Raw genomic sequence first — 144,179 nt, forward strand, 5'->3', positions numbered from 1 at the left:
GAAGGGATGCATTATAAGATCTTTGACCCCGGCTAAAAGAGCCCAATGTTTTGTTAGAGACGTTAAAGACTAGCAAAAGTATTCATAGGGTGTCAAAACTCTATTCCTCCCCCATTTCTATCTTTCATTTCATTTCTTGCGAAGTTTAGATACTTGTTTTTGGTTCATATGCATTTCAAGGAACTTTGGTGAGGATTGCATAATTTTTTTTGTCATAATTGAGCATTTGGCAAAGTTCGATCGATCTCACATTGGAGTTCGATCGATCGAACTATGGATTGCACTCAACACTTAGAAAAATTTTCGACCTGCATCCACCTGCATCCAAAATCAGCTCTCTGTCCCATCGTTCGAACCAACTCCAAGATCAATCAAGAGACCTTCGATCGATCCAACTTCCAAGTTCGATCGATCTCAGGACTCAACACTTAGAAAAATTTTGAGCTTGCAAAAACCTGCATATTTCAGCTCTCTGTCTGATCGTTCGAAACATTCCAAAATCGATCAAGAAGTTCTTCGATCGATCCAACTTCCCAGTTCGATTGATCTCATGTTCTAACACTTAGCCAAATTTTTGAACCAAAAACCTGCATATTTTTGCTCTCTGTCTAATCGATCGAACTCTTGTTTCGATCGATCACAAATCTTCATTTCATTATTTTAAATTTAGTTTGACTTTTCAACTTTTCAAAAATCCAAAAATATTTTCATTTTTATTTTATTCTATTTTCACTCTCATTTTATTTTGTTTCAATTTTCAACAAATTTTCAAAAATTCAAAAATATTTTAATTTATTTAGTTTTTAATTAATTAATTTTTTTAAAAAATATATATTTTCAAAGCAAATCAAAAATATTTTGTTTTACTTTATTTTCCAATTTTTAATTTTATTTTTGCAAATTTCAAAAAAAAAAAAAAAAAAAACCAAAAATCCAAAAATACTTTGAAAGGAGTTCATCAAAGTTCGATCGATCACAACTCATCTTCGATCGATCGAACTAGTCGGGAAATGTTTTTAAAGAAAAAGATCCAAGGGTCTTGAGATCGATTATTTGGATCGATCTCAACACATCAAACCCTAACCTCTCATTCCCTTCTACTGCAAATCATCTCCCCTAGTTCAGGCCACCACTCCGGTGAGATCTAAGAACCTTGAATCTCAGTCCATCTTTATCTTCTTCATCTCAGTTCTTCACAAGCTCGTTCTCCATTCTCTCATTCTCTTGAGGTAAGTTCCGACACACCCTCTATGGATTTGACCTATCATGCATCAATAGTTGTTTCTAAATGTCATAATCGTGTTACGTTCATGTTAAATCTACCATTCTCCAAGCTTGAGCATCCATGTCTTTGTGTATATATATATGTGTATATATGTGCATATGTTTTGGGGATTTTGGTTAGATTTAGATGTTGGGCCATGTTTGGGATGGAAATAGGATTCAATTGTGTTGTTGGAGGGCCCACGAACTTATTCGTGTGGGCCTCATGATTCAAAAGTCACAGATCTATGACTATTAGGTTTCATCGTCGCACTGTTCGATCGATCGAACAACGTTATGATCGATCGAATATTTGCGATCGATCCAACTCAACCTTCAATCGATCCAACTTTTGTGATCGATCTCATTTCTTTTTCTGATCGATTGAATTTCACAGATCTCATATACATACTCCATTCATCTTATCTTATGTTCATGCTACCTTGTATATGCCCAATGCCTGTGATATCCCCATTGGATGCATTTCATACTTACATTGTTTGGCATGTTTTATATTCTACCACTTGTATAGAATCTTGCGATATTTTGTTTTGTCTATCTTATTTGACATACATGTTTCTATATTGTGCCTTATATTCTATATATGCTAGCATTAACTCTTCAAATTCTATTTACAGACTATGGCTCGCGTCAAGACTGTAGCACGTAGACACCGTCACGGCACCAGACGCAGACTTGACGACGGGGCTGGTCCATCTCATGTCCGGGATCCTAGCCCCGAGCACACACAGAGGAGAGTCTGACAGCGGATAGAGGAGACTGCGCAGCCCTCCCATACAGAGGAGCCATTACACCCTACTCCACCCTAGTTTCCAGCTCGTCCAGCATTCACTCCATCACCATCTGCACCGCATAGAGGCGCTGAGCAGCCAGCTCAGCCGGCTTCACCTGTTCAGCCAGCTCCTTTACAGTGCGACAAACTCGCGCCTCGATATACACACATGACTATCCACCACGAGTCAGCATTCGACACTGCATTCTTCTCCAGATCGGTGCTGACTCGATCTACCTACCAGGACATCATTCAGTGGGGCTTCTCAGCTATTCTTGCCCCAGTCACAGAGCCGTTCTACCCGCAACTGGTACGGTTGTTCTACCAGAACCTCCGACCATCGCCGCGCACTACAGCCGAGCTCATCACCTCTATCGATGGCCATGAGATCACCATTACAGTGGATACTCTGTCCTGTTCGACTCGCTGTCCACATCGGTGCCCGCCCGAGCTACAGGAGACATATCCCAGGCTCCACAGGCCTTCTTACATCGATATGGCAGTTTTTCTCACAGGTCACCATGCCGGTGGGGAGACCTTCGCCACCCGGACATTCTTACCGGATGACCTGTGGTTTACAGATTCGGTGCTCTACCGAAACATATACATGGCAGGCCACAGGATTCAGAGGTGGGGCGACTATCTAACAGCCCTGTACGCCTTCTATACCGGCCACTGGGTGTCTATTCCTGCGCTTATCTGGAGTATGATGAGGAAGCTCTACGATGAGTACGTCAGCAAGGAGGCGCCCGGAAGGGCCAAGTCTCTTCTATTCAGCCACCTCATCACCCAGATTCTCATAGACCAGCGCTATCCCATCCACCCGCAGGAGGACCCAGAGAAAGGTTCCTGTCACTTCCTCAAGAAGGACTGGGACAAGAGTTACAGAGCTATTATCACTCGCTTGCAGACCCATACTGTACTGGTGGCTGCAGAGCTGGAGTTAGAGGAGAAGGCAGTAGCACAGGCAGCCCCGGCACCAGCAGAGCCAGCAGCAGCAGCTCCCGCAGCCGACGAGGCTCCAGTCGATCCAGCTGCCGAGCATGATGACATTGATATAGACATTGACTTGGAGCACTCAGTGGATGACGTAGTTCAGCATTCTCCAGCCGGGTCACCTATCCACGAGCAGGAGCAGACCCACGAGCTGTCTTCTGACTCCTCCATACCAGACTTGACCCCCGGCTTCGGAGTGCATCTGCAGACGCTCGATGACACTGTTGTTGCCATCAGAGTTGACCTCACGGCCCACAGAGCGGAGTTCGCTACCTTTCGCACGGATGTCGCGAGTATGTTCAGAGATTTATCTAGAGACATTCGTGGAGCCAGACCTGCCCATCCTATCTCATCTTCCTGAGCTCCCACTCTTTTCTATCTTATGATCCTTCTCTCCTTTTGATATTTTATTATTGTCACTGTATTATTTTTACAGCCGGTCTGTCGGCTTTGATATTTTTGTTGTACCTGCACTTTCTGTGACGGTCGATCCAAAACTTCCGGGGGTCTTGTGGGTGTATTTTAAGATTGCATTTTCAATTTAGGCAATTTAAAAACCTTCTGAAGCCCCATTTCCTTTCTTTGGGCAGTAGCTTGGAACGATTTTTGACCTTTAGACCTGATTTTCTTGAGGGTATTTTGGACATTTTACAATGCATTTTTAGGAGGGGTTTGTTCTTTGAGTTTTTCCAGAAAATTCCGTTTAGATGCTCGTTTTTACTCTCAATTGCAGCAGTAGTGGGTTGACGGCACTGTAGCTGTCACAGTCTTCGTCGGGCCGCCGCGACGTCGATTTTGTTTTTGACCTTTCTCCCTCATCCGGACTCCAAATCAAGTGAGTTTTTTTTTTTTGAAATTGATTAATTTTTCATTGTCTATCCAACGGTGTGCTCGGTTGCACCCAGATATTTTTGGATAGTTACCAGTTTACCCTTTTAGCTTTATTGCTCGTTTTTCTTTGTTTTGTCGTTTCTCCTTCGTCCGGAATCTGGATAATGAAATTCTTAAGTCCATCATCTCTAGTTTTTCATTGTCTTCCCAGTGGTGTGCTCGATAACACTTGAATCCATTTTTTTTGCAAAATGACCATTTTGCCCCTAGGTTCCTTTTTGTCCGTTTTTGAAACGACACTTCCACATTTGTTTTCCTTTGGGTTCCATGACCTCATTGAGGGTCACATTGGTGTCTTAGAGACGCATTGTATCACTAGAGACTGTTGTTTCACCTTTCGCTTCCGCATTTCGGATCCGTTATCGGGTCATCTTTTGGTCATCACTGACGCACCGGGTTTACAAAACTTGGGCCATCACAAGTGGTATCAAAGCTCCTAGGTTCAAAAACCTTAGGACGACGGGTTTTGGGATCATAACATGCTTTTGTTAGTGTACTTTGATTTATTAGCATACCTTTGATAACATGTTTTTGGCATTATAACATGATTACATGTTTCTTGGTGACATACTTGTTATTATGATATGTCTCTATGTTTGTATGCTTATATGTTTAAGAAGCATCCTTATTTAACATATTGCTTAAGTGCTTAACTGTTTAAACAGCCTTCCTTGATTGCCTTATCATGACCGTATATTACGTACCTCATCTTGCTTCGTATTTCTTACTTTCATAGTACGAGTTACATTCGGTCATAATAACTTGTGTTATTGTTGACCTCTTTTATTGCATATGTTTAGCATCATGGTTGTCACACGTGGGGAGTCTTCATGTCAGGGTGTTGAGAAGCAGGTAGATGACACCGAGTTTACGAGGGGTCCAAGGAGGCCTAGGATTCCAGTTCGTGGCACGGGTTTAAATCCACCACGAGCTTCGACTTACGAGGAGCAGATTGCACAGGGAGTGGCTCTGGGGATGTCAGAGTCCATTTAGGTGATGTTTTGCCAGCAAATGGCGGGGATACAGATTCCAGTACCGGCACCAGCACCGACACCAGTTGCTAATGAGGCATTGGACTACTTCATGAAGTTACAGAGGGTTAAGATCGACTAGTTTGCAGGGAGTATGGATCCGCTTGCTTTAGAGGCATGGTTTGATCTCATGGTATGCAAGCTCGATAGCATGGCAGTACCTATAGACTGATTGAGGATCTCCTTGATAGCCTCTATGTTCATGGGAGATGCCGATGTCTGGTGGAGGTCTATGACCAATATCCACGATATGAAGGTGATGACTTAGGAGGAGTTCAGGATATTGTTCTTTGACCGCTTCTTTCCAAGGACTATGAGGCATGATATGAGAGTGCAGTTTACAGGTCTCTATTAGGGCAGGATGAGTGTCATTAAGTATGAGACACGCTTCACTTCTTTTTCCCGCTATGTACCGGAGATGGTAGCCACCGATGAGCTCAAGGTGAAAAAGTTTCAGGATGGGTTATATCTTGATATTAGGCCACGAATTTCAGTGTTAGATCTGAGGACTTATGGGGAGGTAGTACAGAAGGCTATGCTAATTGAGGCAGATGACCGAGATCAGCTTTGGATCAAGGGTTCATATAAGCAGCCATGTGGAGAGGCTTCATCAGTATCTGTTGGGGGTCAGTGGAAGAAAGCTAAGGCCGGGGACAGTTCACGCACTCAGGGATAGTCACAGCAGGCTCGGTTTGCATCTGCAGGTCTAGTATCTTCGGGGTCAGCCCAGGGAGTCATTTGTCACCACTGTCAGCAGCCGAGGCACATCAAGCCTCGTTACCCATAGTTGTAGTCTCAGGGCAGTCGTTCTCAGACTAGTAAGTCTTCAGCTTCGACGCAGGGACTTCAGGGGGTTTGTAATTACTACAAGCAGCCTGGACATTTCAAGAGAGAGTGTCCGCGCCTACAGAACAAGGCACAGAGTGGCGCAGGCCCACAGGCCACACTGGCACAGTCGACAGTTGCATAGTCAGGTTTCAGGGTGCCTCAAGCACCATAGCCAGTTGCACCAGTCAGTTTGTATCTGGGTAAGAACCCTACATCTACTGCTTCCAGACATCAGTCAGCTCAGCAGGGCAGTTCACAGCAGTCACGGGCTCAGGGATGAGCTTACGCACTGCTACAGGCCGATACCTCCGCAGGGACTTCTACAGTTCGAGGTATCTTTCCAGTTTTCAGTTCTTGGGCTAGAGTTCTTGTTGACACAAGTGCATCACATTCATTCATATCTGCATCATTTGCACATTCTTTAGGTTTGGAGGTCACACAGCGGGATGGTTTCCTTTGTGTTGACACACCAGTTGGTGGTCCAGTGTTTTTGGACCGTGTTTGTTGGGGTTGTGCTATCGAGATAGCTGGACGGACGTTGGAGTTCAATTTTTTTGTTTTCGACATGACGGGTTTTGACGTCATTCTTGGGATGGACTGGTTGTCTTTCTTTCGTGCCACGATTGATTGCTTCTGTGGGCGAGTGTCTGTTTGCCCTCCCGTGGGGGATTATTTTCACTTCGTGGGAGATCGGAGCGATTTCCACCCGACGATGATTTTCAGTATCGGTGACTGGAGTCACCATAGGTCTTACTTAGCTAGCCTGTTAGGTGACGAGGGTAACAGTCTAGGCCGTGTTTTTTCGACAGTTGTAGATGAGTTTCTGGATGTCTTCCCGGAGGAATTGACAGAACTCCCTCCTCTTCGGGAGGTTGTCTTTGCCATCGATGTCATTCCTGGTACTGCACCTATTTCTATGGCACTGCACCGTATGGCACCGGCAGAGCTTGATGAGCTGAAAGCTCAATTGGATGATTTGAAAGCTAAGGGCTTTATTCGTCCTAGTGCTTCACCCTGGGGAGCACCGGTTCTTTTTGCGAAGAAGAAGGATGGGTCTTTGAGACTTTGCATCGATTATCGCAAGCTGAACCATGTAACAATCAAGAACAGGTATCCTTTGCCTAGGATTGATGACTTATTTGATTAGTTGAAGGGAGCGACATGCTTTTCGAAGATTGATCTGAGATCGGGTTACTATTAGTTGAGGGTTAAGGATGAGGATGTATCCAAGACCACTTTCCGCACACGGTATGGCCATTATGAGTTTCTAGTGATGCCATTTGGTTTGACTAATGCTCCAGCAGCTTTTATGGACTTAATGAACCGTGTATTTAGTGACCATCTTGATCAGTTCGTTGTAGTCTTTGTCGATGACATTCTTATATACTCAGCTTCGGTGGAGGAGCATGAGTATCATTTGAGGACAATGTTGCAGATCCTTAGGGATAATCGGTTGTACACCAAGTTCGAGAAATGTGAATTTTGGCTACCAGAAGTGAAGTTCCTTTGACATGTTGTGTCAAGGGGCGGTGTTACAGTGGATCCAATAAAGATTGAGTCAGTGATGGATTGGGAGCGTCCAAAGATAGTGTTTGAGATTTAGAGTTTTCTTAGCCTAGCCGGCTATTACCGGAGATTTGTTCGGGATTTCTCTCGTTTAGCGGCACCTATGACTCGACTTACCCGCAAGGGGGTCAAGTTCGTATGGAATGAGGCATGTGAGTTTGCTTTCAGGAGCTAAAGGTCAGGTTAACATCGGCTCCAGTTTTGATCATTCTTGAACGTGGTTTAGGTTATATGATCTTTTATGATGCTTCACGAGAAGGTTTGGGTTGTGTCTTGATGCAGACAGAGCGGGTGGTTGCTTATGGGTCTCGACAGTTGAAGACTCACGAGTTGAACTATCTAACACATGATTTGGAGTTAGCAGCAGTTATCTTTGCCCTGAAGGGGTGGAGACACTATTTGTACGGGGGGAAGTTTGAAGTTTTCTCCGACCACAAGAGTCTCAAGTATCTTTTCTCTAAAAAGGATTTGAACTTGAGACAGCGCAGATGGGTTGAGTTTATGTAGGATTATGATTTTGAATTACAGTATCACCCGGGTAAGGCCAATGTGGTGGCTGATGCATTGAGTAGGAAGTCATGGGGAACTCTTGCTAGCATTTCCCTTCATAGATGGAAGATGTTAGAAGAGCTTGCAGATCTTGGTTTACAGTGTTATGAGGATATTTCACCGGCTATTTTATTTACCCTTGTGGCTTAACTGGCACTTGTTAGCAGGATTATTGAGGCATAGTTGGAGGATGGGGAGATGAAGGCCATCCATGTTTAGATTTCAGGCGGCGAGAACGTAGAGGGTTGGACCTTACATTCAGACGGTGGTCTCAGGTACAAGGGGATGATGTTTGTTCCATTATCTTGTCCTGAGGACGTTCTTCGGGATTTTCACCACTCCAGGCTCGCAGTTCATCTTGGTGGTACAAAGATGTATCACAATCTGCGACGACAGTTTTGGTGGCAGGGCATGAAACGGGATGTTTCACAATTCGTGGCTTGATGCCTTACTTGTCAACAAGTGAAGGCAGAGCATCAGCGACCGGTAGGATTGTTACAACCATTACCAATAGCTGAGTGGAAATGGGAGCATATCACTATGGATTTCGTGATGGGACTTCCGAGGTCTCAGGCAGGGAATGATACCGTTTGGGTCATAGTTGACAGGTTGACTAAGACGGCTCACTTCTTACCGATGGCAATGATAGATAGTGCAGAGAGACTGAGTGAACTGTATGTGAGACAGATTGTCAAGCTTCATGGGGTTCCTGTATCCATTGTTTCGGATAGGGATCCGCGGTTCACCTCTCACTTTTGGCAGAGTTTTCAGGAGGCTCTTGACACGGGGCTTCATTTTAGCACGACATTCCATCCTCAGACTGATGGACAGTCGGAACGCACCATTCAGGTATTGGAGGATATGTTGCGGGCTTGTATCTTGGATTTTGGAGGTAGTTCAGAGGACTACTTGCCTTTGGTTGAGTTTACCTACAACAATAATTACCAGGCCAGTATTGGCATGGCACCTTTTGAAGCATTGTATAGCAGACCTTGTAGATCTCTAGTTTGTTGGACCGAGGTCGGTGATACTATTGCCTTGGGTCCCGACATTGTTATTGAGACTACAGAGAAGATCAAGTTGATTCGGCAGCGGTTGGCTACCACACAGAGTAGACAGAAGAGTTATGTTGACAAGAGAAGGTAATCATTTTCTTTTGAGGTAGGGGATCATGTCTTTCTTAAGATTTCTCCGCGTAAGGGGCTCTTGAGATTTCGGCAGACTGGCAAGTTGTCGCCTAGGTTCATCGGACCATTTAAGATTTTGGAGTGCGTCGGTGAAGTTGCTTATCGTTTAGCATTGCCGCCAGACCTAGATAGGGTTCACGACGTCTTTCATGTCTCTATGTTGAGGAAGTACGAGCCGGACCCATCGCATGTTCTGCGGTGGACTGATGTGGTTGTTGATGAGGACGTGACCTACGAGGAAGGTCCGGTCCAGATTCTTGATTCACGGGAGCAGGTCTTGCGGACCAAGACCATTCCATTGGTTAAGGTCTTGTGGAGACATCACGGTGTTGAGGAGGCTACCTGGGAGCTCGAACAGGAGGTTTACTCACGGTATCCCCATTTGTTCTCCTTTTCAGGTACGACTCGATTTCGGGGACGAAATCCTTTTAAGGAGGGTAGGTTGTAATGACCCGACCTTTTTCCTCCTTTTACATTTTTGGCGATTTTCTTTTTTCGTCTTTTTCCCGTTTCTTTCGTTTTTCCATGCATAACCTCATTTTTTGTGCTCGGATTTGATTCCGGTTTTACATACATCCATGATATTTAAATTCCATGACATCTATATTTTTACTTTTGTAGAAATGCATATTAAATGCTTACTTTCTTTGTAAAACCATGAAAACAAGACTTTTTGTAATTATCCATAATTTGAGGGGTTTTTGGGTAATTAAGTAAAGTAATTATTTTTCGTCTTTGGGATCATTTTGTAATTTAATTTGGAAGATATTTTCAAAAAGGAATTGTTTACAATTTTCAGAAAGTGTGACAAGTGTCACACTCTCATTGGTCCACTTGTTGACATTTGTGTGGAAACACTTTGATGCCTTGGATGATGACATGTGGAGGGTGGAGATTCACCCACTTGTTGGCCTAGGATTGGTACACTTGTTGGCATGGATGGTTGACAAATGTAGGTTCAATATTAAGTCTTGGAATTTTACATAGGATGGTGACAAGTGTAGGCTTGAGATTAAGCCTAGGATGAACCATAGATTCATGACGAGTGTAGGTTCACCATTTAGTCTTGCATTGTGTGTGTGAGAGAGGTAGTGTAAGAGCATATAGTGAGTGGAGGATTTTTAGTCCTTCCACTCACCATTTTACACTTTATCATTTTCATTTTCACTTGTCTTCAAGAACCATAACCTAGCCACCATTGAAGAAAAGCTTAGTTAATAGCTTTTTTCTTCATTTTGGCCTCCTTCCACTCACCTTAAACATAAAACCTTGGAAGACAAAAGCTTCCTCTCACTCCCCTCTTCATTAACCCTAAACTTGTTTTCCATTTTGAGCTTGGTTGCTTGGATTATAGAGATTCAATTCTCTATTGAGGTAGGGAGTGTTATCATTTATCTTCTAAGTGATTTTATTTGTTCCTATAGTGATATCTAAGTTATATGTTTGTCTTGTATTAAAATGAGAAATAAATGATTAATTGTGACTTGTATGTAATTCACTTTAGACTTGATAAATAACATGACCATGGCTTGATTCATAACTTATGTTAATTTGAGGTCATTTAGAGTTGTTTTAAAATCTAGAGGGATTAATGAATTAATTTAATTAATTTTTATTTATATGCTCCCATGACTTAAATTAAGTTTTGAAGTGATTTATATAATAACCATGACATGTACTATAACATATATTAAATTGAGCATGTTTGGATGAGAAGTGAAATCTAGGAAATTTAGTTATTTTATTTAATTGTTTAAATTATGATTTTAAACGTATATCATACTTGTGAGGCTATGTTCTTGTTGTTGAATGATATTGTTGTAATTAGTGGCAAATTGCATAATGATCATTCAATATTCTTCATGCCATTTTAGTTAAGAACTTAGGGCATATATTGTGTTTCCAAAATTGATTTGTGCATGTTGATGGCTTTACATTGTATATATATATATGCTATGTTGATACATATATGTAATGTGCACAAAATGTTGATTTTGAAAACTTGGGGATGTCATTGTTATGACTATGGCTAGGGCATGGTTCTAGTACGGGGGAAAATCCCTTTATAAGTCTAGTGCGCACATAGGGAGGTTACCTTGGGCTAGTAACCCTAAAGTAACCACATTGTCGGTTTGATCCGGCGTGACGTCCAAGTATCCACTTTGGTTTGATTTTGCATTTAAATTCCAAGTTGTTAACTTTGTAAAATTACATCTCATTGTGTTATGTTGAACGTTCTATTGTCACTTGATAGCATGAATTAAATGGTATTGGATTGTAACTTGGTACAAAGATAAACCCATGCATTCCCTACGAGTAAACTTGTTTACTCACCCTTAAGTTAATGGGTGTTTTGCAGGTAAAAAAGCCTTAGTGTTGGATGCACAGCATTCTTAGACTCACTAGAGTTCTTGAAGTATTTTTGATGATATAGAATATGCATATGTTAGCATATCTTGTCTTACTTTTGCTTACTTTAATAAAACTTGTACTTATTTTCTAAGTTATGTAATGTGCACTTAAGTGCACCTTTTGACACTCTTAGAATGTGGTTGTAATGAGGCTAAGGGCCAAAGACACTTATGTGAAATATATGCTAACTTTGAACTTCATTGTCGCCTATGGAAGATATGTGGATTAATGCATTGAAGGGTTCTATTTTGCATATGACATGCCATGAGGCCATAGGCCATTGCAACACATCTATTTTATCACATTACATATGCTTGCATGCTCACTTTGGCAAACAACACCATCCTTGATGAAACAAAGACTCTAAGTAGCATTTTTAGGGAGTTTTACCCTATTCTGTTCTAGGGGAATTTCGGGTATTTCAAAATGCATTTTTTTTTTTTCATTTTTCCTTACATAACACATAGAAAACTCAATTTTGAGGGGGGTTTCTTCTTTGTGTTTTTCCAGAAAAGGCCATCTTGGCCCTCAAAAATCTATTTTTTTCCGAAAAATCATTGCTGCCATGTTTTTGCCGACTTTAGTGCAAATATACTTGGTACTATTCATCAATTTTTTTTTTTAAAAAAGCGTGACGACCGATCCAAAACTTTCGGGGGTCTTGTGGGTGTATTTTACGATTGTATTTTCAATTTAGGCAATTTAAAAACATTCCGAAGCCCCATTTCCTTTCTTTGGGCAGTAGCTTGGAACGATTTTTGACCTCTAGACCTGATTTTCTTGAGGGTATTTTGGACATTTTGCAATGCATTTTTTTTTGGTTTCCGCCCACAAATCGGGTAGAAAACTTGATTTTAGGGGGGCTTTGTTCTTTGAGTTTTTCCAGAAAATTCCGTTTAGATGCCCGGTTTTACTCTCAGTTGCAGCAGTAGTGGGTTGACGGCACTGTAGCTGTCACGGCCTTCGTCGGGCCGCCGCGACGTCGATTTTGTTTTTGACCTTTCTCCCTCATCCGGACTCCAAATCAAGTGAGTTTTTTTTTTTTTTTGAAATTGATTAATTTTTCATTGTTTATCCAACGGTGTGCTCGGTTGCACCCAGATATTTTTGGATAATTACCAGTTTATCCTTTTAGCTTTATTGCTTGTTTTTTTTTTTTGTTTTGTCGTTTCTCCTTCGTCCGGAATCTGGATAATGAAATTCTTGAGTCCATCATCACTAGTTTTTCATTGTCTTCCTAGTGGTGTGCTCGATAGCACTTGAATCCATTTTTTTTGCCAAATAACCATTTTGCCCCTAGGTTCCTTTTTGTCCGTTTTTGAAATGACACTTCCGCATTTATTTTCCTTTGGGTTCCATGACCTCATTGAGGGTCACATTGGTGTCTTAGAGACGCATTGTATCTCTAGAGACCGTTGTTTCAACTTTCGTTTCCGCATTTCGGATCCGTTATCGGGTCATCTTTTGATCATCACTGACGCACCGGGTTTATAAAACTTGGGCCATCATACTTTCTCTATTTTATATATCTATTTTTGCTATGGATGTCATATGATTATATTCTCATATCTGTATGTTTGACTCCATCAGGTGCATCACAGTGACTTCAGTGAGAGAGTGCTACCCAATTTTCAAGACCACCCTTATACCTCTCTCATTTCATTTTCTGTTTATCCCATTTACAATTGCATGTTCACTGTACACTGATTATCCCATTTTTTTATTTGATAAGTTTATCCAAGTGCCAATTTTCAGGACCACAGTTCATCCCAAGTTTTGGGGGGCATGCCACCCACTTCGGATACTTCAGTCCTAATCATTCTTGCTTAGTTACACTGGTATACTCTTTCCTTTGTTCTCTTTGCACATTGAGGACATTGTGCAATTTAAGTTTGGGGGGAATGGTGCTCTATAGTGATAGTTTTAAATTCAAACTTTTAGCATGACTCGTGTATCTGAAGGATATTTCTATGATTGGTCCATACCTAGCTATGATTTTGATCTTTTGAGGACTACATTGCTTAAAATTTAAAAATTGCTTGACTTGAGAGTCCAATACTCCTTGTATGCCTTATGAATGCCATTTAGGAGTAAATTTTTTGAAAGATTGATATCTTGCTTGCACTTGTGGTATACATCATCCTGATTTTGTGATTGTTTTGAGATTCACTCTAGTTTTCTACACTAGCACAGGCGCACACTAGCATTCATTTATGGGGTACATGCTTTGTTGATTATTGAATTGGTTATATCCCAATTGAGCTAGTAGTGCATTGAAAGCTTTCATTCTTGATAAAGGTGGATAATAACCCCTTTCACTAAGTAGCCGGGATTCTAGCCTCATCAAGCACTGAACTTCTCACGCCGAAAGGTGGAAGGCCCAAACTCTAGGTTAATAATTGAACTTGTTTAATCAAAAAAAAAGAAAAAAGCAAAAGCAATAAAAAGTGAGGACTTATCTCAAAGAGGTGAGAAGTAGGAAATGATTCGATGGTTGTTGTCTTGATTTTTAGCCTAGTTGATTTGAGCTTGTAAGTCCGTAGGGGTGTTTGAATACCTAGTGCCCTAAAGCCATCTAGTTTGGGAGTCATTGACTTAACGCTCGACCTCATGAATGGCTAGAAAGCTTAAGAGATCAACACATTGCACTATGCTTCCATCTTTGATCCTAAAAAAAAAAAAAAAAAATCGAGTGAAAAGAATAAATGCACCTAGAACAATAAAGCTTTCATAAAAGGTCCACTTTTTATCTTGATGATCGGTACTAGATTTGTATGCTAGTTTGAGGGTAAGGATGTGATTTATTCTTTAGTTGGCTAAGATAGCAACACATTGATGCCGGTCCACTCAAAAGAACTCTAGAGTTGTTTTGATTTACATGATCACTTTCTTGATGTGTGGAGGACCATACTTGCTTGTTTGATATTGAAATTTTGAGAGATTGCTTGAAAACGGTTAAAAAATTGCATACTTGAGATAGTTTTCTCCCAATGCTTGTTTGCAATATTGGTACCTCTTTTGACAAAAATGAGCTTAATATTTGTGGGTACCATTTCTGGAAACCCTCACGAGACTTCACTCGTCCACTAGGGGTAACCTAGGGGTTTAAAAGGCTTGTTGCATGTGCTAAGTGCAATCGTGTTCCCTACAAAAGTGGCGTTATCCATTTATTGCTTTCTCATTATAGTTGTATAGTTGTTCACTTCATTCCTTTACTTTCTAGTTCATTGCTAGGGACTAGCAATATTTAAGTTTGGGGGTGTGATGAGTACTGAAAAGTGCGTATTTAAACCCCTTAAGCTTAGGCATTCTAGTACCTTTATCTATCTTACTTTACTGTTTTAGATTAATTTCGTATTATTTCCATTTTCAAGCACTTATCCCGAAAATAAGCTAACTCAACCAAATAAGAGCTTAATTGAAGCAATTCTGGGGTTGAACAAAGAAAGGAGCAAAGTGGGGAAGAAAGAAGCAAAATGAAGCAAAGCAGCAAGTTCGATCGATCCAAGTCCAAGGTTCGATCGATCAAACATTGATCAATCTAAGCACTTGAAGATAGATCTAAGCCTTGACCCAAAGCACTTAAGTCCAAAATTTTGATCGATCCAACATCATTCTTCGATCGATTAAACACCTTTGTCCTTATCCAAATGATTGATCCTATCCATAGTTGTACCACCCATTAACCACCTTTTGTCCTTTTCCCAAAAATATCTCCCAAAATATCTCGGATTTGTCTTTTTCCAAAAAGCTCAGCCAGTTGGATTGATCCAGCCTCAGTTTGATCGATCTCAGCCAGTTCGATCGATCCAAGTCCAAGGTTCGATCGATCGAACTTCCTATGAGTGCAAAAAGTTAAAGTTCCAGCTCATTGAAAGTTGTCCTTTATCCAATCATTGGAGAATATTGTGTGCACGACCCTAGCTCATTTTGGATGTTATTTTGACCTACCTATATAAGGATAAGGATTGCTTTTTCAAGGTGAGCCCACATTTATTTTTGATATCATCTCGTGGAGAGGAAGTTTAGAGAAAGAGGAGGCTAGAGACACCATTGGAGACCTTCATCAACAAGGAGCAAACCTCTTCCATGGAGTTAGCCATTGAGGGTTGGAGCATCCTCACCATGAGTGGCTAGACATCCTCTTGGGGCTAGAGTTAGCCCCAAACATGCTTTCTATATCTTAATCTTGTGTATTATTGAGGGATTAGTGTTATAATTAATGTTTTGACACTTTGATATTTATAGATCTTGTTTAATCAATGATTTGTGTGGTTTAATGCTTCCAATTGATCATTTCATTCTATCCATATGTCTATGTATGCTAGAATTGATGTTCATGTTCTTGTCTCTAGATTTTGTGTTGTTGATGCATGTCTATGTGTATTGATGCCATGGATTTAGGAATTGTCAAAACATAGTGCTTAAAGGAATGCTTTTGTGATTCTCTTGATGGTTCATGCTTATCTCTTGATGGATTGTGCCTCTCCCCTAGTTTATTTTCATGCTAATAGCTTAGATGTAATGTAGTCGTAGTGTAGTGTTAAATGGGAGGACAATCTATGCTTATTGTTTGATGATCCAAGCTTTTGAATGTAATTAGTATATGTCTGTAATCTTGTGTTGTATTTGGGTTGTGAGCCTAATGAAAGGATTAATGACTTGTTTTGATTTATTGTGCCTTTCACATGTTGTTTAGACAATATATACTTCACTGCTTAGATATATTGTGCCTTTCACATGATGTTTAGACAATACATGCTTAACTAGTCATCCTTGTTTGTTGAATCAACCAAATACACACACACTCTAATATTGCAACACCCTACTTGCCCTCATTAATCACTTGTCAATAATATAGAAATGCATTGCTTGGTGGTGATCTCTAAACCCCAAGACTCTTCTCTCTCTTACTTGCTCTTAATTGCACTCTTTTGCTATTACTTAGTTTAATTTAGTTGCTCTTTAATCAACCAACCAACCAATTGTTTGATCACTCGACCTACTAGCCCTAATAGGGATACCACAATCAACTCCGACATTGCTCAATCCCCATAATCCTTTGGGACGATCCCTACTCGCCCTAGCTATGTTTATAGTGAAAGGTAGTAGTGGCTTCTACAAATGTAAAACTTGGCCCTTGCCTTAATGCACACTCTTAAGCCTATGGTAGGACGACGACCAGCTGGCAGCCTTGGCACTGGTGGCTCTAGCGCTGGTGGCTTTGGCACTGCTGGCCTTGACATTGATGGCTCCGACGGCAGACACCTCTGCCTGTGCCGGAGGGGGAACCTCATTTGGATTCATCGTTTTGCTAAGATAATCCCCAGTAGAGTCGCTAAATGTAGATACCTGTTCCTTAAGGGTCATTGAATAGTCAAAAGATCTAGGAATATACCACTAAACAATATGAGGAATGCATAAGAGGTAGGTGAAGAGAGGAAAAACTAGTCTAGTGAGAGAATTGGAGCAATGGTCGGGAAGAAGCTGTCGTCAGTTCTCTTGACCCTCGCTTTTTTATAATTGCCTCCTTTTATAGCCTTAGGTCATTCAGGTGGTACATTGTTGGGCCTTCATCCTGAAAACGGGTCAGGGTCATTCCTCTTTGGGACGTGTTGCCTTAATCCCTATATTTCTGGAGCTGCTGCCAAGTGTACCTTTCTTGTTGAATGATCTAAAAGTGGCAAGTTGTAAATGCAATTGTATTATTCCAGCTGTCTTTTGCTCTTATCCTTAAACTGGGCCTTGCCTTAATGGGCAAGACATTACTAATTTTCCATCCTCTATTCCAAAATCCCTTTTGCATCCTATCATCACTTGAAGAGCCCTACCATAACTCTACATTGCTCGGATCGAGGTTATATCAAATTAAGGTTCAAGGCCCGTTGATCGACGGTTCGTGGTTAGGTCGGATCAAGGTTTAAGGCCTGTCGATCGACAGTTCGTGGCTAGGTCGGATCGAGGTGTAAGGTCTGTCGATCGACAGTTTGTGGGTATATCGGATCAAGGTTCGAGACCGTCGATCAATAGTTTGTGGCCAAGTCAGATCGAGGTTCAAGGTCCATCGATCGACAATTTGTGGGTACGTCGGATTGAGGTTCAAGGCCCATTGATTAATAGTTTGTGGCCAAGTCGGATCGAGGTTCAAGGCCCGCCGATCGATAGCTTGTTGCTACGTCAGATCAAGGTTCAAAGCTCGTCGATTGACAGTTTGTCGTTACGTCGAATCGAGGTTTATGACCTGTTGATTGACAGTTCGTCGTTCGAGGCCCATCAATCGACAGTTGTCATTACATCGAATCAAGGTTTGAGGCCTATCGATTGACAGTTTGTTATTACATCGAATCGAGATTTGAGACCCATCAATCGACAGTTTGTGGCTAGGTCGGATCGTGGTGCAAGGCCCATCGACCGACCGTTGGTTCAAAGTTCCAGGCCCAGTGGTGGCCTATTACTTATCTTGCTGAGGTGGACTTTGCCCGAACATTGACTATTTGACTTGACCCTTGGTGACGTGGCTAAACCACATCCACACTGGCGAACGATTCTCTGTTCTTCGTTGTTTGGTTGTTTTCCCTAATTTCTAGGTTTTATGTTTTCTTCGTTAGGAAAATAAACATTATTACTCCCTTTTCTCTAACTAGCGATGGGATTTTTCTTGAATCCCCAATAGTCTGAAATAAAATGATCAAATCGCCATAATTCAAAATAATAATCAATTGTGTGTGCCTGGTAGTATGACCCATGTTTTCTTCAGTTTACCCGAAGAAGAAAATTCCTCGGTTGGATCATCAATGGATGAACGGGGAAGACATTATGAGCTTAGCCCACATTCGTAGAGATACCCTCTCCAGAACTAGATGATTTACACCCTTACTCCTATACACTCTTCTAATTGACTCATGGGGTTTGAGTACGATATTCAGTCTTTAGCATTTGGTAAAATGACTACCACTGCCTGGAAGTCATGGGTGGAGAGATTGAAGCCTCATTTTGGTAAATCCTTGAAGAAGACTGGAATATATAAACTTCTGTTTCTCTCTATTGAGTCATCTAAGATCAACAAAGTTTTTCTAATAGCATTGTGCCTCTTTTGGTCAAAAGATAAGAATAGGCCCATAAGTCCCACTATGCTAGATGTTGTTACACTCATTGGACGGTTTCCCCATAGAGGGCTAACAGATTCTTTTCTCTCAGGCTGTAAAGAGAAACATCCTGCTCAGGGTAAGTCTACAAATGAATTTACCCTTTGTTTAGCATATAAGATAGGCACTGAGGGCATTGTCCATGACATAGCCGAGCATGAAGCATTTCTTATTTACTTTCTGAATTGCTTCCTGTGCTTCTCGGGTGTTAACTTTATCTTGGACTTCTGTTTGGTGGTAGGTCTTATGTGGCTTCTTCAATTATGGGCATATGCCTACATCCCAGAACTGACAGAGACTGTGAATCTCAACGAAGAAGCTTTTATGTTAGGCCATTTGTATATCAAAAATTGGCCCAAAACATAGATTTTAAAGGGCTCATGGAGATTATCATTGAGCGAATGGACCAGAAGTGTCCCGATATGCTTTTTATTTAAATTATAAAGCATTGTCATGGCCAAGGTGGCTGATTTATACGTCATGTCAGGTTGATAGAAAGGAAGGAAAAGAGCAATAGCCCAGCTGGGGGATCTATTTGATAGCTCATGATCTGATCTTTGATCTTACACCACTAAAGATTTTCACCATAAGGATTAGAGTGGCGTGAGGACCCGGCTTTCTTTTTTCGTTCATTTTCATGTTCAGGCCGTGTAGGTCCATGTCAGGTTAAGTGTTCAAGAATAGTTCCCAACACTACTCATTCATTTCATTGAGGACATGTTAGTTATAGACATCATATTTTGGGGCATTTGCATCATTATTTACATATATATATTATATTAGGGCTTTAGTGTGATTTAGTGAGACTAGTCGGACCCAATTTGACTATTGTGTGGTGTACATTGTTTGGCTTACATATGTGTATTTTTATGTGTTTGTATAGATGTGAAACACCACTAAATAATCTCACTTCTGTAACGACCCAAACACAGGGACTTGGATCTGGTGTCATCAAACCAAAGCACAGAATGTGGTGTGAAATGTGAAATGTGGCCAAGTTTGAATTTATAGAATGCCACTACCACTACTAACTATTAATGTAGCTAGAGTAAGTAGGGATCATCCTAAGGGGAAAAAGCTGTATTCTTGGAATTAATGTTGGATTAGTAGGACGAATGATCAAAAGAGAGTTTATTGGTTGAATTATACTACACTAAAAACTAAAGAAATGCAATGTAAAATAACTCAAACAAATGAGGTATAGAGAATATGAGAGAGTAGTTTTGGGTCATAGAGTTCACCACTTGACCGGTCCTTTACAAGGGTCGCGATACAAAGTCAAGCTTGAAGAGTTGTGAGTTTAGGAGGTGGCCAAGTTTTACATTTATAGAAAGACACTACTACCTTTCTCTATATAAAATATAGATAGGGCGAGTAGGGATCGTCCCAAGGGATTTGATGGTGTATCGAATTGTGAAACTATGGTAATTAGGGTTAGTAGGTCGAGTGATCACACAATTGATTGGTTGGTTGATTAAGCTAAATTGAATTCAACTAAATAAAATAATATGAAGTAAACAAGAGAGAGAGAGGTCTTGGGGTGTAGAGATCATCACCAAGCAATACTTTTCTATACTACTAACAAGTGATCAATTGAGGGTAATGGATGTGTTGCAATATGATAAGGGTGTGTGTGTATTAGGTTGATTCAATTGGCAAGGATGACAAATCAAGCAAGTATTGTCTAAACATCATGTGAAGAGCACAATATATCTAAATAATAGAGTATATATTGTCTAGACAACATGGGGATAGCACAATAGATCAAAACAAGTCATTAATCCTTCATTAAGCTCACAATCCACATATAACACAATATTAGAGGAATATGCCACTTGGACTCACAAGCATGGAACATTAAACATCAAGAGTAGATTGTCCTCCCATCTAACATTACACTACCACTACACTAAATCTACACTACTAGCATGAAAATAAAGCTATCTAGACTAGGGGAGAGGCACAAACCATCAAGAATAGGCATAAATCATCAAATGAACCAAAATAGCATTCATTAAGCATATCATCTTGATAATCTCTAGATCTATAGCATCAATACACATAGACATGCATCAAAAACACTAAATCTAGGGATAAGCACATGAATATCCTACTCTAGCATACATAGACATATGGATAGAATAGAATAGTCAATTGGAAGCATTAAACCATACAAACCATGAAATAATCAAGATTTATATATACATGAATATCAAGATGTATCATACAACACTAATCCCTCAATAATACACAAGATGAGAGTATAGAAAGCATGCTTGGGGCTAACTCTAGCCCCAAGAGGATGTCTAGCCACTCATGGTAGTGATGATCCAACCCTCAAGGGCTAACTCCATGGCTGCTCCTTGTTGGTGAAGATCTCCTCCAATGGTGCTCTAGCTTCCCTCCTTCCTCCTCTCCAAGAAGAGCCTCTAAGATCAATTTTCAATATGTGACAAGAGAGTCCCTCAAAAAGTGTATCATATTCCTTATATAGGTAGGTCAAATACACCCATGATGAGCTGTGGTCGTGCAAGGCATATTCTCCAATGATTGGAAGAAGGACGGAATAAATGAGCTGGACTTTAACTTTTTCTCGCTGGAGGAAGTTCGATCGATCGAACCTTAACTTGGATCGATCGAAAATGGGTTCAATAGATCGAACTGCATCTTGGATCGATCGAAGTGGTCTGACTCCTCTGGATAAGGACAAGGCTGAGATATTTACGGGGAAAAGGACAAAAGTGGTTGGTAGGCGTACAGCTGTGGATAAGATCAATCATTTGAATAAGACAAAATAGGGTTCGATCGATCGAAGGTGATGTTCGATCGATCGAACTTGGAATTTCAGCAAAGGCCAAGGTTGGATCTATCGAGAAGTACTATGATCGATCATAGATGTTCGATCGATCGAACTCTAAGTTGGATCGATCGAACTTTTCAGCTACACAACTTGATTCCTTTTTGCTCCTTTCTTTCTCCATTTTGCTCTCTCCTTTGGTTTATCTCAGGATTGCTTCAATCAAGCTCTTATTTGGCTGAGTTAGCTCAATTTTGGGATTAGTGTCTAAAAATATAGATAACACGTAATAAGTCTAAAACGGCAAAGTAAGATAGATAAAGGTACTAGAATGCTTAAGTTTAATGGGTTTAAATGCGCACTTTTCAGTGCTCATCACACCCCTAAACTTATATTGCTAGTCCCTAGCAATGAACTAAGAAGTAAAGGAATGAAATAAACAACTATACAAGTATAAACTGGAAAGCATGTAAAATGATAACACCATTTTCGTAGGGAACACGATTGCATTTAGCATATGCAACAAGCCTTTTAAACCCCTAGGTTACCCCTAGTGGACGAGTAAAGTCTCGTGAGGGTTTCCAGAAATGATACCCACAAACATTAAGCTCATTCTTTCAAAAGAGGCACCAATATTGCAAACAAGCATTGGGAGAAAACTACCTCAAGTATGCAATTTTTCAACCGTTTCTAAGCAATCTCCCAAAATTTCAATATCAAGCAAGCAAGTATGGTCCTCCACATATCAAGAAAATGATCATGAAAATCGAAACAAGTCTGGAATCCATGTGAGAGATCCGGCATCAAGTGTGTTGCTATCTTAGCCAACTAGAGAAGTAATCACATCCTTACCCTCAAACTAGCACACAAATCTAGTACCGATCATCAAGATAAGAGAGTGGACCTTTTATTAAAGCTTTATTGTTCTAGGTGCGCTTATTCTTTTCACTCATTTTCTTCTTCTTTTTATTTTTTTATTTTTTTATTGAGGATCAAAGATGGAAATATTATGCAATGTGTTGATCTCTTAAGCTTTCTAGAAGATTCATGTAGCGAGCTTTAGGTCAATGACTCCCAAACCAGATGGCTTTAGGGCATTAGGTGTTAAGACACCCCAACGGACTTACAAACTCAAATCAACTAGGCTACAAATCAAGACAACAACCATCTAATCATTTCCTACTTCTCACCTTTGGGGAGAAGTCCTCACTTTTATTGCTTTTTTTTTTTTTTTTTTTTTTTTTTTCAATTATTAACCTAGAGTTTGGGCCCTCCACCTTTCGGCGCGAGAAGTTCATTGCTTAATGAGGCAAGAATCCCGGCTACTTAATGAAAAGGGGTTGTTATCCACCTTTATCAAGAATGAAAGCTTTCAATGCACTACTAGCCCAATTGGGATATAACCAATTCAATAATCAACAAAGCATGTACCCCACAATTGAATGCTAGCGTGCGCTGGTGCTAGTGTAGAATCCTAGAATGAATCTCAAAACAATCACAAAATCAGGATTATGTGGACCACAAGTGCAAGAATGATATTAATAATTTTTTTTTTTTTGAAAAATTTACTCCTAAATGGCATTCAAAAGGCATACAAGGAGTATTGGACTCTCAAGTCAAGCAATTTTTAAATTTTAATCAATATAGTCCTCAAAAGATCAAAATCATAGCTAGAAATGGACCAAGTATAGAAATATCCCTCAAATACACAAAACATGCTCAAAATTTGAATTTTAAAGCAACACTGAAACATACACCAATACCCCCAAACTTAAATTGCACATTGTCCTCAATGTGTGAAGAGAACAAAGGAAAGAGTATACCAGTGCTGTAGACATGAATGATCAGGATAAAAGTATCCAAAGTGGGTGGCATGGCCCCCCCAAACTTGGGATAAACTGTGGTCCTGAAAAGTTTGCACTCGGATAAACTCATTAGATAACAAAGTAGGATAATCAGTGCACAGTGGACATGCAAGTGTAAAATGGGATAAATAGAGAATAGAGAGAGAGGTGTAAGAGTGGTCCTGAAAAATTGGGTAGCACTCTCTCACTGAAGTCACTGTGGTGTACCTGATGGAGTCAAACATACAAATATGAGATACTAAGAGACATCCATAATCAAAAAGCAATATATAGAGAATATAAAGTGCAGGTACATTAATAAAATAATAAAGCCGACAGACCGGCCGCAAAATATAATACAGTAACAGTGACAGTATAATACAGATCCAGAATAAAAGAAATAAAAGCATAGAACAACTGGAAGTGGAGTCTCAGGAGGCCTGATCGTGAAGATCTGCAGTGGCTGGAGGTGCAGGTGCGAGCGCAGGTGCAGGGAGTCGGCTGGAGAGATCGGCAAAGCAAGCCATGACATCCGCCCTGAAAGAGGTGAACTCAGCTCGGTAGGCAGTGATGTCGGCTTGCATGGCTGCTACGTCCTCCTCTAGTGTCTGCAAGGGTGCTCTGAATCCGGGAGTGGGAACTGGAGACTCAGGCAGAGATGCCTCTGAAGAAGACTCCCGAACTCGCTCCTGAGCAACGGCTCGATCACTGGTATCATCGGTATCAGCATCATCTGCAGCATCGGCATACTCCTCCGCAGGTCGCTCCAGGTCAATGTCCATGCGATCGGCAGCCGGACCGACTGGTGCGTCGTCCGCTGCGATATCTGCTGTTGCTGGAGGTGCCAGCTGTGCCTGGGCTGCCTCCTCCTCCTCTAGTTCAGCTGCTGCCTCTACAGCTGGCTCCTGAAGACTCTGAATAAGAGCATTGTAGCTATTCTTCCAGTCGCTCCTCCCATAGAAGCTGGACCGTGCAAGGGGCTCCTCATCTGGGGGCACTCTGTAGCGCTGGTCAAGAAGGATCTGCGTGATGAGGTGTCCGAAGGGCAGGACCTTGGACCGCTTAGGGTCCTCCCTAGAAATGAAAGAATCATACAGCAACCTCATCACGCTCCAGATGAGGACTGGGATAGATACCCAGCAGCCCGTGTAAAAAGCGTAAAGAGCTGTCAAGTAGTCATGACGCCTCTGGATCTTGTGGCCCGCCATGTAAATGTTCTGGAAAAGAACTGTGTCGATGAACCAGAGGTCGTCAGGCAAGAAGGTCTTGGTGGTGAATGTCTGACCACCGGCATGATGGCCTGTCAAGGAGACAGCCATGTTAGAAAATGAAGGCCTATGCAGCCTCGGGTATGTCTCTGCAAGCTCAGGTGGACACCAGTGTGGGCACCGGCAAGCACGGGCCAGAGTGTCAACTGTGATGATAATCTCGTGGCCGTCCACTATAGTGATCATCTCCGCGGTAGATCGTGGCGAGGGCCGGAGATGCTGAAAGAATAGCTGCACCAGTCGTGGGTATACAAGGCCGGTGACTAGGGCAAGGATGGCTGAGAGGCCCCACTGCATGATATCCTGATAGCCAGACCGGGTTAGGATAGACTCGGAGAAGTACTCAGTATCGAAGTACGACTCCTGAGCCACGGTCATGGCTGCATATCTCGGCAGCAACTGGTCACGGCGCTGAGCCGGTAGAGGTGGCTGCGGTGATGGCATGGCGGCTGCATCTACCTGATGGCGCGTAGGAGAAGGTGATGGTGTGAAGGCTGGAGGAGCCTGGGATGTAGATGGCACGTGGTCAGCTCCCTCCTCAGCCTCGTGGGATGGGAACTAAGGGGGAGTAGCCTGTGCGGGCTCCTCCTGAGCATGAGATGGCTCTGCAACCATCTCTATCCTGGGCCGTATATGTCTGCGGGGTCGCTGTGGCCCTGAAGATCGCCTGGCTACTATCTTGAACCGCGGAGGCATGATCTGTAAAAAGATAAGAAAATTTCAATATATAAGTCAGTGCCAGATATATAAGAATTTAAATGCATAATAGAAACATGTATGTCAAATAAGATAGACAAAATATGGATGACATGAATCTATGATAATGATGAAATGTGAGTCATGCTAAGCAATGTAGGTATGAAATGCATCCAACGTGGAATATCACAGGCATTGTGCATATAAAGATAGCATGAAGACGACACAAGATGAATGGAGTGTGTATGTGTGATCTTTGAAAGTTCGATCGATCACCGAAAATTTTCGATCGATCGAAGTGAAAAATGTTCAAAAGTTGGATCGATCGAAGTGAATTGGATCAATCCAACACTTGGATCGATCGAAGCATGAAAGTGCACAAGATTGGATCGATCGAAGGTAGTGAAATGAAGTTCACTACTTCGATCGATCGAAGCACATGTTCGATCGATCGAACTGTGCGAATGCCGAATTTGAAAAGTCGCAGATCTGTGAGATCTAGAGTACGGGGCCCACACAAACGTGTTTGTGGGCCCATCTACACACCATTCATACAATCAACAACACCCAAACACTCCCCAACTTCAAATCAAATCAAAAATCCCCATTTTGGTTTGGCCGAATGCATATGTATATGTATATCATGTAACAGGAAATTCAAGCTTCAATAATGGACGATTTACACATTTATAACATGATTCAACATAGAAAATTAAGAGACCTTAAAATCAAGAGATGGGATCGTGGCTTACCTCCAAATGATGAGAGAAATGAAGCTGGAGAGAGAGATGTGAAATCCAAGTGAAAATGGAGAATCAATGGTTGCTACGGCATTTTAAAATCCTCAAATAGTTCGATCAATCGAATCCGAACTTGGATCGATCGAACTATTTGCTCTCCCAACTATTTATTTTTTTTATTTTTATTTTTTTTGAATTTTGAATTTTGAAAAATCAAAGGAAATTAAATTAATGAGATGCAAATTTCAATCGATCGAAGAAAGATTTCGATCGATCGAAGAGGATAAAGAATGTACAAGTTTAAGGACTTAAGAGTTAACACGTGTTGGAACCTTGGATCGATCGAAGTTGGAATTCGATCGATCGAACATGAAAAATTTTGAAAAGTCCCGAGAGTATACATTTTTGAAAAATGGATAAGGCCTGAAAATTTTTCTAAGTGTTGGGACTCATGATCGATCGAACCACATGTTGGATCGATCAAAAGATAGTTCGATCGATCGAAATGGTTTACGATCGATCGAACTTTTGAAAATTTGGAGATCCTGAGAGCATGCATTTTGGAATTTGGATGCAGGTCCAAAATTTTTCTAAGTGTTGGGTGCAAAATGAGAGCTGGATCGATCGAGTCCATAGTTGGATCGATCGAACCAATGTTCGATCGATTGAACCAAAACTTGGATCGATCGAAATTATGCCTAAATGCTCAAAATGACTTAAATGCTCATGCAATCCCTTACTCAGTTCCTTCCAATGTATATGAACCACAAAAATAGTATCTAGACTTCGCAAGAATCAAAATGCAAGATAGAAATGAGGGAGGAATAGGGTTTTGACATCCTACGAGTTTCGGTGCTAGTCTTTAACATCTCTAGCAAGACCTAGGGTTCTTTTAACCCGGATCAAAGATCTTGCAATGTATCCCCTCCTTTTTGGGATGAGAGATGTTTCGAGTCACTCCCAACAAATGGTTCTTGGAAGAACTTGTTGGCGTAAACTCAAAAGACGTCTTGAGTTCCTTGTCAAAACTTTCCTTGGGCTTCCACGCCCTTTCACAGTAAGAGTTCAAAATCACTTTTCTTGCATGCAATGCTGAAGATGAAGATGAAGGCTTTGAAACATTGTTCATACACAAAAGCTCATTCCTTTCACAAGCAAGATCATGATTTTCCTCTACCACATTAACCTCTTCCTCATATTTGTCAAATGGATTGGGTGTGGGGTTAAAGATGTTCAACTTCACTCTCATGTGCCCAAAAGAAATCTTCATTATCCCCGTCCTACAATTTATGTTGGCATTTGAGGTTGCCAAGAAAGGACGGCCAAGGATAACCGGAATTTGGTTCTTTGGATTGGGCACCGGTTCCGTGTCAATGACGACAAAGTCAACCGGGAATAAGAACTTATCAATCTTAATCAACACATCCTCAATTATCCCCCTAGGCTTCTTAATGGATCGGTCGGCAAGTTGTAAAACCACCGACGTCGGTTTCAATTCACTTAGTCCCAATTTGACATAAACCAAATAGGGAAGAAGGTTAACACTAGCCCCTAAGTCAAGAAGTGCCCGGTTGATGACATGTTCACCAATGATACAAGATGTTGTAGGTGCACCAGGGTCCTTAAACTTTGGCAAAGTGTTGTGTTGTAGAATGGAACTCACTTGTTCGGTTAAGACCACTTTCTTTGATGTTTGGCTCTTGTTCTTCCGCTTTTGGGTGCATAAGTCCTTCAAGAATTTGGCATAAACCGGAATTTGCTTAATTGCATCCAAAAGTGGAAGATTGACTTTGACTTGCCTAAACATATCCATTATCTCATTATTCCTGGTCTTTTGCCTTTCTTTTGAAATGGACCCTTTCAAGGCGTCCGGAAATGGAGCTTTTTCAAAAACTCTTTCAGCATTTTCTTTCAAAGAATTCTCAGCATTGGACTTGTTCAATTCATTAGATTTCAAATCACTTTTCAAAGAAGAATCATGAATAACATTTTTCAAAGAACTTTTCTTAAACACATTTTTTAACACTGTTTTCAATGAATCTCTTTGGAAATTATCTTTCAACTCATAATTTGAGGGCTTCTCATTCTCAAGATCATGCATATGCAATGAAGGAGGAATAGTGTGTGGAACGGGATGAGTGACAACTTGAGGTTGTACCGGTTCACTCTCTTCATTAGGCATTCTAACTTGATTGTCTACTACCCTATCACTTCTCAAGGTTGGTACCGCATTGACATGCTCAACATTATGCCCTTCCAATGAGGATTTGGTTTCTACAACACATTGTTGTTTGTTTGGGGCATTCATGTGCATCTTTCCCTTCTCTCTAGCGTTAAGTGTTTCAGCTATTTGCCCTACTTTGGTTTCTAGCTTGGCAATTGATTGAGAATGAGAATGCAACAATTGAGTATTTGCTTCTAGAGTGCCCAAAGCATTTAAAACCTTTTCCTCAAAAGCGGAACCTCTAGAATTTCCTTAAGAATATGATTGGTTAGGAAAATGAGAACTAGCAAATTGATTTCCTTGTGAGTTATATGGTCTTGAACCTTGGGATCCTTGGTTTTGAAGTGGAGAAGGAATGTATTTCCCTTGAAAACCGCCTTGGGAAGAGTTTGAGCCCTCCCCTTGGTTTTTCCAAGAAAAATTAGGATGATTCCTCCAACCGAGATTGTAATGGTTACCGTAAGGATTGTTCCCTTGGTTCACAAATGTTGCATTAACTTGCTCAATGGGTTCATTTTGAATTTGTCCATGAGAACAATTAAAAGTAGAATGAAGAACACTAGAACAAGTCATACATGATTCATTTTGAGCTCTAGGAGAATGGTTAGGAAAGGAAGACACTTGATTCGCCAAGTTTTGATTGATCAATTGATCAAACTTTTGAGATAAAGACTTCATCTCGGCGGTTATATCATTTGAGTGGTCAACTTGATGCAAGCCAACACTCTTCCTACCTTGAGAATTTCTACCATTCCTAGATGACAATGTTCTATGCAAAGAGTTTTCACTCATGCTCTCATAAAGACGCCACACGTCTTCCTCTTGCCGGTCTATATAAGAACCTCCCATTGAAGCATCAACCATGCCTTTATAATTGTCCGATAAGCTTTCAAAGAAGAATTGGACCAATTGCCATTTAGGCATGTCATGGTGAGGACACTTCCTAAGCAATTCATTGAAGCGTTCCCATGCCTCGTGGAAAGTTTCTCCCTCCCCATGTGTGAATTCTCTAATGGCGGTTCTCATAGCATTGGTCTTAGAAACCGGATAGTACTTTTTCAAAAATTCTTGTTGCATTTCTGCCCAAGAAGTTGTAGAAAAAGGCCTAAGGTTGTTAAACCAATACTTTGCCTTATCTTTAAGGGTGAATGGAAAAAGTTTCAGCCTTAAAACTTCTTCCGGCATGTCCGTGTATCGAACGGTAGAACAAACTTCAAGAAACTCATCCAAATGCTTGTAAGGTTCTTCACTAGGAAGTCCATGAAAGTTAGGTAGCATTTGGATAGTTTATGCTTTAATCTCATAATGGTGTGCTCTAAATGGTGGCAATTGAATGCATGTGGGTGCATTATACTCATTAGGCACATAGTGATCTCTCAATGCGAGTGGTGGATTAGCAACTTGAGGTGCAACATGGACACCTTGGTTATATTGAGCTTGATTAATGATGGGGGGTTGTGGTGCATACATTGGCCTTGGAATTCCCATTGGAATTTGGCCTTGTTGTTGAGGAGGTTGATGAATGTATGGCCTAGGCATGCCTAATGGAACTTGCATATTATCATTTTCCACATTAGGATGAAGGATGCCTTGTTGGTCTATGTGACCAAGGTCTTCAATATGATCATCATTGAGAGCGTCCATTGGTAGATTGGTTCTATGTGAACTTCCTCTTCCCCTTAGATTCCTAATAGTGGATTCTAAACGCAAATTAAGAGGGACAAGAGTAGGTCTCAATGAACGACGACCATGCATGCACAATGCAACACGAATAAGCAACTTTCTCAACAATGCAATTAAACTTCACAACCACAATTTTCAAATGCAATGTATGTCAAATAAATGCCTCCACGTGGGCCCCCGATTTATGTAATGATGCTATGCAATGCCTCCACGTGGGCCCCCGATTTAACTAAGGAGATTGAGTAAGAAGGTCTCACAATAGTCCTTTAGCACTTCAACTCCAAAATTAAAAGCTTAGCTTAGCAATTTTACTTAACAATTTTTCATTTTAAGCATTTTTCCTTTGCTTTGCTTTGCTCCTTAGCTTGGAATTACTTTGCTAGCTCCTTGCTCAATGCACCTAATCAATGGAGAACAAATTCAATAAGCAATCAAAAACAAAAAATAAAAAGAAAGTAAAGACACGATCAAAAGAGTACTAATCCTAATTGAATTTCACAATTCGATGTTGCCAATTTAAAATCCCCGGCAACGGTGCCAAAAACTGACTGGTTCTTTACAATGGTCACGATACCAAGTCAAGCTTGAAGAGTTGTGAATTTAGGAGGTGGCCAAGTTTTACATTTATAGAAAGCCACTACTACATTTCTCTATATAAAATATAGATAGGACGAGTAGGGATCGTCCCAAGGGATTTGATGGTGTATCGAATTGTGAAACTATGGTAATTAGGGTTAGTAGGTCGAGTGATCACACAATTGATTGGTTGGTTGATTAAGCTAAATTGAATTCAACTAAATAAAATAATATGAAGTAAACAAGAGAGAAAGAGGTCTTGGGGTGTAGAGATCACCACCAAGCAATACTTTTCTATACTACTAACAAGTGATCAATTGAGGGTAATGGATGTGTTGCAATATGATAAGGGTGTGTGTGCATTAGGTTGATTCAATTGGCAAGGATGACAAATCAAGCAAGTATTGTCTAAACATCATGTGAAGAGCACAATATATCTAAACAATAGAGCATATATTGTCTAGACAACATGGGGATAGCACAATAGATCAAAACAAGTCATTAATCCTTTATTAAGCTCACAATCCACATACAACACAATATTAGAGGAATATGCCATTTGGACTCACAAGCATGGAACATCAAACATCAAGAGTAGATTGTCCTCCCATCTAACATTGCACTACCACTACATTAAATCTACACTACTAGCATGAAAATAAAGCTATCTAGACTAGGGGAGAGGCACAAACCATCAAGAATAGGCATAAACCATCAAATGAACCAAAATAGCATTCAATAAGCATATCATCTTGATAATCTCTAGATCTATAGCATCAATACACATAGACATGCATTAAAAACACTAAATCTAGGGATAAGCACATGAATATCCTACTCTAGCATACATAGACATATGGATAGAATAGAATAGTCAACTGGAAGCATTAAACCATACAAACCATGAAATAATCAAGATTTATATATACATGAATATCAAGATGTATCATACAACACTAATCCCTCAATAATACACAAGATGAGAGTATAGAAAGCATGCTTGGGGCTAACTCTAGCCCTAAGAGGATGTCTAGCCACTCATGGTAGTGATGATCCAACCCTCAAGGGCTAACTCCATGGCTGCTCCTTGTTGGGGAAGATCTCCTCCAATGGTGCTCTAGCTTCCCTCCTTCCTCCTCTCCAAGAAGAGCCTCTAAGATCAATTTTCAATGTGTGACAAGAGAGTCCCTCAAAAAGTGTATCTATCGAGAAGTACTGTGATCGATCATAGATGTTCGATCGATCGAACTCTAAGTTGGATCGATCGAACTTTTCAGCTGCACAACTTGATTCCTTTTTGCTCATTTCTTTCTCCACTTTGCTCCCTCCTTTGGTTTATCTCAGGATTGCTTCAATTAAGCTCTTATTTGGCTGAGTTAGCTCAATTTTGGGATTAGTGCCTGAAAATATAGATAACACGTAATAAGTCTAAAACGGCAAAGTAAGATAGATAAAGGTACTAGAATGCTTAAGCTTAACGGATTTAAATGCGCACTTTTCAGTGCTTATCACCACTAAGAATTACCTTCCTAAACATTCAATATTTGATGGATTAGGGGATTGTGTGTTGTTAATTAAAATGTGTGCCATTAATTAAAATATCAAGCATGGATGGCCAATTAAGCATACATTATCTAGTCAATCTAGTGAATAGCACAACATATCAAATTAAGCCATTAATCCTTTCATAAGCCAACAATTAATACACACTCATTAAATTAGAGAAATGAACCACTTGCATTTATAAGTATGGAACATTAAACAATAAGAATGGATTGTCCACCTATCTAAGAAAGTAAGCCAATTACACTACAACTAAGCTAGTGACATGAAAATTAAACTAATTAAATTATGGAGCTGGCACAATCTATTAAGAAATAAGTATAAATCATCAAATAAACCATAAGAGTAATCCATTTAAGCACCATGTTTTGACCATCACTAGATTCATAATATCAACACACATAGTGTAATACCCCTAATTTTTAAAAGGGTATAATTAGAATTTAATTATTGTATTTTGGGTGCTTACGTGGATATGTGTTTATATGGTTTCATGTTTATGTTTAATTGACTTGATTGTTAATTGATTTTTGGTTAATTGCTTGTGTGTGTTTTAATTAATTTAAATTTATTATAATTTGATTTGCGAATGATTTAAATTTATTTTATTTTTATGTTTTAAATGGATGAATTTGGATATAGTAATAGACCACTCACTTGGGTCACATGGATAACTTGAATAGGGTGAGTAACGGGTACGGATATTTTTCCCATGGATGGTGGAAGATATATATATATGAGTATATATGTATTTAAGAATTATGTTAAATATTAATTAAAATTAATAGTTTCATTAATTGTGATATTCGGTAACATGTTATATAATATATAATTAAATGGTTTATATATTTATATGTGTTATCACGTTAGGTTAGGGTGCTGACATATATTAGAATTTGGTTTTCTAAGCTTATAAATATATATGTTATATGTTTGTCGTAGGGTTTAGAAAACTCTATTCACGTATCTATTAGAGAAGCAAGGAGAGAGAGAGATAAATAGAGACAAAATAGGGCTAGGGTTTTGGCAAAAATCCAAGACCAAACCAAGGAGGAAGAAGGGGAGGCTGTGTGTAGGCTAGAATAGTACAGCAGAGGGCTTCGACGGCAACTAGAGTCACCAAAAAACCTAGGAAGACGACGTTGAGATTTTAATCTGAAATCTCAAAGGCAAGTTTTATTCTTACTCTCTCCCCTACACCTGTGTTCTGTGCATGCCTAGATAGTCTGCAGGGTTAATCGAACTTTAAAATTGTTCTCGTATGCATGTAAATTCAGACCTTAAATTGTATTATGTGTAAATAAATTGAAACTGATTTTCTTATATAAATCGTTGCATATTAGCTTCTAATTCTTGTTAACTATGCCTACTGGATTTATATGATTTTGTTCTGGATGAGTTAAGATGTAGTTGGGCATCTAGGAACCTTAATAAAAGAATTATAGAAGGTCCTGCACATCGCCGAAGGCGAAGAAGATGACAGAATTGGTTAGACAGCTCTCAAAGGAGAGAGAGCCAGCTCCCTAGTGGACAGAGATGGCTCCCACATGGAGGGAGCCAGCTCCCAACACTACAGAGCCAGCTCCCAAGAGAGCAGAGCTGGCTCTCGATGTATGGGAGCTTGCTCTCGCGCTGGAACTTGCTAAAATTGAATTTTTAGGTTCTGTTTGGCCGTTGGGAGTATTTCTAAGCTGTTTAAGATGATGTGAATGATTTAAATAACTATAATGGACATATAAAAATACTCAGAAGCATGATTTATAATAATATGCTAAAGAATGGAACAACATGAATTTCAACAGTAAACTTGTATGTTGATAACGGATATAAAGGATTTAATTACTTAGTATTATTTTAGCAATTTTAATGGCTAGAGCATGATTTTTAAACCTTGTTTTGGATGCACAATAGGGTCATATACTTATTAGACTTTATTTATACTTATGTTGGATTTTTAATTAATGAACTATTAAATTCTGTTATGTCAATTACATAGATGTGTTCTGGACTTTAATTGATGAACTATTCAATTCTGTTCTGTCAATTACATGGATGTTGTTCTGGATTTTAAATTGATGAACTATTTTATCTGTTTTATCAATTATTGGATTGATTGTGGATTATATGTACCGGTATGGGACGGTGGCATATTAAGTATGGATTAGATCATAACGCTAATTCTTACTTATTCTGGATTTTAATTGTTGAACTGCTTTACCTGTTTTATCAATTATATGAATTTTATGGATTATATGCACCGGTATGGGATGGTGGCATATTAGGTTTGGATTAGGTAAAAATGTTAACTCCTACCTTTTCTGGTTTTAGGAAATGGATTTAATTATAACATTTAAATCCTAATTAAATGTTGTGTCTTGGCAACGAACAGTTGCGGGGAACTTCATTGGCTTTGGATGGAATTTATATATATATATATATATTTATGGTACCTAAGCTTGAGTCTCAGGATCGACGGTTAGGGACATATATGCATTGGGATGCATAGTTGGCTATTCTGGGACTTCATTAAATCCCACTCTAGGTGCATTTTGCATGATGCCTACTAGTCAGGTTGAGACTGGCTTGTAGTCCAGTGAGAGTCCTGTAGTGTGGATATATATATATATGGACTATATAGATATTGTTGAGTTATCTAGGATGTATCTGTGTATTGGGTCTCTGCTTGGACTGTAGTGTAGAACTTGTATGTGGGCCTGACCCACCTTCATTTTTAGGTATTCGTCAAGAGTAGGGATTGTTCGTACTGAGCAGGGATCGTCTACATCATTCTTCCGGATTGTCTACATAGGAGTTTCTTTATGATTTCTGTATCTAGTTGTAGACTATTAATCATTTTCTTTAGTTTTGTTTTTCCAGGGGTCCACAGTGTATGGATTCCCAAGTTGTACAAGTTGGAGGATTATTTGTATCAGAAGGATTTGTTTATAAGAATTTATTCTGAGGATTTCGTTATTGGATTATCGATTTAGTTTTCTTTCAGCCATTTTAACTATTCCTATTTATCATATTTGTATTATTATGTGTTCGATTATTGCCATTTGTTTTGATATCCTCGGGTATTCGAGAATGGGCCTGGCCAACCTGCATCCAAAAATCTGGGGGTATCACAGTTGGTATCAGAGCCTCCAGGTTCAAGTGTCCTTAGGAGTGTCTTTCATTATATGACTTCCGCGTTGCGTCTATTAAAACTTAGAGCCTATATTTGGATTTGTAGTACTCTATCTACGGTTCGTTAGGAGGAGCTGATGTCAATGATATTCTGTAGTTACAGAATGGTTGACATTAGGAAAAGGATGGGGTCCAGGGTGAAAGTGATAGAGACCCAACGGAGTACGTTATCGAGTTCTTTGCTAAAAGTAGAACTTGGGATCGAAGGTTCAGTTCCGAGGTTGGCATTACTTAGAAAGTATAAGCCAAGGAAGGATTATGGTGTATGTATTAGGTCACTGTATATCGTGGCCAACATGACTTCAGTTGTTCTAAAAAAGGAGACAAGTGAGGAGTAGGAGTCCGAAGAGGATCTTAATGAAGGAGATTTCAACGTATCTAGGAAAAAAGGAACTAAATCTTGAAGATGAATGATCGCGCGAGTGTGATCTTATTCACTAGTAGTATAGTGACTGATACTAGTAGAGTTGGTGTGGATCAATCTACATATAGTTAAACTTTCATATCATCTCTAAAAGAGGTAGATAAAAAGTACTTTTCAGGAGTTTAGGAATCGGACAGAGTTCTTATCAGAATGAAGCAATGATTTTATATCACATTCCGGAGAGTATAGGGATTAGGTTGTGATGTTATAAGTTGCTTTATAAAGCCAAGTTAAACGGTTTACATTCCGCGTATAAGGAGGATAAGGGTTAAGCCCTTGGTATTTGCTTAGGCAAATGGATGTTATTTTTAAGCAATGTTTAAAGGATATGTTTCAAGGTTGAATGGTTACCTACGAAACTACAAAAAAGAAATTGTGAACCAAGCTGGTAAGGTTGATTCCAAAGGAGACTTTCTTTTCTAGAAAGAACGATGTCTTGAGTAGGATTGTATTTTGTTTTATTGTGGTCATACGTGTTTATTTTCGTTAATTATTTGGAATTTGTTATATGGTTTAGCTGGGGATATAAGTGTGTGATGAGTCAACTGTTTTAGAGCAATAACGCTATTTACGCTAGATTTGTGAGCATGTGGTCAATCTATTTGACCTGGACATGCATCATTATGGTATATTATGTGAGATGGGATAGTTAAACCATCACTACAAGTTAAATAATCTGGTACGATTAGTTTGATATACTTTAATGTCACGATGATTTATCAAAGGTGTTGACTTTGCTGAACATCTTCTTGGGAATTCCAGAAGTTGTCACCAAGTCTGAAAGAGGATTTAGTACTGATTTAGGTACTTATTGGAATGACACTGACTGAGGATAGTAGACAGACTAACTATTCATCAGTCTAATTTTTTTTTTAAACCAAGACACTATTCACTAGTGTGTCATTTGGAGGAGTTACCGGTGTTGCACTTGGAAGAGGAACCAAAGTCTCTATACTGTAAAATATGGAATTTTTTTTAAGGTCATGTTTCACGACAATTAGTTATTACTAGGAAATTGATGACTTGTTTGGAGGATGAAAAAGTTCCATATTCATTTGACGTTAGATAAGACATCAGATTGACACTTACTTGTGTTAGAGAAGTAGGATGTGTCAAAGACATAAAGGTGAGACCGAACACTTAAATAAAGAAGAGATGCACGGTGTATGTGGAAAAGATGTAGTTAGTTGACTTTTGATGAATGGAATTACCGATTGACTTTCCATATCGGTAAGTTTTTCACGGATCAGTATGTAGGGATTCAGTTGCAGAGTTAGCTTTTGACGATGCTCCAAATTAAACAATGGGTGCAAATAGAAGCTGGTGGTACCGGACTAATGATACTTTCTGTAGACAAATTGGAAGTAGGATGTAAGGACTAAGGTTCACAACTCTTAGTTCTTTATTTATCCTGGTGGAAACATGATGCTTCATGGAATGAAGCAGATGTTTGGAGGATAGGTAGGAGGGACACAATGATTTTGCCTCAAAGTTTAATATCTATTAGATAATCAAGATGGATCATCAGAGATCGCTAGATCCTTGTAGTCACTTTCTATACTGAAGTGGAAATGACAAAGCATTTTTCACAGATTTAGTTAAGAGATTGCTGATTTTACACAGGGGTCAGGTTTCTGGTTGGGATGTTGGTTGACTGATAAATTAAATCAGTTTCATTTTGTCTATTTTGAACTGTTAAGATATCAGTTCATATGCATAGAACGAATCACGAGACGGCTTAGATGGGTAGAAGTGGTGATTCACACTTTCCATTAAGTTTCGTTTTGTGGAAGTAAATATGGAATTGGATATTCATAACAACTGATATGGTAATTAAACCTTCGGGTAGTTGTAGAGAAATCGGTTGAATGTATGGCATGTGTAATGCTAACACTTGCTATTAACCAGGTAATTGAAGAGGTCAACTTAGAATGTTGGAGCTAACCTGGAGGCGGTGTTACCTTACTCAGATAGAGCTTAAGGTATTGGAGGAGGATTCATCGATTCTGTGAATGACGTTGGAGTGACTGAGATGTAAAATTTGTAAATTTCTTACGGTGCACTTAGATGGTTATGCATTACATTGAGACATCTAATGTTAGTTTTAGTGAACCGGTACGAATAGGGACATGTACATAACTATCTCTAAGTGAAAAACTTGTTAGAAAATTGAAAAAAAAAAAAAAAAAAAATTGATAACTGGATATTATTGAAGATTTTTGCCACTTCCAATATCAAAATGGGAGTAGGACTAATGAAGAATGGATGGTCGGTAGGTCGGTAGGAATTATCAATGTTGAATTGGAATTTTAAATTCTATATAGGTTCAAAAATGCTGGATTGGATTAGGTTCTCTTAGTGACATTGTTTGAGTATTGTTCACTTTAGAGCTTCATATCAGTTCTATCACACTGATAGTAGTGTTATAGCATGTGGATGTCCATTATAATGGATGAAAATTGCTATTTAGAAGGAGCTTTAAAAGGATTTTGGAGCAGCAGTTTTGCTTCGTATCTCTAGACGGAGGATTTGATTGAGCACGTAAATTTGATCATGGAGGATATGCTTGGGATATATACCCTAGGTTTTCATGGTTAATTGGACGTGTTTACTTCACTTTTCCAATTTTTGTCTATCATATTGTTAGCACTAAGAGGGTGGTCTGACAATGTTTGAGGTTTGGTATATTATATAGTGCAGACCTCTTACCTACAGGTTTGAAATGGCAGCGAGGGTTGTACAATAAGACCTTGATTTCATTAAAGGATGCATCGGAGAGAAATACTCTCCTTTGTAATGGATTGCGCACGGTTTGGAGGCGACAGTAGGATGTTGTAAATAGTTGAACTCGTACAGTAGAGTTTTTTTTATCAGGAAACGGTTGATTGGGATATATTCCATATAGGAAACAATGTGTTTTTTTGGGGGAAGGTCAGTTTTTACATATTAAATTGACTTTTCACGGATTGTGTGTATTAATTAAGGTAGTAGCCTACAGCTTAGCGTTACCAACTAGTTAGCGCTGGATGCATAGGAATTTTGTGCGTATAGTCTATAGAACTTAGAGGAATAGGGATCGTTACCCTTCACTAAATTTTGGGTAAGATTGAGTCGTTGTTAGATACAACCTAGGAGTTGTACATTTATGGTGTTTCCTAATATAGGAACCTTGTATTTTGTTGGGTGTGTTGGAATTTGGTGGAGGCTATACAAAGAGGCTATACCCACACGAGAACGAAAATAAATTTTAAAAGACAATAATTCAGAGTTTCGTGAATTCCGAGGACGTAATTCCTTTTGTTAGGGGAGAAGAATGTAATATCCCTAATTTTAAAAGGATATAATTAGAATTTAATTATTGTATTTTGGGTGCTTACGTGGATATGTGTTTATATGGTTTCATGCTTATGTTTAGTTGACTTGATTGTTAATTGATTTTTGATTAATTGCTTGTGTGTGTTTCAATTGATTTGAATTTATTATTATTTGATTTGCGAATGATTTAAATGTATTTTATTTTTATTTTATTTTTATGTTTTAAACGGATGGATTTGGATATAGTAATGGACCACTCACTTGGGTTACATAGATTACTTGGATAGGGTGAGTAATGGGTACGGATATTTTTCCCATAGATGGTGGTACATATATATATGAGTATATATGTATTTAATGTAACGACTTGGGTTTTGATTCAACCCGATGTGTTAGTGATGAACCGAAGATTGACCCGATAACAAATCCAGATGTGGAGCAAGAAACAAAACAATGGTCTCCTAAGGCACAACATACCTCTAAGACCCTAAGATGACCTTCAATGAGGTCACGAAACCCAAAGGAACAAAGTGTGAAGGCAAAAGATCAGAAAAATAACAATTAAGTCCTCAGGGGCAAGGTAGTCATTTCTGAAAGTATGGATTCAGGTGCCACTGACCACACCATTGGAAAGACAATGAAAAACTAAACAAGATGGACTCAAGAATCGCACGATTCGGACTCCGGTCGAAGAAGAAACGACAGGATGAAGAAAAACGGGCAAAACCCGTTAATCAAGGGTAAAATGGTCAATTTACAAATGAGAAGGGTAATTTGACTCCAAACAAGTCAAATAAGGTCTATACAACCTAAACTAATCATTTCACAATATTCCAAGAGGTTCTAAGAACTTTGGACAAGAATCCCACGAAACGCCTTTTCCCAGTTCGAACCAAATCCCGACACTACTTCACTAAAACAGGAATAACTCCTACTGTGATTTGAATTTGAGAATGTAATTAGTACCATTGGAAATCTGACTTAAAATTCATAAATTTAGGCTCAAGAATCACCCCATTTGAGCTAGAAATGAAGGAGATATGACTGTATGAAGTCGGAATAGTAGTGCTGAAACAAAACTGAAGAGGCAGGTGTATGAGGGCTATTTCGGTCGACCAAAACTCACAGAAACTTTGCTGAAATCTTGTTTTTGAGTTTTGTTGGTTCGGTAGACCGAATTGAGCCATCGGTCGACTGAATTGGAGTTTCGGTCGACTGAAACTCCTCGAAAACAGCTAAAAACTCTATAAAACATGTGAGATTTGTAATGGGACCTATGGGGTTGATTCCACCCACATTCAAAGGTCAAAAACTAATTATTTTTAAGGGATATTGAGCATGTGAACATACACGCAAGTGTAAAATGGCATTTTCGACGCGTCCCAATAGTCTTCGGCCTTAAAATAATCCCAATGCAAAATATGACCTCTCAACGGCTAAAAATGTCTTAAAATGTAATAAACGAAACCAAAATGCAAAACCTAGAATGAAATGGTGTTTGGCCCTTGGCCACACCTTATACATGATCATAGAGACCCTATGAAAGAAAAAGAATGGAATTCCCACACCCGATATAACCATGGCGAAACAATAACTTATCATTTTTCAATATTTTCATGATAAACCTTGGAAGCAAAGGTGCATAGAATACAAATAAGATGCCATTGGCCTATGGCCTTAACTCATACATGTCAAATATATTGTAAAGAGTGTACTTATGCACACATTGCATAAATGGAATCAAATATACACATTTTGACATATAAGACTATAGGTGGCGTTTCCAGCTAACCTTCACAAGAATTAAAGATCTTCAAGTCTACAATCATCTAAGCAATGACGAAAATCACGAACCAAGTCTTCATACCTGATCAAAACCTCCAGTAACTTTGGGGTGAGTAAATAAGTTTACTAGTAGAGAATAAGCATACATCGACTCGATTTCTTTCAGATTTTTAGACTAACATGATACAATTCAAAAGGGATCATGCCACCTAACGTCTATGTCTAAGTGAGACTCAAGGATCATCCTAAGCTACCATAGAGTATAAGCAACAAGAATCATGATATATATACATATATGAAACAAGTCGAAGTTGGAATAATCCAAGAACACGATAAGAAGGATACTAGAATACAAGGATCACATTATCAAATGCAATTAACATGATTGGGAGTAATACATGAAATCAAGAACAAGGCATAATATCTATGCAATTAACAAGATTGGTGCATTCCAATTAACACGATAGAAGTAATACAAGAAATCAATGACAAGGCATAATATCTATGCAATTAACAAGGATAGAATACTCCATATAACACGAAAAGAGTCTTAAATCTTCAATGAATGCAACACTTGAAATTTAAGGAGCGAAATAACGAATAAAGCATAAAATCTATGCAATGAAACAAGATTGAAGCATTTCACATACACAACAAGTTTAAATCTTCAAGGAATAGCAACTTGAAATTTAAAGAGTGAAATCAAATAATGTGGAAACTCGGATATTACCCGGATTAAAACCGTACTCTTGAGATCACTTTAGGGCTACTAACCCCTGGGTACCTTCCCCTAGTGTGCACTATAGTTGTAGAGGGATAATCCCCGTACTAGAACCAAGTCCTAGCCATGTCAATTCTTGATCGATATTGCAAGTCCCAAAATCAACAAGTTGTGCAAGTCAAGATTATATCAAAATACAAGAAATGCATTAACCACGTTTCATGCACAACCAAGATTTTGGAACACACAAGTCATACCCTAAGTTCATCAAATATCATGGCATGTGAAATGTCAAGAAATCACAGTGTGCATCTATATAGATTAGAACCAAGATAGCACAAGAAATCCATTGAAGTAAATATACCACAAGTATAAGATACATGATTCAATTACTTATTAAACAACACATGTATAATTAAACTATTCCAAGACAATTGTGCATGTTCATTAAGTACCTTAATGAAACCAAGATACAAGAGGTCATGATGCTTGATAAAAAGATATGAGTCCATGAAAAAAAGATATGAGTCCATGAAATACAAGTTCAACTCATACAAGATACAACTATGTGAATTAGATTCCATACAAAGAAAATAATTAAATACAAGTTTCAAAACTTATTCGATTATTCTCAAATTGATACATGTGAAAGAACTTGTTAAGAAAATCATGAATACTAAGTTAAGGACTTAATCATGCTCATTAAATCATTTAACTAAAATTTCTAGATTTTAAAATTCATCCAAATGATCTCAAATTAATATGTGTTATACAACATGCTAAAACTTTATTTAAGAACGCGATACAAGTACATTCCATGCAAGATACGGCCATGAGTATTAAACTTCAGTACTAGAAAAATATTAAATGAAAGGTTTCAAAACCTAATCAAATATTCCCGATTTAATATATATGAAACTATATGGTATGCACATCAATAAAATGAAGCCAAAAATCCAATGGAGTGAATAGTGCACTCGGAATAAATTAATTAATCAAATTAATTAAATATTATTAGTTTACAAAACGTCTCCGATTACTCTTAATTTCACCTATGTTGAGGAGCATGCTAGGGCCTAATATAATATGCTAACACATATTGATTTCAAGTTAGTTAAGGCCACATGAATTAAATATTTATTCAAGATAAATATTAAATAAAATCATCGTTACTTGTCCAAATGCTCTAAATTTAATATATGTCAATGACCATATCAAGGGGTAATTTAATATCATGCCACATGTTCAAACCAAGCTATGAGCAACCGGGAAAATTAAATCTTGCACAAAGAAATAATTAATTAAAGTTTCTAGATTTGATACAAAGACATGTAAATAAGTTGTATAAGCATCACAAGCATGCAATATAACAAGAAATTAAATTATAACAACCCTATCTCGGTTTGAGATGAAAATCTCAAAAGTCACCAAATGAAAACTGCTCCGAATCCGACTATACCGGGAGGTTTTGTCGGGGACAACATGATGAACATAACCCCCAAGGAAGCCCCATCAAAATCACAACTTGACTTCAAACCCGAACTCAAAAAATAGCTAAAACGAGATTCTAATCGGTGGAATCGAAGGCCTCGCCAAGACGAACATAAAACGCTAAGGCACTACAATGTTTCACTCGAGGGAAGTGGCTGGAAAAGAAGAAAGAAGGGCGGCAGCCATGGCTACCATGGAGGGCCGGGCAAGAGAGGGGAGTGAGAGAGTGAAATCTGATTTTTTGTTCTTAAGTCCCCTATTTATAGAAAAACTCAAAAAGTGCCCCGAAAGGGCCCCAACGGGTCTGGAAAAGTGAAATTTGAGCAGACACGCTCAAATGGTGAAACTCTATGAATGAAAAAGATTTAAAATGAGAAAATATGAATAACAGAAGAAATGGCGTCAAAAACTGAATCCCGAGCAGAGAGATATGCCCCAAACAAGTTCGGCGGCAACTAGGGCCAAAAACCCTAAAACTGGAGAAAAACGACCAGAAGGAAATTCTAAGAGTCCACGACTCACGAAATGTGAAAAAAAATCCCGTATGAGGATCCAAGCCCAAAACAAGGTATTTTGTAATAACTATCGTTAATTGCACAATGGCCCTTACAAAAAGGGTTAACTGCAAAACTGCCCCAGAATGAAAATATCTTCCAAAAGATATTTTATTAGATACCCCTAAAATAAAATATCTTTAAAAGATATTTATAAAAAACACCCCAAGAAAAGAAAAAGATTCTGAAGAATTGTGCATCATGCCCTTATGGACACCGGGAGCAACCAGAGTACTTTCTTGCAAAAGTAAATATACGTATTTCATGAAAACCACTCAAGATGAAGGCATGTGAATTCAAAAACCAACTCTGAGCATGAAAAGTGAGGTTGTGCCAAAAACTGGCAAACGGAGATAAGACAGAATAGGGAAAATGATGAAATAATACATAGTGTCAGAAAAATGAAAATGCGTAAATGACTCGGTCCTCAAAGGAAATTGTCAATCCACACGAAAGAGTCTCAGAAACCATTTCCAAGCACTCGAGATGACACTAAGTGGCGAGAAACAGAGCTTAGAAAGGAAAATTAAACAGAAAAAATTCATCCGTAAAATTTGAAGAAAAAGGAAAGGGAGGAAAATGACCGGGTCATTACATTTAAGAATCATGTTAATTATTAATTAAAATTAATAGTTTCATTAATTGTGATATTCAATAAGATGTTATATATTATATAATTAAATGGTTTATATATTTATATATGCTATCACGTTGGATTAGGGTGCCAACATATATTAGAATTAGGTTTTCTAAGCTTATATATATATATATGTTATATGTCTGCCGTAGGGTTTAGAAAACCCTATTCACGTATCTATTAGAGAGGCAAGGAGAGAGAGATAAACAGAGAGAGAACAGGACTAGGGTTTTAGCAAAAATCCAAGACCAGACCAAGGAGCAAGAAGGGGAGGCTGTGTGTAGGCTAGAACAGTACAACAGGGGGCTTCGACGACAACTAGAGTCGCCGAAAAACCTAGGAACATGATAAGATTTTAATCCGAAATCTCAAAGGCAAGTTTTATTCTTACTCTCTCCCCTAGACTTGTGTTATGTGCATGCCTAAATAGTCTCCAGGGTTAATCAGACTTTAAAATTGTTCTTGTATGCATGTAAATTCAGACCTTAAATTATATTATGTGTTGATAAATTGAAACTGATTTTCTTGTATAAATCGTTGCATATTAGGTTGTAATTCTTGTTAACTATGCCTACTAGATTTATATGATTTTGTTCTAGCTGAGTTGGGAAGTAGTTGGGCATCTAGGAACCTTAATAAAAGAATTATAGAGGGTCCTGCACATCGCCGGAGGCGAAGAAGATGACGAAATTGGTTAGACGGCTCTCAAGAGAGAGAAAGCCGGCTCCCTAAAGGAGGGAGCCAGCTCCCTCATGGACAGAGCCAGTTCCCACATAGAGGGAGCCAACTCTCAACACTACAGAGCTGGCTCCCACTTGTGGTGAGAAGGCTCCCAAGAGAGCAGAGCTGGCTCTCGATGTATGGGAGCTTGCTCTCGCATTGGAACATTCTGAAATTGAATTTTTAGGTTTTGTTTGGCCGTTGGGAGTATTTCTAAGTTGTTTAAGATGCTGTGAACAATTTAAATAATTGTAATAGACATATAAAAATACTCAAAAGCATGATTTATAATAATATACTAAAGAATGGAACAACATGAATTTCAACAGTAAACTTGTATGTTGATAATGGATATAAAAGATTTAATTACTTAGTCTTATTTTAGCAATTTAAATGGATGGAACATGATTTTTAAACCTTATTTTTGGATGCATAATAGGGTTATATACTTATCAGACTTTATTTATGCTTATGTTGGATTTTTAATTAATGAACTATTAAATTCTGTTATATCAATTACATGAATGTGTTATGGACTTTAATTGATGAACTATTCAATTTTGTTCTATCAATTACATGGATGTTGTTTTAAATTTTAAATTGATGAACTGTTTTATCTGGTTTATCAATTATTGGATTGATTGTGGATTATATGCACGGGTATGGGATGGTGGCATATTAAGTATTGATTAGATCATAATGCTAATTCTTACTTATTTTGGATTTTAATTGTTGAACTGCTTTACCTGTTCTATCAATTATATGGATTTTGTGGATTATGTGCACCGATATGGGACGGTGGCATATTAGGTTTGGATTAGATCAAAACACTAACTCCTACCTATTCTGGATTTAGGAAATGGATTTAATTATAACATTTAAATCCTAATTAAATGTCGTGTCTTGGCAATGAACAGTTGAGCAACACTTCATTGGTTTTGGTTGGAATTTATATATGTATTTATGGTACCTCATTATGAGCTTGAGTCTCAGGATCGACGGTTAGGGAGCGTATATGCATTGGGATGCATAGCTGGCTATGATGGTTTGAGGTGTACCCTGCTAGTTCTAGGTACTCATGCCTACTCCAGGTGCATTTTGCATGATGCCTACTAGTCAGGTTGAAACTGGCCTGTAGTCCAGTGAGAGTCCTGTAATGTGGATATATATATATATATATATATATATATACAGACTATATAGATATTGTTGAGTTATCTAAGATGTATCTGCGTATCGGGTCTCTGCTTAGACTGTAGCAGAGTAGAACTAGCATGTGGGCCTAACCCACCTTCATTTTTCAGTTATTCGTCAAGAGTAGGGATTGTTCATACTGAGCAGGGATCGTCTACATCATTCTTCCGGATTGTCTACATAGGAGTTTCTTTGTAATTTCTGTATCTAGTTGTAGATTGTTGATTATTTTGTTTAGTTTTATTTTTCCAGGGGTCCATAGTGTATGGATTCCCAAGTTGTACAAGTTAAAGGATTATTTGTATCAGAAGGATTTGTTTATAAGAATTTATTCTAAGGATTTCGTTATTGGATTATCGATATAGTTCTCTTTCAGCCATTTTAATTATTCCTGTTTATCATATTTGTATTATTCTGTGTTCAATTATTGTCATTTGTTTTGATATCCTCAGGTATTTGGATGTGGGCCTGTCTAACCCGCATCCGAAATTCTGGGGGTATCACACAAAGAGATGCATCAATATCACAAAATCTAAAGATAAACACATGAGCATTCATTCTAGCATACATAGACATATGGATAGAATTAAATGATCAGTTGGAAGTATTAAACTACATAAATCATTGTAGAAACAAGATATATATATATATATATATATATATATATATATATATATATATATATATATAAAAGATGTCAAGACAAGAATTACAACACAAAACCCCATTAATTACAAAACATCAAAGTCTAGGAGGCATGCTTAGGGCTATCTCTAGCCCCAAGAGAATGGTTTAGCCATTCATTGATGTTGTCATCTAACCCTCAGGGGCTATCTTCATGGTAGAAATCATCATCTTCCTCTTGTGTTCTTGGTAGAACCCTAGATGAGTGGAAGAACTTTCCCCAAATTGTGTATTTTCTCTCTCTAATCTCTAGCCAAGTCTTTCTTTCCAACCAACCTCTATGGTAGAAATAAAATCATCATTGAAACATTGAATCTAAGAATTTGAAATATATATATATATATATATATATATATATATATATATATACATATATATACACATATATACATGTTTGTAAACCCAAAAATGGAAATAAAATCATCATTGAAGCATTAAATGTAAGCATATAAAGCAAGATCATCATAGAATCAAAACAAAAATGGAAGGAAAATGAAAAACTTACCCAAAGACAAAGGAGAGAAGATGACAGAGAATGGAGAGAAAAGAGGAGATTGGAGATGGGGAAATGAAGGCCGCTGGAGGTAGGGAAGATGATTGGAGAGCCTTGGGAGAGAGAGAAGGGCTTTGGATCGATGAAATGAATGATCCAAATGACCCTTGAGTCTTTTTTTAAAAAATTGAATCTGACATGCATGATTGATCACTTGGTGTATCAGATCGATCGAACCTGGATCGATCAAAAAGGCGCTCAGATTGATCGAACCTACAACACGACAAAATATTTTTTGAAATTTTTTAATTTTGAAAATTTAAAATCTTTTTGGATTTTTTTTTTATTTTGAATTTTGAAAAGTCAAAGTCAAAGGGAAGAATGCAGATCAATCACAAATTGATCGATCTGATCCCGATCGATCCAAGGACCGAAAATCTGCAAACAGCTTCAAACAATACACAGAGAGATGAAATTTTCAAAGCTTCAAAAATTTTCTTAGTATGGAGTTGAGATCGATCAGAAGGTCAACTAGATCGATCGAAGAGTACTTGGATTGATCTGACATAAAGTTTGAACGGTAGACAGATAGCTGAAATAAGTAGAGAAAGTTCGAACGATGGGATAGAGAAATGAAAGTAAGCTGAGATAATTTTCGATCGATCAAATATCTCTAATGATCGATCGAACATGCACTAAATGCCTAATTTGGAGATGAAAGTGCATGCATTCCCTATAAAAGTCTTAAACAACATATATATCCTAGATTGTATCTAGATGACGAAAGAAAGGAAAATAAAATAGAAATGAGGAAGGAATAGGGTTGAAAAATCCTACGAAGCACTAGTGTTTAACATCTTTAGTAAGAAGTTGGGCTCTTTTAGCCCTGATCAAAAATCTTAATATGCATCCCCTCCTTAATGGGGTGAATGGATTTTTGAACCCCACCCAACAAACTATTCCCTAAGGAATTTGTTGGATTTTGTTCAAATGCCCTTTCAACACTTGGTTTTAAAACAACATCTTTTGAAAGCATTTTAGAAGCCAAAACAATTGAAGTTTTAACTTCAAGCAAAGACTTATTTTTGTCAAATTCATTTGCACAAAATTATTCAACAATATAAACATCCTCATGCTTGTCCAGAGAATTTGGGGTTTAATTGAAAATGTTCAACTTCACTTTCATATGGCCAAATGAAATTTTCATTATCCCTTTTGATGAGCACTGAAAAGTGCGCATTTAAACCCCTTAAGTTTAGGTATTCTAGGACCTTTATCTATCTTACTTTCCCGTTTTAAACTAATTTCATGTTATTGTCATTTTCAGGTGCTTATCCCAAAAATAAGTTAATTTAGCCAAATAAGAGCTTAAAAGAAGTTATCTCAAGCTGAATGGAAGAAAGGAGCAAAGTGAAAGCAAAATGAAGTAAAGTGTGGAAAATCAGCATATTCGATCGATCTCAACATTCCTTCAATCGATCAGAACAAGATCGATCTGGACACTTCAAGATAGATCCAAGCAATTGTCCTTATCCAAAAGATTTTACCATGTTTGATCGATCCAACCTTTTTCAGATCGATCGAAAATATTTGATCTTATCCACACCTACTATCCCACCTACCACTTTTGTCTCTTTCCCAAAATATCCCAAAATATCTCAGAGATTTGTCTTTATTCAAAAAAGCGCCACCAAGGATGGATCGATCTCGTCAACATTGGATCGATCTCACCTAAGTTCGATCGATCTCATCAAGGTTCGATCGATCGAACCCTCTCTAATGCAAAATAAAACAGAGTCCAGCTCATTAAAAGATGGTCCAAGGTGCAATCATTGAAGGGGCCCTAGTGCACGAGTCCAGACCATTGGGTGTGACACTTGAGCTACCTATATAAGGATTTAGGGCCATTTGAAGAGCATAAGATTAACATATTGATAAATTGACATTTATATATTGAGAGACATACTTGGAGGTGAAGAAAAGAGAGGAGACTAGAGCATAGAGAGACAAACACCATAGTTGGGAGTTCTTCCATTCTTCTAGGGTTTTCATTAAGAATGAGGTCATGCCTACCATGGAGATAGCCCTTGAGGGTTGGATGACTACTTCAATGAGTGGCTAGACATCTATTTGGGGCTAGAGTAGCCCTTAAGTTTGCTTCCTAGACTTAGTATTTTGTATATTCTTGGGGATTTGTTTGTAATAAATGTTTTAATCTTAGATTTATATATATATATATATATATATATCTTGTGGTTTCTACTTGATGTGTATGGATTAATGCTTTCAATTAATTATCTATTTCTAATCATATATCTATGTATGCTAGAATGGATGATTCATGTACTTTCCTCTAGATTTAATAGAGTTTATGCATGTCTATGTGTATAGATGAAGTTAATCTAGTGATGATCAAAACATAGTGCCTAATTGAACACTCTTGTAATTTATTTGATGGTTCACACTTGTTTCTTGATGGATTGTGCCACACCTTTAGCTTGCTTAGTTTAATTTCCATGTCTTTAATGTAGATGTAATGTAGTTGCTTTAGATTCATAGATAGGTGGACAATCTATTATTGTTTCTTGGTGTTCCATACTTATGAATACAAAGGGTGTATGCCTCTAGATAGTTGTGTGTGCATAAATTATGGTTTCATTAAATGGATTTTGGCCTCAGTTGATAGGTTGTGCTTTCCATTTGAATTGGTTTGACAATCTATACTTATTTGCCATCCATGCCTAGTTTCAATTAATGTCACACACACATATACACACATAAGTTACAATTCAATTTCCCCATTAATATACAATTGCTAGTGTCTAGTGAAGTCAAGCTTAGTGGTGAGCTCTAGCACCCCAAGTCCTCTCATCTCTATCTTTTTCCCATCTTATAAATCATTGTATTTTGTTTGCTTAAATTTCAATTGCATTGTAGTTTAATCAACCAAACAATCCACTTTTGATCACCGGACCTACTAATCCAACTTTGTTTCCTTATCACATTGCCTCTAATCCCTTGGGACGATCCCGACTCACTCTTGCTATGTTAGTAGTAGTGGTAGTAGTGGTTTTTATAAATTTAAACTTGACCAAAAAGGCTTTTCTTGAACCACACATTCACTACATTATTTTGGCGTATACAAGCAGCCTCGTCAAATTTTGGCGCCGTTGCCGGGGATCGAGTTGGCAATGTCATGTTTTAGAAACAATTAGGAATTAGTACTCTTTTGATCATGTCTTTACTTTACTTTATTTTTAGTTATTTATTATGTTTGTTCTTATTTGGCTAAAATCTAAAAATTACAAAGCATAGCAAGGCTTGAAAATTGAAAATGAATTGAAGTTACTTAAGGACCCTTTGTGAGATCTTTCTAACTCAATCTCTAGTTAAATCATCGGCCCGAGTGGAGGCATGTTTTTAAATTCTTAGATAAATCATGAGCCCACGTGGAGGCAATTTAATTTTCTTTGCATATTGTTCAAGCATGGGAGTATGGGATCATCGTGTATGGAGATTTGTTGATTAATTTGTTGTGGGGGCGAAGTTATTGCTACTTGCTTGCTTCTTGTTATTTACTTTGCTAGTGTATGCGTGGTTGTAGGTCATGAAATCCTACTCTTGTCCTTCCTAATTTGCATCTTGAATCGGTTATTTGTAATCCTAAAGGAAGAGGTAGTTCTCATCACTCCATTTCATCAATGGAAGAGCAACATGACGACCATATGGAGGACATTGGTCACGTAGATCAATAAGGCATCCTCCACCCTAATGTGCATCATGATAATAATCAAGTACCAATGTGCATGCCTAAACCATTCATTCCACCACCACAACAACAAGGCCAAGTTCCTTTGGGAATGCCTCGACCAATTTATGCTCCACAACCTCCCATTTTTCAAGGCAATCAAGGTGCTTATGTAGCACCACCGGTTGTAAATCCTCCACTTGCTGTAAGAGACCATTATGTGCCTAATGAATACAATGCACCCACATGCATTCAATTGCCCCAATTTAGAGCACATCACTATGAAATTAAACGACAAACTATTCAAATGCTTCTTAACTATCATGGACTTCCAAGTGAAGAACCTTACAAGTATTTGGATGAGTTTCTTAAAGTGTGTTCCACGGTGAGATACACGGACATGCCAGAAGAAGTTTTAAGGCTTAAACTCTTTCCTTTAACCCTTAAGGACAAGGCAAAATATTGGTTCAACAATCTTAAGCCTTCTTTGATAACTTCTTGGGCAGAAATGCAACAAGAGTTCTTGAAAAAGTACTACCCGGTTTCTAAGACCAATGCCACGAGAACTTCCATTCGTGAATTTTCTCAAGGGGATGGGAAAATGTTTCATGAGGCATGGGAAAGGTTTAATGATTTGCTTAGAAAGTGCCCTCATCATGACATACCTAAGTGGAAATTAGTCTAATATTTCTTTAAAAGTTTACCGGATAATCATAAGGGTATGGTTGAAGCATCCATTGGTGGTTCTTATCTTGACAAGCATGAAAATGATGTGTGGTAATTGTATAAAAGCATGAGTAAGAATTCAATGCATAGATCCTTATCTTCTAAAAATGGTAGAAACCTAGGTGGACGGAAGAATGTTGGCTTATATCAAGTTGACAACTCCAATGACATAGCCGCGGAGATGAAATCTTTATCTCAAAGGTTTGATCAATTTTTGGTCAACCACAATTCAGCAAATCAAGTGTCTTCCTCCCTTAATCATGTTCATCATCATGCATCTAATGAATCATGTAAGACTTATTCAAGTGTCCTACACTCTACTTCCAATTGTCCCCAAGGACATGTGCAAAATGAGCATTAAAAACAAGTTAATGCTACATTTGTCAACCAAGGGAGTAATCCCTATGGCACTCATTACAATTCAAGTTAGAGGAACCATCCAAATTTCTTTTGGAAAAGCCAAGGGGAAGCCTGAAACCCTCCCTAATATGGTTTTCAAGGGAAATATGTTCCACCTCCATTGTAAAGCCAAGGTTCCCAAGGTTATAAATCATTTCAATCAAATGGAAATCAATTTTCTAGGTTGTCCTGTTGTAAGCACGTGGGTGCGAATGACATGGGGTTGTACGTTGTCTTTAGTTTTGTGATTGCTTTCGTAGCATGTTGTGAGGGATACTCAGAGATGTACTCCGTAGTTATCCTGGTTTTGCCTTTTTGTTTTGGTGGGGCTGGATTTCGGGAATGAAATCCCTTTAAGGTGGGAAGGTTGTAATGACCCGGTCATTTTTCTTCCTTTTCTTTTTCTAACGGATATTTTTTTTTTTCCCGTTGTCTTTTCCTTTTTGGGTTCGGTTTTTCATCACTTGATGTCATCTCGAGTGCTTTGGAATGATTTCTGAGACTCTTTTCCTTGGATTGACAACTTCCTTTGGGGTTTGTGTCATTTCCATATTTTATTTTTCCGAACACTATTCACATTTTGTCTTTTTCTCGTTTATCCTTTTTCCTTTCACAACCTCACTTTTTGCGCTCGGATTTGATTCCGGTTTTGCATGCATTCATGATATTTGATTTCCATGATAGTGGTATTTTTACTTTTCTAGAAAAGCATGTTGATTGCTTACTTCCTTCATAAAGGAGCATTAATGCATACTTTTGTGTAATTCTTCTTAACTTATGGGGTTTTAGTGTAATTAAATAAAGTAATTATTTTTCATCTTGGGGACCATTTTGCAATTAAATTTGGAAGATATTTTCAAAAAGGACCTTTTTGCAATTTTTGAAAAGTGTGACAAGTGTCACACTCTCATTAGTCCACTTGTTGACATTTGTGTGGAAACATTTTGATGCATTGGATGATGACATTTGAAGGGTGAGGATTCACCCAGTTGTTGGCCTAGGATTGGTGCACTTGTTGGCTTAGATGGTTGACAAGTGTAGGTGTGGGATAAAGCCTAGGAAGGAGCCATGGATTGGTGACAAGTGTAGGGTCACAATTTAGTCTTCCAAATATCTTTGGACCACTTTAGGATTATGGTTTTAAAGGAGGGTTTTTGTGCAATTGACCATAGATGTGTGTGTTGACCATAGTGTAAGATCACATAGTGAGTAGAGGATTTCTATTTCCTTTACTCACACTTCATTCATTGTTTTCATTTCCTTTCTCACCAAAACCCTAGCCTCTATGGATGGAGCTTGAAGCCTTAAGCCTTGACCTTGATTTTTGAGGGTCTTCCACTCACCTTAGATCATTAACCTTGGGAGACAAAAGTTTCCTCTCATCTTCCTCTTCATAACCCTTGAAGAGTTTGCCATTTTGTGTTGATTTGCCTTGGATTCAAGAGGAACAATCCTCTTATGAGGTAGGGGATGTTTTAGGGTTATATTTTGTTTCTTACATGCTATTAATGCTTATATGAGTTGTATGCATGTCTTCTGCTAATTTGAGAAATTATGATTTATTATAGCTTGCATGTAACTTATTTTAAACTTGTTAAATGGCATGGCCATGAGTTGATCTTTGATATATATTGACTTGGGATGATTTAGATGAGTTTTCAAATCTAGAGATTTAATGAATTTAATTTGATTTAAATTCTAGTAAATTGTATTTTACTTATATTCCATTTTAGATTAGAGATATGGTATGACCATGATTTGGTACTTGTTATATATTAATTTAGGATCATTTGAACAACTTTTGAAATCTAGAGATTTAATTAAAATTGAATTAATTAAAATCTACATGATGATGTCTTGCTTATTTTGCTCTTTTGATTTGATATATGTATTGAGCATGCTATATTGTTTAACATAGATTAATTTGAGGTTGTTTGGGATAGATTTAAAATCTAGAGACTTTCCATGATTAGGTTGATAATCTCTTAAAATGTAGTATTCTAATTACCTTATGAGCATGCTACTAATTTGAAGTATATTTAGTACTTGTGGCCTCTTAAAATGGTATTTAGACTTAACATGATATAGAATATCATTGATTAGTAAAGCTTGTTTAAATGTATCTTGTGTAGGTATATAACTTATCTAGAATATTACAATTGTTTACCTTGGAAACTAGTTACTAAATTGAAGCTTATTTAGTACTTGTGGCTTAGGATGGTAATGTGACTCAATTGTTGTAAAATATTCTTACTTTGTGTATAAATTGCATATTAAGGACTTGACATGTCATATGCTATTTAGACTTGAATTCTAGGACATGGTTTGTGTGGAATCAACCTTACTTGTGCATGCAATGTGGTAACTTCCATTTGATTTTGTATAAGTTTTGAACTTATTGGTTTTGGAAAGCTTGTCAGGACATATATTATGTGATGGCTAGGGTTTGGCTCTAGTACGGAGACAAGTGTCTTCTAAGTCATAAGTGCACACTAGGTAGTACCTTGCGGGTCGTAATTATCCGAAAATACTTGCTTGGTCTAACGACTGCATGTCATAGTCTTTCCACTATTTGTTGTTTTTGCATTTAATTTCAAGTTGTTAATCATGGATTACTTGTAGCTTGAGAATTGATGCTTGTTTGGGACAATTGAATAATATTTAGTATACTTGAACTTGTATACTTGCCCCGTGAGTTTGACTTTCATTTAGTATACTTGTGACATGTATACTTATTTAATGTGCATTTTGTTGAGCTGAATATACTTATGTTCGTATACTTGATTTATGAGATTTTCATATAAAATGTATACTTGGGTAATATGCTTAGACATTGTGTGACTTGTCTTAACATGGTTAGCATACTTGGAAATGTATGCTTGTATATCATGTATCATAATTTAATATGGTTTAGTGTACTTGAGCATGTATACTTGGATGCCGTTGTTCGCTTTAACTTGCATGGGTAGCTTAGGATGCTCCCCGAGTCTCACTTGAAATAGACGTTAGGTGGCATGAGCCCCTTTAACATGTTTCACCATAAGGTGATATAATTGTAAAATGCTAGGTCGATACATGCTCATTTCCTACGAGTAGCTTTATGTTACTCACCCCTACGATATTGGGGCATATTTCAGGTACAAGAATTAAAGTTGAGACTCCCATTATGCTTGGATGACTTGTGGACTTGAAGATTTCCATTTTGTGAAGATTGGCTTAAAATGCCATTATAGCTTTATATGTTAAAATGTGTATATTTGATTCCATTAATGTAATGTGTACGTAAGTACACTCTTTACAATGTATTTAACATGTATGAGATGAGGCCAAGAGCCATTAACATGAAAGACTACAAGCATGTTCTCTTTAAAACTCAAGTATTGCCATTGTAGCTTCTTTATGAGAAATGGAGGCTTTGTATGCTAAAACTTGTTAAAGGGATGTAAAGAGGCTTTAGGCCATGTTGGTGCATCTATTTTATCATATTGCATGCACTTGTATACTCACTTTGGGAAACAATACCTTCCTTGATGAAATAAAAACTCTAAGTAGCATTTTTAGGGAGTTTTACCCTATTCTGTTTTAGGGGCATTTTGGGCATTTCATAATGCTTTTTTTTCATTTTTCTTCACTAGTCACATATAAAACTCAATTTTGAGGGGGGTTTCTTATTTGTGTTTTTCCAGAAAACATCATCTTGGCCCTCAAAAATCAATTATTTTCCGAAAAATCCTTTCTGCCAGGTTTTGCAAATTTTTAGTACAAATGTAGTTGTACCTATTCATCGACTTTTTTTTGAAAATCGTCACGACCGATCTGAAACTTCAGGAGGTCTTGTGGGTGTATTTTAAGATTGCATTTTCAATTTAGGCAATTTAAAAACCTCCCGAAGCCCTATTTCCAAAACTTGGGCAGTAGTTCGGATTATTTTTTTCCTCTTGACCTGATTTTTCTTGGGGGTATTTTGGGCATTTTGGAATGTATTTTTTTTTTTTTTTTTTAATTTCTGTCCGCAAATAGGGTAGGAAACTTGATTTTAGGGGGGGTTTCTTCTTTAAGTTTTTCCAGAAAAGTCCGTTTAGATGCCCGTTTTTACTCTCAATTGCAGTAGTAGTGGGTTGACGGCACTGTAGCTGTCACGGCCTTCGTCGGGCCGCCGCGGCGTCGATTTTATTTTTGACCTTTCTCCCTCATCCGGACTCCAAATCAAGTGAATTTTTTTTAAAAAATTGATTAATTTTTCATTGTCTATCCAATGGTGTACTCGGTTGCACCCAGATATTTCTAGATAATTACCATTTTACACTTTTAACTTTATTACTCGTTTTTCTTTGTTTTGTCGTTTATCCTTCGTCCAGAATTCGAATAATGAAATTCTTGAGTCCATCATGATTAGTTTTTCATTGTCTTCCCAGTGGTGTGCTCGATCGCACTTGAATCCATTTTTTTTTGGTAAAATGACCATTTTGCCCCTAGGTTCCTTTTTGTCTGTTTTTGAAACGACACATCCGCATTTGTTTTCCTTTGGGTTCCATGACCTCATTGAGGGTCACATTGGTGTCTTAGAGACGCATTCTATCTCTAGAGATCATTGTTTCACCTTTCGCTTCCGCATTTCGGATCCGTTATCGGGTCATCTTTTGGTCATCACTAACGCACTGGGTTTACAAAACTTGGGCCGTCACAGAAATTCTGGGTTGATTCGCGTAACAGTGTTCGGATCGCTATGACATTGCTCGAGCCTTGAGGGAAAAGCTAAAGCCTTGTAAGGAAAAGCTCGAGCAATTGGTTGTAAAGCTCGATCAATTTGATGTAAAACTCGAGCAACTGGGATAAAAAGCTCGAGCCTGAAGTAGGGTGCTCGAGCCTTGGAAAGGGTGCTCAAGTATTTAGGACAAAAGCTCGAGCATTACTTGGAGAAGTTTCGCAAATAGCATAGTGTGACTTTTATTTGGAATTGAAGATACCTGAACATCGAATAGGGACATAGGTTTGGGTTTAAATAAATTTAAATAGACTCGATCATAATGATGTTTGCTATTTGAATGTTTTAAACAAACGAATGGATTTAATCTTTTAATTTGTTCTAACAATTAAGATTAAATGTATAACATGAATGGTATATGGAGAATGCTTAAGTGATTGTATAGTAAAGTATTAATTTATTTAAGATTTAGTATGTGTAGGATATGTGATGTAGGAAGCTTAAATAAATTATAAATTGTTCCTATTTTGTGATAGCATGATATAATATTATTATGTTTAACTCTGGATTATTTGATGTACTTCTGAAATTGTTACATCAACTGTTGGATTATGTAGATTTAGTGCACCAGTATGGGATGGTGGCACTCTAGGGATGGATTAACTTATTAGTTAAGTCCTACCTATTTTATAAGGGAATGGATTAACTAAAATGTTAAGTCTTACTTATATTTGTGTCAGGTCAACTGAACCAGTTGGATGATACATAGTGGATTAATTTAGATTAGATATATATATATATAGACATATGCCATGATATGAGATTGAGTCTTAGGATCATGGTTAAGGTGCGTATATTTCTAGGGATATGTAGTTAGATATAATGTAGTTGTTTCCCTGGTAGGTCTAGGTACTCATACCCACTATATGTGCGTTTTGCATATTGCCTACTATTCAGGTCGAGACAACCTTATAATCTAGTGAGGTTCCTTTAGTGTGTGTATATATATATATATATATATATATATATATATATATATATATATATATACGGATTACTTAGCTATTGCATGGGTTAGCTATAGTTATATAGTTTATTCGGTCTCTGTTTGTGTTGTCGTAGAAAGAACTTGTTCGTAGGCCTGACCCACTATTATTATTTTTCAGGTGCTCATTAGTTTCAGACATAAAATTTATTCATGCTGAGCAGAGATAGTCCACATCATTCTTCCGGTTCTACGTAGGACTCTCATTATGTTTTAGTTTCAGATTATAGTTATTTTCAGTTGATTCAGTTGGAATATCATTAGGGGTCCACTAAATGTATTCCTAAGTTGTATGATAATTAAAGGTTTTGGAAAATTCATTTGGAGGATTAATTATTAAGTTTGAGGATTTAATATTTAGTTTCTTTTTAGCGGTATTATTTATTTCTTATTATTTCTTTTATATAGTGTGTTCATTTACATACTTAATTGTTTGGTATCCCTCGGATCTGTGCTCGGACTCGATCACCCGTGGCTCTAGAATTGAGGGGTATCACAGTTGGTATCAGAGCACTCCAGGTTCAAGTGTCTCTAGGGATCTATCATTTTAAGACTTCCGCGTAACGTATTCTCTTGTGTAGAGCTTAAGTTTAGGATTCGTTGTATTCCTTTATGATTCGATTTGAACGTACTGATGTCAAGATTATTCTGTAATTTCAGAATGTTTGGCACTCGGAAAAGATTGTGGTCCACGATGAAAGTAAAGAAGGACCCAAAGAAGAAAAAGATTACTCTGACGATTCCCCTATGAAGGCAGAATTGGAAACCAAGGAATTGTATCCAATTGGTGTTGCTTCGGAGTATAAGCCAAAGAAGATTTCTAGTATGTGAGATTGGCCACCATATTGTGGACCTAACACAACTTCGGTACTGCTTAAAGTTGAGCCAAGTGGAGAGGAGGACCCCGAAGAAGATCATGATGGATGAGATATTGGAACATCCAAAATAGATGGTATCAAAGTTCAAGGATGAATGCTCTTTTAAGAGTAATTTTTTTAAAAAAATTACTAGTAGTAGTGGAGGTGTTAGTAAAAGTGTAGTATGGATTTAATCACGTACACTTGTAGTATTATAAGGAATAAATGACTATTATTCTTTTGGAGGTTTACGATTTAATGAAGTTCTTAATGAAGTGAACCAGTGGTTTTGGCTATCTCTATTGTGTTTTATGATAGCATTTTTGTGATTTATACATAAATAGTTTTATTAAACTATATTGGAATGTGTATGTTGCGTTAATGAAGGAAAATCACAGTGGAGTGATTTGTATTTGGACAAGCAAACAAATTTTGCTTAAAGGTATGTTGTGTGGGACGGGACGATTGCCAATGAGTTTATAGAAGAAACTTGTGGGAATCAATTATATATGTTGGATTGTAGAGGAAACAATTTAGCACCTTTAAGGGTAATTGCTACACTTGTGGAGAGTTTGTCATACTTCCAGATAGTTTCCTAAAGCAGGACAGAGATAGGGACAACATGTACAGCAGGGATAGAGGGCACTATTACCTTTATCCGCTCCACAGATTCTACGAATTCAGGGACAGACGTATCTGGCTTTACTAGCACCACCATAGCCTTAGGGACAGGCACTGCAGTAGTTACATTATGGCAGGGTATATAACCCTATGCCACAGGATGTTCAGGTGCCTCAGGCTGCTGAGGGTATGTTTCCTATTCATGGTAGATCTGGTCATATTTTATTTGACACGGGTGCTACGCATTCATTTGTGTCTAGTACTTTTGTTGCATTATCTGGAATGACGACGCAAGTGTGCGATAGACCTCATGGTATTTCTACACCTATGGGCGATATAGCTATTTTACATTAGAGTGATGGGCCTATGACACTAGATATTGGTAGACTTCGATTTCTAACCAATCTATTGGTCCTGGACATGCAAACTTATAATGTGATACTTGGGATGGATTGGTTATCTCATTACTATACCTAAGTTAATTGTTATGATAAGTCTATTATTTTCACTATACTTGGTCAGGATATGTATGTCGTTGTTATGCCACGTTCTAACGGGGTTTCTAGCAGTTATTTGTTTTATATGGAGGAGGAGACCGAAAAGGAGATTACTATGTCACTGGATAGCATACCAGTTGTACAGGAATTTTTAGATATTTTTCAAGAGATTCTAGGGTTGCCACCTAATCGAGAGATAGACTTTATTATTGATTTAGCTTCAGGCACTACACCTATTACTAGGGCACCATATTGGATGGCACCAGTGGAGATGCGTGAATTGAGAAATCAGATTCAGCAATTGCTCAGTCAGGGTTTTATTCGTAAGAGTACTTCACCTTAGGGAGTGCCAGTTTTGTTTATAAAGAAGAAGGATGGTTCACTTTGCATGTGTATAGATTACAAGGAGTTGAACAAGGTTACTATTCGTAACAAGTATCATTTGCCCAGGATCGATGATCTTTTCGATCAATTGAAGGAAGCTACATACTTCTCTAAAATTGATCTGTGTTCTGAATATCATCAACTTCGGGTTTGGTAGCAAGATGTTCCTAAGACAGCGTTTTTCACTAGATATGGTTCTTATGAGTTTCGTGTCATGCCTTTCGAATTGACTAATGCACCAGTAGTCTTCATAGATCTAATGAATAGAGTCTTTAGGGCTTACTTAGATCAGTTTATCATCATGTTCATTGATGATATTTTGGTCTATTTTAAGACAGAGGACGATCATGCTAGACATCTTCATACAGTGTTGCAGATGCTTCGTGAATACTAATTATATGCCAAATTCGAGAAGTGTGAATTTTGGTAGCGGTAAGTGAAGTTTCTGGGTCATGTAGTGTCAAATAAGGAGATAGCGATGGATCCGGCCAAGGTTTCAATAGTGGTGGAGTGGAGACAACCTACCTCACCTACAAAGATTCAGAGTTTTCTGGGATTGGAAGGATGTTATCGTCGATTTATTCAGGGGTTCTCGAAGATAGCGGGACCACTCACTCATTTTACTAAGAAGGGCGTACAGTTTATATGAAATGAACATTGTAAGAAAGCTTTTGATGAGCTAAAGAATAAGTTGACTTATGCACCAGTTCTATCTACTCCACAGAGCGGGATAGAGTATCTTGTCTACATAGATGTTTCTTTACAAGGTCTCGGGTGTGTTTTGATGGAGGAGGAGCGACCAATTTCATATAGATCTCGTAAGCTTAAGCCCTATGAGCTTAATTATCCAACACATGATTTGGAGTTGGCAGCTGTGGTCTTTGCTTATGGATTTGGAGGCATTATTTGTTGGGAAAATCTTTCAGATTATTTATTGATCACAAGAGTTTGTAATATTTGTTCACTCAGCGGAAGCTGAATATGAGATAACGCAGATGGTTAGAGTTTGTGAAAGACTATCATTTCTCTATACAGTACCATCCAGGGAAAGCGAATGTAGTGGCAGATACACTTAGTCGCCGACCTTCTGGGAGTCTTTGTGCAGTGTTCGCTACTAAAAGAAATGCTTTGAAGACCATTGATGAGTTGTTTGATGCTTTTATGGCATGCATGGTAGTTACACCTTCGATCATTCATAAGGTATTGAAGGCATAACTCACAGCTCTGCAGTGCATTGACAAAGTTGCAGAGATAGCTTCTAGGGAGGTTCTATTTTATTATATTAGGACTAATAGAGACTTGAGGTACAAGGGGCGTTTAGTAGTACCTTCTGCTAACGATTTAAGGAAGGATGTGATGACTAAGACTCATCACTTTGAGTTTTCTGTTCATCCAGGAGGAGATAAAATATATCAGGATATGAAGCGACAGTTTTGGTAGGTAGGTATGAAGAAGGACATTGCTATTTTTGTTTCTCAATGTAGTACTTGTCAGATGGTCAAAATTGATCATTAGCGGCTGGCAGGTTCTCTACAGCCACTACTTATACCAAAGTGGAAATGGGAGAGCATTTCTATTGATTTTGTAGAGGGATTGCCTAATTCATTTAAGGATCACAATTCCATTTGGGTCATTATTGATAGGTTAAATAAATCATCTCATTCTTGCCTATTCACACTGATTTCACTTCGAAACAATTGGGGCGACTTTACATTACAGAGATTGTAAAGTTATATGGCATTCTGTTAGCTATTATATCGGACAAAGATTCGAGCTTTGTGTCAGGATTTTGGAAGAGGTTTCAGCAGGCTTTGGGTATAGAGTTGCATCTTAGCACTGCTTACCATCCTCAGATTGATGGATAGACCAAGAGGGTTAATCAGATAATGGAGGATATGCTTTGTTCTTGTGTCATTGACTTTAAGGGTCATTGGGAGGACTATTTGCCACTTGTGGAGTTTGCATATAACAATAGCTTTCAGAAGACTATTGGTATGGCACCGTTTGAGGCTTTATATGGCCAACCTTGTCTCCTGTTTATTGGATGGAGGTAGGTAAGAGCAGATTTTTAGGTCCTGAGTTCATTAAGGATACCTCTGAAAAGATTGCTCTTATTAAGGATCGAATGCGCACTGCCTAGAGTAGGTAGAAGAGTTATGTAGACTGTCGTACTTGTCCTTTGGAATTTCAGGTGGGCGATCAGGTTTTACTCAAGGTGTCTCCTATAAAAGGAGTAACGTGCTTTGGAAACAAAGGGAAGTTGTCACCACGTTTTATCGGTCCTTTTATGATTGCGGATCGAATTGGAGCGGTGGCTTATCACTTAACACTTCCAGACCATTTAGATCATGTCCATAATGTGTTCCATGTTTCTATATTGCAGAAATTTTTTCGTGATGAAGATCGTTATCAGCATATTGATGTTGGTGAGATTAAGTTACAACTGGATGCAACTTATGTGTAACCACCCTATCGTATTGTCGACCATAGGGATCAGATTCTTTGTAATAAGGTCATTCCTTTGGTACGTGTCCGGTAGAGTGATCACAATGAGGCTGAATCTACTTGGGAACGGGAGGACGTCATTCGCTCAACCTTTCTAGACATAATGGATGAAGGTAAGGGTGAATTCTAAGGACGAAATTCCTTTTCTTAGGGGAGAAGAATGTAATACCCCTAATTTTAAAAAGAATAGTCTCGGTATTTTATTAATTGTTTTCATTGTGTTTTTGATTCTTTAATTGATTTCTTGGCTATTTGTTAATTGTTTATATTAATTAATTGATTATTTATTTATATGAAATACCTGTTTAATGATGTGTATTTGTTTACTGAAATGTTAAGTTTTGATGTGTAATTGTTTATTTAAATGTTAGGTATTTTTTTATAAAAATAATGTTAGGAATTAAATGTTTTAAATGGTTGTTTTATTTTATTTTATTTCATTTTATTTTAATGGTCATGGATAGTAGGCATGGGCCAACCAATTGGGTTCCATGAACTACTTGGATAAGGGGTTTAATGGGTACGGATAATTACCCATGGATAGTGTATATGTATATATATATATAATTAAATAATATATATATATATATATATATGTATGTATATTTAAGGAAAGTCCTTTGGAGATAATTTAGTGTATTTATTTTATTTAGATAAAAATAATATACATAGATTATACGTAACTTATATTCTTAGTTACCTTTTTAGTGTTTTAAAATTTATTATTATTTTCTTTATGAATTCGATGTGGATTGGGAAAAGGAATAAGGTGAATATGTACCCTATAAATATACAACTATAGGGTTAGAAAAAGGGGTTAGAATTATATCACGTATATTTTAGAGAGAGAGAAATAAAGAAGGAGGAAGAGGAAGAAGAAGAAGAAGGAGGCTAGGGTTTTAGCAAATCCTAAAGGCAAGTTCTTTGTTCTACACTTCTCTCTTAGATATGTGATCTATATATCTCTAGTATAACTTTAGGGATGTTTAAAGGATAATTAAAATTGGAATCCATGTTTCAAATAATCTAGAACTAGGTTTTTTAATTATTTTGTTTATGTTTGTTCTTGGGTATAAATTGATAAATTTAAGATTTGATTGGATTACTTTATGTTTTGTTTCATGTTGTACATAATGTATTTCATATTTGTATATCGATTGAGCATAAAAACATGCCTAGGATTCCTGAAACAAATAAAGAATGAATGCACAGAGAAATTCTGGGTTGATTCGTGTAACAGTGTTCGGACCGCTATTACATTGCTCGAGCCTTGGGGGAAAAGCTCGAGCCTGGTAAGGAAAAACTCAAGCAATTGGTTGTGAAGCTCGATCAATTGGATGTAAAGCTCGAGCCTGAGAAGGAAAGCTCGAGCAACTGGGATAAAAAGCACGAGCCTGAAGTAGGGTGCTCGAGCATTTAGGATAAAAGCTCAAGCATTACCTGGAGAAGTTTCGTAAACAGCATAGTGTGACTTTTTTTTGGAATTGAAGATACTTAAACATCAAATAGGGACTTAGGTTTGGGTTTAAATAAATTTAAATAGACTCGATCATAATAATGTTTGCTATTTGAATGTTTTAAACAAACGAATGGATTTAATCTTTTAATTTGTTCTAACAATTAAGATTAAATGTATAGCATGAATGGTATATGGAGAATACTTAAGTGATTGTATAGTAAAGTATTAATCTGTTTAAGAGATTCAATATGTGTAGGATATGTGATGTAGGAAGCTTAAATAAATTATAACCTATTCCTATTTTGTAATAGCATGATATAATATTATTATGTTTAACTCTGGAATATTTAATGTACTTTTGAAATTGTTACATCAACTGTTGGATTCTGTGGATTTAGTGCACCAGTATGGGATGGTGGCACTCTAGGGATGGATTAACTTATCAGTTAAGTCCTACCTATTTTATAAAGGAACGGGTTAACTAAAATATTAAGTCCTACTTATATTTGTGTCAAGTCAACTGAACCAGTTGGATAATACATAGTGGATTAATTTAGATTGGATATATATATATATATATAGACATATGCCATTATATGAGCTTGAGTCTCAAGATCATAGTTAGGGTGCATATTATAATGACCCGGTCATTTTCCTTCCTTTCCTTTTTTCTCAGATTTTCACGGATATTTTTTTTTCCGTTGTTCTTTTCCTTTCTAAGCTCAATTTCTCGTCAAATAGTATCATCTTGAGTGCTCAAAAATAGTTTCTGAGACTCTTTTATTGGGATTGACATCTTCCTTAGAGGATCGAGTCATTTCCATATTTTCACTTTTCGGACACTATTCATTTTTTGTCATTTTCCCTATTTCGTCCTTTTCTCTATTTCATCTTTTCCCCGTTTGTCACTTTGTTCGTGTAACCACACTTCTTGTGTTCGGAGTTGGTTTTTGACTTCACGTGTCTTCATTCTAAGTGATTTCCACGAAATACGTATCTTTACTTTTGCAACAAAGTACTCTGGTTGCTCTCGGTGTCTATAGGGGCATGGATGCATAATTCTTCATAATCTTTTTCTTTTCTTGGAGTGTTTTTCATAAATATCTTTTGAAGATATTTTATTTCAAGGGTATCTAAGAAAATATCTTTTGGAAGATATTTTCATTCTGGGGCAGTTTTGTAGTTTTCACTTTTTGTAGGAGCCATTGTGCAATTAATGAAAGTTATTGCAAAATGCCTCGTTTTGAGCCTGAATCCTCGTACGGGATTCATTTTCACTTTTCGTTGAGTCGTGTACTTATAGAATTTCCTTCTCATCTTTTTTCTCCAGTTTCAGGGTTTCTGGCCCCGGTTGCCGCCAAACTTGTTCAGGGCATATCTCTCTGCTCGGGACTTGGTTTTTGACGCCATTTCTTCTGTTGTTCATATTTTCTCATTTCAGTTCTTTTTCATTCATGGAGTTTTGCCGTTTGTGCGCGTCTGCTCAAATTCCACTTTTCCGGACTCGGTAGGGCCCGTTCTGGACACTTTTAGGGTTTTTCTATAAATAGGGGACTTAAAGAAGAAAAGTCAGATTTTCCCTTCTTCCTCCCCTCTTGGCCGGCAGACATGGAAGACCATGGGGCTGCCACCTTCTCTCTCCTCCTTTGAACCACTTTTCCTTGGTGAAAAGTCTTCGGCCTTAACGTTTATTGTTCGCCTTGTCATGCTCTACCTTTCCCCCTTATTAGAAACCATTTTTGTCCATTTCTTGAGTTCAGGTTTGAAGTCAACTTGTCATTTTGATGGGGCTTCCTTAGGATTCTTGTTCACCATGTTGTCCCTAACAAAACCCTGAAGTTTCGTCGGATTCAGAGCACTTTCATTACAGTGGGGATTTGAGATTTCATCTCAAATGGAGGTACGGGATGTTTTAGGATTTTGTATATGTTGTATTGAGTGTTTCCCATGAGTATACAACTTGTATGCATGCTTTTGTTCATAATCTATAATTTAATTTAAATAAATTTCTATATTTAAGATTTAATTCACATGATGATAATCAACAACTTAGAATTAAATTGTGGCATGCTAGTAAATTAGGCTTTGGTTTGTTAATATAGATTAAAATTGGAGTATTTAATAAAATATTACAACTTTTATTTAATAATTTTTCTTGGTGAAAGTTTAATTCTCATGCCCGTACCTTACATGGAAATAACTTGTGATATGCTTTTAAATTAAGTTTTGGCATGTTCTTTAACATACTTTAATTTGAGAGCATTTGGATAAGTATGAAAATCTAGAGATTTTAATTAAATTGATTAATTAAAATCTATTTAATGGTTCCATTGGCTTTGTTAAGTTTTTAACTTGATATTTGTGATGAGTATGACTTGTACACTAGCATATATTAATTTGGGACCATTTGGTGTTGTTTTAGAAATTAGAGATTTAGTTATCATGATTTAATTAAATTCTACCTTATTGTTACATGGCCTAATTAAGTTTTCGTTCTGATATATGTAATGTGCTTGCTATGTTGTTTAACATATATTAATTAAAGGTTATTTGAATTTGATTTGAAATTTAGAGAATTTAATTATTTTGTTTAATTAAATTTTATCTAATGGCTCCATGGATCTATTTGTGTTTTAGAAGTTGTTTCTATATCCAAATCATAGACTTGGACTTATTGTGTATTCACTTGGTTGTGTTTTGAGCATTGGATAACATTGTTGTTATATTTATATTCATGAGAACATGTTTTCTTTATGGAATATATTGTCGCCTTGTGTAATGAATTGCACACTTTGTAATTGACATTATATATGCCATTTTAGAATTTAAACTCTAAGGCATGGATTGTGTGGTTTCAACCTACTTGTGCATGGAAGGTGATTTCGTACATTATATAAATTATATATATAAGTTGTGAACTTATTTGATTTATTTTAGAGTCTTGGAACATTGTTGTTACAAGTGATATGGCTAGAGTTTGGCTCTAGTGCGGGAGGTATGAGTTCTCCCCATTTATTATGCACACTTAGGGTGGTATTCCCAGCGGGTTAATGCCCGGAATAACCATAGGTCTTGGCTTTATCCAAGATTTGATGTCCCAGTCTTCCATTATTTGATTTCGCATTCAATTCCAAGTTGACAATCATGTTTAATTGTGACTTGTGATTTTGGTTATTAGCGATTTTGATGTTGTTAAGTACATCTATGCTTTATGATTTTAATGAATCATTGTAAATTTTGATGTTGTGAAGTACATCTATGCTTTATGATTTTAATCAATCACTGTAAATTTTGATGTTGTGAAGTACATCTATGCTATATGATTTTAATAAATCATTGTAAATTTGATGTTGTTAAGTAAATTATGCTTAAAATATTCAAATATAACTTAGGAATGATCCTATAGATTCATTTGGAACATAGACGCTAGGTGGCATGACCCACTTTTGTCATTTTTGTATCTTAGATTTCAAGTTGAAAACTTTGAGAATCTATATCTTGTTGCTTTGTATAGTATGTTTCTATGCGGTTTGAAATGCATGAATGATGTGATTTATGCTAAAAATGATCTAGGATAGCTTAGGATACTCCCTGAGTCTTACCCTTGATATAGACGTTAGGTGGCATGAACCTTTTAACATGTTTCACCTTAAGGTGATAACAATTGTAAAATGTTAAGTTTATGCATGCTCATTTCCTACGAGTAGCTTTATGTTGCTCACCCCAAAGTTACTGGGGCATGTTTCAGGTACAGGAATCAAAGTTGGGATTCACATTACGCTTGGATGATTTGAGGACTTGAAGGATTCAATTCTTGTGTAAGTTGGCTTGAAATGCCAATTTTAGCTTTATATGTCAAAATGTATATATTTGATATGTAGGCCAAGGGCAAAGCATTTTTAATTTTGCACTTGTACTCATTAGCCACCACATTCTATTTGAAAATGCATTTTTTTCCAAACTTGAGGATTTGGCATGTGAAATCTTTGTAATTGACATGTATAAAGCTATAAGTTGTTGTAATACATTCATATATTCATATTACACTTGTTGACATGTCCACACACTCACCTCTCCATGAAAACCAGCTTTAAACCTTTGTTTTTGAACCAAATCATCATGGGTTTTGAGGCTTGGGGTTAAGCCTTAATGTTTTGGGCATTTACTAAGTCTTCCAACAGCTTTTCGAGGAGTTTCGGTCGACTGAAACTCCAATTCGGTCGACCGATGGCCTATTTTGGCCTACCGAACCATGCAACCTTCAAAAACTTGATTTCAGCAAAGTCTCTATGAGTTTTGGTCGACCAAAAATCTATTTTGGTCTTTTTACCCCAGCATCTTTAGCTTTGTTTCAACATTGTTGTTCCGACTTCAAATGGTCATATCTCCTTCATTTCTAACCCAAATGGGGTGATTCTTAAGCCTAAATTCATGGATTTTTAGTCAGATTTCCAATGGTACCAATGAAATTCTCAGATTCTAATCACAGCGGGAGTTATTCAAGTTTTAGTGAAGTGGTATCAGTTTTCGCTTAAACTGGGTTGGGCATTTCGTGGGATTCTTGTCTAAAGTTCTTAGAACCTCTTGGAATGTTATGAAATGATTAGATTAGGTTGTATTCACCTTATTTGACTTGTTTAGAGTTAATTTTCTCCTTTTGTTGTCAATTGACCATTTTGCCCCTTGGTTAATTGATTTTGCCCGTTTTGACCTTTGTTTCCACTTTTGCTTTCTTTGAGTTCCGTGACTTCATGGAAGGTCACATTAGTGTCTTGGGGATGATTTTTATCTCTATAGACTTTGGTTTCATCTTTCGTTTTCGCATTGCGGATCTGTTTTCAGATCAACTCTCGGTTCATCACTGACGCATTGGGTTGAAAAACTCGGGTCGTTACATGTATATTGGCAGGGATATGTAGTTAGATATAGTATAGTTGTTTCCCTCGTAAGTCTAGGTACTCATGCCCACTATATGTGCATTTTGCATGTTGCCTACTATTCAGGTTAAAACAACCTTATAGTCTAGTGAGGTTCCTTTAGTGTGTATCTATATATGTACGGATTACTTAGCTATTGCATGGGTTAACTATAGTTATATAGCTTCTCCGGTCTCTGTTTGGGTTATCGTAGAAAGAATCTATTCGTGAGCCTGACCCACTATTATTATTTTTCATGTGCTCTTCAGCTCCAGACATAGAGTTTGTTCGTGCTGAGTAGAGACAGTCCACATCATTCTTCCGGTTCTACATTGGACTCTTATTATGTTTTAGTTTCATATTATAGTTATTTTCAGTTGGTTCAGTTGAATATCATTAGGGGTCCACTAGATGGATTCCCAAGTTGTAATGATAATTAAAGGTTTTAGAAAATTCATTTGGAGGATTAATTATTAAGTTTGAGGATTTAATATTTAGTTTCTTTTTAGCGGTATTATTTATTTCTTATTATTTCTTTTATATTCTGTGTTCATTTACATACTTAATTATTTGGTATCTCTCGGATCTGTACTTGGACTTGATCACGTATAACTCTAGAATCGAAGGGTATCATAGGTGAAGGATTCCTTGTTGGTCTATGTGACGAATGTCCTCCATATGATCCTTATTCTATTCCTCCGTTGATGAAATGGAGTCACTAGAATTACCCCTTCCCCTAGGGTTACGAACAATGGATTCAAGATTCAAATTAAGTGAGACAATAATAGGATTCAGTGATCTACGACCATGCATGCACAATTAAAACAAACAACAAGTCAACAACAAGAAAATAGCAAGCACTTCTCCTCCGCAACAAATCAATCAACAAACCTCCACAAACACTGATTCCATACTCCCATGCTTTAAGCAATATGCATGAAAAATAAATTGCCTCTACGCAGGCTCTCGATTTATCTAAGAAATTAAAACTTGCCACCACGCGGGCCGACGATTTAACTAGAGATAGAGTTAGAAAAGCTCACAAAGGGTCTTTAAGCAACTTCAAATTATTTTTCAATTTTTTTCTTTGCCTTGCTTTGCTTTGCATTTTTTTTTTTTTTTTTTTTTTTTAGCTTTAGCTTTTTATGCTTTTGCTTTACTTAGCTTAACTTACTTCTTTGCGTTAGAATCCTTTTGCTTCACTTCTCTTGACTCAATACACCTAGCCAATCAAAAACAAACACAATAAGTAACCCAAATTCAAATAAAAATAAAGACAAGATCAAAAGAGTACTAATTCCTAATTCATTCCAAAATACGGCATTGCCAAATCCCTAGCAACGGTGCCAAAACTTGGTGTGTCATCAAACCAAAGCACAAAATGTGGTGTTGTGAAGTGTGGCCAAGTTTGAATTTATAGAATGTCACTACCACTACTAACTATTAATGTAGCTAGAGTAAGTAGGGATCGTCCCAAGGGAAAGGAGCGGTATTCTTGGACACAATATTGGATTAGTAGGTCGAATGATCAAAAGAGAGTTTGTTGGTTAAATTATATAATACCCCTAATTCTTAAGAGGATATAATAGGAATTTAATTATTTGTTTTATGTGTATTTTAATTGATTATTTGTTTTATGTGTATTTAAATGTGTTTTATCTGGCAATGTGTTTAATTGTAATTATTTATTTATTTTAAGTTAATGGTTTAATTGTTATTTATTTAATGATTTGATTAATTAGTGTTTTAATTGACGTGTTTTTAAATGGCTTGGGTGACTTAATTGTTTTATAATTGGTATGTGTCGTAAATAGTTTAAGATTTTATTTTATATAATTAGTTTAGCCGACTTGTGATTAGGTTGGAATTAGGTTTAGGTTTTATGGAAGCCTATAAATATATAAGCTTTGTGTCTGCAAGGGTTTTTAGAACCCTTTTCCCGTAACTGGAGGTAGAGAGAAACAGAGAGGGTTTAAGGAGAAAAACACAGAGGGAATCTGAGAGAACCAGTTAGGATTTCAGTCATGGACTAAAGGTTGTACCAAGGAGGAAGGAATGGTTAGCTTGTGGGATTGAAACTGAGCAGTAGGAGGTTTACCGGTAGTCAACAGTCGTCAGAGAATTTAGAGACGACGTTAAAAAGTTTCAAACAGAAACCTAAAGGCAAGTTTCATTCTATCTCCTTCCTATAAACTCTGTGCATTCTATATAGTCTCCAGGAATCTAATTTAATTTTAAAATGGATGTTTATGCATGATAGATAGACTGATAACTATTTTTATGTTCTATAACTGAAATTGTTTCTCTTGTATAAACTGTTCTGATTTGGTTTTAAACTTCGGTAAATTAAATCATAAGGGAATGTGAGGAGTTTCTAGGACTGTTTGGATTTAAATTGGACCCTAAGAAGTTTAAAAACAATTGGGATAGAGATTAGAAACTTCGCCAGAAGCTAAGAAGACGAACGGACGAAGCAGAGAGGGGCTCTCAAGGAGAAAGCCAGCTCCTTGTTGGTTCACTCCTACGGGGGTTTTTCGGAAGGTTTTTGGGTTCCAGGGGCTTAAATGCAGTTTCTGGAAAGTGAGGTGGGGTTTTAAATGTGTAAAATTAACCTGTTAAAACCTGGAAATAGTTAGTATATGCTAGTGTGCTAACATTAAGGGACATCATGAATTTTTAATGATTACTGTGCATGCTGTCCAGGAAGGAGGAAGACTTAGTTTCTAGGTTGTTTAACCAATTGAATGGACTGAAATGAAAGATATTTTTGGGATTTCATATCAAAGATATATTTTACATAATTAAGGCCCAGGAATGTGGGTGTATGATCGGGGAAGGGACGTCATGAAATTTAGATATTAATTTACATGCTGTCAGGAGTTGAAGAAGTTTTACTCGCTAATTTTGTTTTAACCAATTTAAATGGATTAGTATAAAACACCATTGGGGTTTTATATGATGTGTAGTTTAGACTTCTGAGTGTTGTTATGTCTTGCATAGGTTTTATAGTTAAGGATTAAATGGAAGTCATAAAATTTAAATAGAAATTGGCATGCCGTCAAGGATTGAAGGAGGATTTATTTGCTGGTTTTGATTTGGTAAATTAAATGGATTAGTATGAAAGTATTTTTTGGTAATTATAGTATAATGCGCTCAGTTTATAATTCTGAATATCATTATACCATGCTATGGATGTTAATTGATGAACTATTTTAATTTCTGTTCTGTCAATTAAGCGGATATGGATAGTTTGAATTGTTTATTATTACTTTAGTAATTTAAACGGAGGTTCTATGATTATAATCATATACTTTATGCATAATCGGATCTTGTTTATATTTGATTTCTATTATATGTGGCTTTGGATGGATTTGATGTTCGAATGATTCTGCATCATTTATGAATCATATGTATTATATGCACCGGTATGGGACGGTGGCATATTAGGGATGGATTAGATCAGAACGCTAAGTCCTACCCCTTCATACATACAGAATGGATTAACTCAAACAGTTAAATCCTACATGGATGCATTGTCCTGTCAACTAAAACAGTTGAACGACATATCGGATGTTTGTTTTACTTTTTCTGCATTAGGAAGGATAGAGATTTAATTAAAACATTTAAATCCTAATTATATGTTGTGTTTTGGCGACGAACAGTTGACCGGTACAACATTATATTTGGTTGGAATTTATATATATAATTATGGTACCGCGATATGAGCTTGAGTCTCAGAGTCGACGGTTAGGGAGTGTATATGCAGTGGATGCGTAGCTGGCTATGATAGGTTGAGGTATACCCTGTTAGGCTTAGGTACTCATGCCCACTCAGGTGCGTTTTGCATGTTGCCTTCTAATCAGGTTGAAACCACCTATGTAATCCAGTGAATGTCCCTTAGTGTGGATATATCTATGTGGACTATTTTAGTTATTGCCGAGCTATCTAGGATGTATCTGCGTATCGGGTTTATGTATGGATTGTAGTAGGATGGAACTTGTGTGTGGGCTTGACCCACTCTTATTTTTCAAGTGTTCGTTACTTCCAGGGTTAGAGCTTGAACGAGATGAAGCAGATACAGTCATTCACTCTTTCAAATACATAGGATTTCTTTTTATATTATAGTTTGGATGTTGGTTTTGTAATTTATTTTTCAATTGGGATTGTTAGGGGTCCACTGAATGGATTCTCGAGTTGTATGGATTGAAAAGATTAAATTATATTAATCTATTATTTTGGAGGATTTTTATATTTAGAATTCTTTTCAGCGTATTATTTTATTTTTAATTCGTTTATACTCTTGCTTGATTACATATTAGTTGTTTGGTATCCCTCGGATCACTCGTAGCTCTAGAATTGAGGGGTATCACAGTTGGTGTCAAAGCACTTTAAGTTCTAGTGTCCTTAAGAGTGTCTTTCGTTATATGACTTCCGCGTTACGTCTCTTAAAACTTCGAGCCATATTAGGATTCGTTGTACTCTATTTATAGTTCGTTAGGAGGAGTAGATGTCAATTATATTTCATAGTTATGGAATGGTTGACACTAGGAGGAGGATGGGGTCCAAGGCGAAAGCGATACAGACCTAGAGGAGTAAAGGAGTACGTTATCAAGTTCTTTGTCAGAAGCAGAACTTGGGATTGAAGGTTTAGTTCCATTTGGTGCTACTTTTAAAAGTATAAGCCAATGAAGGATTTAGGAGTGTGTTTTAGGTCACTGCATGATGGGACTAACACGACGTCAGTTGTTCTCATAAAGGAGACAAACGAGGAATAGGAGTCCGAAGAGGATTCTAGTGGAGGAGATTTCAACATACCCAAGAAAGAGGGTATTGAATCTTGAAGATTACGGATCGCACGATGGTGATCTTATTCACTAGTAATATAGTGAATGTTACTAGTAGAGTTGGTGTGGATCAACCTACATATAGTTCAACTTTTATTTTACCTTTATAGGTGAATAAAAAAGAACTCTTCAGGAGTTTAGGAATTGGATGAAGTTCTTATCGGAATGAAGCAATGATTTTATATCACGTTCTGGAGGGTATGGGGATTAGGTTGTGACATTCTAAGTTGCTTGATAAAGCTACATTAGATAGTTTCTATTCCGCGTATAAGGAGGATAAGGGTTAAGCCTTTGCCATTTGCTTAGGCAAATGGATTTTATTTTTAAGCTATGTTTAAGGAATATGTTTTAAGGTTGGATGATTACCTGTGAAACTATAAAAGGAAATTGTGAACCAATCTGGTAAGGTTGATTCCAAAATAGACTTTCTTTTCTCGAAAGAACGATGTTTTAAGTAGGGTTATATTTTATTTTATTGTGTGTAACTTATGTGTTTAATTTTTCGTCAATTATTCAGGATTGGAAATGTGGTTTAGTTGGGAACACAAGTGTGTGATCAGCCAACTACCATTTTGGAGGAATTGCGTTAATTATGCTAGGATTTTGAGTATGTGGTCATAGGATTAGGTAAGTATACATAACTTTAGCCAATCTATTGAACCTAGACATGCGCAATTATGGTATGTTTTCAAGTAGCAGTACGAGTCAAATAATCTAGATTAGTTTGATATACTTTAACGCCACAATGATTTATCGGAGGCACTGACTTTGCTGAACATCTTCTTAGAAATTTCAAAAGTTGTTCCCAAGTCAGCAGGAGGATTTTGTACTGGTTTGAGTACATATGGGAATGACACCGACTGAGGATAGTAGATGAACTAACTAGTCATCAGTCTATTCTTAACCAAGAATTTTGTCCATGAGGGGGTGTCATTAGGAGGAGTTGTCGGAGTTGCATAGCGAAGAGGAAGTAAAGTCTCTTCATTTGCACAAATAATATGGAAAAAAATTTTTAGGTCACAGTTCGCAACAAATAGTTGTTGCTAGGAAATTGTTGACTATTTGGAGGATGGAAAGATTCCATATTTTTCGTAGTTAGATAGGAAGTCTCTTAGACACTTACTTGTGTTAAAGAAGTAGGATGTCAAGGATATAAAGGTGAGACCGAACATCTAAATAAAGAAGTGGTGCACAAGGTATGTGGGAAAGTTGTAGTTAGTTGACTTTTGATAAATAGAATTATCGGTTGACTTTTTATATCGGTAAGTTTATCACGAATCAGAATTTATGGATTTCGTTGCAGAGTTAGCTTTTGACGATGCTCCAAATTAAATAATGGGTGCAGATGAAAGCTGGTGGTACCGGACTAACGGTACTTTCTGTAGACAAATTGGAAGGAGGATGTAAGGACTGAGGTTCACAACTCTTAGTTCTTTCTTTATTCTGGTGGAAACATGAAGTTTCATAGAATGAAGCAGATGTTTAAAGGACAGGCAGGAGAAGGGACATAGTAATTTTGTCTCAAAGTCTGATATCTAGTAGATAATCTAGATGGACTATTAGAGGTCACTAGATCCCTGCAGCCATTTCTCATACTAGAGTGGGAATGACAGAGTAGTTTCCATGGATTTAGATGAGAGATTGCTGATTCTATACAAGGGTTAGGATTCTGGTTGGGATATTTGACTGATAAAATTAAATCAGCTTCCCTTTGTCTATTTTGGAACTGGTAAGATATCAGTTCATACAAATAGCACAGATCACGAGATGGCTTAGATGGATAGATGTGGTGATTCACACGTTGCATTAAGTTTCGTCTAGTGGAAGTAATAAGGAGGAGGATAATCTTATCAACTGATATGGTAATTGAACCTTCGGTGGTTATTGTACAATCAGTTGAGTTTTAGCATGTGTAAAACTAACATTTGCTGTAACCAAGGCAATTAAAGTGGTCAACTTAGAATATCGGAGCTGACCCTACAGTAGGTGGTACCTTACTCAGATGAGCTTAGGGTACTGAAGGAGGACTAGTGGTTTGTCTTAATGATGCTAAGAAGGTCCGAGTAACTGAGATGTAACATTTATAAAATTTATGGTGCAGTCAGATGGTTATGAGTTGCATCACGACATACCAGGTTCGTTTTGGTGAGTCGGTACGGAGAGGGATATGTACATAATTGTCTCCAAGTGTATCACCTATTAGCAAGGTGGAAAATTGATACTTGGATATCAATGGAGGTTTTAGCTACTTCCTATATCAAAATGGGAGTAGGACTAATCAGGAGTGGATGGATAAGTGAAATTACCAACATTGGTTGGAATTTTAATTATATATGGATTAAGAGTAGTGGATAGAGTAAGTTCGCTTGTGGACATCACTTTGGTGGTGTTTACCTTGGCGTTTCATGTCAGTTCTACATTGCACTGCTAACGGAGTTATAGCATATGGTTATTCATTATAGTGGATACAAGGTGCTATATCAAAGGAATTTTTTGAAGGTGTTGGAACAACAACTATACTTCGCATCTCTAGATGGGAGATTTGGTCGAGACATTATCTTTGATCATGGACAATATACTTAGGATATATATCCTAGGTTTGCATGGGTAATTGAAAGTGTTACTTCACTTTTGGCACAAGGAGGTTAGTGTAACACCGTTTCAGGTTTTGGATAGTATGAAGTACAGATCTCTAACTTGTTGGTCTGGCATGGCAGTGAGATTATATAATAAGACCTTGACTTTATTTAAGGATACATCAGAGAGAAATACTCTCTTTTATAGAGAATTGTGCACGATTTGGAGGCAGCAGTCGGATTTTGTAAATAGTTGAATTCCTCCATTAGAGTTTTCTATCAAGAAATGGTTATTTGAGATGTCTTCCATATAGGAAGCAATGTGTTTTGAGGAAGGTCAGTTTTACGTACTACACTGACTTTTCATGTATTTTGTTAATCGATTTAGGCGGTTGCCTATACTTTAGCGTTACCAACTTGTTAAGCGCTAAATGCATAGGAATTTTGTGCGTATATTCTACGGCACTTAGAGGACTATGGATTGGCACCCTGATATAGATATTGGGTACGGATGAATGATTATGCAATACAACTTATGTGTAGTTTTGGTGTTCCTTAAATAACGAAACTATAAATTTTCTATAAGGATTGGGAATTCAGTGGAGCCCATATACAGAGGCAGGGTCCACAACGGAACGGAAATGAATTTGCAATAAAAGAATTTAGAGTTTCATGAATTCTGAGGATGAAATTCCTTTTGTTACGGGGGAAAAATGTAATACCCCTGATTCTCAAGAGGATATAATAGGAATTTAATTATTTGTTTTATGTGCATTTTAATTAATTAATTAATTATTTGTTTTATGTGTATTTAAATGTGTTTTATCTAGCTATGTGTTTAATTGTAATTGTTTATTTATTTTAAGTTAATGGTTTAATTGTTATTTATTTAATGATTTGATTAATTGGTGTTTTAATTGACATTTTTTAAATGGCTTGGGTGACTTAATTGTTTTATAATTGGTATGTGTCGTAAATAGTTTAGGGTTTTATTTTATGTAATTAGTTTAGCCGACTTGTGATTAGGTTAGAATTAGGTTTAGGTTTTATGGAAGCCTATAAATATATAAGCTTTGTGCCTGCAAGGGTTTTTAGAACCCTTTTCCCGTAACTGGAGGTAAAGAGAAACAGAGAGGGTTTAAGGGAAAAAACACAGAGGGAATCTGAGAGAACCAGTTAGGATTTCAGTTGTGGACTAAAGGTCGTATCAATGAGGAAGGAATAGATAGGTTGTGGGATTGAAACCGAGCAGTAGGAGGTTTACCGGTAGTCAACAGTCGTTGGAGAATTTAGAGACGACGTTGAAAGGTTTCAAACCGAAACCTAAAGACAAGTTTCATTCTATCTCCTTCCTATAAACTTGTGTTCTGTGCATTCTATATAGTCTCCAGGAATCTAATTTAATTTTAAAATGGATATTTATGCATGATAGATATACTAATAACTGTTTTATGTTCTGCAATTGCAATTGTTTCTCTTGCATAAACTGTTTCGATTTGGTTTTAAACTTTGGTAAATTAAATCATAAGGGAATGTGAGGAGTTTCTAGGACTGTTTGGATTTAAATCGGACCCTAAGAAGTTTAAAAACAATTGGGACAGAGACTAGAAACTTCGCCGGAAGCGAAGAAGACGAACGGACGAAGCAAAGAGAGGCTCTCAGGGAAAGAGCCGGCTCCCTAAGGGAGGGAGCCGGCTCCCTAGGTGAGAGATTTGTCTCTCCATGTGGGAGAGCCGAATTTAGAAGCTTAAGATCCGGCTCCCATGATAGGGGAGCCAGCTCCCTTGTTTGTTCACTCCTACGGGGGTTTTTCGGAAGGTTTTTGGGTTCCAGTGGCTTAAATGCAATTTCTGGAAAGTGAGGTGGGGTTTTAAATGTGTAAAATTAACCTGTTAAAAATTGAAAATAGTTAGTATATGCTAGTGTGCTAACATTAAAAAACATCATGAATTTTTAAAGATTAATGTGCATGTTGTCCAGGAAGGAGGAAGACTTAGTTTCTAGGTTGTTTAACCAATTGAATGGACTGAAATGAAAGATATTTTTGGGATTTCATATCAAAGATATATTTCACATAATTAAGGCCCAAGAATGTGGGTGTATGATCTGGGAAGGGATGTTATGAAATTTAGATATTAATTTACGTGCTGTCAGGAGTTGAAGAAGTTTTACTCGCTGATTTTGTTTTAACCAATTTAAATAGATTAGTATAAAACACCATTGGGGTTTTATATGATGTGCAGTTTAGACTTCTGAGTGTCATTATGTCTTGCACATGTTTTATAGTTAAGGATTAAATGGACGTCGTGAAATTTAAATAGAAATTGGCATGCCGTCAAGGATTAAAGGAGGATTTATTTGCTAGTTTTGATTTGGCAAATTAAATGGATTAGTTTGAAAGTATTTTTTGGTAATTATAGTATAATGCGCTTAGTTTATAATTCTGAATATCATTATACTATGATATGGATGTTAATTGATGAACTGTTTTAATTTCTATTTTGTCAATTATGTGGATATGGATAGTTTGAATTGTTTATTATTACTTTAGCAATTTAAACGGAGGTTTTATGATTATAATCATATACTAGATGTATAATAGGATCTTGTCTATATTTGATTTCTATTATGTGTGGCTTTAGATGGATTTGATGTTCGAATGATTCTACATCATTTATGGATCATATGCATTATATGCACCGGTATGGGACGGTGGCATATTAGGGATGGATTAGATCGGAACGCTAAGTCCTACCCCTTTATACATACGAAATGGATTAACTCAAACAGTTAAATCCTACATGGATGCATTGTCCTATCAATTACGATAATTGAACGGCATATCGGATGTTTGTTTTACTTTTTCTGCATTAGGAAGGATAGGGATTTAATTAAAACATTTAAATCCTAATTATATGTTGTGTTTTGGCGACGAACAGTTGACCGATACAACATTATATTTGGATGGAATTTATATACATAATTATGGTACCGCAATATGAGCTTGAGTCTCAGAGTCGATGGTTAGGGAGCGTATATGCAGTGGATGCGTAGCTGGCTATGATAGGTTGAAGTATACCCTGTTAGGCTTAGGTACTCATCCCACTTAGGTGCGTTTTGCATGTTGCCTTCTAAACAGGTTGAAACCCCCTATGTAGTCCAGTGAATGTCCCTTAGTGTGGATATATCTATATAAACTATTTTAGTTATTACCGAGCTATCTAGGATGTATCTGCGTATCGAGTTTATGTATTGATTGTAGTACGATGGAACTTGCATGTGGGCCTGACCCACTCTTATTTTTCAGATGTTCTTCACTTCCAGGGTTAGAGCTTGAAAGTGATGAAGCAGATACAGTCATTCACTCTTCTGACTACGTAGGATTTCCTTTAATATTATAGTTTGGATGTTGGTTCTGTAATTTATTTTTCAATTGGGATTATTAGGGGTCCACTGGATGGATTCCTGCGTTGTAAGGATTGAAAAGATTAAATTATATTAATCTATTATTTTGGAGGATTTTTATATTTAGAATTATTTTCATTGTATTATTTTATTTTTAATTCGTTTATACTCTTGCTTGATTACATATTAATTGTTTGGTATCCCTTGGATTTGTGCTCGGACTTGATCACCCGTGGCTCTAAAATCGAGGGTATTACAAATTATACTACACTTAAAACTAAAGAAATGCAATGTAAAACAATTAAAATAAATGAGGTATAGAGAATATGAGAGAGGAGTCTTGGGTCATAGAGTTCACTACTAAACACTACCTTCCTAGACATTAAATATTTAATGGATTTGGGGGATTGTGTGTTGTAAATTAAAATGTGTGCCATTAATTAAAATATCAAGCATGGATGGCCAAGTAAGCATACATTGTCTAGTCAATCTAGTAAATCACACAACATATCAAATTAAGCCATTAATCATTCCATAAGCCCACAATTAATGCACACTCATTAAATTAGAGAAAAATACCACTTGCATTCATAAGCATGGAACATCAAACAACAATAATGGATTATCAACCTATCTAAGAAAGTAAGGCAATTACACTACAACTAAGCTAGTGACATGAAAATTAAACTAATTAAACTAGGAGGTGGCACAATCCATCAAGAAATAAGTATGAAATATCAAATAAACCACAAGAGTAATTCATTTAAGCACCATGCCTTGACCATCACTAGATTCATAATATCAACATACATAGACATGCATCAATGTTATAAAATCTAGAGATAAACACAAGAACATTCATTCTAGCATACATAGACATATTGATAAAATTAAATGATTAATTAAGTATTAAATTACATAAATCATTGTAGAAACAAGATATATTTATATATATATAAGATGTCAAGACAAAAATTACAACACAAATCCCTATTAATTACAAAACATCAAAGTTTAGGAGGCATGCTTAGGGCTATCTCTAGCCTCAAGAGAATGGGTTAGCAACTCATTGATGTTGTCATCCAACCCTCAAGGGCTATCTCCATGGTAGAAATCGTCTTCATCCTCTTGTGTTCTTGGTAGAAACCCTAGATGAGTGGAAGAACTTTGCCCAAATTGTATGTTTTTCTCTCTCTAATCTCTAGCCATGCCTTTCTTTCTAATGAACCTCTATACTAAAAATGGACAAAATCCTTATATAGGTAGCTCAATTGTCACACCCAATGGTCAGACCTCGTGCACTAGGACCTCAAATGATTGCACCATGAGCACACCTTTAATTTTGCTTGAACTCTATTTTTCATGCAACTTGAGGCAATTCGATCGATCACATGGTTGCTCAGATCGATCGAACCATGGCGGCACACTTTTTGGGTAATGACAAGACTAAAGTAGTAGGTGAGGATAAGATCAAAATGGTTCAATCGATCAAAGGAAAGTTGGATCGATCGAATAGGAAATTTTTCTAAGGATAAGAACAAAGGGATCGATCCATCATGGCAGAGTTAGAATGATCACAGTGTGATCATTCTAATGCCTGAAAAGGGAAATAACATCCATGAAATTAGACTAAAATAGAAAAATAAGATAGAATAAGGTCCTAAAACATTCAAGATTAAAGGGTTTAAATGCATACTTTTCAGCACTTATCGGGATCATTAACCGAGTCTTTACCCAAACCCGAGGTCACGCAATGGTACTATGGTTATTTCACGTCATTATAATAGTTCTATAATCCATAAGGGTATACTAGTCATTTACCATGGTCAAATAATGGTTTATAACCCAAATGGCAAAATAGTCATTTACTACGTTCATTATAGCTTCTAAACTCATCAGCGGTAAAACTATGATTTTCTATGGTCATTCTATATTTTGGTTGAATTCTGAAGGTAATTAGGTAATTATACTAAAATTTGGGGTCAATGTGCAAATACATAACCAACTAACCGGTTATATTGAACTATCTAACCGGATAGACGACCTACCCGTATAAACATGCATTTGCCGAACCAATTGATCAGTTAGATGATTCATCTAACCGGTTACTTGTAATACCCCTAAATTTTTCAAGCTTTATTTATTTATTTTATTTCATTTTATTTGTCTCTGTGGCTATTTAAATTGTTTGTACATTTATTTCAGGGTTTTATTTGTTTGTCATTTAAATGTTATTTATTTAGTGTTTATTTTATTTTATTTTTATTTACTTGGCTATTTGAATTGCTTGTGGAGTGTTTATTTATTTGTTATTTAAATGTTAATTATTTAGTAGAACTTCTTTAGGTAGTGTAAATTTTCATTGATGTTATTTTATTTTATTTTTTTTGGTTAATTGTAAGGATGGGCAGATATATATATATATATATATATATATATATATATATATATATATATATTAAAGTGTTATATATATATATCAACTATAATAATGTGTTATATATATATATAAACAAATAAATATATATATGAATATATACGTGTATATATATAAAGGTATACATGCACACATTAATGTTAAGGTAATCTTTATGATATTTTTTTTAAATTTATTATTTGTATTATTAAATTATTAACTTTTAATGACAGACGTGTCATTACTTTTGTTATTATTTTTGTTTTTTAGTTGCTAAGTTTAGTGGGTCTATAGAGTTTGGGTTATATTATACTTAGGATAGTTATTATATACTCCCTCTGTCCCAAAATAGTTGGGATGTATTGGGATTCCAACTTTATATTGAAGTGTAGTTGACAATGAGTGAAATTCTATTTTTAACCTTGAAATGTGCTAAACAACTAAAACAAGTAAATGGAAAAGGGGTAGTTTGGGAATGTGATGAAAAAAAGTACATTTAATTTTGGAAAGGGGCATGTATTTTGGGACATCTCAAAAAGGAAAGATAGACATATATTTTGGGACGGAGGGAGTATATATATATATATATATATATATATCACGCAATGGTACTGTAGATCTGGGTATTGAAAGAGGCACGAAAGAGAAGGAAAAAATAAAGAGAAAGGGAGAAAGAGAAGAAAGAGAGAAAGAGGAAGAAAGAGAGAGAAGACGGAAAAGGGTGGTGAGGCCGGACCAAGAGGTACAGGAGGAGGTTGTTGTGGACAATATTTAGAATAGCAGAGGTAGATGACAGTGACCAAAAGCCGCCAGCATCAAGGGAAATCGGAGAAGAAAGACATAGAGTTTCAACCTAAAAATTTAAAGGCAAGTCTTCGTTCTATTTATCCTCCTTGTTCCAGTGTACGATTCATCCAGAAAATGATTTAGGGAGTTAATTATAGATTAATTTAATTATATTCATGTTGAGCATTGAGGATAACAATGCAAAAATAGCAGATATGTACATATATAAACATGAGTATAGTATGAGGTTTATGAGTATAGGTGCTGAAATCTTATGGCTGGGTGTTTTAGATACATATAACAAGTGTATATATATATGTTGCTGGTTGTTAATTTGCTATGATAAATAAGTTATATATATATATGGCAACCATGTGGGTGCCGAATTCTTATGGCTAGGTGTGTTATATATATATATATATATATATATATATATATATATATATATAGTAAGTGTGTGTGTGTATATATATATATACGTTTTTTGTTGTTATATATATATATGTAGCAGCCAAGTGGGTGCCGAATTCTTAATGCTAGCTGTGTTATATATATATATATATACAGTAAGTGTATCTATATATATATATATATATATATATATATATATATATATATGTTTTTGGTTGTTATTTTGCTAAGATAAATAGGATATATATATATTGCAACCAAGTGGGTGCCGAATTTCTTAAGGTTGGATGTGTTATTGTATTACCCCTAATTTTAAAAGGATAGTTTCAGGATTTATTTAATTATTTTATTGCATTTTAAATTGATTATTTGATTACATGGCTAATTGTTAAATGTTTAATTGAATAATTTGTTTAAATTAATTATGTGTTTAAATTGTTTATTTTAATTAATTATTTGTTAAATATTTTGTGCTAATTTGAAATTAATAATTATATGTTTATTTTATTTTTATTTAAAAATGATATGGTTTTGGATAGAGTAATGGACCAATCAAATGGGTCACATGAACTACTTGGATAAGAAGCCTAAATGGGTATGGATATGACCCATGGCTATTAATTTGTATATATATTGATATTGATATATATATATATATATATATATATATATCTGATTAACCATATATCATTAATAATAATGATAATCATAATACTAATATATATATATTAGTATATATGTATATATGTGTATAGTTAATAATATAATTATTATATTTTTCCTTTTCTTTTCTTTTAAGTCAGAATTGGGTTGGGATTAGGATTAGAGTATTATATATCTATGAAGTATAAGTCTACAACCGATTACAAACCTTATTCATGCAGACATATAGAGAGAGTTTTAGAGAGAAAAAGAGGGAGACGACCAGAGAGGAAGAAATAAGAGGAAGGAGGTGACTGGAGAAGAGGAATGAAGGCACAAACAGTTGCCGGAGTTAAGGAGGAAGAATAGAGATTTTACAGAGGATTGTGTATTTGATTTTCAATTTGAAAATCATAAGGCAAGTCTCTTTTCTATCTCTTTCCCTTTGGATCTGTAATCTTTACATCTTATGCTAGATTTTGGGGACTCAAATAGAGAATTAAATGGATTTAAATTGAGGTTTTATGAATTGGGTAAACTGTTATACATATTTTATATATACATGCTTATACTTGCTTGATTTCTCAAATTAATGCATGATTCTTTGTTTTAATTGTTGGGGCTTGTATATTTTTGTCATAAATAATATTGGTGATGATATGGGACTTAGATACAATGATTTGGGACCCGAACAGAGGAGTTGCAGGTCTAAAACAGAAGTTGCAATGTAGCAGACAACACGTTTCGGTCGACCGATAGAGTGTATCGGTCGACTGACGTGGGTCTTTTGGCCGACCAATCGTAGGGTATCGGTCGGTCGAAACTTCCTGTTAAGGCAGCATATTTTTGTTGTTTGTTTTTTATTTGTTTTAACATTGTAAGTGGTATTTGGCTTTTGGTTAAGTTCTTATTGGCTAGTTGTATTGTTACATATTGGTAAAAATTATATCATATATTATATTAATTTGTTGATATATATTTTATCCTAAAATTATTATAACCAATAGGACAATAACGTGTAACGTGTTATTTGAATAATTAATATAACCACTTTTGGACACTATGTTAATAGTTTGACAGTGATATTTAAATTAATACATTGTGTAACGTAGTATTTATTTTAATACACGTAATTATATTAATGAATGATTTATTTAATTATTAAAGTTGTAAATCATTTTGGGATAATGTTATATCTCTTTAATTAATTTCATATTATTAATTATATGAACTGATGTCCTTGTGATCTATAAACATGATCTATGGCTGTGGTATTTATTATATCTTTGATTTATATATTGTGGATGAGATTAAATGGTTGTATGGTATATATATATATATATATATATATATATATATATATGAGAGCCATAATATGTGCTTGAGGTCTTGGGATCTATGGTTAGGTATAAGGCGTATATTGCTGAATTTGGATGGGTAGCTAGAGTAAGGAGATGTGTGTACCCTGGTAGAAGGGGGACTCTGGATCACCTCGTGTGCGATCTTTCCAAGAGATACCGACTACACAGTTGAGACCGCCCTATAGTTGAGTTTGGCTAGGGATGTTTTGATTATCGATTCTCTGATTAGGTCGTAGTAGAGAGGACTTGTTCGTGGGCCTAACCCACTATTATTTTTCAGGTGTTCGTCAATTCCAGACTTAGAAGTTGTTCGTGCTTATCAGAGACATTTCCTATTCATTCTTCCGATTCTACGTAGGATTTTTCTTTATGTTTCAGTCTTTTATTTCAGATGGGTTTTATTAGGGGTCCACATTATAAATTCCTGAGTCCACCTGTCTGCTGACGCGCACGGCTCCTATGTGGAGAAATGAAACTCGCAAACAAAGGTATCCTTGGCAGGACTAAATGATCGTAACCACATGGAACCCTAGTTTGTCTCTACACGGTCCCGCCCCACATTAATAATCTCATATAACTCCTGCCCATCAGAAGTCCCACGGGACAACCTAACATCAAGTTCTTGCATATGAAATGCTAAGGAAGAAAACCCATACGATAATGCCTCAACATAGAAGCCTCATCAAGTAGAGACAATGCATCCCAGGACAGTGTGTCCTATCCTGCCTAAAGAAAGAAACTTGCCAAGCGATAACCTAAACCTTCCATCTCAAGGAATAACAACACATTACTAAGCAACTGCTTCTACAACCCTTAAGGCGACACGACCAAAACTTATATGTTATAAATCTAGCAACGAAACCAACACATAAGGACTCAACTGCTCATAGGACATACATTATCATCTAGTGAAACAATCTATGAATACACACATAGTCATACAAATACATCATTGTCTCATTACATATTGGTTATAACCGGTACAACATTACAAAAAGAAATCCATACTAAGCATTATGAACCGTATCCTACCCCACGGGCTCACACACTAACCATCACCATCATACTATCCAATCTAAAATCCCAATACTGAACTCGTCCACTGCCCTGGCACTGATAAACCCGTCACCACATAAAACCCACAGGTAGCCCCCGTCATAACAAGAACAATAGTACACAAGCATCTCCTATCACACGCATAACTAATGGGTATCCCCTATCATCAACACAAAACCTCACAGGTAACCTCGGTTATAACACAAGACTTCACATGTATCCCCTCTTACAACTCAGAACCTCATAGGTAACCCCCGTGACAAAACAAGACTCCACAGGTATCCCTTGTTATAACACACAACTTCATAGTTAACCCCCGTTATGACATAAGACTCACAAGTCTCCCTCGTTATAACACAACACATACGACTTACCGGTAGCCCCCGTCATAATGCACACGACTCACAGGTATCCCTCGTTACGACACAGTCATAGGTAACCCCTAGTTACATAACACCGTCACCGGTAACCCCCGTTACATAACACCATCATAGGTAACACCCCTATTATAATAAGAATTAACAATAGGTAGTGCCTTAACTCATATGTGGACAGTCCCTCTTTATGTACCCCAGTTGACCATATCGAAAACAAACCCCCAAAGTAGGTCTATCAAGAAGACACTTTACCTTATGCTGTCCTGGCTGCTTGTAATGATATCACCCTACATTCGTCCTAAAAGACCCTGAAGACACACCAACAATAGGAGTAACATATTCCGTCGACTACTCCTGAGAACACGTCAAAACATTTCCGTGCCTCCCCCTTCCCTGACTCTTGGAAGAAGAAACTACACTCATACCTTGAACCAGAGAACACCTAATACCACTTTTTTTTTTTGGCCTATGTCTCTACCATAAGTGCTCTCATCACTGCTTTCGAATAACTCTTCAATCCCAAAAGTGTTACCCTTAGACTAATAGAATGATTTAGGCCATACACAAATTGCCAAGTCATTTCCTTCTCGTTCCCTAACACATCCATAGCAAAACGTGACAGAGAAGTGAACTTACTTTCGTACTTCATCACTAACATGTCACCTTGCTCAAGGCTATTAAACTCCATTCTCAATTCTCGCTTCTTAGTCTTTGGGAAATACTTATCGAAGAAATGATTCTTAAAAGTATCCCAACTCATGCTTTCAATGTCATGAGTACTATCTACAGTCTTTCACCATACTACTGCGTCACTAGCAAACTTATACGTAACTAAGGTGATCCTTAACCGATCTTCAGGCACTATTATTACCAAAAATGTTTCTCAACCTGCTCTAACCAATCGTCTGTAACCAATGGGTCTGGACCACCCTCAAATGCTACTTTCATGAGCTTATTAAATTGAATGAGGTATTAAAGCTTCTGTTTGACCCCCGTCTCCTATAGCTGAATAACTGGTTATTGTAATGACCCAATCATTTTCATTCTTTTCCTTTTCTCAGATTTTCACGGATATTTTTTTCTGTTGATCTTTTCCTTTCTGAGTTTGGTTTCTTGTCACATAGTGTCATCTCGAGTGCTCGAAAATGGTTTCTGAGACTCTTTCGTGTGGATTGACAACTTTCTTTGAGGATCGAGTCATTTCCATATTTTCACTTTTCGAACACTATGCACTATTTCATCCTTTTCCCTATTTTGTCTTTTTCCCGTTTGTTACTTTTTGGCGTAACCATACTTCTTGTGTTCGGAGTTGGTTTTTGACTTAACATATCTTCATCTTGAGTAGTTTTCATGAAATACGTATCTTTACTTTTGCAATAAACTACTTTGGTTGCTCCCGGTGTCCATAGGGGCATGGATGCAAAGTTCTTTAGGAACTTTTTCTTTTCTTGGGGTGTTTTTCATAAATATCTTTTGAAGATATTTTATTTTATCTAAGAAAATATCTTTTTTCATTCTGGGGCAGTTTCGCAGTTTTCACTTTTTGTAGGGGTCATTGTGCAATTAATGAAAGTTATTACAAAATGCCTCGTTTTGAGCCTGGATCCTCGTACGGGATTCATTTTCACTTTTCATCGAGTCATGGACTCTTGGAATTTCCTTCTAGTTGTTTTTCTCCAGTTTCAGGGTTTCTGGCCCCGATTGCCGCCAAACTTGTTTGGGGCATAATTTTCTGCACGGGACTCGGTTTTTGACGTCGTTTCTTCTGTTGTTCTTATTTTCTAATTTTAAATCTTTTTCATTTACAGAGTTTTGTTGTTTGGGCGCGTCTGCTCAAATTTTACTTTTCCGGACTCGGGGGGGCCCCGTTGGGGGCACTTTTAGGGTTTTTCTATAAATAGTGGACTTAAAGAAGAAAAAGCTGATTTTCCCTTCTTCTTCCTCTCTTGGCAGGTAGCCATAGGAGACCATGGGGCTGCCACCTTCTTTCTCCTCTTTTGGATCACTTTTCCTTGGTGAAAAGTCTTCGGCCTTAACATTTATTGTTCCCATTGCCGTGCTCTATCTTTCCCCCTTATTAGAATCCGTTTTTGGCCATTTCTTGAGTTCGGGTTTGAAGTCAAGTTGTGATTTTGATGGGGCTTCCTTGGGGTTTATGTTCACGGCGTTGTCCCCGACAAAACCTAGAAGTCTCGTCGGATTCGGAGCACATTCATTTTGGTGGGGATTTGAGATTTCATCTCAAATGGAGGTAGGGGATGTTTTATGATTATTTGTGTATTGTATTATATATTTACCATGATTATACAACCTATATGTATGCCTTGTATCAAATCTAGAAAGTTAGTAATATTTAATTCTTTGTATAAGATTTAAATTTCATGATGATGTATAACTTGGATTTGAATTGTGGCATGCTAGAAAGTTTACTTTTAATATGTTTGTTAACATATATTAAATTGGGATTTATTGAATAAGAATTGCACATTTTATTTAATATTTATCTTTTGTGAAAGATTAAATCCCATGGCCGTACCTTGCATGAAATTGACATGTGATATGCTTTTAAATTAAGTATTGGCATGTTGTTTAACATACTTTAATTTGAGAGCATTTGGTTAAGTATGAAAATCTAGAGATTTTAATTAATAGGATTAATTAAAATCTATTTAAGAGTTCTATTGGCCAAATTGAAATTTTGAATGAATATATGTAATGACCATGATTTGTCCTTTAACATATATTAAATTGAGGCCATTTGGAAATGATATGAAATCTAGAGAGTTTAATTATTTTGACTTAATTTTATTCTATCTTTTTATCCATGGATTAAATCATGTTTTAGAAGTTGCTTCTATATGGAGATCATAGATTTGGACTTGTTGAGTAATCATTTGATTGTGTTTTAAGCATTGTTGCTAAATTTATATTCATGAGAACTTGTTTCCAATATTGAATATATGATTGACTTGTGTAAGGAATTGTACACTTTGTGTTGACATTATGTATGTCATTTTAGAATTGAAACTTAAGGCATGGATTGTGTGGTTTCAACCAACTTGTGCATGGAAGGTAATTTTCGTGCATTATATAAATTATGTATAAGTTGTGAACTTATTTGGATTATTTTGGAATCTTAGGACATTGTTGTTACATGTGACATGGCTAGAGTTTGGCTCTAGTACGGGAGGTATGAGTTATCCCTATTTGATAGTGCACACTAGGGTAATCTTCCCAGTGGGTTAGTGCCCGGAATAACCATTTTGTTCTCGGCAAAAATCCGAGACGTGATGTCCAAGTCTTCCACTATTTGTTTTCGCATTCAATTCCAAGTTGACAATCATGTTTAATTGTGACTTATGGTTTTGGCTATTGGCGAATTGATGTTGTTAAGTACATCCATACTAAATTGTTATATTTAGTTGTTTTTACACTTTTAGATTTCAAGTTGATAACTTTGAGAATCTATGTCTTGATGTGTGGTATTAGAATTCTAATTGTACTAAATAGTTATATTTAGTTGCTTTCGTACTCGTAGATTTCAATTTGATAACTTTGAGAATCTATATCTAGTTGTTTTGTATAGCATGCTTCTATGTTGGTTAAATTGCATAGATGTTGTGATTTGTGATTTATTGTTCAAATGTGACTTAAGAATGGTCCTATAGATTCATTTGGAACATAGACGTTAGGTGGCATGACCCATTTTGGTTATTCTAACATTTTAGATTTCAAGTTGATGACATTGAGAATTTATATCTTGTTGCCTTGCATAACATATTCTTATGTTATTGGAATTACATGAATGATGTGATTGATGCTAGAAATGATCTAGGGTAGCTTAGGATGCTCCCTGAGTTTCATATTGACATAGACATTAGGTGGCATGAACCTTTTAACATCTTTCACCTTAAGGTGATAAATTTGTAAAACGTAGGTCGATGCATGCTCATTTCCTACGAGTAGCTTTATATTGCTCATCCTAAAGTTACTGGGGCATATATCAGGTACAGGGATCAAGATTGGGATTCACATTATGCTTGGATGGTTTAAGGACTTGAAGGGTTAAGTTCTTGTGTAGGTTGGCTTGAAATGCCAATTTTAGCTTTTTATGTCAAAATGTGTATATTTGATCCTAAACATGTAAAGTGTACCTAAGTATACTTGTTTCAATGTATTTGATATGTATGACATGAGGCCAAGGGCCACAAGCCTTTAAATTAAAGTGTATGTATTTAAACTTCAAGTTTTGCCTTTGAAATGTAACTTTTCAAACTTTGGTTGGTTGGCATGTCAAATTTTGTAAGTGTTATGTAATGAGGCCATGGGCCATTGTAACATATCTCAATATGTAAATTTCACTTGTTGGCATGCTTATATAGCTTAAAATCTTATGTTTTAAACCAATTTCATGTTGGGGTTTGAGGCATGGGTGAAGTCTCAACAATTCTTGCTTATAACAGGAGTTTCAGCACCATTTCAAGGAGTTTTGGTCGACCGAAACTCCAATTCGGTCGACCGATGGCCTATTCCGGCCTACCGAACCATGAAACCTTCAAAAAATCAATTTTCCAGTAGCTCTCTATGAGTTTCGGTCGACCGAAACTCACCCTACCTCTATTTCAGTCGACCGAAATAGCCTAAGTTTGCCCAGCTTCTTAGTCTTGTTTCAGCATTGTTGTTCCAACTTCAAACAGTCATATCTCCTTCATTTCTAACCCAAATAGGGTGATTCTTGAGCCTAAATTCATATATTTTGAGTCATATTTCCAATGGTACCAATGCCATTCTTAGATTCCAATCACAGTGGGAGTTATTCATATTTTAGTGAGGTAGGGTCAGTTTTCACTTAAACTGGGAAAGGGTATTTTGTGGGATTCTTGTCCAATGTTCTTGGAACCTCTTGGAATGTTGTGAAATGACTAGATTAGGTTGTATTCACCTTGTTTGACTTTTTTAGAGTCAAGTTTCTCCTTTTGTTTGTCAATTGACCATTTTACCCTTGGTTAATAGATTTTGGCCCTTTTTAACTTTTGTTTCCGCTTTTATTTCCCTTGAGTTCGTGACTTCATGGAAGGTCACATTGGTGTCTTAGGGATGATTTATATCTCTATAGGCTTTGGTTTCATCTTTTGCTTCCGCATTTCGGATCCGTTATCGGATCAACTTCCGGTTCATCACTGACGCACCGGGTGTAAAAATCCGGGTCGTTACAGTTATGGTACCACTTATGGAACAACGGCATGTGCCAAATCCTGAGAAACTAACGTAGTTCTCATCAACAAAGCATCATCCGTTGGCACTTATGGATTAGCATCCACGTCTCCAACTTAACACTATCCCAACGGAACCCCATCCTATAGGAACTGCTCATCACCTACTCGCCCTTTAACCCCACCCAGATCCATCTCTTTACATAGTCCTTAAGCATGGTACTACAAAAGCAACTACACGATCAATAACAATGATACATAAAATAGCTCAATCCGCAATCTAGGATACTTACACTACTTGTTCAATAAGAACCAAAACATGTATAGACCCAAAAATTGTCAAGTCATGCCTTCGTACTCTACTACACAATATCATTATAAACATCTACCCCATCAACAACGAAATATGCTCGCCATACATGAAATAACTCACTAATGAATAAGTGACCACAACGTATACCTAGACATATAACCACATCCCAAAACAAAATCATATCTATTGTGCTCAAATAAATATTATCATATCATATATTATATGCTTGCATAACAAGCTTCCATCAATGATAAACACTTAACAATTAGGCACGTAGTTAATCAAACATGCTTTAGAAATTTAATTATTTCATTGATCGGATAATCAATTGAACATAACATTTAACAGCTAGCAGTTAAGCATACTTTCATAATCAATAAATAATAGTTCAATAGATAACAAACACGGAGACATTTACTAAACATGGCCATGAAATAAACATAATAGTATTTAAACACATAAGTAATTAATGCTACCAAATCAACTCCAGTCCCACTTAGGTCAACCCTGCCTATTGTCCTTAGGTTTTCAAACTTTAAGCTTTGGTACCAAATCTATAACGACCCAAACCCGGGGATTCGGATTGCTAACCAAGTCCTTACCCGAGGTCACATAAGGGTACTATGGTTATTTCATATCATTATAGTAGTTCTAGAGTCATAAGGGTATACTAGTCATTTACTGTGGTCAAATAATTGTTTAGAACCCAAAAAGGCAAAATAGTCATTTAGTATGTTCATTATAGCTTCTAAACTCAACAGGGGTAAAACTGACATTTTCTATGGTCATTCCATACTTTGGTCGAAGCCTGGGGGTAATAAGGTAATTAGATTGAAAGCTAAGTCAAAGTGCAAAAACATGACCAACTAACCAATTATATTAAACTATCTAACCGGTTAGATGACTTAGCCTAATAAACATGCATTCTGTCCAACCAATTGATCAGTTAGATGATTCATCTAACTGGTTACAATGTTCATCTAACCGGTACTTGAATCCATCTAACTGATTACTTAGCTTGGCCAGTGAACTTGTAGATTTGGAAATTTTCCCCTTAGACCAACTAACCAGTTAGATGGGATCAACTAACTCGTTAGATGGGATCATCTAACCAATTTCTTAGCTTACGCTAGAAAAAAATAAATTCTAGAATTTTCTCAAAAACATTTATAACCCTTTCCAAACAAGTCTAACATGTTAAATAGCCTGTATAAGAAATCATACACATAATTTCATCAAAGAAACATTATACAAACATTAAAAGAAACATTTATACATCATTTGAAGATCAAAATCATACAAATTGGTGTTGTCTGGTACTTAGTTACAAAAGTGTGATAAGTTGTGGCCAAGTTTAAATTTATAGAATGCCACTACCACTACTAACTATTAATGTAGCTCGAGCAAGTAGGGATCGTCCCAAGAAAAAGGAAGCATATTCTTGTGGGAACAATACTGGATTAGTAAGTCGAATGATCAAAAGATAGTTTGTTGGTTAAATTAGACTACAATTTAAACTAAATAAATGTAATGTAAAACAACTAAAACAATATGAGGTGTAGAGAATATGAGAAAGGAGTCATGGGTTATAGAGTTCACTATTAAGCTTTACCTTCCTAGACATTCAATATTTGATGGGTTAGGGGGATTGCGTGTTATAAATGAAAGTGCATGCCATTAATTGAATTGTCAAGCAAGGATGGCCAAGTAAGCATACATTGTCTAGTTAATCTAGTGAATAGCACAACATATCAAATTAAGCCATTACTCCTTCTATAAATCCACAATTAATGTACACTCATTAAATTAGAGAAATATACTACTTGTATTCATAAGCATGGAATATCAAACAACAAGCATGGATTGTCCACCTATCTAAGAAAGTAAGGCAATTACACTACAACTAAGCTAGTGAGATGAAAATTAAACTAATTAAAGTAAGAAGGTGGCACAATTTATCAAGAAATAAGTATGAACCATCAAACAAACCACAAGAGTAATCTATTCAAGCACTATGTCTTGACCATCACTAGATTCATAATATTAACACAAATAAACATGCATCAATGTCACAAAATCTAGAGATATCATACATGAACATTCATTCTAGCATACATAGACATATGGATAGAATTAAATGATCATTTGGAAGTATTAAACTATACAAATCATTGTAGAAGCAAGATTTATATATATATATATATATATATATATACGATGTCAAGACAAGAATTACAATACAAATCCCCATTAATTACAAAACATCAAAGTTTATGAGGCATGCTTAGGGCTATCTCTAGCCCAAAAGAATGGTTTAGCCACTCATTGATGTTATCATCCAACCCTCAAGGGCTATCTCTATGGTAGAAATCATCATCCTCTCCTTGTGTTCATGGTAGAAACCCTAGATGAGTGGAAGAACTTTTCCAAATGGTGTACTTCTTTCTTTAATCTCTAGCCTCTTGTCAAAACCTAATCAACCTCTTTACTCAAAATAGCCAAAATCCTTATATAGGTAGCTCAATTGTCACACCCAATGGTTAGACCTCGTGCATTAAGACCTCCAAATGATTGTACCATGAGCACACCTTTTATTTGATTGGAACTCTGTTTTTCACGCACTTGAGGTAATTCGATTGATCACAAGGTTGCTTGGATAGATCGAACTATGGTGGTGCACTTTTTGGATAAGGACAAGGCTGAGATATTTTTGGGATATTTTTGGGAAAAGGACAAAAGTGGTAGGTGAGAATAAGATTAAAAATGTTCAATCGATCGAAAGAAAAGTTGGATCGATCGAAAGGGAAATTTTCATAAAGATAGTGACAAAAGGCTCAATCCATCATGGCACTTTGCTCTTTTCTTTCACTAGGCTTGAGATTGTTTCTTTTAATGCTCTAATTTAGCTGAATTGACTTATTTTGAGAATAAGTGTCTGAAAAGAGAAATAACATGAAATTAGACTAAAATAAAAAAATAAGATAGAATAAGGTCCTAAAACATTCAAGCTTAAGGGGTTTAAATTCGCACTTTTCAGTGCTTATCACACCCCCAAACTTAAATATTGCTAGTCTCTAGCAATGAACTACGAAGAAAATAAAGAAATGAACAACTAAACAATTAAGGACTAGAAAGCAATAAATGGATAACGCTATTTTCGTAGGGAACACGATTACATTTAGCACACATAACAAGCCTTTTAAACCCTAGGTTACCCCTAGTGGATGAGTGAAGTCTCGTAAAGGTTTCCAAAAATGATACCCACAAACATTAAGCTCTTTCTCACTAAAGAGGCACCAATATTCCAAACAAGCATTGGGAGAAAACTACCTCAAATATGCAATTTTTCAATCATTTCCAAGCAATCTCCCAAAATTTCAACATCAAGCAAGTAAGTTTGGTCCTCCATACATCAAGACAATGATCATGCAAATCAAAACAACTCTAGAATCCTTTTTAAGTGAACCGGCATTAAATATGTTACTATCTAAGCCAACTAAAGAAATGATCACATCTGGCCTCAAACTAGCACACAAATCTAGTACCGATCATCAAGACAAAGAATGAACCTTTTATTAAAGCTTTATTCAACTAGGTGCGCTTATTCTTTTCACTCGAATATATATATTTTTTTCTATCCCTAAGGACCAAAGATGGAAACATAGTGCAATGTGTTAATCTATTAAGCTTTCTAGCGATCTATGAGATCGAGCGTTAAATTAATGACTCCCAAACCGAACGGCTTTAGGGCATTAGGTGTTTAAACACCCCTAAGGACTTACAAGCTCAAATAAACTAGGCTACAAATCAAAATAACCTCCATCTAATCATTTTCCTCTTCTCACCTTTTGGGAGAAGTCCTCATTTTTTTATTTGCTTTTTGCAAACTTGCTTTTTTTTTTCAAGTTATTAACCTAGAGTTTGGACCCTCCACCTTTCAGCGCGAGAAATTCAGTGCTTGATGAGGCTAGAATCTTGGCTACTTAGTAAAATGGGGTTGTTATCTACCTTTATAAAAAATGAAAGCTTTCAATGCACTACTAGCTCAATTGGAATGTAACTAAATCAATAATCAACAAAGCATGTACCCCACAAATGAATGCTAGTGTACGCCTATGCTAGTGTAGAATTCTAGAGTGAATCTCTTAATAATCACAAAATCAAGATGATGTGGACCACAAGTGCAAGCATGATATCAATGTTTCAAAAAATTTACTCCTAAATGGCATCAATAAAATATACAAGGAGTATTGGACTCTCAAGTCAAGCAATTTTTAAATTATAAGGAATATAGTCCTCAAAAGATCAAAATTATAGCTAGACATGGACCAATCATAAAAACCTCAAATACATAAGTCATACTCAAAATCTTGAATTGAGTGCAAAGAACATACATTACCCCCAAACTTAAATAACACAATGTCCTCAATGTGCAAAGAGAACAAAAGAAATAGGAAAGAGTATACCAGTGTAGCTATGGCAATGAATGGTCGAGACACAAGTATCCAAAGTGGGTGGTATAACCCCCCAAACTTAGGATTAACTATGGTCCTGAAAAGATGGCGCTAGAATAAAAACTCATCAAATAACAAATGGGATAATAATGGTGCATAGTGGGCATGCAAGTGTAAGTGGGAAAGTAAATGAAAAAGAGAGAGAGAGAGAGTACGTAAAGATGGTCCTGAAAAAGTATGGCTAGCACTCTCTCACTGAAGGCACTGGAATGCACCTGATAGCGAAGTCAATCATAAACAAATATATCAATATAAAAACCTGACATCAAAAATATATAAAAATAAAAATAGTATAAGATACATCACAGTGATCAGACAACAAATTGGCCGCAAAAATGGAATAACAGTATCAAAGTATTAGAGTATAAGAGCACAAGTATAAACATTGCGTAGCCACAGACAAGTGGGGGAAACTGCCCCCACTAAACTTTTAATTTTTTTTTTTTTTTTTGAATTTTATAGGGAAAGATTTTATGGTTTGACGGTGCACATATATATATATACTATATATATAATATCAGAAGCTCGTTCACAGTTTTACACTTTCCCACAAAATATAATATTTTTTCTACTTTCCCAAAATATTATATTCTACTTTCCCAAACAATATGATATTTTTTTTGACTTTTTCAAAATATAATATTCTTTCCCACTTTTTCCAAAAAATACAAGATATTATCGCATTTTTAACTTTACCATAAGCAAATGCGTTGTTTCCATCGCATTTTCAATTTTTCATTCTTCAATATTTTTCTTTCCACGAGTCTTCAACATTTCACAAATTCACAATCCAAAAAAAGCAAGCGGAGCAAGCATACCACTTTACCAATAGACAGAGACTCGGTAAGTCATACTATTTTTTTTATCATCTAAATTTACGATTATTATTTGATATTATAATTTTAATTAGAAAAATTATTAGTTATTTCTATCAAAACTATTTTAGGGCTTATTCTCTCAAAATTTAGTTTGTGTAATTGTGTTACTAATTATTATTCTATAAATAAGACTTAAGATTTTTTTTTTTTTATTTGCAAGCTTGCAGCCTAAATCAATGAAATCACATATTCACTTACTCTATCAAATTTTTTGATTGATTGGATTATATGGTTTTAACTTCTAAGGTTAGTTATCTTCATATCTTTGCTTTTTATTTTATTTTTAATATGAATGAATTTTTATTATGAGTAGATTGATAGACATGGTAGTTATTACTTATTAAGAATGTTTGTTAACATGAAATTTTTTGGAATGAAATTGGTTATCAATTATCTTGTAATTTTATTTTTAGTTTTTTTTACATATGTGTTATATAATATATTAGAACAGTAAGATTTAAGTAACTATGTTATTTTCTTTTTCATATTTTATTCTTCATTCACTGAATATGATTGTTTTTTTAGTATATTTATTTTATTATTTGAATGAACTCAATTTTGAAATAGCAATGAATACTCTGAAAAGATATCACAAAGGAATACAAGACTTACTATCCCCTGAACCTTGAGAAAGAAATGATGACAACCCAAAAAAAAGTCGTATGGAAATTGACTTACCAAATCTTCCTTCAAATTAACCTCAAGAAAGAAATGATGACAACCCAAAAAAAAGTCGTATGGAAATTGACTTACTAAATCTTCCTTCAGATCTTGGGTTATGAACTAGGATTACAGATTACAATCCCAATATTCAAGACCAAATTCGTAGAGCATATATACTTAAGGGTCCTTGTCAACCTCGGAAACATAAATTTCCACAAAAGAAATTTGGACAAGCATCAACGTTAAGACGATTTAATCCTGATTGGTTTAATGATTATTCTAATTGGTTAGAATACAGCATTTCAAAAGATGCATTATTTTGTTTATATTGCTATCTTTTAAGCATAATATAGGAGAACAATTAGGTGGTGACTCTTTTGTTAGTGAAGGATTTTTAAATTGGAAGAAGAAAGACAGACTTCAAATTCATGTTGGAGGGCCAAATAGTGCCCACAACCAAGCTTGGAATCAATATGAAGCTTTAAAGAATCAAAATCAACACATTCAAACAATAATTGTCAAGCAATCAGACCAGACTCGAATTGATTATCGAAAGCGTTTGACTGCATCAATTGATTGCATTCGGTACTTGTTAGAACAAGGGCTTGCATTTCGTGGTCATGATGAATCTGAGCATTCAAGTAATCAAGGAAATTTCTTCCAGCTTTTAAAGTTTCTTGCTAATCATAATGAGGATGTTAAATCAGTAGCATTAAAGAATGCTCCTGAAAATCTTAAGTTAACCTCACTTGATATTTAAAAGGATATTGTGAATGTTGTTGCCATTGAAACTATTAACGTTATTAGTAGTGATATTGGAGATGAACTATTTTCTATCATGATTGATGAATCTCGTGACATATCAACAAAAGAACAAATGGCTGTTGTATTTCGTTATATGGATATGGATGGTAATGTAATTGAACATTTTATAGTTGTGGAACATGTTACAAGTACCACTGCTCTTTCACTTAAGATGGCAATTGATGAACTATTTTGTAAGCATGAACTGAGTATAACTAGATTGCGCGGGCAAGGATATGATGGAGCTAGTAATATGCAAGGTGAATTTAATGGTCTTAAAACACTAATTTTAAAGGAAAATAAATGTGCTTTTTATGTCCATTGTTTTGCTCATCAACTACAGTTGGCTCTTGTGAAAGTTGCAAAAAGTCATGTTGATGTCACTACTTTTTTTAGCTATGTTGCTAATGTTGTCAATGTTGTTGGGGCTTCATGTAAACGTCGTGATATTCTTCATGAAAAACAAGCTACCATGGTTATTGAAGCACTCAATAATGGTGAAATTGAAAGTGGACGGGGTCTTAATCAGAATACCATTTTGAAGCGTGCTAGTGATACACGTTGGGGCTCTCACTATGATACTTTAATCAGCTTGATTTCCATGTTCTCATCTGTTATTGATGTGCTTGAGATAATTATAGATGATGGATCATATGTTGAACAGAGATCTGAAGCAAAAATTTTATTGACACTCATGCAATCATTCGGTTTTGTCTTTACTCTCCATTTAATGAGGGTTGTATTAGGAGTTACAAATGAATTGTCAAAGGCGCTGCAAAAGAAAAATCAAGACATTGTAAATGCTATGTCCTTGATTAAAGTATACAAGAAAGAACTTCAAATGATGAGAGAGAATGGTTGGGATTCTTTACTCGATCAAGTTTCTTCTTTTTGTGAAAAATATGGTATTGAAGTTCCCAACATGAATGATACACTTGTAACTCCAGGGCGATCACGACGTAAAGCTAATGAAATCACCAATTTGCATTACTATCATGTGCAATTGTTCTATGCTGTGTTGGACATGCAACTTCAAGAGCTGAATAGTCGTTTCAGTGAGTCAAACACTGAGTTGCTTATTTGTATATCGTGTTTGTGTCCAGATGATTCATTTGCTTCTTTTGACAAAGAAAACTAATCCAACTTGCTGAATTTTATCCGAGAGATTTTGCTCCGTTAGACCTCCTGAAACTTGGTGATCAACTTAACACTTATATTATTGATATGTGTTCTAACAAGGAGTTTTCAAATTTAAAAGGAATTGGTGATCTTGCCCGAAGAATGGTTAAAACAAAAAGAGACAAGGCTTATCCATTAGTTTACTTGCTTTTGAAATTGGCATAGATTTTGCCAATTGCTACTGCCATAGTGGAGAGGGCTTTTTCTGCCATGAATATTTTGAAAACTCGATTGCGTAATCGAATGGAAGACCAATGGATGAATGATATGATGGTTGTGTATAGTGAGAGAGACATATTTAGTACTGTTGACAATGATATTATTTTTTAAAGCTTTCAGAATATGAAAAATCATCGAGGGCAGTTGTGAATGTACTGAATAGAAATATTATGAATCAATGTTTTAGTCTTTACATATATTATTTTGGTTCAAATTATATATATATATATATATATATATATATATATATATATATATAATTGCTACTAAAAATTGCCCCCACTGAAGGAAATTCCTGGCTACGCCACTGAGTATATATATAAAATAAAGAGAGAGAGGGGTCAAGCAGATGAAGACAGTCTGGCATGGCGTAAACCTCGGATATATCTAGAAATGTCCTGCAGCGCTGTCATAACATCCGTGCGGAGAGTGGTCACATCTGCTCGGAGGGAGACGACTGCATCCTCTAATGTCCAGATACGCTCCCCTAAGCTGTGTGTCTAAGCCTGAGTGTCTGGAATGACTAGATCATCCCGACGTGCAAATCTGGAGTCATCAGGAGGCTGATGCTTGTCCTAACTCTGCGAATGATGGCTCTGCTTCGGAGAGTGATGTGGTGACCCTACTGGAGGTTCTTGCTCCAGGTCAACATCTATATGAGCTCTCTCCGCCGCCGGTGCCTCTGCTGCTGCTGCCTCATCTTTAGCCTCCAGATCCTCCGCCGCCTGAGCTGCTTCTACCTCCAGACTCTTGATAAGAGCATTATAGCTCTTATTCTAGTCTTTCTTCCTGTAGTGGCATGCCCCAGTCTCAATGTCCTCCTCCGAGTCAAATAGATAGTGCTAGTCCCAGAGGAGCTGTGTAATCAAATGGGCATAGGGGAGGAAGTTGGGCCACTTCGGGTTATTCTTGTTAATAAAATCTACATACAGCTTCATCATGACACTCCAATAGAGTGCAGGGACTGAAAACCAATGCCTTATAAAGATGGCATATAAAGCCGCTAAGAAATCTGCCCACCTCTAGATCTTGTGCCCAGCCATAAAATCATTTTGGTATAAAACCGAATCAAAGAACCACATGCTGTCAAGCAAGTAGGTCCGAGTGGCATAAGTATCGGCGGCAGTAGTGGTGCCATGAAGGGCTGTGGCCATATCTGTAAATAAAGGCTGTAAAATCGGATAATTAATGCCCAGAGGGCAGGCATGTGGGCATTGAGAGGCTATCGCTAATGTCTCGACAGTAATACAGATGAGATGCCCATCAATGGTAGTTTGCAACTCGGTCAAGTTACTCGGAGCTAGCCGGAGGTTCTGGTAAAATAGCCGAACAAGCCTCGAGTAAACTAGATTGGCAACTGGTGCCAAAATATGAGAAAGATGGTGACGGTATATCTCATCATATGACCACTTGGTCGTGATCGACCATGTAAAGGAATCCTCATCAAATATGGACTCATGCGCCACTGAAAGGTGCGCATACCTCCGAGTTACCTTGTCTTGGGTAATGTCAGGCTGTACCGGTGGTGGCACTGGAGCAGGTGAAGTAGGTGGCTTGGGCTCACCACCCTGAGATGATGAAGAAGATGAGGAAGAGGAGTAATTCTCGAACTGAGCAGGAGTTGGCTCCTTAGGCTCCTCTATCCACCGTCGCACTCGGCGGTTATAGGTCCGGTTAGCCATGGTCTTGAACCTAGTCATGGCCTACAAAAAGAAAGAACACTTGCAATTGTAGTTAGTAATAGGAAATAATATATGAGATACATAATTGAAAGCATAAAAGATAGAAGCATGCTTGTTAGATTAAGATGGACAAAACGATGCTCAAAATGTAGCAAATATCACGATACATAAATCCATAAATCTATCTATGCAAATGGTCATGCAAGCCAAGTATAAACATTGAATGATCAAATAATGTGAAACATGCTAGACATGACTAGTATGGAATGCAACTAATGTGGAAAACAGAGGCATTGGGCATAAATATAATAGCATGGACACAATAGAGGTATAGGGGCATCAATTATGCAAAATAGTGAAGTTCGAACGATCATGAAAAAATGTGATTGATCCAAGTTGGATCGATCGAGGCACTGGTGTAATTGATCGACCTTGTTAAGAAATGAAAAATCAACCATTCATGACGTGGAAGACACGGTGCGCATCCTAATGGTCACTTCAAGGCTCATGACGCCTTATACACCTCAACAATGCACAAATGGTCACTTAAGATGGCACGTGACCCCTGAACTGAATTCGAAAACAAAATCTATATATACACATATATACATATAGATAACTTGCTTGCAAACCCAAAAATGGAAACAAAATCAATCATTGAAATATGGAATCTAAGCATGGCAACACTTTCAACATGAAAACAAAACAAAACGGAAAGGAAAATGAAAAACTTACCAAAGATAAAGGAGAGAAGAGGACCCAGAGAGAGAAAAGAGAGGAGATCGAGATATGAGATGGAGATTTGAACCTTGGGACCTTGCCGGAGTTTCACTAGAGATGGGGAAGATGAAGGAAGCGTCGAGAGAGAGAGAGAGGGCTTTGGATCAATTCAATGAATGATCCAAATGACCCTTGGGTCATTTTTTAAAAACTGGTCCCGACATATGTGATCGATTACATGGTTCATCCGATCGATCGAACCTGGATCGATCATGAAGGTGCTCAAATTGATCGAACCTACAAAATGACAAAATATTTTTAAATTTTTTTTTTTTTTTTAATTTTGAAAATCTAAAATATTTTTGGATTTTTGAAATTATTTTTATTTATTTTTTAATTTTAATTTTGAAATTTGAATTTTAAAAAGTCAAAGTCAACGGAAGGAAATCAAGAACTCTGATCGATCGAAACTTGATCGATCCAAGATATGAAAACCTGCAGACAACTTCGAACAATACACAGAGATATGAAATTTTCAGAGATTCAAAAATTTTCTAAGTATAAAACTGAGATCAATCGAAGGGAAAACTGGATCGATCGAGGGAACTTGGAACGATTGTAGAGAAAGTTCGAACGATACACAGAGACCTGATATATGCAGAAAATCTTTGAACGATGAAACAGAGAGATGAGAATATGTAGAGATAATGTTCGATCGATCGAATATCTCTTATGATCGATCGAACAGGCACTAAATGCCTAATTTGAAGATGAAAGATCATGCATTCCCCATCAAGGTCTTAACCAACATATATAATCCCAGATTGTATCTAGACGATGCAAGAAAAGAAAAGAAAATAGAAATGAGGGAGGAATAGTTAAAAACCCTACTAAGCACTAGTGTTTAACATCTCTAGCAAGACGTTGGGTTCTTTTAGCCCGGATCAAAGATTTTAGTGTGCATCCCCTCTTTAATGGGGTAAAAAGAACTTTGAACCCCACCCAACAAAACATTCCCTAAGGAACTCGTTGGATTTGATTCAAGTGGAATTGATGGTCTTGATCAACAAAATCTTTGGGCTTCCATGCCTTTTTAACACTTGACTTGAAAATACTTTCTTTTGAAAACCTTTTGGAAGGTAAAATAATTGATTGTTCAACACCAAGCAAAGACTCATTTGTGTCAAATTCATTTCCAAGACATTTTTCCATAACACTTACTTCTTCATTCTTGTCCATAGAATTGGGGCATTGGGGGTTGGATTGAATATGTTCAACTTCACCTTCATATGACCAAATGAAATTTTCATTATCCCCGTCCTATAATTAATGTCGGCATTAGCGGTCGCCAAGAATGGACGGTTAAGGATAATGGGAATTTGGCTCTTGGGATTTGGGACCGATTCCGTGTCAATGACAACGAAATCAACAAGGAAGAAGAACTTATCAATTTTGATCAAGACATCCACAATAATACCCTGGGCTTTTTTATGGATCGGTCGGCTAGTTGCAAAACTACCGACGTCAGTTTTAAATCACCTAAGCCCAATTGAACATAAACTGATATGGGAGAAGGTTCACACTTGCTCCTATATCAAGAAGAGCCTAGTTAATGACATGATCACCAATGATGTAAGAAGTGGTAGGTGAACCAGAGTCTTTGAATTTTGGGAGGGTGTTGTGTTGCAAAATAGAGCTTACTTGCTCGGTCAAAACAACTCTTTTTGGTGCTTGGCTCTTGTTCTTCCTCTTAAGAGTGCAAAGATCTTTCAAAAATTTGGCATAAGCCGGAATTTGTCTAATTGCATCCAAAAGAGGAAGATTGATTTTCACTTACCTAAACACATCAATTATCTCATTTGCTTTGCTTTGTTGTTTTTCAAGAAAATTATATCCTTTTAAGGCATCCGGAAATGGAGCCTTGGGCTTAAAAACTTTCTCACAATCATTTTTCAAATCTTTCTCAACAAAGGGTTTTTCACATGCAATGTATGAGGAATAGGATGTGAGACGGGACGTGTGTCAACTTTTAGTTGCACCGGTTCACTCTCTTTATTGTGAACACCAACTTGATTATCAACAATTCTTTCACTTCTTAAGGTGGTCATTGCATTTACATGCTCAATTGTGTGACCTTTCGAAGAGGAATTGGTCTCCACAACAAATTGTTGCTTGGGTGGTGAATTTAAAGGCATTTTCCCCTTTTTCTTAGCATTCAAGGTACTAGCTATTTGCCCGACTTGGGTTTCTAGCTTTGCAATTGATTAGGAATGAGAATGAAGTAATTAGGTATTTGCCTCCAAAGTACCTAAAGCGGTTAAGATTTTCTCCTCAAATGCGGGACTTCTTGAATTCCCTTAAGGATATGAAGATTGATTTGGAAAGAGAGAGTTTGAAAATTGGTTTCCATGTGGTGCTTGGTAAGATGAGCGGTAACCTTGGGAACCTTAACTTAGCATTGGGGGCGGAACATACTTGCCTTGAAAACCACTTTAGGGAGGGCCTTTGGCTTTTCCAAGACAAGTTTGGATAGTTCCTCTACACTAGATTATAGTGAGTGCCATAAGGATTATTCCCTTGGTTAACAAATGTGGCATTAACTTGTTCATGGTGTTCACTTTGCACATGTCCATGGAGACAATTGGAAGTAGAATGTAAAACACTAGAACAAGTCATGCAAGATTCATTGGAAGTATGATGAGTATGGCTAGGGGAGGAAGACACTTGATTCACTGAATTTTGGTTGATCAGAAATTGATCAAACCTTTAGGATAAAGACTTCACTTCGGCAGCTATATCATTGGAATGGTCAATTTGATACAAGCCGACACTCTTCCTTCCACCTAGATTTTTTGGATGATAAAGATCGATGCATTGAATTCTCACTCATACTCTCATACAAACGTCATACATCATCTTCATGCCTATCAAGATAAGAACCACCCATAAAAGCATCAACCATTCCTTTATAACTATCCGGTAAACTTTTAAAGAAAAATTGAACCAATTGCCATTTAGGAATGTCATGATGTGGACACTTCCTAAGCAATTCATTTAAGCACTCCCATGCCTTGTGAAACATTTCCCCTTCCCTTTGAGAAAATTCTCGAATTGAAGTTCTCATTGCATTGGTCTTTGAAAATGGATAGTACTTTTTCAAGAATTCTTGTTACATCTCTGCCCAAAAAGTTATCGAAAAAGGCCTTAAATTGTTAAACCAGTACTTTTGCTTTATCTTTAAAGGTGAAAGGGAAGAGTTTTAACCTCAAAACCTCTTCCGACATGTCCGTGTACGGTGGAACACACTTCAAGAAACTCGTCCAAATGCTTGTAAGGTTCTTCACTTGGTAGCCCATGGTAATTGGAAAGCATTTGAATTGTTTGTGGTTTGATTTCATAATGGTGTGCTCTAAATTGAGGCAATTGAATGCATGTTGGTGCATTATAGTCATTGGGCACATAATAATCTCTCAAAGTAAGAGGAGGATTCACAACCGATGGCTCAACACGAGCACCATGATTTCCTTGAACAATGGGAGGTAGGGGTGGAACAAAAATTGGTCGAGGCATTCCCAATGGAATTTGGCCTTGTTGTTGTGGAATGAAAGGTCATGGCATGCCTAATGGTACTTGAATATTATCATGATTGTGATGCACATTAAGGTGAAGGATGCATTGTTGGTCGATATGACCAAGGTCCTCCACATGGTCCTCATTATGTTCCTTCATTCATGAAATGGAGTCACTAGAATTACCCCTACCCCTAAGATTACAAATAATGAATTCAAGATTCAAATTTAATGGGACAAGAGTAGGATTTAACGACCTAGGATCATGCATACACAATCAAAACAAACAACAACTCATACTGTTGGGTCACATAGGGTTATTTTGGTCCTTTTGCTTGAAAATGGGTACAGTCATATTAAATGCACATCCCTTCGAATGCGTCGATAGATGGGTAGCACTGATGCGATTTTAAGCATTGCAGTCAGAGCATATAGGTACCTCGTTTTACTGGTTCAGGCAAATATGCTTCATGGACCCCACCAGGCCTGTTTCTTCGAGGTGCTATGCTTGGGTTGCTGATCTCAAATGGGGGTGAGTGTAACTAAACATGCATTCTACTTGTACACTTGGTCTTGCCCTAATGTGCCGTGTGTCATTAGGGGGATACTTCCCCTGCAATAGATAAATAGGTAATTTGTGTAAGAGTTTTATAGAAACTCTTTTTATATCAATTAATAAATATTTTTTTGTGGTAGAGTTTTATAGAAATTATTTTGTCTTCTTTAAATATATCCTTGTCTAATTAGATTTCCTTTTATTAAAAAAAAAACTCATAATCTATTATATTATTAATACATGTTATATGTAATAGAGTTTTATAAAAAATAAAATAGGTAATTTGTGGTAGAGTTTTATAGAAATTATACTCATAATAAATAGATAAATAGGTAATTTGTGTTAGAGTTTTATAGGAACTCTTTTAAAAAACATTTTTTATATCAATTAATAATAATAATAATATAGTTTTTTTATATTAATAAATAAATACTGAAATTCTTTACACTTTTATTAATTTGTGTTAAAGTTTTATAGAAACTCTTTTAAAAACTCTTTTTATATAAATTAATAAATATTTTTTTGTGGTGGAGTTTTATAGAAATTATTTTATTTTCTTTAAATATATCCTAATACATATTATATGTGATAGAGTTTTATAGAAAATAAAATAGGTAATTTGTGATAGAATTTTTTAGAAATAGGTAATTTGTGGTAGAGTTTTATAGAAATTATACTCAAAATAAATAGATAAATAGGTAATTTGTGTTAGAGTTTTATAGAAACTCTTTTAAAAACTCTTTTTATATCAATTAATAAATATTTTTTTATATTAATAAATAAATACTGAAATACTAAAACTCTTTACACTTTTAATAATAGTATAGTTTTTTATATTAATAAATAAATACCGGAATACTGAAACTTTTTACACTTTTAATGATATTATTATTATTTTATTTTCTTTAAATATATCCTTGTCTAATTAGATTTCCTTTTATTAAAAAACTAATAATAGTTAATTTGTGGTAGAATTTTTTAGAAAATAAAATAGGTAATTTGTGGTAGAATTTTATAAAAATTATACTGATGAGCACTGAAAAGTGCGCATTTAAACCCGTTAAGCTTAAGCATTCTACTACCTTTATCTATCTTATTTTGCCGTTTTAGACTTATTACGTGTTATTTATATTTTCAAGCACTAATCCCAAAATTAAGCTAACTTAGCCAAATAAGAGCTTAATTGAAGCAATCCTGAGATAAACCAAAGGAGGGAGCAAAGTGGAGAAAGAATTGAGCAAAAAGGAATCAAAGTTGTGCAGCTGAAAAGTTTGATCGATCCAACTTAGAGTTCGATCGATCGAACATCTATGATCGATCACAGTACTTCTCGATAGATCCAACCTTGGCCTTTGCTGAAATTCCAAGTTCGATTGATCCAACATCACCTTCGATCGATCGAACCCTATTTTGTCCTATTCAAATGATTGATCTTATCCACAGCTGTACGCCTACCAACCACTTTTGTCCTTTTCCCCATAAATATCTTCGAAATATCTCAGCCTTGTCCTTATCCGGAGGAGTCAGACCACTTCGATCGATCCAAGATGCAGTTCGATCGATCGAACCCATCTTCGATCGATCCAAGTTAAGGTTCGATCGATCGAACTTCCTCCAGCGAGAAAAAGTTAAAGTCCAGCTCATTTATTCCGTCCTTCACCCAATCATTGGAGAATATGCCTTGCACGACCACAGCTCATTATAGGGTGTATTTGACGTACCTATATAAGGAATATGATACACTTTTTGGAGAGGAGTCTAGAGTCTCTTGTCATACATTGAAAATCATCTTGGAGGCTATTCTTGGAGAGGAAGAAGGGAGGAAGCTAGAGCACCATTGGAGGAGATCTTCACCAACAAGGAGCAGCCATGGAGTTAGCCCTTGAGGGTTGGATCATCACTACCATGAGTGGCTAGACATCTTCTTGGGGCTAGAGTTAGCCCCAAGCATGCTTTCTATACTCTAATCTTGTGTATTATTGAGGGATTAGTGTTGTATGATACATCTTGATATTCATGTATATATAAATCTTGATTATTTCATGGTTTGTATGGTTTAATGCTTCCAATTGACTATTCTATTCTATCCATATGTCTATGTATGTTAGAGTAGGATATTCATGTGCTTATCTCTAGATTTAGTGTTTTTGATGCATGTCTACGTGTATTGATATTATAGATCTAGAGATTATCAAGATGATATGCTTAATGAATGCTATTTTGGTTCATTTGATGGTTTATGCCTATTCTTGATGGTTTGTGCCTCTCCCCTACTCTAGATAGCTTTATTTTCATGCTAGTAGTGTAGATTTAGTGTAGTGGTAGTATAATGTTAGATGGGAGGACAATCTACTCTTGATGTTTGATGTTCCATGCTTGTGAGTCCAAATGGCATATTCCTCTAATATTGTGTTGTATGTGGATTGTGAGCTTAATGAAGGATTAATGACTTGTTTTGATTTATTGTGCTATCCCCATGTTGTCTAGACAATATATGCTCTATTATTTAGATATATTGTGCTTTTCACATGATGTTTAGACAATACTTGTTTGATTTGTCATCCTTGCCAATTGAATCAACCTAATGCACACACATACCCTTATCATATTGCAACACATCCATTACCCTCAATTGATTACTTGTTAGTAGTATAGAAAAGTATTGCTTGGTGGTGATCTCTACACCCTAAGACCTCTCTCTCTCTTATTTACCTCATATTATTTTATTTAGTTGAATTCAATTTAGCTTAATCAACCAACCAACCAATTGTGTGATCACTCGACCTACTAACCCTAATTACCATAGTTCACAATTCGATACACCATCAAATCCCTTGGGACGATCCCTACTCGCCCTATCTATATTTTATATAGAGAAAGGTAGTAGTGGCTTTTTATAAATGTAAAACTTGGCCACCTCCTAAACACACACAACTCTCAAGCTTTGTTGGTTGTGGCGACTCCATCAAGGAAACCAACAACAAGTTTTTGGTGCCGTTGTCGGGGATTAACGGTTTTGTTGGAATTAAACTAGACAATAGTGTTCATTAGATTGCTTCTATTTTTATTTTATTTTCCATTGTATATTCTTTTCTCTTGATTCTCATTATTATTTGTTCAATTAGGTACTTGACTACAAGGAAGGCGAACTTTGGAACTTAAAGCAATCATTGGAGCTTAAAAGCTAAATTTGGAGTTGAAGTGCTAAAGGACCATTGTGACCAATTCTTGGCTCTCTTGTATTTTAATTGTTTCACTTCTTTGTATGCTTGTGATAGCCCTTGTTGAGGCTCATTTTATTGCTAAATTTTTGTCTAAGCATAGGCCCTTGTTGAGGCCAATTTTTTCTTACATTTGGGTTTTAATTGTGAATGGAGAAATTGTTTGATCTAAGTTTGGGGGGGAATTACATCCCTTCACCTTATGCTCCTCCATCACATTTTAATCTTTATGAGATTGAGTCCAATTCATTTCATGCATCATCTTATTATGGACTTGATCACTCATTTAATCCTCTTATGACTATTGCCCTCCACCACCATTTTATGATGAATCAATTCCACCACCTTCTAAGTACTCACCTGGATTTGAAGAAAAAGTGTTAGCTTTACATGATGTGCATATTTCACACACTTCACTTATTAATTCTCATTCTCAAGCTTTAGCCAACTTAGAAGCTCAAGTTGAGCAAATTGCAAGTACTCTTTCTCATCAAGAGGAGGAGGAAGAGGCAAATGAAAAAATGGCAAGAACTTCAATGTATATAGATGAGGATGATGAGAGTGAGGAGAATGAAACAAGTGAGCTAATGCCTAGCACTCTATCTTGTATAGAGGAGGAAGTGGCAAGTGAGTTAGTGGCTAATCCAATAGAACATAACATGATTAATGAGGACTTTCCTTGTTTTGATTATGATTTTATCTATGATATGGCTACTCTAGAGAGTGAGGAGATGTTGACCACACTTGAGGTAGGAGAGAAGGAGGAGGAACTTGTTGAAGAGGGCCTTCCTTCTATTATCTCTAATGACCCTCTTGAGGAATGTCTTTTGGAAATGTATAAAAATTGTGGTTTTGACTTTAAAAGCTCTAAAAATGAAATAAACTCTCTAATGGACTCCTTAGCTTACTTAGAAGGTGAGGAAATGATAATTTATGAGGAGGAGAAGAGGGATGAAGAGAAGGTGTTTCTTATTAATCCAAATGAGTCTTTGAAAGACAATGCCTCACCAATTATCAATATGGATGATCATTTGAATGTGTTTCAAGAACACAACAAAGAGGCAAGCCTAACCATGATTGATTTTGTTTTCAAGACCGTGGATGAAAGGAACAATATCATCTCTTTTATTTCTTTTCAAGTCATTCTTTTGGAGGATGATTTTATTGTCATAAGTGGGACATTAAATGAGAAAAGTGAAAAGAGAGTCAATAAGGATGTTTCATATCCAGTTTTTGATTCATTTGATTAGTAAGTTGACCTAACGTCTTGCTAGAGACGTTAAACACTAGTATTCATAGAGTTTCACAACTCTATTCCTCCCTCATTTCTATCTTGCATTTTGATTCTTGCGAAGTCTAGATACCGTTTTTGTGGTTCATATACATTGGAAGGAACTGAGTAAGGGATTGCATGAGCATTCAAGTCATTTTGAGCATTTAGGCATAATTTTTATCGATCCAACTATGGACTCGATCGATCCAGATTTCATTTTGCACCCAACACTTAGAAAAATTTTGGACCTGCATCCAAATTCCAAAATGCATGCTCTCGGGATCTCCAAATTTTCAAAAGTTCGATCGATCGTAAACCATTTCGATCGATCGAACTACCTTTCGATCGATCCAACATGTGGTTCGATCGATCATGAGTCCCAACACTTAGAAAAATTTTGGACCTGCATCCAAATTCCAAAATGCATGCTCTCGGGACTTTTCAAAATTTTTCATGTTCGATCGATCAAATTCCAAGTTCGATCGATCCAAGGTTCCAGCACGTATCAACTCTTGAACCCTTAAACTTGTACATTCTTTATCCTCTTCAATCGATCGAAATCTTTCTTCGATCAATCGAAATTTGCATCTCATTAATTTAATTCCCTTTGATTTTTCAAAATTTATTTCAAAAAAAAAAAAAAAAAAAAAAATCCAAAATTTCAAAAAAAAAACATGCCATTAAGAGTGGAGACCTAAGTTCGATCGATCGAACTCCATCTTCGATCGATCGAACTCTGCATATCGTGTTTTTAAAAATATAACCGAGTTAGATCGATCACTTTGGATCGATCCAACTTCAAAAGGAAACCAAACCCTAGTCTCCCTCTTCTCTCAATCTCATCTCAATCCGGCCAACCTCCATTCCAATCATCTTCCCCATCTCCGGCGAGCCAATTCCGGCAAGGTAGAGCCTTATTTTCACCGCGGCTTCACACCCTCTCTCTCATCTCATCCCTCTCGGTTTTGAGGTAAACCGCGAGCCATTTCTTGATTTAAAAGTTAAATTGATGCATGTTATTGATTTTCTATGTCGAATTATGTTATAAATGTGTAAATCATCCATTTTGAAGCTTGAATTTCCTGTTACATGATATACATATACATATCCATTCGGCAGAACCAAATTGGGGATTGTGATGTGATTTGTGGAGTTTGGGGAGTGTTTGGGTGTTGAGGATGGGATGTTTGGTGTGTAGATGGGCCCACAAACACGTTTGTGTGGGCCCCGTGCTCTAGATCTCACAGATCTGCGACTTTTCAGATTCGGCATTCGCACAGTTCAATCGATCGAACTTGTGCTTCGATCGATCGAAGTAGTGAACTTCATTTCACTACCTTCGATCGATCCAATCTTATGCACTTTCTGCTTCGATCGATCCAAGTGTTGGATTAATCCAATTCGCTTCGATCGATCCAACTTTTGAACATTTTTCACTTCGATCGATCGAAAATTTTTGGTGATCGATCGAACTTAAAGTTCGATCGATCGAACTTTCAAAAATCACACATACACACTCCATTCATCTCCTGTTGTCTTCATGCTATCTTTATATGCACAATGCCTGTGATATTCCATATTGGATGCATTTCATACCTACATTGCTTAGCATGACTCACATTTCATTATTATCATAGATTCATGTCATCCGTATTTTGTCTATCTTATTTGACATACATGTTTCTATTATGCACTTAAATTCTTATATCTGGCACTGACTTATATTGAAATTTTCTTATCTTTTTACAGATCATGCCTCCGCGGTACAAGAGTACAGCCAGGAGATCTTCGGGGCCACAGCGACCCCGTAGAAATATACGGCCCAGGATAGAGATGGTTGCAGAGCCATCTCATGCTCAGGCGGAGCCCGCACAGGCTACTCCCCCTCAGTCCCCATCCCACGAGGCTGAGGAGGGAGCTGACCACATGCCATCTACATCCCAGGCTCCTCCAGCCTTCACACCATCACCTTCTCCTGTGCGCCATCAGGCAGATGCAGCCGCCATGCCATCACCGCAGCCACCTCTACCGGCTCAGCGCCGTGACCAGTTGCTGCCGAGATATGCAGCCATGACCGTGGCCCAGGAGTCGTACTTCGATACTGCGTACTTCTCCGAGTCTATCCTGACCCGGTCTGGCTATCAGGATATCATGCAGCGGGGCCTCTCAGCCATCTTTGACCCAGTCACCGGCCTTGTATACCCGCGACTGGTGCGGCTATTCTTTCAGCATCTCCGACCCTCGCCATGATCTACCGCAGAGATGATCACTACACTGGACGGCCACGAGATTGTCATCACAGTTGACACTCTGGCCCGTGCTTGCCGGTGCCCACACCGGTGTCCACCTAAGCTTGCAGAGACATACCCGAGGCTGCATAGGCCTTCATTTTCTGACATGGCTGTCTCCTTGACAGGCCATCATGCCGATGGTCAGACATTCGCCACCAGGACCTTCTTGCCTGACGACCTCTGGTTCATTGACAAAGTTCTTTTCCAGAACATTTACATGGCGGGCCACAAGATCCAGAGGCGTCATGACTACTTGACAGCTCTTTACGCTTTTTACACGGGTTGCTGGTTATCTATCCCAGTCCTCATCTGGAGCGTGATGAGGTTGCTGTATGATTTTTTCATTTCCAGGAAGGACCCTAAGCGGTCCAAGGTCCTGCCCTACGGACACCTCATCACGCAGATCCTTCTTGACCAGCGCTATAGAGTGCCCCCAGATGAGGAACCCCTTGCACGGTCCAGCTTCTATAGAAGGAGCGACTGGAATAAGAGCTACAATGCTCTTATTCGGAGTATTCAGGAGGCAGCTGTAGAGGCAACAGCTGAACTAGAGGAGGAGGAGGCAGCCCAGGCACAGCCGGCACCTCCAGCAGCAGCAGATATCGCAGCAAACGACGCACCAGTCGGTCCGGCTACCGATCGCATGGACATTGACCTGGAGCGACCTGAGGAGTATGCCGATGCTGCAGATGATGTTGATGCCGATGATACCAGTGATCGAGCCGCTACTCAGGAGCGAGTTCGGGAGTCTTCTTCAGAGGCATCTCTGCCTGAGTCTCCAGTTCCCACTCCCGGTTTCGGAGCACGCTTACAGACACTGGAGGAGGACGTAGCAGCCATGCGAGCCGACATCACTACCCACCAAGCTGAGTTCACCTCTTTCAGGGTGGATGTCATGGCTTGCTTTGCCGATCTCTCCAGCCGACTCCCTGCACCTGCACCCACACCTGCACCTCCAGCCACTGCAGATCTTCACGATCAGGCCTCCTGAGACTTCACCTCCAGTTGTTCTATGCTTTTATTTCTTTTATTCTGGATCTGTATTATACTGTCACTGTTACTGTATTATACTTTGCGGCCGGTCTGTCAACTTTATTATTTTATTAATGTATCTGCACTTTATATTCTCTATATATTGCTTTTTAATTATGGATGTCTCTTAGTATCTCATATTTGTATGTTTGACTCCATCAGGTACACCACAGTGACTTCAGTGAGAGAGTGCTGCCTAATTTTTCAGGACCACTCTTACACCTCTCTCTCTATTCTCTATTTATCCCATTTTACACTTGCATGTCCACTGTGCACTGATTATCCTATCTTGTTATCTAATGAGTTTATCCGAGTGCAAACTTTTCAGGACCATAGTTTATCCCAAGTTTGGGGGGGCCATGCCACCCACTTTGGATACTTTTATCCCGATCATTCATGTCTAAAGCACTGGTATACTCTTTCCTTTGTTCTCTTCACACATTGAGGACAATGTGCAGTTTAAGTTTGGGGGTATTGGTGTATATTTCAGTGTTACTTTAAAATTCAAATTTTGAGCATGTCTTGTGTATTTGAGGGATATTTCTATACTTGGTCCATTTCTAGCTATGATTTTGATCTTTTGAGGACTATATTGCTTAAAATTTAAAAATTGCTTGACTTGAGAGTCCAATACTCCTTGTATGCCTTGAGGATGCCATTTAGGAATAATTTTTTCAAAAGATTGATATCTTGCTTGCATTTGTGGTCCACATCATCCTGAATTTGTGATTGTTTTGAGATTTATTCTAGAATTCTACACTAGCACCAGTGCACACTAGCATTCATTTGTGGGGTATATGCTTTGTTAATTATTGAATTGGTTATATCCCAATTGGGCTAGTAGCATTGAAAGCTTTCATTCTTGATAAAGGTGGATAACAACCCCTTTTCATTGAGTAGCCGGGATTCTTGCCTCATTAAGCAGTGAACTTCTCGCGCCGAAAGGTGGAGGACCCAAACTCTAGGTTAATAATTGAATTGAAGAAAAAAAAAAAAAAAAAAAAAAAAAAAAAAAAAAAAAAAAAGAAGAAGAAGTTGCAAAAAGCAATAAAAGTGAGGACTTCTCCCAAAATATGAGAAGTGGGAAATGATTAGATGGTTGTTGTCTTGATTTGTAGCCTAGTTGATTTGAGTTTGTAAGTCCGTAGGGGTGTCTTAACACCTAATGCCCTAAAGCCATCTGGTTTGGGAGTCATTGACCTAAAGCTCGCTACATGAATCTTCTAGAAAGCTTAAGAGATCAACACATTGCACAATACTTCCATCTTTGATCCTCAATAAAAAATAAAATAAAAAATAAAAAAAAAATAGAGTGAAAAGAATAAGCGCACCTAGAACAATAAAGCTTTAATAAAAGGTCCACTCTCTTATCTTGATGATCGGTACTAGATTTGTGTGCTAGTTTGTGGGTAAGGATGTGATTACTTCTCTAGTTAACTAAGATAGCAACACACTTGATGCCGGACCTCTCACATGGATTCTAGACTTGTTTTGATTTTCATGATCATTTTCTTGATGTGTGGAGGACCATGCTTGCTTGCTTGATATTGAAATTTTGGGAGATTTCTTAGAAACGGTTGAAAAATTGCATACTTGAGGTAGTTTTCTCCCAATGCTTGCTTGCAATATTGGTGCCTCTTTTGAAAGAATGAGCTTAATGTTTGTGGGTACCATTTCTGGAAACCCTCACGAGACTTTACTCGTCCACTAGGGGTAACCTAGGGGTTTAAAAGGCTTGTTGCATATGCTAAATGCAATCGTGTTCCCTACGAAAGTGGCGCTATCATTTTACTTGCTTTCCAGTTTATACTTGTTTAGTTGTTCATTTCATTCCTTTACTTCTTAGTTCATTGCTAGGGACTAGCAATATTTAAGTTTGGGGGTGCGATGAGCACTGAAAAGTGCGCATTTAAACCCGTTAAGCTTAAGCATTCTAGTACCTTTATCTATCTTACTTTGCCGTTTTAGACTTATTACGTGTTATTTATATTTTCAGGCACTAATCCCAAAATTGAGCTAACTCAGCCAAATAAGAGCTTAATTGAAGCAATCCTGAGATAAACCAAAGGAGGGAGCAAAGTGGAGAAAGAAAGGAGCAAAAAGGAATCAAAGTTGTGCAGCTGAAAAGTTCGATCGATCCAACTTAGAGTTCGATCGATCGAACATCTATGATCGATCATAGTACTTCTCGATAGATCCAACCTTAGCATTTGCTGAAATTCCAAGTTCGATCGATCCAACATCACCTTCGATCGATCGAACCCTATTTTGTCCTATTCAAATGATTGATCTTATCCACAGCTGTACGCCTACCAACCACTTTTGTCCTTTTCCCCATAAATATCTTCGAAATATCTCAGCCTTGTCCTTATCCGGAGGAGTCAGACCACTTCGATCGATCCAAGATGCAGTTCGATCGATCGAACCCATCTTCGATCGATCCAAGTTAAGGTTCGATCGATCGAACTTCCTCCAGCGAGAAAAAGTTAAAGTCCAGCTCATTTATTCCGTCCTTCACCCAATCATTGGAGAATATGCCTTGCACGACCATAGCTCATCATAGGGTGTATTTGACCTACCTATATAAGGAATATGATACACTTTTTAGAGAGGAGTCTAGAGTCTCTTGTCACACATTGAAAATCATCTTGGAGGCTATTCTTGGAGAGGAAGAAGGGAGGAAGCTAGAGCACCATTGGAGGAGATCTTCACCAACAAGGAGCAGCCATGGAGTTAGCCCTTGAGGGTTGGATCATCACTACCATGAGTGGCTAGACATCTTCTTAGGGCTAGAGTTAGCCCCAAGCATGCTTTCTATACTCTAATCTTGTGTATTATTGAGGGATTAGTGTTGTATGATACATCTTGATATTCATGTATATATAAATCTTGATTATTTCATGGTTTGTATGGTTTAATGCTTCCAATTGACTATTCTATTCTATCCATATGTCTATGTATGCTAGAGTAGGATATTCATGTGCTTATCTCTAGATTTAGTGTTTTTGATGCATGTATATATGTATTGATGTTATAGATCTAGAGATTATCAAGATGATATGCTTAATGAATGCTATTTTGGTTCATTTGATGGTTTATGCCTATTCTTGATGGTTTGTGCCTCTCCCCTAGTCTAGATAGCTTTATTTTCATGCTAGTAGTGTAGATTTAGTGTAGTGGTAGTATAATGTTAGATGGGAGGACAATCTACTCTTGATATTTAATGTTCCATGCTTGTGAGTCCAAATGGCATATTCCTCTAATATTGTGTTGTATGTGGATTGTGAGTTTAATGAAGGATTAATGACTTGTTTTGATCTATTGTGTTATCCCCATGTTGTCTAGACAATATATGCTCTATTATTTAGATATATTGTACTCTTCACATGATGTTTAGACAATACTTGCTTGATTTGTCATCCTTGCCAATTGAATCAACCTAATGCACACACATACCCTTGTCATATTGCAACACATCCATTACCCTCAATTGATCACTTGTTAGTAGTATAGAAAAGTATTGCTTGGTGGTGATCTCTACACCCCAAGACCTCTCTCTCTCTTGTTTACCTCATATTATTTTATTTAGTTGAATTCAATTTAGCTTAATCAACCAGCCAACCAATTGTGTGATCATTCGACCTACTAACCCTAATTACCATAGTTCATAATTCGATACACCATCAAATCCCTTGGGACGATCCCTACTCGCCCTATCTATATTTTATATAGAGAAAGGTAGTAGTGGCTTTTTATAAATGTAAAACTTGGCCACCTCCTAAACACACACAACTCTCAAGCTTTGTTGGTTGTGGCGACTCCATCAAGGAAACCAACAACATATACTCATAATAAATAGATAAATAGTTAATTTGTAATGACCCGGTCTTTTTCCTCCTTTTCCTTTTTCGGTGATTTTCTTTTTTCGTCTTTTTCCTATTTTGTCTTTTCCTTATTTCATCTTTTTTCCGTTTATTATTTTTCCTTACATAACCTCACTTGTTGTGCTCGAATTTGATTCCAGTTTTGCTGCATCCATGATATTTGATTTCCATAATATTGGTATTTTTATTTTTTTAGAAAAGTATGCCAGTTGCTTACTTTTTTCATAAAGGGCATGGATGCATACTTTATTGTAATTAATCTTAATTTTTGGGGTTTTAGTGAAATTATGGAAAGTAATTATTTTTCGTCTTAGGGACCTTTTGTAATTTAATTTAGAAGATATTTTGAAAAAGAACTTTTTTGTAATTTTTGAAAAATGTGACAAGTGTCACATTCTCATGGTGCCACTTGTTGACAATGGGGTGGAGTGACTTTGATTCATAATCTCTTGACATTTGGAAGGTGCAGATTCACCTATATGTTGACCTAGGATTGGTGCACTTGTTGGCTTAGATGATTGACAAGTGTAGGCTTAAGATTAAGCTTAGGAAGGAGCTATTGATTTGTGACAAGTGTAGGCTCACAATTTGGTCTTGCATTGTGTGTGTGAGAGAGGTAGTGTAAGAACACATAGTGAGTGGAGGAATACTAGATCCTCCACTCACCATTTTCATTTCATCTTTACCATTTACACTTGTTCTTCAAGAACCCTAACCTAGCCACCATTGGAGAAAAGCTTGGTTAATAGCTTTCTTCTTCATTTTGGCCTCCTTCCACTCACCTTAAACTTAAAACCGTAGAAGATAAAAGTTTTCCTTCACTCTCCTCTTCATTAACTCTAAACTTGTTTTCCATTTTGAGCTTGGTTGCTTAGATTATAGAGATTCAATTCTCTATTGAGGTAGGGGTGGTAGTATGTTTATATTTTAAGTGTTTTATAATCCTTTGGGGTTTAATATATATTATGTACATGCTTTTAATATGATAGCCTTGCATATTATAGGAAGCCCTCACTTCTTGACTTAGGGTTTATTGATTTAAGCATGTATGATATGTATGTACCATGAGTAGAAGGATTATATAGTTTAGTAGTATGATAAGTTCTAGTATTTTCACATATGGTAGTGATATAGAAATCTTGTAGAATTATTAGTGTTATATACAATTCCTAATGACTTAAATTGTTATATTTATGGTGGTGATAATTCTATAATCTTGTTGATGACAATTGTGATTATTTTATAAGCTTATTGCTAAAATGTTAAGATTTAGTATATAAAGCTTGTTGTTGAGGCATGATTTAAATTGATAAGTTGGTATTGTATCGTGTATAATATCATGATGAGGACTTGTCATTTGGTATGCCATTTTAGACTTGGAATCCTAAGACATGGTTTGTGTGGTTTCGAAATGCTTGTGCATGGAAGGTAGTATATATACCGTGATATTGTGTATAAGTTTTGAACTTGATATATTTTGGATTCTCTTGGGACATAGTTACAAGTGACATGGCTAGAGTTTGACTCTAGTGCGGGAGGTATGAGTTCTCCCCAATTGAGATAGTGCGCACTAGGGTGGTCTTCCCAGCGAGTTAATGCCCGGAATAACCATTGAGGTCCCGGCAGAATTCCGAGCTTAGGTGTCTAAGGATTCCACTTTTTGATTTCGCATTCAATTCCAAGTTGACAATCAATGTTTAAATTATAAATTGTAATTTTTGTTTCATGCGATTTGATGTTGTTCAGTACATCCATTTTGATATTATGTTGCTAAGAAACATTTAAGTTAGCTTAAGATGATCCCTTAGAACACCTTGAACATAGACGTTAAGTGGAATGCTCCCTTATATTCGTCTATATTAATCTTGCAATGATATTGAAACTTTAGAGTATACGCATATGCTTCTTCCTACGAGTAATTTGATTACTCACCCTAGTGGTTTGGGTTGTTTTATAGGTAAGGAGACAATGTTTTTGGATGCGCATCATCCTTAGAGGCTCATAAGCTATTGAAGCATTTTTGTATATAGACATGCACTTGTTTAGCATGCTTGACTTTTGGATAACATATTTTGTATACCATGGATGTATGGTATTTTAGAAGCTAATGTAACTACTTTGATATGTAATGATACTTAAGTATTTACTTTTGACATTATAAGCATGTAAGCAAAGAGGCCAAGGGCCAAGCATGTTTATTTTAGCACTTGTGTTCATTTGGTACCAACTTTTGCTACAAAAATGTATTTTAACCAACTTTGGAGATTTGACATGGGAAATTCTTGTAATGGACATGTATAAGGCCATAAGTTGTTGTAATACATTCATTTATTTATTTAAAGTTTGTTGACATGCTCACATACTCAAATCTCATTGAAAATCACATTTAAACTTTCATTTTTGAACCATTTCATGAGGGGATTTGAAGCATGGGTTGAACTTTAACACATTGGACATATAGCAAGTCTTATAGCAGGTTTTCGAAGTGTTTTAGTCGACCGAAACACCATTTTGGTTGACCGATGGCTTTTGAAAGCTTCAATGCACAGTAAATCATCATTTCTAGTAGGCTTTTGCATTGTTCAGGACCATTTCGGTCGACCGATGGCCTATTTCGATCGACCGATGGCCCATTTTGGTCTACCGAATCAACCTTCACTTAAAAACACAACTTCAGAAAAGCTTTTGTAAGTTTCGGTTGACCAAAACTCTATTTTGGTTGACCGAAATAACCCTCATGCACCTACCTTCCAGGAATTGTTTTAGTATTGAAGTTCGACTTCAAAGGGTCATAACTCCTTCATTTCTAACCCAAATGGGGTGATTCTTGAGCCTAAATTCATGAATTTTGAGTCAGATTTCTAATGGTACCAATGTTATTCTTAGATTCCAAACACAGTGGGAGTTATTCATGTTTTAGTGAGGTAGTGTCAGTTTTCGCTTAAACCGGGAAAGGACATTTTGTGGGATTCTTGTCCAAAGTTCATAGAACCTCTTGGAATGTTGTGAAATGATTAGATTAGGTTGTATTCACCTTGTTTGACTTGTTTAGAGTCAATTTTCTCTTCTCATTTGTGAATTGACCATTTTGTCCTCAATTGACGGATTTAGGCCGTTTTGACCCTCGTTTGCTCATTCGCTTTTCTTTAACTTCCATGACCTCATGGAATGTCACATTAGTGTCTTAGAGATGGTTTATATCTCAAAGGACTATGATTTCATCTTTTGCTTCTGCATTTCGAATCCGTTATCGGGTCAATTTACAGGTTATCACTGACGCACCGGGTTGAAAAACTTGGGCCGTCAGATAATTTGTGTTAGAGTTTTATAGAAACTCTTTCAAAAACTATTTTTATATTAGTTAATAAATATTTTTTTTATTAATTAATAAATACTGAAATACTGAAACTCTAATAATATAATTTTTTTATATTAATAAATAAATATTTAAATACTTAAATTCTTTATACTTTTAATAATATTATATAGATATAGATATGTTCTATTTAATAAGCTTGGTGTTCAAAGAACAATACTGTTTATATAGATTTAAAACATAGATTTAAATGACTTTTTTATATAAATTTAAACCCGCTTTTTCTGGGAGGGTATGAGAGAGAGCGAGTAATAAGGGTGGGGTTGAGAGAGGTAGAAGTTTTGGATGAGGTTTCAAGCAGGGTTGGATTTGTCCGTCTAAAACTCTATATACATCAAAGACTACACAGATATCAGACTTGATTTATCCAACTTTGACAAATTGTTAAAAAGATTCGGTATTGCTAATATGTCTTTATGACATAAAAACATCAAAATGAGAGAATTTTAGAGTGAAGATGCATGAATTGGAATTCAAAAGTCCTATTAAATAAGAACAATTATGACATCAAAAATATAAATAATATTCTTTATTTTGAAAGTCTGTAATGTTTAGTATTTTTCTTTAAATATTCTAGACTGTTGTTTCCTTATTAAGAGATTTAAAATGTTTGAACATCTCCTGCAGTCTATTAAAATATTCTTTTGTGTAAAGTATACCTGTACGTGATGTGTAAAATTTTTTTTTTCCCTATATTAAGATACACTGTCACGATGTGTAAAATTATTGTGCATTTTACACAACCTTTTTACACAGTCTACATCAGCATATTTCTTTTCTCCTCCTCTCTTTCTCATTCCATTAACCCACTATATTAGGTAGATTTGTAAAATTATGTGGGGTCGACATGACACTGATTGATTGTCATTGGGAACCTATTTTTACATAAGAGGTATAAAAGAAGCTAAAAATAAATAATCTAATATTTTTGTGTAAATCTATTATGACACATCAATTTACATATATATATATATATATATATAGACACACACACAAAACGATTGGAACATATTAAATCCATCTTTTTCATTTTGTTAACAAATCAATCCCATTTTAAGTAAGTATGTAAAAGTTATGTTGACAAATACACTTTTATACAAAAAGTATAAAATAAATACCAGAGCTAAAAATAAGTAGTCCAAATTTTATGTATAAATAAACTATGGCACATCATATTTACAAATAGTTAGGTACTTTGAGAACTGTGAAGTATCCCACTATTTTTGGATAAAGGGAGTATATATATATATATATAGACAACCATTGGAAATGCTCTTAAATAATAGTAGAGTCCTACTATTTAGTCCGACAAATAAAAACCTATTACTTCACTGGTTTGTCCATGTGCCAAATATGATAGACCTATTTTAAAATATAAGGTAACGAACTATTTAGAAAGTTGAATATCTTTCCATTTTTTTACAAATAAAAGTCAAAAATCCTACCAACGATTTCATCTTAGTATTCTTTGCCAGCAATTAAATTTTGAATCACTATGAAACTTTAATATATATATATAAGATTGTTATGCGAATGATTTATCTAATTCTCATAAACAAAAACAAGGAGAAAAACTTAAAGAAGAAAAATTGGAAAGCATTGCAGCCTTTGGTAGTGGAAATTGCAATTTTTATAAATAAAATTCTTATATTTCAGTATCATGAAAATAAAGAAGAATGACGTAAACAAAGAGTAATGAATTCCATTTAAGTTTGAAATTTTAGAATAATCAGGTTTATAGTTCTATCCTTCTAGGTCTAGCCATCTAGGGTAGTATTATTATGTCTTAACTTCAGAAAATCAACCGTTGAGATGCTTTAACATTTAATGCCTGAGATGAAACCTTAATTAATGGGCCTATGAATGATCAACTTTTGGCTTCCATGGGCCAAACTTATACTAATATGGCTTAAACCTTTTTAATGTAGAATGGTAAATACCAATGGGCCTTTCTGTTAACCAGTTTGTCCCCTAATTTTGCCTAAACGGATGTTATGGGTGTTCGCGAACTCGGACACCGGCACCGGGGACGAAACCATCCACGGGCTTCTTCGCCACGTTTTTCGCTCCCAATTCCCTTCTTCCTCTGCCACGGCTTGTCCAAGCAACACCGCCGCCTCTGCACCTTCTCAATCTGATTCTCCGATGACTCCTCCGCGCCTTACATTTTAACAAATTTTAAGTAAATAATCTTTGTTTAGTCCCCTTTCAAGTACTTGAATCCGTGCCTCAATATTTGTACATAATCATGACAAAAGAAGGGAGAGATCATGAGAAATCTCATGAGAGAGAAGTAGCATTACTCTTTTCAATTTGGGTATAGAAACGATGGTATTCTTTTGGAATGGAAAAAAAATATATTTGGAATTCGGTTTAACCCGTCAAGAAAATAAATAATGATTATTTTTAAAAATTTAAAAATTTTAAACATGTGTCTAAATTGTATTGAGCCACTGAACTTTATCCACTAAGAGGACCCAAGTATTGTCTCTTTTATAAACTTAAAACCACCAAGAGGACCCAAGTATTATCTCTTTCATAAACTTAAAACCTAATAGTTCGAAAAAGTTAACAATAGGTTTTACCACTTGCAACACACACACACATATATAAAAGAATATACATCAATACAGGCTTTTTTTTTTTTACCAAATATTTTCATATTGATGCATCCCATAGTTTTCTCCATACAAGAGATTTTCATTTCCCATTTCCCATCTCCCATTGATTATTGAATTTAAGGAAAACTATAAAGTTCTTCGTTTTTCTAACGAGATAAAAATATATAAATAAATATTTGCTTCGACCCCTAGAAAGATGGACTCGGGTTTTAAAAGCGAAATATAAAAAAGAAGCCACTAAACGAGGAAAAAAAAAAAAGAGTAGATTAATAAAATTCTGATATTGTAGTAAAAACAAAATAAATGAAAAATCTCTCTAGCCTTTTCCCAAAGTTATTTTTTATTTTTTTTAACCATATATAATACCAAATAAATTTATGAGGGGAGGATGTACATGCAATAGCTTATACAAACATTGGAAAAGCCTAAAAAATACTAGTAAATTCATTTTTATTCAATCTCTGTCATTCCACGAACAAAATGTGTTCTTTGCCTATTATTGTTTAATACAGATTGAAGATCCTTCAGAAAATAAGAATGAGAAGGATGTAGAAGAAATAGCTTATACAAACATATAATTAACGGATTACTAAAGCTGCTCCAGCAGGAAGTTTGGTTCCAAGCTTCTTGGTGCGCTTTCTCGCTGCTGTTTTTCTCTTGGTCTCCATGAACTCCCATGGAGTTCCTATAAGAAGTGGAATTCGAGGATCAAAAGTAATTTTCTCAATATTCACAGCACTTTTGATTAAATACATGGCAAGCTCAACATCATTTGTACGCCCAACAAAACCAATGAACTCCACCACCTTAAGGTACTCATGGGGCCGAGAAGTAAACCTCTCATGCTTTCTTTTCCAAAATGGCTTGCACCATTGCAGCTGTAACAAAGAGGAATGAAGTCATATGGCGGGCAACTATTAGCAGACAAAACCAAATTACCAAGCATCAAATCCTAATTGCTTAAGTAAAAATTACAACATTGCTACACCAAGGAAATCAAACGCCTGAAGACAATTAGCATACAAAACCAAATTACCAAGTATCAAATCATAACTATTCAAGTTAGAATCACAGTAGTGCCAGGCTTAATGGAATAACCACCACAGATAAAATGGAACAACCATAAGAAAACACTGGCTTAATGGAGTAAGCACCACCGGCAAAATGGAACATGTTAGACATAAGAAAACACTGCATTTAAAATGAATTCACACTGTTCTGAAGAGCACTGAATCTAACCGAAAATCGGGGAGGAGTTCTTGAACAATCATGAAAATAAAGCCATCTAAGAACGTGTAACACATTAAAAGACCATGTAAAACTCCAAGACAGTAAATATTAAACCAACACGGGAACAACTTAATGATAAATATTCATGTAGAAATTACTTGAATAATCAGGAGAATAGAGCAAGCTAAGCTAAACACTGTAAGATCATTTTTCCTATCATTGGTAATATTGTAATTTTGTAATACCTATAAATAAGTAATTACTTGGGAAAATTGAAAGCTTGTCCAAATGAATCAAAATTTCTATTTGAAAATTCAGTTACGAAAGCAATAAATCTCACAGTTTAGAAATGCAGGTTGTAAAGTAAAACTTATTACCTGGAACACAAATTAGCCAAGAAAGGACATGCTTCTATCAGGGGAACAAAAACAGTAAGGCTTTCATCATCAGTTGCACCCACTATCAACTCCAGTCACTTAAGTTTATTTAATACAGGAAATTTATTATCTTCAAGACCAGGCTCTTCAAAAGTATGCTGAATAAACCAAAGAAAAAGTCAATCAGCACAAATTGATAATTGTGTAAAAAATAATAATAATTACGAAAAAAAATTATGTTAACAAAAGAATAAAATAAAAATGAAGGGGAGGAGATCAAATGAATCAGTTAAAGTTCCTAACCTCCATCATGTTGGAAATTTGCAGCGTAAGGCTCTCTAGCTGAGAAAGATAGCTTGAAATATCCAAAAACTTATATATTAGATAATCGTAATATGCACCCCCAATATACAAATCAACAGGCGGTTGTACATTCTTAAATGGCAGGCTTATATTTGGTCCAATGTACTTAAATGACATGAGATTCGTTGCAGAAATCTCAATACTTTCCACATTGAAGCAGTAAATTATCTCCAAATGCTTCAATTTGAGTGATAGACGGGGAGCTTTCAGATTTACGAGAACGTCAGATTGCTTTACATATAATTTTTCCAAAAATGGACAGCTAATTAAGAAGTACTCGAGAACTTGTCTGGTTACATTGACGTGTGTCAGCAGGAGATTGGTCAGGTGGTTGCAGCTAGTAAACGAAAGAGACAATGAATGCAGGTGATTTGTAATACCATTGGGGTCAGGAAAATTGTAATCCTCTTCCTCTCTAGTATAATCGGTACGTTGTGTCAAGTCCAACTCAAGCCTTTTAACTCTCTTTTCCATTACAAAGTTAACCCAATTGTCAATATCAAATCTATAACTTTCATCAAAATCAAATTGAACTCTGAATTCATCTATAGTTGAAGCATTGTGCGATTTCAAGACTTGATTAACCCAATTCAAATACAAAGGCTTTTCTACTTCAACTTCCTTTTCATCGAGTAGAATTCCATTGATTATATGTGAGGCATCGAAGTTCAAACTACTAATGTGTGTCCAGATATACCTCCATCTCTTTGATAGGAGACAAGTTCTTCCAGCTTCTTTCATTGTCAATAGTGACAAGATTGAAACAAGTACATCATCTGGAAGTCCACTAATGTGATCCTCCAAACACAACCCTCCTCCTTTATCATCTTTATCACTATTGCAACTAAAGAAGGAAAAAAAAAACAATACAAATAATTAAGAAAGTGTGATAACAGAAACACCACAGTAGTGGTGAATTTTTGTAACAAAATTAATTCACTTAAAAATAAAGCAATAAATAGAGACATATAAATTCATATATAAGTAAAAAAATGGTACCTTGCGTTTTTAGCACGACATATTGAGGTGGGTGTTAGAAACGGTATTAGAAAACACAAACTTTGGAAGGATTTTTAAAAGATTCCGCTAAGAATTTTTTGCGAATCTATTGACGAGCGCGTTCCTCTCTGCGAAGAGATGAACGTGGTATATTTATTTTCTCAAATTCGTTTCCGGGTGAATGAGAAATTGGCTCCAAAGTAAGTGATTTATAAAGCCTAAATGGGTGTGAATAAAGTGGGAAATGCTTGTCCCACATTAAAAAAGTAGCAAAGCAACCTTGAGTATATATATTTCTAGTATGGGATTTGGGTTTGGGCCCAAGGGCACCCAAGTTTTTAAGAGGGGGAGGACCTAGGCTAGCCTAGATCTAAACCAACTACCACACACGCGTGCGCCGCCCGCCCGACCCGACCCGGTCCGAGCTTGGGCGGGGCGGGGCTTAATTGTAAAATGGGTTTAACCTTTTTACACAAAGTTGGACTGGGCCTGTGTGGTTGAAATTTATTTTATTTGTCTACTGGACTTATTTAAGTGGGCTTGCGGGTGGAGCACGCTGGGCTGGGCTGAATTAATGGCCGAAGTTTGCTTGCTGGGCTGGATCGGATTAATCTGTTTTGGGTTTAAATTCAAATTAAAAACCATAAAACAGTTTTTGTTTGAACCAAGGGTTGCACCTTTTGAACCTAAATCAGTTTTGGCTTTCTAATGTCTCATTGGTCCACAATGGTCGCATCCATTCGGAATATGGGTGCACCCATTTGGAATAGGCACCATTAAGCCTATAAATAGCCCTCCTTGGATTCATTTTAATATACCAAATTCAGAACAAAATCTTCTCTCTTCTGAATTTACTTCTCCCTCTTTTTCTTTTATAATCTGTTTGGGTTCGACCCTAACCAATTGGGTTCAAACCTTAGGGATTCTGTTTGGGTTCAACCCTAACTAATTGGGTTCGAACCTTAGTCACTCACTTCGAGTCTGAATCCGAGTCTGAGAGTACTTCACCGAGCCGGTTCGCCTATTCCATTGGTTAGAAGTGCTACTACCAAAGGAAAAAAAGTCGTTGTATCCTGGGAGATAGACGCCGAAGAGTCCGTTAGCACCGTAGCGGGACGTATCTGTCTTAAGGCTATAGAATTAAATTCTAGCCTCGACTTTAACATGTTCTTTTATTTTATAGTTTTATTTTCTTGATATTAAACTATATAAATATATATAGATTATTATAATAAATATTATATTTACAAATAATATTTAAATAAATTATACTATAGTATATGATACATATTTGCTCAACAATCTTAAGACAGATAACTTTATACTATAGTAATAATTATTTAATTATTATTGTTGTTATAATTATTATAATTTGACTCGTGGTCTGTATATCAATATATAACAGACAAATGGCAAGTACGAGTATTACCATGCCTAATGTTCCCGTCAATCATGGGGAGAAGCCCGAAAAATTCAACGGGACGGAGTTTAAAAGGTGGCAACAGAAAATGATGTTCTACCTTACAACTCTGAATCTAAGCAAGTATCTGACTGAGACTGCTCCAGTGTTAGATGAGGGTGATACAGACATTACCAAGCTTGGAGCTGTTGATACATGGAAGCATGGAGACTTCCTATGCAAGAACTACATCCTTAATGGATTGGACAACACCTTATATAATGTGTATAGTCCAATAAATACTGCCAAAGAGCTTTGGGAGTCGTTAGACAAAAAGTATAAAACAGAGGATGCTGGCTTGAAGAAATTCGTGGTTGGACGATTTCTGAACTTCAAAATGATAGACTCCAAGACAGTCGTGAGCCAAGTGCAGGAGCTCCAGCTGATCCTACATGAGATACATGCTGAGAAGATGACATTGAGTGAATCCTTTCAAGTAGCTTCAATCATTGAAAAGCTACCACCTACTTGAAAAGATTTCAAAAATTACTTGAAGCATAAGCGCAAGGAAATGGGGCTCGAAGACTTAATTGTCAGGCTGAGAATTGAAAAAGATAACCGTACATCTGAAAAGAGAGCCGAAAATTCTTCAATGGTGTCAAAGGCAAATGTAGTGGAAGCTGGACAGAAAAATAAGAAGAGGAAGCACTCTGGAGAAGGTCCTAGCCAAAGAAACTACAAAAAGTTCACTGGGAAGTGTTTCACATGCGGCAAGCTAGGACACCGAGCTAAAGATTGTCGTAGCCGCAAAACACATCATAACCCCAAGAAGAAGACCACTGAGGTGCACATAGCTGAAGAATATAAGTTGACAGCTGATGTATCAGAGTTAAATCTTTCAGCTGTGGTTTCTGAAATCAACCTGGTAAGCAACAACAGAGAATGGTGGGTGGATACAGGAGCTACTCATCATGTTTGCTCCGAAAAGAGGATTTTCACTACCTATGAAACTATAGATAATAAAGAACAACTCTACATAGGGAATTCTTCTACTGCAAAGGTTGAAGGACAAGGAAAGATCAAGCTACTAATGACCTCAGGGAAAGAGCTCACTCTTAATAATGTGCTGCATGTACCAGACATTAGGAAGAACTTGGTCTCTGGGTCACTACTAAGCAAGAATGGGTTCAAGCTGATCTTTGTATCTGATAAGTTTGTGCTGACTAAGAATGGGGTGTATGTGGGCAAAGGGTATCTAAGTAATGGACTATTTAAGTTCAATGTAATGACTGTTGTACCCAAAGCTATTAATGATAATAATAAAGCTAGTGCTTCTTCTGCTTATATTATTGACTCATCTGATGTATGGCATGGTAGGTTAGGACATGTTAATTATGATACTATTCGTAGATTAATTAACATGGAATCTATACCTAAATTTAATATTGATTTAAATAAAAAATGCCAAACATGTGTAGAAGCAAAATTGACTAGAACCTCATTTCACTCCATAGAGCGAAGTACTGAACCTCTAGCATTAATTCACAGTGATATCTGTGACTTTAAATCTGTGCCAACTAGAGGTGGGAAAAAGTATTTCGTTACTTTTATTGATGACTGCACAAGATATTGTTATGTATACTTGTTAAGAAGTAAAGATGAAGCCTTGGAAATGTTTAAACATTACAAGAATGAGGTTGAGAATCAACTTGGAAAAAAGATAAAGATGTTTAGAAGTGATAGAGGTGGTGAATACGAAGTACCATTCGCTGACATTTGCTCAGAACATGGTATTATTCACCAAACTACCACTCCTTATTCACCTCAACAGAACGGTGTTACTGAACGCAAAAACCGTACCTTAAAAGAAATGATGAATGCTATGTTGATAAGTTCTGGTTTAACCCAGAATTTGTGGGGGGAAGCTTTGCTCTCTGCTAATTATGTTCTCAACAAGGTACCTCAAAAGAAATCAAATGTGACACCTTATGAATTATGAAAAAGTCAAAAACCTTCCTATAAATTCTTAAAAGTGTGGGGGTGTTTAACTAAGGTTGCGGTTCCTACTCCTAAGAAAGTTAAGATAGGACCAAAAACCTTTGATGGTATTTTCATAGGCTATACACAGAATAGTAGTGCATATCGTTTTCTTGTGCATAAATCAGACATTCCTGATATCCATGTCAATACAATTATTAAGTCAAGGAATGCTTATTTCTTTGAGGATATATTTCCATGCAAAATCCTATTACAAGAAATTATGATACTGCTAATAGTAATATACAAGAGAATATAGACAAGAGTCTATAGATGATGAAAATGAGGAAGAACCTAGACGTAGCAAAAGAGCTAGAACGTCTACGTCATTCGGTCCTGACTTTCTGACATATATATTGGAGAATGAGCCACAAAGCTACAAGGAAGCTATGTCTTCTCCTGAAGCTAATTTATGGAAAGAAGCCATAAATAGTGAAATTGAATCCATCATGCAAAATCATACTTGGGAGCTGGTGGATCTTCCTCCTGGTACTAAACCTTTAGGGTATAAGTGGATTTTCAAGAGGAAGATGAAGCCTGATGGTTCAATTGAAAAATATAAAGCCCGACTTGTTGCTAAGGGATACAGGCAAAAAGAAGGCTTGGATTATTTTGATACATATTCACCAGTCACAAAAATAACATCCATTAGATTGTTACTAGCTATTGCAGCACTACAAAACTTAGAAATACATCAAATGGATGTTAAGACTGCCTTCTTAAATGGTGAATTAGAGGAGGAAATCTATATGGAACAACCTGAAGGGTTTATAGTTCCAGGAAAAGAAAAGAAGGTGTGCAAACTTGTAAAATCCTTATATGGATTAAAACAAGCACCTAAACAATGGCATGAAAAATTTGACAAAGTGATGTTGTCAAATGGTTTTAAAATTAATGAGTGTGATAAATGTGTGTATGTGAAAAACACTCAAAATGGATATGTCATTGTGTGCCTATATGTGGATGATATGCTAATAATGGGTAGTAATGATGTTATAATCAAAACTACTAAAAAGATGTTGACCAAAAATTTTGATATGAAAGATTTAGGCATAGCTGATGTCATACTAGGAATTAAGATTTCTAGAACATCAGATGGTCTAGTATTATCTCAATCTCACTATATTGAGAAAATATTAGAAAAGTTTAATAAAGAGGATAGTAGTCTTGTAAAGACTCCTGTTGATGTAAATCTTCATTTATCGAAAAATACTGGTCCTAGCATATCACAACTTGAGTACTCTCACATTATAGGAATCTTAATGTATTTGACGAATTACACACGACCAGACATAGCATACTCAGTTAATAAATTGAGTAGATATACTAGTAATCCAGGAAAGAACCATTGGACTGCAATAATCAGGGTTCTAAGATATTTAAAATATACTATAAGTTATGGATTACATTATTCTAGATATCCAGCAGTACTTGAAGGATACAGTGATGCTAATTGGATATCAGATACAAAGGATTCTAAATCCACAAGTGGCTATGTCTTTACTATTGGAGGAGGTGCTATATCTTGGAAATCTTCAAAACAAACTTGTATTGCCAGATCCACTATGGAATCTGAATTTATTGCTTTGGATAAAGCTGGTGAAGAAGCTGAGTGGCTTCGTAATTTCTTAGAAGATATTCCAAATTGGCCTAAACCGGTGCCCGCTATATATATACATTGTGATAGTCAATCAGCAATTGGAAGGGCACAAAGTAATATGTACAACGGTAAGTCTCGACATATACGTCGACGACATAATACCGTTAAACAATTGCTCTCAAGTAGGATAATCTCAATAGATTATATCAGGTCAAAAGATAATTTAGCGGATCCATTTACAAAAGGTTTGACAAAAGAGCAAGTGTATAGTTCATCGAGGGGAATGGGATTAAAGCCGAAAGCTAACGAGTCATCTTAATGGAAACCCAACCTAGTTGACTGGAGATCCCAAGATCTAGGTTCAAAAGGACAACAGAAATTCTAAATGGCTCACCAGAAGCACTGGGAAGATTTAATCTTCTACCCATTTCTATGATGAGACAGTGTTACCTACAGCGATGAGTAGGATATGCTATACTTTTAATGACTCTTATACCTTGAAAATTCAAGTGGGGTATGGTAGGATACTCTTAATAAGAAGTCACCTATATGAGTGTGAAGTGGGGCCGCTTCTATGAAAACATCTAAGGCTAAGTTTTCTAAAGCTCTCATGAAATACCAGGCGTTGTTCAGGGCCATATGAACACAACCATGAGAACTGACTCTGTGCGGGAAGGGACTGTGTGTTTACTATTGTCTTGGTTTACATAAACAGCTGAACAGTTCAAGACATCATGTTCACTGGTTAGCCAGTAAATCCGATAGTAATACACTAGGGAAGGTTCAAGGCCAAAAGCTACCTATCCCGATGCAGTAACTTTCCAATAGTACTCTCTATAGTGTCTGTATCTTCTCCTTTTGTAATCTGCGTAAATTTTCATTCATGTGGGGGATTGTTGGAAATGGCATTAGAAAACGCAAACTTTGGAAGGATTTTTAAAAGATTCCGCTAAGAACTTTTTGCGAATCTATTGACGAGCGCGTTCCTCTCTGCGAGGAGATGAACGTGGTATATTTATTTTCTCAAATCCGTTTCTGGGTGAATGAGAAATTGGCTCCAAAGTAAGTGATTTATAAAGCCTAAATGGGTGTGAATAAAGTGGGAAATGCTTGTCCCACATCGAAAAAGTAGCAAAGCAACCTTGAGTATATATATGTCTAGTGTGGGATTTGGGTTTGGGCCCAAGGGCACCCAAGTTTTTAAGAGGGGGAGGACCTAGGCTAGCCTGGATCCGAACCAACTACCACACACGGGCACCGCCCGCCCGACCCGACCCGGTCCGGTCCGGGCTTGGGCGGGGCGGGGCTTAATTGTAAAATGGGTCTAACCTTTTTACACAAAGTTGGACTGGGCCTGTGTGGTTGAAATTTATTTTATTTATTTAAGTGGGCTTGCGGGTGGAGCACGCTGGGCTGGGCTGAATTAATGGCCGAAGTTTGCTTGCTGGGCTGGATCGGATTAATCTGTTTTGGGTTTAAATTCAAATTAAAAACCATAAAACAGTTTTTGTTTGAACCAAAGGTTGCACCTTTTGAACCTAAATCAGTTTTGGCTTTCTAATGTCTCATTGGTCCATAATGGTTGCATCCATTCGGAATATGAGTGCACCCATTTGGAATAGGCACCATTAAGCCTATAAATAGCCCTCCTTGGATTCATTTCAATATACCAAATTCAGAACAAAATCTTCTCTCTTCTGAATTTACTTCTCCCTCTTTTTCTTTTATAATCTGTTTGGGTTCGACCCTAACCAATTGGGTTCAAACCTTAGGGATTCTGTTTGGGTTCAACCCTAACTAATTGGGTTCGAACCTTAGTCACTCACTTCGAGTCCGAATCCGAGTCTGAGAGTACTTCACCAAGCCGGTTCGCCTATTCCATTGGTTTGAAGTGCTACTACCAAAGGAAGAAAAGTCATTGTATCTTGGGAGATAGACGCCAAAGAGTCCGTTAGTACCGTAGCGGGGCGTATCTGTCTTAAGGCTATAGAATTAAATTCTAGCCTCGACTTTAACAGGTTCTTTTATTTTATAGTTTTATTTTCTTGATATTAAACTATATAAATATATATAGATTATTATAATAAATATTATATTTACAAATAATATTTAAATAAATTATACTATAGTATATGATACATATTTGCTCAACAGTGGGTCTATTGGTTTTCTTCATGAGATTTGAACTTACAGTTTTCTGCATAATTTAACACATAACTCTGCCGATCTAATAGATAGCAGGAGGAGAAGATGAACTGATTAGAGATATAAAAAACCAAACAAGAGCAAAAAAGAGAGCAGCAATTTTGTGTATAAACTTATTCGATAAAAGGAAAAGAGAACAATTTTATATAAATTGGGTTTGTACCGACTTGGAAAGTAATAATAACATGTTTCAGTGTCATACTAGCATTAGGCAACTTGATACAGGCTGATTCCAACACCTATAGGCTGAAACTTGAAAAAATTATAAAAGAGAAAGCTGATTCTAAAATAATAATAATTAAAAAAATCTTTTTAAGGAAACGGTTGAAGATAGTTCATATATCACGAAATCCAATCTTTTGTCTCTGATAAGAACGAAAAACAAAATTTCATGATAAATGCAAAACTTACAGGTCTCTTGTTATGTAAGTGTTGCACCTTTAGATCCTTGAGAAAGACAGGGAATTGTATCGCATGCTGAGGGTTCTGCACTGTATCACGTGGTGAAACTGGAACTTACACTGATATAATTGACAACAAAACAACAGAAATAGAAGTTATAGAAATAAAAATATATAAATATATTTGTTTAGATTACGGTGATTACCTCATAAAGCAATGCAATGATTACCTCAAAATGCAATGCAAATTTTGTTAATTTATAGTGTAAAAAAAAAAAATCATATAAAAAAGATCATAAAAAATGTCACCTAATAGGAATTAGTTTGCAAACCAAGAATTACATACCCTGATTAGTTGATTTAGAAAAAAATTTACAACAAAACCAATACATACAAGTTAGCAATTGCAAAGAGAGAGAGAGGGGCAAGCTTGAGAGTTGAGAGAAATATATAGGTTTTGAACTTGTGATTCTTGTAGATTTTGTATTGTTTTTTTTTCGAAAAGTAAAGAGGAGAGAGATAAAGAAAAGTGTAGGGCAATCCCCTCGCTTTGGCTGCAAATTAGAGCAGCAAGGCAGTCATGGAGAGTCCCATATTGTTAATTTGCGCCTATCGCACTAACGTGCACCACGATTAAAACCTCTCTTGTGGAATACCATGCCACCCCTTCCCTCGCGGGGGAAGGGCTCGGCCTTAGGCGCTTTATATTTTGTAGTTTGAGAGAGAGAGAGAGAGAGGGCAAGTTAGACTTTTGAGAACGAGAATAGAGATGGAGGCGATTGGGGAGGCTGAAATTATTTGCCCTAAAAGTATTTTTTTTTTTCTTTTCTGGTGGCCCATCATCCATGGGCGTATAAATTGTGAGGCCCTAATCGACCCCTTTGTCCCCTTGGGCTTATTTGGCTTGGGCTTTATTTTAGTATGGTGGCTTGATGCTGCTTGATAAAACTGAAAATCTTAAGTACTGAATTTTAAGTGCAGAAATTTTAAGTGCTGAATGTATTAATTTGAAAACCCGTTTGATAATGTTTTAATTTTAAATATTGAATTCATTAACATTGTTTGTCATATACAAAAGTTGAAGTCTGAAAATTGTACAGATTACATTTTTACCCTCAATATTTGGTACTCGTAACAATTTTATATTTATAATATAAAAACATTAATTCACTCAATGAAATATTTCAATTTAACAATGAATAACAATGTCAAATAATCATAAAAAAAAAATCAAATTCTTATCTAGAAATAAAATTATATTATATAAATAATTGATAAAAATTTAAAATATATGGATTTTGGATTGCATAACATTTATGTAGGATATCGAAAAAGGTGCTACAAAGATTATTTTAAGTAAAATTTAAAATAAATGTGTATTGGATTACATAATATTTGTTAAATTGTTATGCAGGATATCGAAAAAGGTGTTACGAAGATTAAAGAAAGTAAATTTTAAAATATATTAATTTTTTATTAAATAATATTTATGTATGGTATTGAAAGGGTGTTACAAAGAAAGTACGTGAAAAATAGTTCTTATCCAGGAATAGAATTCTATTATATAAATAAGTGATAAAAAATTTAAAATATATGGGCTTTGGATTATATAATATTTATGTATGGTATCGAAAAGGATATTAAAAATATTAACGAAAGTAAGTGAAAAAGAGTTATTATCTATAAATAGAATTCTATTATATAAATACGAGTGTTGAATTCAAGACATGTTTATAATATAATACGTAGAATTATTATTATTATTATTATTATTATTATTATTATTATTATTATTATTATTTTGGGAATTTGGTAAAATTATATATTTTTTAATGAATTTGTTCTATAATGTATAAAAAAAAAAAAAAGTGTAACAACCAACCAAATATATATAGAAGAGTTTTTTAATGAGAGAACTCACTCTATTTTCAGATGCAGAGAGAAATCGCAAAGAAAATTTTAAAGAAATTGCAAAGAGAAGTCTATAAGAGAGAGCGTGATTATTTGAGGGTAGGGTAGTCATTAAAAAAATAGTTTTAAAACCTAACCACTTACCGTCTTCTGTGATAAGCAATAAGCAACCCTCTCCTCGCTTAAAATTTTGGCCTCTTTTAAGCTGTACCTACCATATTAAGTGGTATCCTAAAATTATATCAAACGCACTTATTTTTAAAAATCGCTTACCGTCTTCTGCATTCAGCGCTGAAGTAGGAAATCAAATAGGGTGTTTGGATGGGCTAATACTATATATATATATATATATATATATATATATATATATATATATATATATATTATTGGACTAAAATTAGTATAGTAGAAAAAAAAATAAAAATAAAAATAAAAAATAAAATTAGGGTGGGCTTACATCCACCCTTGGGTACAATAATTATATAAAGTAGCTTACTCCTGTTGTGGTATTGTGGAGTCTGATTAGGTCGAAGTTTTTTAGGAAGATTTAATTATATGGAAACTTCAAGAGTACTGAATTTTAGGGAAAATTCAGTTTCCTAATCTATTAGGGAAAATTCAGTTTCCTAATCTGATTTGACTTCCTTATTGGTTTAAGAAAAATTCAGTTTCCTAATCTGATTTAATTTCCTTATTGGTTTTGGATTCTACAAAAGGTAAATTCTTGTAGGACAAGTTTGGGGACTCTATAAATAGGGTGAGAAAGAGAAAAATTTGTGCCAATACAGGAGAGAGCAATTGAGAGAGATTGAGAGAGAATTCTCCTTATAATTCTTTATCTTTTTCATAGTGAATTTGTTCGGTGTGCTCCATGGACGTAGCCCTACGATTTGGGTGAACCATGTATATCTTGTATTCTTGTGTGTGATTTTTTTCTTTGTGATTGCTTGATTATTCCTCGAATAACGTGCACTGTTATTTTGCGTTTCCGCCACAACAACTGGAATTAAACTTTGGTTGATTATGTAGTACAACTCTAACAACTGGTATTAGAGCCTTTGGTTGAGAACCTAGGGCACAGAAGGTGTTTGACGAAATTCTGAAAGTTTTTCCATCAGATCTGTCCATTCGAGTGGGAGTAATGGCATCAGAAGATAAGACATCCACATCCATGATCGAGAAGTTCGATGGCACAAACTTCAGTTTCTGGAAGATGCAAATTGAAGACCTCTTGTTTCAGAAAAATCCGTATCAACCCTTGGGAGAGAAGCCAGAGGATACAAAGGATGCAAATTGGGAATTACTTGATAGGAAGGCTCTTGGCACCATCAGATTGACATTGTCAAAATCAGTAGCCTTCAACATCAAGAACGAGAAGACGACGATGTCTCTCATGGCAGCCCTTTCTAGTATGTATGAACAGCCTTCTGTAGCGAATAAGGTGCACTTGATCAAGAAGTTGTTTAACATGAAGATGGTCGAAGGTGGTAAGTTCAACGAACATCTAAATGCGTTCAACGAGATAGTTGGGCAATTAGAGTCTGTTGATATTGACTTCAAAGACAAGGTCCGAGCACTGCTAATTCTAGGGAAGTTACCCGACCGTTGGGAGGCACAGTTACAGCGATCAGTAGCTATGCAAGGAAGACCAAGTTGAAGTTTGATAAAGTTGTGAGCATGATTCTGAGTAAAGAAATCAGAAGGCAAACAGCAGGGGTTTCCACTAGTGGTTCAGCGTTGAATGTTGAAAGCAGAGGCAAGGGTTCAAATAAGAAGAAGGGCAACAATAATAGAAATAGAGGTAGATCCAAGTCAAGAAATGGAAGGACACAGTCTCAAAATTTCAGGAATTCCACAAATCTCAATGACATTGAGTGTTGGAATTGTGGAAAGAAGGGACATTACTGTGTTGATTGCAGACTTCCAAAGAAGGGAACCGAAAGAAAAACTGAAGCAAACTTTGTCTCAGAATCAGATGATGCATTGATATACTCTTTGGAGAGCAAGGCGGAGTCATGGGTTTTAGATTATGGCGCATCGTTTCATGGCACCTCAAACAAAGAGCTATTTAATTGCTATGAACCGAGTAACCTTGGTAAGGTGTATCATGGTGATGATCAGCCTTGCAGCGTCGTTGGTAAGGGTGAAGTGCAAATCAAGTTGAATGGGTCAGCTTGGAAGTTAAAGGATGTGAGACACATCCCTGACTTGAGGAAGAATCTGATTTCGGTGGGACAATTGTCAAATAAAGGTTTTGTTACAACCTTCAATGGAGACTCGTGGAAAGTTTCCAAAGGCGCTATGACCATTGCACGTAGTAAGAAATCTGGCACTCTCTACACAACTACCAGTGCTTGTGGGTCTATAGCAGTTGCAGAAAACAAAGTAGATCACAACCTTTGGCACCAAAGACTAGGTCACATGAGTGAAAGGGGGCTCAAGATTATGCACTCAAAGGGGAAACTACCAGGCATACGGGTAATTGATATTAACTTCTGTGAGAGTTGCGTGATGGGCTAGCAAAAGAGGGTCAGTTTCAAGAAGAGTGGCAAAGATCTCAGAAAGGAGAACTTAAGTTAGTTCACGCAGATGTTTGGGGGCTAACCACTATTTCATCTATTAGTGGATAATCATACTTCATGACTTTCATTGACGATCACATGAGGAAGGTATGAGTTTATTTTTTGAATCACAAATCTGAGGTATTTGATATGTTCAAGAAGTGGAAGGCCATGGTGGAGAATGAGACAGGTTTGAAGATCAAAAGGTTGAGATCAAACAATGGTGGTGAGTATAAAGACATTGGATTCAAGAAGTTCTGTTTTGATAATGGGATCAGACTAGAAAGGACTGTGCAAGGAACCCCACAGCAAAATGGGGTGGCAGAATGGATGAACCGAACATTGACAGAAAAAGCCAGAAGCATGTGTATACATTCGGGTCTACCTAAACAGTTTTGGGCAGAAGCAGTCAATATAGCATCCTACCTAATTAATCGTGGACCATCGGTGCCTTTGGAACATCGAATACCAGAAGAGGTATGGAGTGGCAAAGAGGTAAATCTTTCATAGTTGAAAGTTTTTGGTTGTATTGCATATGCGCATATTAGTGACCATGCTAGGGGAAAGCTCGACCCCAAGTCACTAAAATGCATCTTCATTAGGTATGGCGAAGATGAGTTTGGTTATCGACTCTGGGATAATCAGAACAAGAAAATCATAAGAAGTAAAGATGTGATTTTCAACGAGAAGGTGATGTACAAGGATAGAGATGCAGCACAGTTAACTAGTCCTGTACAGAGTAAGCCTGAGTTTATTGAGTTGGATGATGATCCAGAGAGCGTTGATGCGAAACAGACAGATGAGGATTCTTGGCCAGAACTCACAGAACATAGTTCACTGCAGATTCCAACTCCTATGCTTGCACCTAAAAGGTCTACGCGACCTCATGTACCGAATAGGAAATATTTGGATTATATGTTACTCACAAATGATGGTGAGCCTGAATGCTATGATGAAGCATGTCAGGTTGAAGATGCTAGCAAGTGGGAGCTTGTAATGGAAGATGAAATGAAGTCCCTTATCTCCAACAAAACATGGGAACTAACCAAGTTGCCCATAGGGAAGAAAGCTTTTCACAACAAATGGGTGTACAGGGTAAACGAGGAATACGATGGTTCCAAGAGATACAAGGCAAGATTGGTGTTCAAAGGCTTTTAGCAAAAACAAGGCATTGACTACACAGAGACATTTTTTCCCGGTTATGAAACTGAGTACCATACGCTCAGTTCTTAGCATTGTTGCAGCAGAGGGGTTGCATTTTGAGCAGTTAGATGTTAAACTGCTTTCCTCCATGGTGACCTTGAGGAGGAGATTTACATGCAAGACCCGGAGGGTTTCTCAGTCAAAGGGAAAAAGAAACCAGTGTGCAAGTTGAAGAAAAGCTTATATGGTTTGAAGCAAGCCCCGAGGCAGTGATATAAGAAGTTTGATGGTTTTGTGAAGTAACATGGCTACAACAAGTGCAACGCTGACCATTGCTGCTACTTCAAGAGGTTTAAATTAACTTTCATTATCCTTCTAGTTTATGTTGATGACATGTTAGTGGCAGGTTCTGATTTTGAAGAAATCAGCAAATTGAAGAAGCAATTGTCTAGTGAATTCGAAATGAAGGATCTTGGTGCAACGAAGCAGATTCTTGGGATGAGGATTAGCAGAGACAAACAGAAAGGTACTTTGCAGTTGTCTCAGGCTGAGTACGTTGAACGGGTTCTGAAGAGGTTCAACATGAATAATGTTAAGGTGGTGAGTACTCCCTTAGCTAATCACTTCCGATTATCTCAAGATCAGTGTCCAAAGACAGAAGATGAGAAAAACTTTATCGTTAAAATTCCATATGCCTCAGCCATTGGAAGTTTGATGTATGCCATGGTGTGCACAAGACCAAACATTGCATATGCAGTGGGAGCAGTAAGCAGGTTCATGAAGGATCCGGGCAAGCTACACTGGGAAGCAGTAAAGTAGATATTGAGATATCTACGGGGTACCACAGACAGATGCCTATGTTTCAAAAGGGGCGAAGTGAAGCTACATGGCTATGTAGATTCAGACTTTATTGGCAAGGTGGACTACAGAAGAAGTACTATCGGGTATGTGTTCATGGTGGGTACAACTGCAGTTAGTTGGGTTTCGCAAATACAGAGGATTGTAGCGTTATCTACTATAAAGGCAGAGCATGTGGCGATGACAGAGGCTAGTAAAGAGATGATTTGGTTACAAAGTTTGTTGACAGAGTTGGAATTCGAACAGGGGAAGAATGTTTTGCACAGTGATAGTCAGAGTGCGATACATTTGGCAAAGAATTCAACATTTCATTTAAGGACCAAGCATATAGGACTTCGGTATCACTTTATCAGATCTTTGTTAGAAGATGGGGTGTTGACACTTGAGGAAATACTTGGCACCAAGAATCCGGCTGACATGTTGACTAAGACAGTGACCATACAGAAACTGAAGTTGTGCGCAACTTCAGTTGGTCTTCTAGCTTGAAGACAGAAAAAAGCGCACCGACATGTATGGGACATGCATGAGAAGAAGATGGAATGGGTTTACAAGTGCTCCAGACTCCAAGTGGGAAATTGTTGTGGTTTTGTGAAATTTGATTAGGTGGAAGTTTTTAGGAAGATTTAATTATATGGAAACTTCAAGAGTACTGAATTTTAGAGAAAATTCAGTTTCCTAATCTATTAGGGAAAATTTAGTTTCCTAATATGATTTGACTTCCTTATTGGTTTAAGGAAAATTCAGGTTCCTAATCTGATTTAACTTCCTTATTAGTTTTGGATTCTACAAAAGGCAAATTCTTGTAGGACAAGTTTTGGGACTCTATAAATAGGGTGAGAAAGAGAAAAATTTGTGCCAATATAAGAGAGAGCAATTGAGAGAGATTGAGAGAGAATTCTCCTTATAATTCTTCATCTTTTTCATAATGAATTTATTCGATATGCTCCATGGACGTAGTCCTAAGATTTGGGTGAACCATGTATATCTTGTGTTCTTTTGTGTGATTTTTTTCTTTGTGATTGCTTGATTATTCCTCGAACAACGTGCGTTGTTATTTTGCGTTTCCGCCACAACAACTGGAATTAAACTTTGGTTGATTGTGTAGTGCAACTCTAACAACTCCCTCACCACCACCTCCACCCTCAAAACAAAGTATTCACATAGTATTGAATAAATAATGTCACACATAAATCTAGCCCAAAAAATTACAGGCCTAAGAAGCCCCCAAATGGTCTACGTATAGCCATTTCATGTTGACTGAATCCTCTATACATGAAGAAAAATAAATAAATAAATAAATAAACCACACTCACTACCTTCACCATAAAAAAAAAGGTATTCACATAGTGCTAAATAACTAATGTCACACATAAATTAAGCCCAAAAAAATTAGAGATACCGGTCGACGCCTAAGGACATAAAAAATAAAAATAAAAATAAAATCACCTTTACCATCTTCATCATCAAAAGTAGTTATTCACATAGTGTTGAATAACTAATGTTACACATAAATTTAACCTAAAAAATTAGAGATATCGGTCGACGCCTTAGGACCCGACGTAACAAATAAGTAAACATTCTTTACTTTTGTAATTACCGCATCCAACCAAACGCGATCTTAAGTCATGTGAAGCAAAGTCCCACGTGACCAAATATTAGCGAAGTAAAACAAACATTAGGATTTTCATGGAAATCAAACTTCAGAGGATTTGCTCCCCAGATGCATAGTCCAACCAAAATGACCGAACTTTAGTCCACGGCAACTTATGTGACCGCCACATCATCTATGATACTTATCAAAACAACCTTCGAGCACACCCAGATTTCTTCTCTCTTCGTGATACCCTCTCATATTCGTCGTCGTTTCTACAATCTTCCATGTGCGGTATCTACTCTCTTCTTCTCTCTGTTTTTATTATTTTTAATTTTTCTCTCTATTTTCTTTTTCTCTCTAAACTATTTTCTCTCTCTCTTCAATTCTCTCCCAACTCTGTTTCTTGGTCTATTTCATCCATCTGAACAAGCAAATAAATACATCGATCAATCCGGGTGTCTTTCATCCATCAAAACAAATAAGCAAAACTGAATCTAA

General features: G+C 36.5%; 2 protein-coding genes and 1 pseudogene across 2 annotated transcripts; 2 read left to right on the forward strand and 1 right to left on the reverse strand.

Annotated features, from left to right (window-relative positions):
- Positions 1 to 6,394: 6,394 nt before the first annotated feature.
- LOC132305012 (uncharacterized) lies at positions 6,395 to 62,705 on the forward strand. Its single transcript, XM_059802697.1, has 3 exons — positions 6,395 to 6,731; positions 61,287 to 61,441; positions 62,433 to 62,705. The coding sequence occupies exons 1-3, from the start codon at positions 6,395 to 6,397 to the stop codon at positions 62,703 to 62,705; spliced, it is 765 nt and encodes a 254-aa protein (XP_059658680.1).
- Positions 51,573 to 51,670, reverse strand: LOC132305849 (small nucleolar RNA R71; annotated as a pseudogene).
- A 144-nt stretch (positions 62,706 to 62,849) lies between the features above and the next one.
- Positions 62,850 to 100,518, forward strand: LOC132305013 (uncharacterized). Its single transcript, XM_059802698.1, has 3 exons — positions 62,850 to 62,859; positions 98,930 to 99,282; positions 99,340 to 100,518. Exons 1-3 carry the CDS (start codon positions 62,850 to 62,852, stop codon positions 100,516 to 100,518), a joined length of 1,542 nt encoding a protein of 513 aa, XP_059658681.1.
- Positions 100,519 to 144,179: the final 43,661 nt, after the last annotated feature.

This window comes from Cornus florida, unplaced genomic scaffold, assembly GCF_030987335.1.
Source record: "Cornus florida cultivar Cherokee Brave unplaced genomic scaffold, ASM3098733v1 CherokeeBrave_3.0.0_Hap2_Chr04, whole genome shotgun sequence".
NCBI classification, from domain to species: Eukaryota; Viridiplantae; Streptophyta; class Magnoliopsida; order Cornales; family Cornaceae; genus Cornus; species Cornus florida.

Excerpts from the sequence above, each read along its gene's own strand:
- LOC132305012 (XM_059802697.1), top strand. The coding sequence starts at position 6,395 with ATGGACTGGTTGTCTTTCTTTCGTGCCACGATTGATTGCTTCTGTGGG. Across the intron at positions 6,732-61,286 it reads TATTTCTATGGCACTGCACC|GGAAAGCGAATGTAGTGGCA; the intron begins GTATGGCACCGG and ends AGTACCATCCAG. Across the intron at positions 61,442-62,432 it reads CACCTTCGATCATTCATAAG|GTGGGCGATCAGGTTTTACT; the intron begins GTATTGAAGGCA and ends TTGGAATTTCAG.
- LOC132305013 (XM_059802698.1), top strand. Across the intron at positions 99,283-99,339 it reads ATAATGAGGATGTTAAATCA|GATATTGTGAATGTTGTTGC; the intron begins GTAGCATTAAAG and ends GATATTTAAAAG.